This window comes from Muntiacus reevesi, chromosome X, assembly GCF_963930625.1.
Source record: "Muntiacus reevesi chromosome X, mMunRee1.1, whole genome shotgun sequence".
Classification (NCBI taxonomy): domain Eukaryota; kingdom Metazoa; phylum Chordata; class Mammalia; order Artiodactyla; family Cervidae; genus Muntiacus; species Muntiacus reevesi.
The window spans coordinates 143220200-143364378 of record NC_089271.1 but is presented as its reverse complement, the minus strand read 5'-3'; the positions used below and the strand labels follow the sequence as shown (position 1 = coordinate 143364378).

At 37.6% G+C, this 144179-nt stretch overlaps 1 protein-coding gene and 2 pseudogenes across 5 annotated transcripts; 1 reads left to right on the top strand and 2 right to left on the bottom strand.

Moving 5' to 3' along the window:
• Positions 1-64734: 64734 nt before the first annotated feature.
• On the bottom strand, positions 64735-143593 carry RBM41 (RNA binding motif protein 41). Of its 5 annotated transcripts, none has more exons than XM_065914768.1 (8): positions 143437-143593; positions 140430-140546; positions 139683-139875; positions 139016-139220; positions 137072-137143; positions 99366-99769; positions 73492-73639; positions 64735-71294 (listed from the first exon to the last, which is right to left on the bottom strand). In XM_065914768.1, exons 1-8 carry the CDS (start codon positions 143442-143444, stop codon positions 71128-71130), a joined length of 1314 nt encoding a protein of 437 aa, XP_065770840.1. In that variant the 5' UTR covers positions 143445-143593; the 3' UTR covers positions 64735-71127. The 5 variants fall into 5 exon arrangements, with proteins under 5 accessions (XP_065770840.1, XP_065770838.1, XP_065770836.1 ...); XM_065914766.1 differs by lacking the exon at positions 143437-143593 and adding an exon at positions 143130-143389 and having other exon boundaries at positions 73492-73567; XM_065914764.1 differs by lacking the exon at positions 143437-143593 and adding an exon at positions 143130-143386.
• On the top strand, positions 107685-107974 carry LOC136154049 (small nuclear ribonucleoprotein E-like; annotated as a pseudogene).
• LOC136154269 (SH2 domain-containing adapter protein B pseudogene) lies at positions 120108-121623 on the bottom strand (annotated as a pseudogene).
• Positions 143594-144179: the final 586 nt, after the last annotated feature.

Below are 144179 nucleotides of genomic sequence, written 5' to 3'. Positions count from 1 at the left end.
TCAGCCATTAAAAAGAATTCATTTGAATCCGTTCTAATAAGATGGATGAAACTGGAACCCATTATACAGAGTGAAGTAAGTCAGAAAGATAAACACCAATACAGTATACTAACACGTGTATGTGGAATTTATTTTATTTTATTTATTTTTTTTGGTACAATGTGTGTGTGTGTGTGTGTGTGTGTGTGTTTCATTTATTTCCATCAGTTGGAGGCTAACCACTTCACAATACTGCAGTGGATTTTGTCATACATTGACATGAATCAGCCATGGAGTTACATGTATTCCCCATCCCGATCCCTAAAAAGATGGTAACGACAACCCTATATGCAAAACAGAAAAAGAGACACAGATGTACAGAACAGACATTTGGACTCTGTGGGAGAAGGCGAGGGTGGGTTGTTCTGAGAGAATAGCATTGAAACAAATATACTATCAAGGGTGAAACAGATCACCAGCCCAGGTTGGATGCATGAGACAAGTGCTCAGGACTGGTGCACTGGGAAGACCCAGAGGGATGGGATGGGGAGGGAGGTAGGAGGGGGGATTGGGATGGGGAGCACATGTAAATCCATGGCTGATTCATGTCAATGTATGGCAAAACCAACTACAATATTGTAAAATAATTAGCCTCCAACTAATAAAAATAAATGAAAAAAAAAAAAAAACAAATTCAATAAAGACTTTAAAAATGAAAAAAAAAATAAAGGTAGGAAAAAGCTGCTATGTAGGATTTATGGCAAATCTCATGGGAGTGCAAACTCCTGAGGTTTTGGAGAAGGGCCATGCTACCTTCAGAGAATTGTATGCCTTTGAAAAGCAACTCCCAGTGTGCTGCTGGGTCCTAGTAGACACAGAAAAAGCTAATCATGGGACACCAGGTGAGTATGTGGCCACAGCTTCTCATCATGAACTGGGTTCTTTCTGACCCACTAAATTCTAAGGTCAAATGGGCCTAATAGTAAGCTCTTATAAGGAAGTAGTAAATCCAGTACAAGTAGGGCCAAGGGAGTCAAGTAGCTATATGAGTGGGTGGCCCAGACTCTCATGTCATCCACCACTATTTCACGAGCATCACTTCCTATGTTCACACTTACATGCCAGCATCTGGGAGTATTCCTTGAGACTAATTGATGAAAAAGCAAAAAGCCTGAGCTTGGTTCATGGATGGATTGCTATGGTGCATGGGTGTAAACTGAAAATGAATGGACAACCACATTGCAGCCCCATTCATGATGGCCATGAAAGAAAGTGATGAGGGATAACTGCAAAGGGCCATTCTAGTTGAGACTATCTTTGGGCCTACAACACAGCTCTACTCCCTCTACTCATTCCTGTTTCCTTTGACTCCCTTTCATAGGTATTGATCCAAAGGTTACTTAATTAACATGATGCATACTAACACTATCTCAGAGTCCACCTCCTACCACAACAGTACTCCCTTCTTTTTAAACTTCTTTATTTCTCTCGCTCTTTTTTTTTAGCTTCTCAATTTGTAAGCCTTCTTGTCTATTAAGAATATTAATGCTTTGTTATATGTGTTACAGAATTTTTTCTCCTAGTCTGTCTTTTGCCTCTTAACTTTACTTACAGTGTCATTCGCAAACCAAATAATTTAATTTTGTTTTGGAACTGAATTGGTTAATCTGTCCATACTCCTACCAAGAGATAATGACTTTGATGTATAGGCATGAACCTGAAAGGCTCGTAGTATACTGTCAAGAGATAAAAGCAAGTTGCAGCATTTATCAGATCCTTCTGATTATAAAACTCATTAAACTTCTTTGAAAGTTCAGATTCAATAAGTTTAGAGTGGGGCCCAGGAATCTGCACTTTAAAGACAAACTCTCAGAGTGAGTCTATGGGCAGATTCATTTGGATGTAAAATATCAACTTAAGAAAAGAAAATAAGTGGGCAAGTAAGTATTTGTGTGTGTGTGTGTGTGTCCCAGGTGGTTCAGTGATAAAGAATCTGTCTGCCAATGTAGGAAACATGGGTTCAGTCCCTGGTTTGGGAAGATGCCCTGGAGAAGGAAATGGCAACCCACTCCAGTAATCTTGCCTGGAGAATCCCTGGACAAAGGAACCTGGCTGGCTACAGTCCATTGGGTTGCAAAGAGTTGGCATAAAGTTGCAAAGAGTTGCAATGCAGTGACTAAACAACAACAACATACTATTTGAGCATATAGAAAAGTGTATATGAATATACTTCAGAATAATGTTGGTTTTTCCAAGTGGATGCAACCTAAATAAGCAAATTATGTCTCTCTTTATGTACTTTTGTTATTCTTATTACAATGGGCATTAGCTACTTATAACCATTTAAGAAATTCACTAAATGTTAAAGCCATTTTCAAATTGCCTTGTTATCTTTTTCTAAAAAAAATTCTACTCAGTCCTTTTATTTTATTTAACAATTTTTAAATTTATTTTTGACTGCACTGGTCTTCATTGCTGTGTGTGGGCTTTCTCTAGTAGTTGTGCTCAGGCTTCTCATTGCAGTGATTTCTCTTGTTGTGGAGCATGGGCTCTAGAACGTGTGGGCTTCAGCAGTTGCAGCTTGTGGGCTATAGAGCACAGGCTCAGTAGTTGCAGTGCACAGGCTTACTTGCCTTGCAGCATGTGGAATTTTCCCAGCAGGGATTGAACCCATGTCACTGCATTGGCAGGTAGATTCTTAACCACTGGACCACCAGGAAAGTCCACGCCTTGTTATCTTTTTTTTTTCTTGTTATCTTTTAAGAGAATAATATGAAGAAGAAAAAAGAAGTATTCAGAAGAGTTGTCTTAATTTTTAGCTAAGCCTTTCCTGCATGCTCCATCACAGTATCAGGAATTTCCCCTCTATTAGAGCAGCTAAACCTGGCCAATGGTGGATGAGGTTTACACCTAGGTGACCATGAATGAGTTAACAGAGTTTCTATGTTGTTAGAATTTTGGTTCACACCAAAAATAGTTTATACAGGTTGTGTAACAGCTGCTGTTGCAATTATGTCTAATGGAAGGTTTTGATTCACACCAAAAACACTTACATGTGTTTTGAGTGGCAAAAACTTCTGGTTTCCAAGGAACTAACTACACAAGTCTCCCCTGGGGACTCTGAAATCATCCTCCTTACTTTTGCCTGGTTCACTGCCTTGGAAACTTTCAAAACAGATTGCTGATCTGCTTCTAGGCACTGAGCTTTTGAGACTTGCTTGTCCCTTTTATTTAGAAAAATGTTTTTCTGATTATACAAGTAATTACATGCTCACTGTAGAAAATTTGAAAAAGACAGAGAAGTATAAAAAGAAACAAGAATCATTCATAACCCTACCACCCAGAGGCAACCACTGTTAATCTTTTGGCATATTACCTTACAGTTTTGTTTCTATGAATTCTTAATGTTATTTTTTGTTTTGCTTCTGTGAACATTTAATTTCATATAATGCTTTTATCATGTAATGTGATAAAATAAGCATTTCCAACAAACCATACTTCTATAAGATTCCATTTATATAGATGTACTCTGATCTACTTTGCTATTCACCTTTTTGACATTTGACAACATTGCTATTTTAAGTAACATTTAAGCTTATGTCTTCAATATTATTCATGTCTGAATTTGAAGCTGTTGCCCATTTCTAATGCTGATGAAGGTGTTGCCTAATAGCTACTCTCCAGTAAGGTACTTGGAACTTTTCGCCTTGTAATCATCATAGAGACTTTCAGGATATCTTAAGGCCATCAGCTAAAAGGCAGCTGTCCTGAAAATAGGGAACAAGGAAATAAATGAAATCATAGTTCCAATGACAGAAAGGACAAATGTGTTATCTTAACACCCAAATATATTGAAATTCCCTAATACTGACAACAATGGTATCCTTTATATCCAGCCCAAACTCCTATGTATCTATTTTTGTGTTGTGCTTTGTTCTTATTTGAAGTGTTCAGTCAAAAAAAAAAGCTGTTTCATTGTGTTTGCTCTGGCAGAACCCATTCAAAGGGAGGAGGGCCAAAAGACACCTTGTCCACTTGAGCTGTGCATTGCTAGCTGAGCTAAGGCTATAAAAGAGATTTCACTAAAACTGGAAGAGTTTTTTAAAAAATCATGCTGGCAATTTAATTAGGGCTAAAGACCCATGAGGTTTGGAAGGACATATATTTTCTCATTCTAATTTCACACCTCTTCAAACCCTTCTCAAAAATAAGACCTCAGTTGCTTTAAAACACTCCAGAAAAAGAAGTTTGGCTCTTTGAAAAAAATAGATGAAACAGGATCAGTGAAATGTTGATAACTGTTGAAACTAGATGATGGGTATGGGTTATATTATTCTCTCTATTCCTGGGTATGTTTGAAAATTTCCATAATAAAAGACAGAAGACAGATACAAAGAGAGAAATACCAAGATAGAGAATATTAAAAGGCATGTAATAATTAAAAGTAAAAAGCAAAAACCCATAAGATTCCTATGCAAAAGGTTACATTTGATCTTGTTTAATTCAGAATTTTCTCATCTGTAACTCACTTTCTGGGTTTCCTTGGTGGCTCAAACGGTAAAGAATCTGCCTGCAATAGAGGAGACCTTGCTTCAATCCCTGGGTCGAGAAGATCCCCTGGAGAAGTAAAATGGCAACCCACTCCAGTATTTTTGCCTGGAGAATTCCATGGAGAGAGGAGCCTGGTGGGCTACAGTCCATGGGGTCGCAAAGAGTCAGACACGACTGAGCGACTAACCCTTTCACCTTTCAACTCACTTTCTAAAATAGCTAGAAAACTACATAAGCAATTTGAGGGGGCACATTTGATTATGCAGTTTCTCACCTATAATAATTTAGCTATTTGTAATAAACAGGAATCTTATTGGTTCCTATATAATTGATGAATTGATATTGCATTGGTTTAGAAAATGTGCTTTGATTAATTACTGCCTTTCACACCTTGCAGGAGGGAAAGGTAGATGAATGTGACTGACTTTACAATTTTTCAAAGGCCAACTAGCCTATCAGCTGCTGAACACACAAAGCAGATATTCCAGAAGCATGGACAAAGCATGGCCTTTGAGTTGTCTGTGACACATGGCCTCCTTTTGATGCTGGCTCCCAGAGTAGAACCAGTTATTCTACCCAGTTTGTCCAAGTATCTATCCCAGGATCTGGCATCTGATATCATGATATATCCCTCTGCTGGTTTTTCTTCCCCTCTAGAATGCCAGCTATTTTGAAATCAAAACTGTGTTTTATTCAGTTTTTGTTTTCATAGTACCTGGTACAGTCTCTGGAAATGGGTAGGGAGCATAAACGTATGCTAAATAAACAAAGGTATAAATAGAAACAGTGACTGGAGCTGGAGTATATATGGAGGATTAGGATGTAGCTTATATTTATTAGTTGTTCAATCTTCAGAAAGTTCCTTAACCTATATGAGTCTCAGCAGCAAAATGGGAATGACAATGCCAAGCTTTCGTACTTTGCACTGTTGTTGCTAGGCTCAAAATCAGCTTAAAGTAGTGCATAGGAAAGTGTTTTACAAACCAAAAAGCAGGAAGGCCAATTGTGTTGTATAAGGAGTGAAACAGTAGAGCAAGGTGTTTATGGCTCCAATCATTTGGTTACTGTGAGAATAAAATGAGGTGATATATATAAAATAACTTGGCAAGGTACCTGGGACCAAGTAACCTTTCCAGAAGTAGAAGCAGGGAAGATTATTCTCTTGTGTGTGAAAAGGTCCATGCAGCTGAGGGTGGTGGAACTAAACGGGGGCTGGCAAAATGGACCAGATGTCCTTAAAATGACCACTTGACCTTTGATGGTAAGGAGAGCAATTTAGAATCTTCCATGATGTCTAAATAATATCAAACCAACACAATCTCTGTGGCTAGCTGGTGCTCTCACTGAGTCCAAGGGTAGCCCCTCAAGGTGTGTGTGTATGTGTGTGTATCAATCTATAGATAGATAGATAGATAGAAAGATAGATAGATAGATACATGTGTGTGTATCTGTATATATATATATGTGTGTTTTTAGCAATGTGTGTATTTGGGCCTGAGTGAGTGAGTGAAAATCGCTCAGTCATGTCTGACTCGGCGACCCCATGGACTATAGTCTGCCAGGCTCCTCTATCCGTGGAATTCTCTAGGCAAGAATCCTGGAGTAGGTTGCCATTTCCTTCTCCAGTCTGGGCCTGAGGACGGCCTCAAATGAAATGCAAGTCTCTGTGTTTGCCTATGTGTGTATTTGTGTGTGTGTGTGTGTGTGTGTGTGTGTATGTATCTGTACGTGCATGCACGTATGTGTTTATGTGTACATGTGTTGTTCATGTGTCCTAGTATTTGTGTCTATGTGTGTATGGTTGATATTTGTACTGGGTTGCCCAAAAAGTTTGTTCAGGGTTTCCAGAACATTTTCCAGAGAAACCTGAACAAACTTTTTTGACCAACCCAATATATGTCAATGTGTGTATTTGTTTAAGTATCTGTATCTTGATCAGACCTGGTCATTTGCCTGGTCAGAGTGAAAGAGTGAGGAGAGGCTGTAGGCCCTGCCAAGTCCCAGTTCTGTCAGCAGGGCTGAGGAGTGGGTGGTGAGGCACTGGTGTGGAAGCTGGATGAGGATTCTCAGCATGGCAGATGGGCCTAGCTGAGGAAGTGCTGAGTTTGAGACAAAGGACAAGGAACAGAACATTTGGACATAAGGTGCATGCGTGCGTGCGTGCTTAGTGGCTCAATCATGTCTGACTCTACGATTTCATAAACTGTAGCCCACCAGGTTCCTCTGTCCAGAGGATTCTCCAGGCAAGAATACTGGAATGGGTTGCCATTCCCTTCTCTAGGGGATCTTCCCAACCCTGCGTCTCCTGTGTCTCCTGCATTGCAGGTGGATTCTTTACTCGCTGAGCCATGGATGTTAGTTAAGAGCTATGGATTAAAGAAGGGAGAAGTTACAGGCTGGTAAGGCCTTTTGGCAAGTACAGGTCTTGTCCTGGGACCTTCTAAAGATGCACATAGGGGAAGGGAAGGAACAGCAGAGTGCCAAGGGCCCAGAGGGGTCAAGAGTCACATCTGCAGTACTTTCCAATTTCTACAGAGCTTTCTCACAGAATAGCACCCTGCGAATTGGAACCTAATGTCAACGAAACTGGATATGACACTGAAGGTTCAAACCACATTTCACTTCAGTGGGATCCTGAGCACAGTGCAAAGTTGCCCTCTCTGGAAAACAACTTCAACCTTCAGAGTATAATCGTACCTGCAAGAGCTATACATTTGAATAGTCCAATTAACCCTTCCCCTTAATTCATCTGTGGATGATTTCATTGTGTTCACTTTATTTCAGAGACCTGAAAACCTTATTTAAAAGCTGAAAACATTACTGAACTTCCAAGTCAGAGATTTCTGCCTATCTTATTTTAGATTGGGCTTCCCCTGATAGCTCAGTTGGTAAAGAATCTGCCTGCAATGCAGGAGACTCTGGTTTGATTCCTGGGTCAGGAAGATCCACCGGAGAAGGGATAGGCTCCCACTCCAGTATTCTTGGTCTTCTTTTGTGGCTCAGCTGGTGAAGAATCCACCTGCAATGTGGGAGACCTGGGTTCAATCCCTGGATTGGGAAGATCCCCTGGATAAGGCTACCCACTCCAGTATTCTGGCCTAGAATATTCCAAGGACTGTATAGTTCATTTTAGATTATACATGACACCCATGAGGAAAAGTGGCAAGGAACTCAAGGAGCATAAAGCAATCTTATGTTTGCATTTTATTTCTAACTTTAGTTGAAAGGTGAGGAAAGAGGCCTTTTCCTAAAAAGCTTTTTTTTCAATGCCCATAATGTCACCTCCCAGATAATTCGTATTGGAAAAAAAAAAGTAGCTCATATACAAAGTTAGGAAGTTCAAACATAACAAGCTAGGTTATGAAAAGTGGAAGCCTTCCCTCCCCTTTCCACCAGCTCCTCTTCCTGAGGATGACTGCTTTTTATCATTCTTAGAGTTCTTTCCAGAAAAACAATATTCATTTTATTCAAGTCCTTAGCAACATTTGACTCATAATTGATCACGCCCTCCTCCCGAATAAAAAAAATATTCACTTAGCTTCCAGGCCCCTACACCCATTTGTTCTCTTCTTCCCCCCTTGAGGCACCTCTTCAGTTTCTTTTGTTGGTTCCTTCATCTTTGCCTAAAGCAAAGGATTGTATTCTGCTTCCTTTGACCTTGGACTTTAAAGGGAAATATAGCCATATCCAACTCTAAAGAAGATAATTATGTTTTGAATACAAAGACTCACAAACTATCTATGGTAAATTGTTTACAAAGAGGTCTATGACAATCCCCCCAATCCTGCAGGTCCATTTCTGAATTTGCTGTTCCTTTCATCAAGCACAGAGTCCCTGTGGCTCAGTGGTAAAGAATCTGCCTACAATGAGGGAGACTTGGGTTTGATTCCTTGGTCAGGAAAACCTCCTGGAGAAGGGAATGGACACCCACTCAAGTATTTTTGCCTAGAGAATTCCATGGAGAGAGGAGCCTGGTGGGCTATAGTCCATGGGGTCACAGAAGAGTCGGGCACAACTGACACACACACACACACTCAGAAATTGTACAGCATCACTTCTGCCACATTCTACCTGTCAAATCCAGTCACAGAACCAGCCTAGATTCAAGCACAAAGAAAACAGACTCGTGTTTGATGAGAGGTGGTTTAGTTATTCAGTCGTGTCTGACTCTTTGTGACCCATGGACTGTAGCCCACCAGGCTCCTCTGTCCATGGGATTCTCCAGGCAAGAATACTGGAGTGGGTTTCATTCCTTCCTCCAGGGGATCTTCCAGACCCAGGAATTGAACCCATGTCTCCTGCACTGCAGGCGGATTCTTTATCACTGAGCCACCTGGGAAGCCCACAGTGTCTGAGATTAGGCCTAGAAAGGCCTTAATAATTTCCATCATTGCCCTTCGGGAAGCTATCCTACTGGAAAGAGAAGCTACATGAAGGAAAACCAAGACATGCCACCAAAGAACCAGAACCAAGATCCCTGGCATGTGGAAAGGGGCCATCTTGTATCCTCTAGCCTCAGTTGAACTGCCATAGCTGACAGCATGTGGAGTAGGGGCAGCTACCTTCTGAGCCCTGCCTGAGTTTCAGAGCCTCAACGAGGTGAGCAAATAAATGGCCATTCTGACACATTTTGAGGTTGTTTATTATGTACCAATTGACAACTGAAACAATAGTGCAAAGAATCTATATTCAACCAAGTGAACATTACTCTGACTCCTACAAGCTATGGCCCACAGGTACAAGTGCACCCATTTTTATCACAGCTAGCCAGACAAGCCTTGAAAAAGGGGGGAATCATTTCCAATTAGTCCAAAGATCAAACAGAATGACTTTTCAGTCAATCTCTGCTGTTCAAAGTAATCAAAGACAAGTTCTTGAAAGTTAAGATCTCAAAAATACTTTTTGATGAGTTTATTACATTCTGTTTAGTCCAGAAAGTGAAAGAAAGTGAAGTTGCTCAGTCATGTCCGACTCTTTGCAACCCCATAGCCTACCAGGTTCCTCTGTCCAAGGGATTTTCCCGGCAAGAATACTGGAGTGGGATGCCATTTTCTTCTCCAGGAGATCTTCCTGACCCAGGGATTGAACCCGGGTCTCCTGCATTGTAGGCAGACGCCTTACCGTCTGAGCCATCAGGGAAGTCGTTTAGTCCAAGTCAGAGGTAAAAATAGCACATTAATCAAGGGCTGTGCTGGGCACATTAAAGGTTCTAACGCATTTAACCCCACAGCAACTCACTTTAAATGATTAATGTTATTCCCATTTTACAGATGAGAAAACTGAGACCTAAAGGTAACTAAGTTGTGCTCAAAGTCACACACACTTCTGGAATAAGTTGGAAGACAAAATTGTATTCAAGTTTTCTAATTCCAGCCAGTCCACCCTCTTATCCAGTATGCATATTACTTCCCATTCATTGAGAAGGTTCTTAGCATGTCAAGACTGCTGTGGTGAAAAGTAGGTCAGAGTAGAGGGAAAGGAAGAGTCATAGCAGCTTCATCTCGCCCTTCTCCAATGTTCTCACCGCCCACCCATTCCTAACGTCAGATGGAAAACTCACTATCTCACCTTCTGTATACCAACTAAAACCCACAGTTACATTGGCCCCAGGGAACTATTGCTTTACCAGTTCTGTAACCAATCAGCAGAACTCAGGTGCTTAAGTGTACGTATAAGAATATTCATGGTAGCACTGTTTTGTGACAGTCAGGTACTACAAACAGCCATAATGTCCATCAAATCAGAATGGACAAATTGTGACAAAGTCATATGATGATATATACAACAATAAAAGTAAACCAACTGCAGCTGTCTGCAACAATATGGATGAATCTCACAGTGTAGAGTAAAAAAGATAGTTGCAAAATAATACAGACAACTTGCAAGTATATAAAGTTCAAACATCTGCAAAACAAAACTGTGTTGTTTAGGAATGCTTATATGTAAGATAAACATATAAAAAAGCAACGAAATAATGATCACAATAGAATAGGGGTTATCTCTAGGATAGGTGGAGGAATGGCATCAGAGGGGCCTTGGAGTCAGGAGAAGTGAGGGAGTCAGGGTTATCAAGGGTTATCAAGGTGCTTTATTTCGTGTCCAGAGTGGTCATTAATGAGTGTTAGCTTCATAAATGCTTTTTTTTTTATTTTTGGCTGTGCCTGGTCTTTCTTGCTGTATACACGGGCTTTCTCTAGTTGTGGCAAGCAGGGGCTACTCCCTAGTTGTGGTGAATGGACTTCTCACTGCAGGGGCTTCTCTTGTTGCAGAGCACAGGCTCTAGGCGCACAAGCTTAGTTACCTGTAGCATGTGGAATCTTCCTGGACCAGGGATCAAGCCCATGTTCCCTGCATTGTCAGGTGGATTTTTATCCATTGTACTACTAGGGAAGTTCATAAGTGCTCTTTTAACTAGCAGCTCTCTTCTTAATGTTTCTGTTTCATTAATGAAATAAAAAGCAAGTTCACTAGCTGGGAGTGAGAATGCGGGAGGAGGTACTGAAGATTTCATAAGAAGAAAATGGTATGAAAGAAACAAAGACATTAAAGAGTGAACAGAATTGGGAAATATAGTATTATTTTTCTTATTCTTTTAAGAAATCTTTTCAATTTCTCCTGATTTACTATGTTTTTTTCTCTCATATGTAATGTTATTTTATTAACCTCAATACAATATACTATATGTAGTTACTCCAATACTTAAATTATAATGTTATTTAATGTATAAAAATAAAATTTACAAGCATTACTGTCATTAAAATATAGAATTGAGAGAGTGTAAATATATCAGTTATTTATTGTTTCACTTTGAGCTTTATAAAACCTGATGTAGTTTATATTTAGGCAAAATACATGGAATTCACTCAGGACTTGTATGGTAGCTTTTCATTCTTTTTCTTTCAACTTTTTCAACCAACTTCTTTTGAAAACCAAGTTTTCAATCAACTTTTTTTCAACCAAGTATCTTTAGTAACACATCCTGTGCTCAGTTGCTCAGTTGTGTCCAACTCTTTTCGACCCCATGAACTGTAGTCCGCAGGCTCCTCTGTCCACAGGATTTTCCAGGCAAGAATACTGGAGTGGGTTACCATTTCCTACATTTCATAATTATTTAAACAGATATAGGTATAATTACCTCTCTATTTTATTATCTTAAGTCTTGAAAATCTTTTTTTAAACTTAGAAAATATATTCACATTGAGGATCACAGCACAAAATATTAAAGTTGATTTTTTAAAGTATTAGAAAATAATTACATTCTTAAAATTCACTCAGAAAATTTAAATGGAAATAGTAACTCTATATAATTCTACAATACTTTATGAGTTTTTATATGAACCAATTTATAAGAACAATTATTTAAATGATAATACATTTTAGTTGTAAACCAATCTTTATAATTAGATAGTTTCAACTGCCAGCTTACATAATGTAAATATAGTGAGTTTAAACAATTACCAGTTGCTGCAGCTCAACTTGCACTATCTGCCATACCAGCTGTGGGCTTGCTGCTAAGTTGTGATTATAAAAGTAACTGAATGGTGACCTGAGTGGGAATGGCAAGTAAGGATCTCTGAAAATTCTCTCTTCCATAAAACCAATGAGAATGCTATAAAAAATGGTCAAGATAAAATTCTTTTTTTAAGATAAAATTCTTATAACTCTGGAAATTAGTCAAAGGCTTGAAATAATCTAGGGAGCATTTATTTATGAAAAATGGATGAATTTCATTAAGAACAGTGACTCTTGTGTTATTTTATCCTGCCCCACTGCCAGCTCCCTTTCCTCATTACCATGGTAGCCTTGAAAAGGAAGGCCTCACTATCTCAATGAAAAATCAACAGCCTAGTGGCCAACTGGAGGAGGCAAATAAGTTCGAAACTCCTATAAACCTCCATGTCTAGATAACTGTCATTATTTGCCCCATATCGCATGTATTCATATGCAATAAGCAATCGAAAGGTTTCTCTTTACTTGACCAGATTCTGATCTCATCCACTATGAAAAGCCTTTTCCCTGGGAGCATTTGTCAAAAGCAATCAGTAGTGATTGTTTAACATCACAGTTGCCTGAGGCAGTGACAACAGTTGCAACACAACAAACTATTCAAAAATTGAGAAAAGTTGGCAAAAGATGTACCAGGGAGCTTTAAAGACTGTCTATATATTCCTGGAAAACTAAAAAGTCATGCACATGTATAGGGCTGCATACATGTCCAGGGCTGTGAATTTCCCATAAAAGATCTCAGAAGGCTGTAAGTTCTCTCCTCTGACTGACACTGAGGCTCTGCATAAGCAGGAAATGAAGCCCAAGACCTGGTTATTCCCTGCCTGGCTGGGTGCCAAAAGTATGCCCCAACATGCACACAGCTCCATGGCAAAGGCTGAGACTCACTGTTTCCAGGCATTTAAGGAAATCATTCACCAATCACTAACTGACCACTAAACTAACTGAGCAGAGACTTCACTGGCCACACACAACAAAGAATACAGATTTTACAAAATTAGCTCAGAAAAGTCACTAAACAAGTAAGTCCTGTGGAGGGAAGGATCTGATTTTCAGAGTAGCCGTATTATATTATTTCATATGTCTAGTTTTCAACACACAAAAAATGAGGCATACAAAAAATGTATGGCTCATGCGTGAGTGCATGCTCAGTTGCTTCAGTCATGTTTGACTCTTTGGGACCCCATGGACTGTAGCCCGCTAGGCTCCTCTGTCCATGGGATTCTCCAGGCAAGAATACTGGAGTGGGTTGCCATGCCCTCCTCCAGGAATCTTCCTGACCCAGAGACCAAACCCACATCTTCTGCATCTCCTGAATTGCAGGTGGATTCTTTAGTGCTGATCCACCATGGAAGCCTGTATGGCTCATATATAGAGTGAAAAGCAGTTAATAAAAGTTTTCCTAGAGAAAGTCCAGGCATTGGATTTCCAAGACAAAGATTTTAGTTTAAATGTATTTCAGTAACTAAAGGAAACTATGATTAGAGAAATAAAAGAAAGTTAAATTTAAAAAATGTTACATCAAGTATACCATATCATCCAGCAATTCCAATCGTAGGTATGTATATATATACCCAAGAGAAATAAAACATCTTGTCCATACAAAAACTTGTGCTTGAATGTTCATAACAGTATTATTCATAAGAGCCCAAAGTGGAAACAACCCAAATGTCCATCCACTAATAAGTGAATAGACAAAATATATTTTAGTTATACAATGGAATATTTTCCAGCTATTAAAAAGAAATGAAGTTCTGATATATGTGATAACAATGATAAACTTTGAAAATAATACACTAAGTGAAAGAAGCTAAAACAAAAGACCACAAATTTTATGATTCCACTTATATAAAATGTTCATAATAGGAAAATCTACAGAGACAGAAAGCAGGTGAGTGGTTGTTTAGAGCTGGGACATGGAAAAGGGAATGGGGAGGGAAATGCTTATTGGCATGGGGTTTCTTTGGGGGTTAAAGAAAATGTTCTAAAATTGTAGTGATGGTATGTAAATTATATCTCAATCAAGAAAATAATAATAATAATGATTACATGGGCAGAACCCTCAAGAAGAGCAGGATTTCTTGGAATGCCCTAAGTAAAAACACAACTTCAGGTACCAGGACCTTCTTGGGACTGACTTTGCCACCATAATGCCAATTTCCTCCACTACTCCTTCACCATCTCAAGATTGGAAAGAGATTCTGGCTCAGGGCAGAACCAATAACTTCTAAAAAGTATTTCTACTAATCATTACTTAAGATTCCCAGGTGATGCAGTGGGAAAGAATCCACCTGCCAAGCAGGAGACACAAGAGACATCAGTTTGATCCCTGAGTCGGGAAGATCACCTAGAGTAGGAAATGGCAACCCACTCCAGTATTCTTGCCTGGAGAATTCCATGGACAGAGGAGCCTGGTGCGCTAACTGTCCATGGGGTCTCAAAGAGTCAGACGTGACTGAGCACTACCACCACAATCATTACTTGTGATAAAAGGTAAAGGTGTCACTAAGGAAAGGGGAAGTATATCCTGTCAGAACTGTAGATTCTAGCCAGTTTTCTGTGAATCCTAGAGCTGGAGGCTCTTGTGGCTTCACTGGACCAGCCCAGCCATTTGGTAGATAAAGTATAGTCAACTTTACCAGTGGGGTTGAGGCCCAGAACACAGTAAGTTGCCAGAGTTAGCTATGTGTTATGGAGTGAAGAGTGCCAGGGTTTAGCTGAGTCCAGATTGAGCTAGGATTTGGACCTTGGTTCCCTGCCAACTGCTTGGGAGAAATAGATGTTTTCAAACAGTTCGGTTAAAAATGGTCCCTAGGCAATGAGTCCTATGGGAAATGAGAGGAAGCTTTTAGACCCAAATGGATAAGAACAAAGGGAAGAAAAACATTCTTTTGTTGTAGCAGAAAGAACCCCTAAATAGTTGAGAGACATGAGTTATGGTCCAGCCATATGAACTCCAAAATGCCATAATATTTTTCTGGGCCTACTTACTCATAGGTAAAGAAAGCAGGCTGAATGGGTTAGATTAGTTTTTTCCCTCAAACATATTTCAGGGAAATCTAGGGTATCATCATGGACTAAATTGTGTCCCCCTGCCAAGTCTATTTGTTGAAGTCCTAATCCTCCATGTGACTGTATTTGGTGATTGTGCCTATAAAGGTTGAATGAAGTAATAAAGGTGGGGCCTTAATTCAACAGAAGTGGTATCCATATAAGAAGAGATACTAGGTCTCTCTCTCTTTCTCTCCCTCTCCTTCTCTCCTTCCTTCCCTCCAAGAGTGTACACAGATGAAAGGCCATGTGAGTACACAGTGAGAATGGGGTCATCTACAGATGAGGTGGAGAGCTCTCACCAGAAACCAATCCCGATAGCACCTTGATTTTGGACTTCTAGCCTCCAGAACTGTGAGAAAATAAATTTCTGTTTAAGCCACCAGGTCTGTGGTATTTTGTTATGGCAACCTGAGCTAATACAGGTACAGTGGAGGTACATCAGTTCATAACATTTTATTTAACTTAACTTTTACAAAGTTTATTTTAAAAGCTTAATAAAAGTTCCGGATACAGTTATATGTATCAAATGCCAAAAGTGTTAGAGACTCTGATTTTTATTAAATTCTGCTGCCAGGTTAGCTCATTTTTGGAGAGATCTTTGAATAAAGCTTCCTTTCCTATCAGTTTAAATGAAGAGTTTAAGCCTATTTCAGAATAAGCTGTTTTACATTAGTGGGTCACTAAACACAGCTTTAAGGAAAGGGGATATATATAGACCCTGCCTCTCAAATGGTAAAAATGTGAAATAATTTTCACACATATTTTTAAATCACCATAATTTTATAGATATTTTTCTGTATGAATCAGTATTTTCTCAAAACTATGTAAATACAATAATAAATTCAATCCTGCACCTGAAAAAAAAGAAGCTTGGCGATAGAGCATTTTTACCAATGATAATAGATATATGATAAATAAAAGATTAATGAAACGAATCCAGGAATGTATTCAGAACCATTACATCATGACCCAGAAGGACTTACACAAGAAATTTGAGATAATCAAGAAATCTACTCACATTAACTGTGGTAATCTCTAGATGGTGAGAAAATGCAATTTAATTTTTAAATGTTTGTTTTTTTATATTTTCTAATTTTACTGCAATGCATATGTACTGCTTCTATAATAAGAAAAGGTTATAAAACTTAAAAAAAGACAATCTTGGAGAAGATTGATACAAAATGTATATCAGATAACGGGCTAATATTCCAAATATATGAAGAATTTTTAAATATAGAAATAGAAACCAGAAATTCTATAAAAATTGTTACAAAAGACATTTCTAAAAAGAGATGAAAATGTCACTTAAACATATTAAGATGTATTCAACTGAACTCATAAGAGAATTTCTTTTATTTCTTTATTTAAAAAAACTTTTTGAGACAATCATATGGTTTTTATCTTTCAATTTGTTAATGTGGTGTATTACATTGATTGATTTGCGGATATTAAAGAATCCTTGCATTCCTGGGATAAAGCCCACTTGGTCATGACGTATGATCTTTTTAATATGTTGCTGGAATCTGTTTGCTAGAATTTTGTTAAGGATTTTTGCATCTATGTTCATCAGTGATGTTGACCTGTAGTTTTCTTTTTTTGTGGCATCTTTGTATGGTTTTGGAATTAGGGTGATGGTGGCCTCATAGAATGAGTTTGGAAGTTTACCTTCTTCTGCAATTTTCTGGAAGAGTTTGAGTAAGATAGGTGTTAGCTCTTCTCTAAATTTTTAGTAGAATTCAGCTATGAAGCCATCTGGTCCTGGGCTTTTGTTCACTGGAAGATTTCTGATTACAGTTTCGACTTCCGTGCTTCTGATGGGTATGTTAAGATCTTCTGTTTCTTTCTGGTTCAGTTTTGGAAAGTTATACTTTTCTAAGAATTTGTCCATTTCTTCCAAGTTGTCCATTTTATTGGCATAGAGCTGCTGGTAGTAGTCTCTTATGATCCTTTGTATTTCAGTGTTGTCTGTTGTGATCTCTCCATTTTCATTTCTAATTTTGTTGATTTGGTTCTTCTCCCTTTGTTTCTTTTTTTTCTGTTTGTTTGTTTTTTAATTTTAATACAGTTTAACTTTTTTCTTTCATGGGTCATGCCTTTGGTGTTATATCTAAAATTTTACTTCAATACCCAAGGTTATCTAGGTATTCTCCTATGTTATCTTCCAGATGTCTTATTTGTTTTGCATGTAAGTCTATGATGTATTTTGTGTCAATTTTTGTGAAGGATGTAAGATTTTCATTTTCTTTGCATATTGATGTCCAGTTGTTTCAGCACTTTTTGTTGAAAAAACTGTTTTTGCTCCATTGTATTGCTTTTGCTCTTTTCTCAAAGATCAGTTGACTATAGTTATGTAGGTCTACTTCTGGGTTCTCTGTTTCTTTCCAGTTATATATTTTTCTGTTCTCTCACAAATACCACAGTTTCTAGATTGCTGCTGCTGCTGCTAAGTCACTTCAGTTGTGTCCGACTCTGTGCGACCCCATAGATGGCAGCCCACCAGGCTCCCCCGTCGCTGGGATTCTCCAGGCAAGAACACTGGAGTGGGTTGCTATTTCCTTCTCCAGTGCATGAAAGTGATAAGTGAAACGGAAGTCGCTCGGTCGTGTCCAACTCTTAGAGACCCCATGGACTGCAGCCCACCAGGCTCCTCCATCCATGGGATTTTCCAGGCAAGGGTACTTGAGTGGGGTGCCATGCCCTTCTCCATACTGTACCTTTAATACTAAGTCTAGAAGTCAGGTAGTGTTAGTCCTCCTATTTTGTTCTCCTTCAATATACTTTCAGATAGTCTGGGTCTTTTGTCTCTGAATATGAACTTTAGAATCAATTTGTTGATATCCACAATATAACATTGCAGTTTTGATTGATATTGCATTGAATCTACAAATCAAGTTGGAAAGAACTGACATCTTGACAATATTGAATCTTGAAAGACTGATCATGGCATATCTCTTCATTTATTTTGTGCTTCTTTGATTCGTTCATCATAGTTTTGTAGCTTTCTTCATATAGATCTTATACGTATTTTGTTAGACTGGTAAGACTAAGTATTTCTCTTTAAGGGATGCTAATGTAAATGGTGATCTTCCCTGGTGGCTCAGGCAGTAAAGAATCTGCCTGCAATGCAGGAGACTTGGGTTCAATCCCTGGGTCAGAAAGATCCCCTGGGGAAGGGAATGGCCACCCATCCCAGTATTCTTGCCTGGAAAATTCCATGGACAGAGGAGCCTGGTGGACCACAGTCCATGGGATCACAAAGAGCCCCTTGGACTGGAAGTGTTGTACTGTGCTTAGTAGCTCAGTTGTGTCTGACTCTTTGCGACCCCATGGACTGTAGCCTGCCAGGCTTCTTTGTTCATGGAATTCTCCAGGCAAGAATACTAGAGTGGGTTGTCATGCTCTTCTCCAGGGGATCTTTCCAACCCAGGGATGGAACCCAGTCTCCTGCATTGCAGGTGGATTCTTTGCCATCTGAGCCACCAGGGAAGCCCAAGAATACTAGAGTGGGTAGCCTATCCCTTCTCTAGGGGAACTTCCCAACCCAGGAATCGAATCAGGGTCTCCTGCATTGCAGGTGGATTCTTTACCAGCTGAGCTACCAAGGAAGCCTTGGACTGCAAGTAGATCAAACTAATCAATCCTAAAGGAAATCTACCCTGAATATTCACTGAAAGGACTGATGCTAAAACTGAAGCTCCAATACTTTGCCCACCTGATGCAAAGGGTCGACTCACTGGAAAAGACCCTGATGCTGGGAAAGATTGAGGGCAAAAGGAGAAGAGGGTGGCAGAGGATGAGATGGTTAGATAGCATCACCAACTCAATGGACATGAATTTGAACCAACTCAGGGAGATAGTGAAGGAAAGAAAAACATGGTGTGCTGCAGTCCATAGGGTTGCAAAGAATCAGACATGAGTCAGTGACTGAACAACAACAATGTAAATGGTGGGGCTTCCCTGGTGGCTTAGTGGTCGAGAATCTGCTTGCAGTGCAGAAGAGGCAGGAGACATAGGTTCAATCCTTGAATCAGGAAGATCCTCTGGAGAAGGAAATGGCAGTCCATTCCAGCATTCTTGCTTGGGAAATCCCATGGACAGAGGAGCCTTGTGGGCTGTAATCCATGGGGTCGTAAAAGGTCAGACATGACTTAGCCACTAAACAACAACAGAATCAGAATCACCTGCTCAGTTGTGTCTGACTCTCTGTGACCCCATGAACTGTAGCCCACCAGACTCCTCTGTCCATGGGATTCTTCAGGCAAGAATATTGGAGTGGGTTGCCAAACAACGATGTAAATGATATTGTTTTTCACTTTCAAATTCATCTTGTTCATTGCTGTTATATAGGAAAGCATTTGACTTTTGTACATCAATCTCATATTCTGCAACTTTGCTATAATTGCTTATTAGTTTCAGAGGTCTGTGGGGTTTCTTTGTGTGTTTTGTTATTGTGGTGGTGGCCGATTCTTTGGAATTTTCTACATACATGATCATGTCATCTATGAAAAAAAGACAATTTATTTTCTTCCCCAATCTGTTTATCTTTTATTTTCTTTTCTTGTTTTATTGCATTAGCTAGAACCCCCAGTACAATGTTGAAAAGGAGTGGTGAGATGGGACATCTCACCTTTGCCTTTTATTTTGATCTTAGTGGCAAAGGTTCAAGTTTCTCTCCATTAAGTATGATAATAGCTGTGTCCACAAGACATTCTTTATCAAGTTGAGGAAGTTCTCCTTATTCTGAATTTACTAAGAGTTTTTTTTATCAAGAATGGGCATCAGGAGACTTTTCTGGTGGTCCAATGGCTAAGACTTCATGCTCCCAGTGCAGGGGGCCCAGGTTTGGTCCCTGGTCAGGGATCTAGGTCCCACATGCTGCAACTGAGAGTTCACATGCCACAACTAAAGGTCCCACATACTGCAACAAAGATTGAAGATTTTGAGTGCTGCAATTAAGACCTGACACAGTCAAATAAATAAATTTTTAAAAGAGGATGGATAATGGATGTTGTCAGATGCTTTTCCTGCATCTATTGATATGATCATATGATTTTTTAGCCTATTAAAGTGATGGATTTATATTAATTGATTTTGAGCCAGCCTTGCATACCTGGAATAAATGCCACTTGGTTGTGGGTATATAATTCTCTTTATATATTGTTGGATTGATTTACTAATGTTTTGATTAAGATTTTTCATCTATGTATATTAGAGATATTGGTCTATAATATCCTTTTCTTGTAATATCTTTGCCTGGTTTTGATATTAAAGTAATGCTGGCCTCATACAATGAGTTACAAAGTATTCCCTTTTTTTCTATCCTCTGAAAGAGATTGTTCAAAACTGATATAATTTCTTCCCTAAATGTTTGGCAGAATTCACCAGTGAACTATCTGGGCCTGGTGCTGTTTTGGAAACTTATTAATTATTGATTCAATTTCTTTATAAGCTATAGGCTTACTCAGATCACCTATTCCTTCTTATGTGAATTTTGGCAAATTGTGGCTTTCAAGGAATTGGTTCATTTCATCTAGATTATCTAATTTTGAGCATAGGGTTATTCTTAGTATTCCTTTATTATCCTTTTAATGTCCATGAGGGACTGTCATGCTTAGTAACTTGTTCTTCTCCTACAAGGGCGTCCTCTTTCTTTTTTTCTTATTTAGGCTTGTTTGAGGCTTATTGATTTTATTGATCTTTTCAAAGGACCAGTTGTTAATTTCATTGACTTTCTCTTTGGATTTCCTGTTTGCAATTTCACTGATTTCTGCTCTAATTCTTATAATATTGTTGATGTTATGTGGAGCCAGGTTTCTCACTGAGAAAGAAGGGACATTACAAATATGGAATGAGTTAGGCAAGAAAAAAGAACCCTGTGGTGATGTAGTGGAATTGAAGGTGTTAGCATGTATTTATGATTTCTAAAATAGATCTACGGGACTTCCCCAGAGGTTCAGGGGTTAAGACTCTACACTTTCAATGCAGGGGTGAGGAGTCAGTCCCTGGTCAGGGAACTAAGATCCCACATGTCTCTTGGTACAGCCAAGAAAGAAGAAAAAAATGCACATCTATGCATATGTGCATATATATGTATCTGGGTATATGCATATTAATATTTCCTACTACTAACCACTGAAAGAATTTAGAAGCAAAGACACACCAGTTGCAAAGAGCAGACCTAACAGCCTCATCTTTGTCTCCAATAAATTTTCCCATTACAGGTAACCAGGGATCTTAGAGAAAATGGCTGATTTCAGGGTTTGAGCAGGCCATATATAAGATGAGTGTGAAATATTTTTTGCCAGAAAATAAGGCATATATGACTTTCTCCTCTCAATTATATGAAAATTGCATTCATCATGACTCTTTACATTCAAATACTTCAGAGTGTATTTCCCAAAAACAGGAATATTATCTGACATAATCACAGTACAGTTATCAACTTTAAAAAAATTAACATCAATGCAACATCTAATCTACCATCTGAATTTCAATTGTGTAAATTAACACAATGATGTTTTTTATCTTTATAACCATAATTTCCCTCCCATACAATATCTAGTCTAGGATCAGGTGGTGTATTTCTTTGTCATGTCTCTAGACTCTTTCAGCCTGGAACATTCTCATTTTTCTTTTTTTTTGTGTGTGACATTGAATTGTTTTGGAATATGATCTCTCCCTCCTCACTTTTTAGAAATAAAACATTCTTTATTTGGGGTTTATCAGATATTTCCTCCTAATTGAGTTCAAGTTATGCATACTTTGCTGAAATACTACATAAGTGAATACTACATGTGTTCAGAGTATTGCATCTAGAGGAACACAATGTTCATCTGACACTCAGTGGTGATGTTAATTATGATCAACTGGTTTAACTGCTGTCTGATTTCCACACAAGTGGTTCTCCCCTTGCAACTGATAAACATTCTGCAGAGAAATCCTTTAAGATCATGCATATGGGAGAAGGAAATGGCAACCCACTCCAGTATTCTTGCCTGGAAAAGTCCATGGACAGAGGAGCCTGGTGGGCTGCAGTCCATGGGGTTACATGACTGAGCATGTGTGCATGGGGGTGGAGGGAGATGGGTTGGTAGCAATAAAGTGGTAGAACTATAAAAAAAAAAACAACCATGCATATGTCCTGTTTGTCTTGAAAAGTACCCCTAGATTTAGCATCCACTGATGATTCTTACATGACCAGGCTTTATAATGGCACATACAATATCTATAAATACATTTATATGTAACCATCTGTATTTATGTTAAACAGAAATTATTATTGATGTTGCCAGCTCTAATTCCATTATCATATGACATAGGTCATTCTAAAATACTCCACCTGATTATCAGTACATTTTCACTCCAATAGTGAGAAATCTGGTTCCCACCATTTGCCATCTATTCACTTAACTGTTCATTTTCAGATACATGTATATCACTTTCAGAATTGTTAACCCATTCTTGATAGGAAAAAACTTATTTTCTACAGTGCAGAACATATGTGCAGTCCATTTTGCCTTTAATCTTGTTGCAAGTGAAAGGAAAAAAAGAGGAATGAGTTTTTCTTTAAGGAATGAGTTTTTCTTTCTTTTCTTTCCCTTTCCTAACAACAAAGAAGACAAAGAAATCATTTAACAGGCCTGATAGCTCCTAGTTTTACTTTAACTGTTACTAATCTGTAGTGTCTATAACTAGAAGGCAACCTATCACCCTCTAACACTATGTAAATTACATCCTGCATCTATCGCCCTCTAACTGCATGAGTTACATCCTGCACCTGTTACCCTTTAACTCTATACTAATTACATCCTGTACCTTCACTGTGCTCCCTTTGCAGACCACCCTTCATAGACTTTGTATTTCAGAAAGAAGGCCACAGTACAATAAACCAGAGACAAATGGACCCAATTACCGGGCTATGTGATGCCAGCTATGACTGTTTCGAAACAAAGCAAGAAGAAGAAGAATGCAAGACCTTCATTACTTTCAGCCTTATCATTTACCCTAAGACCTCAAGATCCAGGTCATATGAAGTCTCTTGGTTCCCCTATGAAGAGGGGCACAGTTCTTGAGCCACTAGCCTGTTGTGTTCTCGCATCAGCCAGCTGAAGTTTAAAGCCGTCTTTCTATTTCCTCCAAACACTGTCTCCGTACTTTTTTATTTGGCTGCAGTGGGCAGAGAAAGTTAAGATTTTGGCAGTAACAGTCTTACAGACACAATTAAGTTTCAAAGTTATTTTGGTTAGCACCTCTTCTCCCACCCCCTCCCCCACAGAGAAGTTATTTCATACACTTGTAATAGAGTTAGATTCTCTTGTCACAGTCTTCATTCTTTGGGGTATTTACGGAATTTATAAGTGATTTTTATTTTTATTTATTTGGCTGTGACAGGTCTTAGTTGCAGCATGCAGGATCTCATTCTCTGAGCAAGGATTGAATGCACCCTGCATTGGAAGTGCAGGGTCTTAACCATTGGACCACCAGGGAAATCCCTATAAGTGATTTTTAAAATTTGCATCCATTCAGGTTGACTCTTCGCATTGTAAATCTCTGTTGGTTTTGGCAAAAGCCTAACGTCATTATCCACAATTACAGTATCACACAGAATAGATTTACAGTCCGAAAAGTCCTTGTACTCCACTTATTAATTTCTCCTCATTCCCTATGAATTCCAGACAACCATTGTTCTTTTTACTGTCTTTATAGTTTGTCTTTTTTCAAAAAGTCATGTACTTGTAATCATACAGCATGTAAATTTACAGACTGGCCTTTTAAACTCAGAAATATCTGTTTAAGATTCCTCCATATTTTTAACAACTTGATAGCTCATTTATTTTTATCACTGAATAATTTTCCATATATGGAATTTGTTTATCCATTCTTTTATTGAAATGCCTCCTGGTTACTTCATAATTTTGGCAATTATGAATAAAGCTGCTATAAATATCCATGTGTAGGTTCTTGTGTGAACATAAGTTTTCAACTCATTTGGGTAAATACCAAAAACATGATTACTGGATCATTTGGTAAGAGTATGTTTAATTTTGTAAGAAACCACCAAACTGTCTTCCAAATTGGCTGTACCACTTTGCATTCCTAGCAGCAATAAATGAGAGTTATTGTTGTTCCATATACTTGCAAGCATTTGGTATTGTCTTTTTAATTTTTTAAAATAAGCATTTGCTCACTAGATTTTGAAGGTCAAGGAAATTCCTCAGGATAATTGCATTTTTGCTTTGAAGTTATTCTCAGTCTCTCAACACCCAAGGAGGTAAAGATAAGAATTCTCCTAGTGCTACTAACCTTTAATTAATTCCTTGTGTGTGCTCAATCGCTCAGTTGTGTCCGACTCTTCGCGATTCCAGGGACTGCAGCCCGCCAGACTCCTCTGTCTGTGGAATTTTCCAGGCAAGAATACTGGAGTGGGTTGCCATTTTTTCCTCCAAGGGATCTTCTTGACCCAGGGATCGAACTCGACTCTCCTGTGTCTCCTGCATTGGTGGATTCTTTACCACTGAGCCACCTGGGAAGCCAAATTAATTCCTTGTAACCGTCATTTAAACCTGTTATGATTTGTTTCAAATGCTTGTGCATCAATGTTCAAGTAGAATACTGATTTAATAAAAGCCATTTGATGTAAATGATTTAAAAGAGATCATAAAAAGTTAAAAGGCAAGACACACACAGAGATATTAAAGGTTTCTAAAATCACAGAATAAGGTTATTCACAGAATATATAAAGGTTGACAACAGGGGATTTCCCTGGTGGTCCAGGGGCTAAGACTCCAAGCTCCCAAAGCAAGGGGCCCAGATTCAATTCTTTTTCAGGAATTAGATCCCACATGCCACAACTAGAGATTTTGCATGCTGTGACTAAAGATCCTGCATGCAACAACTAAAAAAAAAGTTCCACATGCCACAACAAAGATTGAAGATCCTGTGTGCTGCATCTAAGATCCAGCACAGCCAAATTAATTAATAAATTAATTTTAAAAAAGAGTGGCAACAAATCAACATGACATACAGCCCAATAGAAAAATGATCCAAGGATGTAATTTGGTACTTCATAGAAGAAGAACCCAACTGGAAAAGAAGCATAATAAAACTATTCAACCTTACTAGTAATCAGGTAAATGCATATTAAAACAATTGCTCATTTTACAGTCATCATTGAAAAAAATCAATGTCTGATAACATCAAGTGTGGTGACAATGTTGGGAAGTAGGAACTCACACACTTCTGTGGGAGTGTACATTGGTTCAACTACTTTAGAGAGTCATTCAGAAACTCCTGATAAGCATTCCCTAAGACTCAGCAATTACACCTCTAGAGGTTAGCACTCCTTAAGATTCAGTAATTAGAATTGGAGGAGTGTACATATAATCTCTAGATTATAGACAGGGGATGCCACTGTGGAAAAGTGAGGAATGCAAACAAGTCACTAGGTAATTAAAACACAGTGTGGTCAATTCTAAAATGAAAGCAGTGCAAGATGACATTGGAGTATTCAAGAGGAAAAATCTAATGAGTTTATAAGTGAGAAAATTGAGACTTAGGTTAACCAACTTAATGCTTAAGTTCACATAGCTGGAAAGAGTTGAAGGAAGGAATTCCACTCGAATTTTCCAACTCCAGATATCTCACATGATTAACTAGCATGCTTATTATCACCCATACATTAAAAGCCTTCCCTATTTAAAATGTTTGTCACAACCTTAACTTGTTCTCAGCCTTATATTCTCTAAATTTACCCAAGTGTGATTTCTTCTTGACTGAAATCCGTTAGTAGAAGGTGTTTTCATCCTACCTTACTATGACTAGATTCACCATTCTCTTGATGTGTTCAAAGGGTTTCCATACAGAGGAGCACAGGATCTAATGACGCCATAATGTCTACTTTCTATAGCAGAGATCCATTTCATTTGAGGATTTTAAAATTTATATATGTATATATATGCTATTTTTTAAAATTTTAATTATCATTTAAAAAAATTTTGGCTGTGTGGTATGTGAGGTCTTAGTTCCCTGACCATGGATCGAACTCTCACCCAGTTCATTGAAGCACGGATTCTTAACCACTGGACCGCCAGGGAAGCCCTGAAAATTTTTATATATTAAGGGAGTATTACAAATATGGCAGGTATTATAACAAATATATTTGGATCTCAATTCTGGGGGTCTACATGGGATTCTCCAGGGAAGAATGGCTCTTTTTATTTTGACAAAGTATGCACGAGTATTTAATCGCTCAGTTGTGACCCTGACTCTTTTGTGACCCTGTGGACTGTAGCCTGCCAGGCTGCACTGTCCATGGGATTTTCCAGGCAAGAATACTGGAGTGTGTTGCCATTTCCTTCTCCAGGAGATCTTCCTGACCCAGGGATCAAACTCGAATCTCTTGCATTGGCAAATAGGTTCTTTACTACTGAGCCACCTGGGAAGCCCTTTGACAAAGTACACTTTCCAACAAAACATGTAGCTTTGGAGCACACACATAGTGCTCCTGATAGAAATAAGGACTCGTCGCTGGCCATCTACTGCAAGCCATACTATCTCTGTTGATCAGTAGGGAGATACAGGTCTTCAGCAAATCATCTCCAAATCTAACACTCTAGTAATAGTTGTGTGCTAAGTCGCTTCAGTTATGTTTGACTCTGTGTGATCCTATGAACCGTAGACTGCCAGGCTCCTCTGTCCATGGGATTCTCCAGGCAAGAATACTGGAGTGAATTTCCATTCCCTTCTCCAGGGGACATTTCTGACCCAGGGATCGAACTGGTGTGCCTTACATCTAACCTGGCAGGTGGGTTCTTTACCACTAGAGCCCCCTGGCAGTTTATTCCTAATTGAGTGTTAGCCACTCAGTCCTGTCTGACTCTTTGTGACCCCACGGACTGTAGCCTGCTAGTCTCCTCTGTCCATGGAATTTCCCAGGCAAGAATCCTGGAGTGGGTTGCCATTCTCTTCTCCAGATTATATTCCTAATTGAAGTGAAGTGAAGTGAAGTGAAAGTCGCTCAGTCACATCTGACTCTTTGCGACCCCATGGACTATATGTCCATGGAATTCTCCAGGCCAGAATACTGGATTGAGTAGCTATTCCCTTCTCCAGGGGATCTTCCCAACACTCAAATTGCAGGCAGACGCTTTACCCTCTAAGCCACCAGGGAAGCCCCTAAGGGCTGAGCCACAAGGGAAATCCAATTTGGCATTCCTCCTTAAGTAAGTAAGTAAGTGTTAGTCACACAGTCGTGCCCGACTCTTTGAAACCCCATGGACTGCAGCCCATCAGGCTCCTCTGCAATGAGATTTTACAGGCAAGGATACTAGAGTGGGTTGCCGTTACCTTCTCCAGGGGATCTTCCCAATTCAGGGATCGAACCCAGCTCTCCTACACTGCAGTCAGATTCTTTATCGACTGATCTACAAAATCTTCCTCATTCAGTTCAGTTCAGTCCCTCAGTCGTGTCTGACTCTTTGCAACCCCATGAATTGCAGCACGCCAGGCCTCCCTGTCCATCACCAACTCCCAGAGTCCACCCAAACCCATGTCCATCGAGTCAGTGATGCCATTCAACCATCTCATCCTCTGTCGTCCCCTTCTCCTCCTGCCCTAAATCTTTCCTAGCATCAAGGTCTTTTCAAATGAGTCAGCTCTTCGCATCAGGTGGCCAAAGTATTGGAGTTTCAGCTTCAACATCAGTCCTTCCAATGAACACCCAGGATTATCTCCTTTAGGATGGACTGGTTTGATCTCCTTGCAGTCCAAGGGACTCTCAAGAGTCTTCTCCAACACCACAGTTCAAAAGCATCAATTCTTCGGTGCTCAACTTTCCTTATAGTCTAACTCTCACTCTCATCAGGCACTCTGTCTATCAGATCTAGTCCCTGAAATCTATTCCTCACTTCCACTGTATAGTCATAAGGGATTTGACTTAGGTCATACCTAAATGGCCTAGTGGTTTTCTTCACTTTCTTCAGTTTAAGTCTGAATTTGGCAATAAGGAGTTCATGATCTGAGCCACAGTCAGCTCCCAGTCTTCTTTTTGCTGACTGTATGGAGCTTCTCCATCTTTGGCTGCAAAGAATATAATCAATCTGATTTCGGTGTTAACCATCTGGTGATGTCCATGTGTAGAGTCTTCTCTTGTGTTGCTGGAAGAGGGTGTTTGCTATGACCAGTGCGTTCTCTTTGAAGAACTCTATTAGCCTTTGCCCTGCTTCATTCTGTACTCCAAGGCCAAATTTGTCTATTACTCCAGGTGTTTCTTGACTTCCTACTTTTGCATTCCAGTCCCCTATAATGAAAAGGACATCTTTTTGGGGTGTTAGTTCTAGAAGGTCTTGTAGGTCTTCATAGAACTGTTCAACTTCAGCTTCTTCAGCGTTACTGGTCAGGGCAAATACTTGGATTACCGTGATCTTGAATGGATTGCCTTGGAAATGAACAGAGATCATTCTGTCGTTTTTGAGATTGCATCCAAGTACTGCATTTTGGACTCTTTTGTTGACTATGATGGCCACTCCATTTCTTCTAAGGGATTCCTGCCCACAGTAGTCGATATAATGGTCATCTGAGTTAAATTCACCCATTCAAGTTCATTTTAGTTCGCTGATTCCTAGAATGTCAACATTCACTCTTGCCATCTCCTGTTTGACCACTTCCAATTTGCCTTGATTCATGGACCTAACATTCCAGGTTCCTATGCAATATTCCTCTTTACAGCATCAAACCCTGCTTCCATCACCAGTCCCATTCACAACTGGGTGTCATTTTTGCTTTGGCTCCATCCCTTCATTCTTTCTGGAGTTATTTCTTCACTGATCTCCAGTAGCATATTGGACACCTACCGATCTGGGGAGTTCCTCTTTCAGTGTCCTATCTTTTTGCCTTTTCATACTGTTCAGGGGGTTCTCAAGGCAAGAATACTGAAGTGGTTTGCCATTCCCTTCTCCAGTGGACCACATGCTGTCAGACCTCTCCACCATGACCCGACCGTCTTGGGTGGTCCCACACGGTATGGCTTAGTTTCATTGAGTTAGACAAGGCAAGTCCATGTGATCAGATTGGCTAGTTTTCTGTGATTGTGGTTTCAGTGTGTCTGCCCTCTGATGCCCTCTCGCAACACCTACCGTCTTACTTGGGTTTCTCTTACCTTGGACGTGGGGTCTCTCTTCAGGCTGCTCCAGCAAAGCACAGCGGTCTGCTCCTTACCTCCGGCCGGGGTAGCTCCTCTTAGCTGCGTAGTGCACCTCGCAGCCGCCGCGCTCCTCATTGGCATGACTTAAATGTCACATCCGAGCTTCTTTACCACTAGATGGCGTTAGTGGTAAAGAACCCGCCTGCCAATGAAAGAAACATGGGGGTTTGATCCCTGGGTCAGGAAGATCCCCTGGCAACAGCTTGGCAACGCACTCTTGTATTGTTGCCTGGAGAATCCCATGGACAGAGGAGCCTGGCGGGCTACAGTTCATGGACTCACACAGTGTCAGACATGACTGAAGCAACTTAGCATGCACGCACACACGCATTCAAATGTCGTGTCCAGATACCAGTTATGATGACATATTTCTAGCACTTGTCTCATCCCTATCGTACCCATCTGGATCACTCAATTATTTTGTGAATCTTTCATCCTGATTTATCTTTCAGTTTTCCATTTAAAAATCCATGAATCAATAGACAAGAGGTGTTCATTAATTTTAGTTGTGTTTTCTTTTCTGTATGTCACTGATGTTCAACTCATTGAGCCACTGAGTTATTGAAATTTTTGCTCAAACTTATTTGGTCAAAAAACATAGTCATGCAGGATTCCATCTCATCTGACACAGAAATTACAGAGATGATTCCTGAGTGACTGTGACAAGCCTACATGGGAGGCCAAGGAAGGTGAGTGAGAAATGATGAGTGACTGTGGGTTCAGAGAAAATAGAAATAGGTTTTGAAAATTCCACTCCAGAAACTGGTAATTCAGGGGTGGGTGTCATTTTTAAATCCTGTTTAAGATTTGCTTTTTTTTTTTTTTTTTGCCAGAATATGAGTGCCTTTGGAAAAAGGATTTCTAAGGGATAAATAGATTCCTTAAGGCAGCAGTCTCTGACCTTTTTGGCATCAGGGGCTGGTTTCTTGAAAGGCAAATTTTTCCACAGATCAGAAGGTGGCCGGATGGTTTGGGGATGATTCGAGTGTATTACATTTATTGTCCACTTTATTTCTATTATTATTATAACAGCATCACCTCAAATCATCAGCCATTAGATCCTGGAGATTGGGGACCTCTTAAGGTGTATGATTAGAAGAACACTCAATACTTGCAATGCAGAGCATACTGTCTCTATTTCATTTGATTGTGTGCATGTGTGTCTGTGTGTGCTCAGTTGTGATCAACTCTTTGTGACCCATGGACCCCGCCAGGCTCCTCTGTTCATGGAATTCTCCAGGCAAGAATACTGGAGTGGGTTGCTATTTCCTTCTCTACGGGATCTTCCCGACCCAGGGATTGAACCTGTGTCTCCTATATTGGCAGGTAGATTCTTTACCACTATGCCACCTGGGAAGCCCCTTTTAATTTGATTAGAACCAAGGAAACAAGGCTCAATCAAGCCAGTGGCTGACTATCAGGATACATGGACTTCTCCAGAGGCTCAGCAGTAAAGAACCCGCCTCAGTGCAGGAGACGCAGGTAGATGCAGATTTGATCCCTGGGTCAGGAAGATCCCCTGGAGAAGGAAAAATGGCAACCCACTCCAGTATTCTTGCCTGGAGAATTCCATGGAGAGAGGAGCCTAGTGGGCCACAGTCCATAGGGTCACAAAGAGTTGGATACGACTGAGCAGGCATACATAAGGATGCATGCAGAGTCAGGATTCAAATCCCATTCTTTTGGGTGAGGTCTGGACTACAGAACCTGGATATTCTGCTCTTGAGTTCCCATAGCTTTCTCAGATCCAAATCTGCTCTTCCTTTCCAGCATCCACTGTCTTAACCTATGACTCTTCCTTAAGAGTCTTTCACTTGACCCCATGGTTCCTTTGGGAACCCCTGTCTAGTTTTACCTTCTGTTTCCAAAAGGAATTGACCTTGATGTGGGAACTGGTTTTGCTCCAAAGGCCTGCATAGCTGTGCAACTCCTCTGAAGGGACTGCAACCAGGTTCCCAAAGAAACTGTCTCTATTCAATGTCTGAATGCCAACAAAAACTGGCAGTTCAGTCTAAGATGTTCATGAGAGGCTGATTGAGTTGGTTAGCAGATAGGCACGCATGAGGATGGTTTGGGGAAGAGGTTGGGAATGTGGACTTTGTGTGTCAATCCTGGATCTTCTTAACTTCTTTGAGACTCATTCTAAAAGTATAATAAGAATAATAGTACTACTTTCTGTATTTACTAAACAGATAAAGCACATTTCCCAGGGTCTGGCACATAAAAGGTATCCAGAACTGTAGGGCATCACTTATACTCATGCACAACTATGGCCATGAAACAAGAAGGACATCATTCAGAACAAGACTGCAGACTTTCTCTTCTTTCTTTCCACTTCATATTCATGTTAGGAACCTACTTAGAATTCGGTCACTTACATGCAACTAATTGTAGGTTGTTTTCCATCATTATTGTTTGCTTCAGTCTTGTTTCATGGAATTCAAGATGTTAGCTGTTCCTCAACTATAACTCTTAAAATTGATCTCAAGTCCAATGAGAACAGCCTGTGATGATGGCTTGTATGTGACCCACACCAGCTCTCCTAGGTAATGGGGCACCCACCCTTCCACATGTTAACATCTTAGCCACTTTTACAGACAATGCCTCTACTCACCCCAACTTTAATAGGAATTCTGAAGCTGATCAAATCATAAAGCTATGGTTGGTAGGGGTATAGGGAAGTTGTGGATCACCTCAAGCTTTTGAACAATTGCTTTTTTATTTTTATTTTTTGAGAGAGAGCAATCTTTACATTGATATTCAAATAGCATAAAATCAGTAATTTTAATGTGTACACTTTTTTTTTTATCATTTTCACAATGCTGTGCAATCATTGTGCTGCATGCTCAGCCACTTCAGTTGTGTCCAACTCTGTGCATCCCAATGGACTGTAGCCCGCCAGGCTCCTCTGTCCATGGGATTCTCCAGGGAAGAACAGTGGAGTGGGTTCCTGTGCCCTTCTCCAGGGATCTTCCCGACCCAAGGATCGAACTTGTGTTTCTTATGTCTAACCTTCATTGCCAGATGGGTTCTTTACCACTAGCGCCACTGGGAAGCTTGTGCAATCATCGCTATTATCTAAATTCCTTCTTTCTTTTGGCCGTGCCACACGTCTTGCAGGATCTTAGTTCCCCAACCAGGGATTGAACCTGGGGCCACAGCAGTGAGAGCACCCACCCCTAATCACTGGACTGCCAGGAAATTCCCAGTACTATCTAATTCTAAAACATTACCATCACTCCAGAAAGAAACATCTTACCTCATTCCCAATTCCCTCTCCCCTCATTCTCTAGAAACCTTATGGATTTGCCTAGTCTGGACATTTTATATAAATAGAGTAATATAATATATGACCTTTTGTATCTGGGTTCTTTCATTTAGCATAATATTTTTAAGTTTAATTCATGTTGTAGCATGCATCATTACCTCATTCATTTTTGTGGCTGAGTAATATTCCATTGTACAAATGTGCCACATTTTGTTAATCCATTTATCAGTTGATAGACAATTCGGTTGTTTTTGCTTTTTAGCTGTGAAGAATAAATTATTTGTAAATGTAGTCCATTCCGCTCCTTCTGGTATTGGGAACATGAGCTGATATTTTCAAGGTTATCCTCTGTTGGAGGATGGGGATAAAACTAGAGCAAATTAAAACACCACAAAACATATTATTTTTACTGAGAATCAGCTGTTTTTCTTGAATAAGTACTCCCCATGTTGCTGAAAACCTATAGTCAGTTTCAAGATTTCCTAAAATGTCAGTTCTGATGACTTTTGTCATTTTTACCATTATTTTTATGGAGTGGCAAAATTCTGGGTTTCCTTTTTTTTTTCTGATATCCCACATCAAGTGTTAAATAAGCAATCCACATCTACCTGAAGATTTGATGACTGGACAAGTCAAAGAGATTAAGTTCTTTTGTTCTCAGGATGCAGATACACCAAGGTATCATAGCCCTTTTTACTGTAGGATTGGTAGTAAGTTCAGCTTCATTTCATGCTGGAAATCCAACTGATAAAAGCCTACAGAGAACAGCCTTTTTCAGCTGGATGAAGCACTAGGAAAAGGATGACAAACATGACCAGTCTGAGAAGCCCCAGAGCTCAATTTTGAGCAGGAAGAAAGCAAGCCAGCAACTTTCTCCAGGACACAGGCTGCTGCTGGGACCTGGCTGACTCTGAGCCTCTGAGGAAACTGCTGAGTCATAAAGTTGGCTCCATTAATAAGTGAATTTCAAGCAAAGGACTGAGGATATATCATCAACTCAAACATGCAAAGGCACACAGCAACTCTGTGGGAATGATAAGGCATACATATTGGACCCAGACTCACATCAATAGTCTCTATAGAATGTATCTGGAACAAGCACTTGGCTGAGAATTTATAAAACTAAAAATATAGAGGGGATTTCTGGGGAATATACTGAGCTGAATTTATGGACCAGGGCCCTAAAGTTCTTCTTGGATTTTTTTCAGGTTTTTTGAAAGTGAGTAAAGCAACTAGAAACTATAGGAAAACCCAGAAAGGTGTCCAAGTATACTGCATCATTTTGGGCAATGGGGGAACTGAACATGGGATTGATACTGGACCTGCAGTAATAAGAATATAACCCAGCAAATCACTCAACCTATAAGTGATGAGTATTCAGGTAGTTATCAGAATGTAATGTTGGGTATTGATTTTTAGTTATTATATAGGCTCAAACACATCTTTATTAATCAAGGTAGGAACCATTATAATCAACACATTTTTGCCAATGAGAAATAAGTTTGTTTATTTCTGTAGCATAAAAATCTATGCTTCGGGATTTGACGAACTCTTGGAAAGCATTTTCTGCCTCCTGCTGGTTGTGGAAGCATTTTGCCTGCAAAAAGTTGTTGAGATGCTTGAAGAAGTGGTAGTTGGGTTTTTGTTTTTAAACTTTAGAATCAACACATAGACAAAACATGGCAGACTTAACCTGGTTATAAAACAGAATATAATGTTAATTTTTCCAAGATGGTAAGCTGGTATGTATCAGAATGGTAAAAGTGAGGTAGGAACCTGGGTACCAATATCTTTATTTCACAGAGTGGGAGATAATAGATCCTGTTAAGATAAAATTAGATAGGAAATTTCAAGTATATTATTTAGCTTACAAAGACCAAAAATAATAAAACACTAAAATTAAGAACAGGGTTATTGACTTAAATCATCATCATTCACAGACTCAGAATGATATGATTGTAATATTATAATATGTAGCATTGATAAATTTTTTAAAATGAAGGAATAGATATACAGTTGATCCTCGAACAACATGGATTTGAACTGAACAGGTTCACTTTTATGTGGATTTCTTTTCAGTAGTAAATACTACAGTATTACATGATCTTCAGTTAGTTGACTCCACAGATGTGGAACCACAGATATGGAGGAACCACATCTAGGGAGGGACAACCATAAGTTGTACATGGATTTTCAACTGTGTAGAGGGTCAGTGCCCTGACCCCTGTATTATTCAAGGGTCAGTTGTAAAGTGGTAGCTATTTCCTCAATTATGAATAAATATGTGGAGGTAATGTATGCATATTTTTTAAATTAATAAAATGGAAAGGTTTACAATGAAAAACAGGAACCCACTTTTAGCCATTTCTTTACCTAGTTATATTTTGATAATTAATAAAATAATTTTAAAAATAAAATTAAAATAAGCAGTAGAGGAAAAATACAGATTGCTGTATATTTACACAATATGATAGCTTATAGTAATGAGAATGGAAAACATATAACTGTATCCAAAACATGGATGACTTTTAGAAGCAACATTGAGCTGAAGAAGCCAGATGCAAAAAATCACAACCTATATTATTTCACTTTGATAAAGTACAAAAATGAACAAAACCCATCTGAATTATTAGAAGCCAGGCAGGTGGTTACCCGTGGGGCAGGCAGTGACAGAAGAAAGCACAAGGATTCTGTATGTGGGTTGTTCTGTTTCCTCATCGGTTGTCAGTTAGCATATGTTGTCAATTGAGCATACAATAGTTAAGGCTTATTTTCATATTTATGTTATACTTTAGTAAAAGCTTAATCATCATCATCATCATCACCATAGTAACAGATAATACTGAAATGGCGTTTAATATGTACCAGTCACTGTTCTACATGATTCCACATTTACTAATTCATATGGGTCTTTCTAGACATGTCCAATGGCACCCATTTTTACTCTAGCCATTCTCTTCACCTGGAATGCTTTTACCTTGATTTTCACTTTGCTGGTTCCTTCCCTCTAAGCCCACATTCAACCACACTGCTTTATTTTAATGTATTACTTATCACTTATTACAACTTAAAATATTTTCCCTTTTCATTTATTTGTTGATGGTTTGCTAGAATGTAAGAAGCTCCATGAACACAAGGATCTTCTCTTTGTTCTACACTTTCATATCTTCAGAGTCTAGAACAATGTCTAGCACCTAGTAGGTGCTCAATACACATTTACTGAATGACTATATAAGCAATCAGATTGCCTATCTAGTTCCTCTTAATCCATTCTCCATATTTGATACAGAGTGATCTATTTAAAGCATAGTGTTCTTTAAATAGTATTAAATGAAAAAATATTTTTATATATTTGGCTGCACCAGGTCTTAGTTGTGGCATGCAAATTCTTAGTTGCAGCATGCAAATTCTTAGTTGCAGCATGCAGGATCTAGTTCCCTGACCAGGGATAGAACCCTGGGCCCACTACACTGGGAGCATGGAGTATTAGCCACTGGACCACCAGCGATGATCCTCTAAAGCATAATTTTGATCAAGATCATTTCCTTCTTAAAAACTTACAGTCACACTCTCACCGCTTTTAATGTATACTCCAAAATCTTTGCTATGACTTCATTCATATTTATCTTTTGCTAACCTCTGAGGCCTCATCTTTCTTCATTCTTCTCAAGATAGTTCTGCCATGCTGAACTAGTGTCACCATCCCTAAGACACTAACTTGCTCACCTTCAAGTTTGCCAGCATGGTGTTCCTTCTGCCTGAGGTGTTCTCACCTTGCTTTTCCTCCTCCTTACCTGAGTAACTTCTCATCCTGATGGCTTTATTTTAGACATCACTGCCTCTGAGAAGCATCCATGACCCAGACAGAGTGGGAACTTCTAATTGCTTCCATTGAACTCTCACATGCCATACACACAGCACTCAGGTGGCCACAAGGAGTAGCTACACAGTTCCCTGTTCTACTGAAATCCTGGGGAGAGCTGTTCTAAGGCCAGATGCAGCTAGACAGCTTGGGTCTGTGCTCTAGGAAAACGAATCAGGCCCCTATTGCTATCCCTTTTTATAGAGCTTGTGAGGGAACAGACTTGTCAGAAGAGCAAAAAGAGCTCAAGATCTGACACCAAATGATCTGAGCTTAGGTGTCAGTTTTCCTAGAAGCTGCTGGTAATGCCAGTTTCTCAATACCTGGAGGCCTTGGGGAAAGTTGAGGTCATGTGCAGTCCTTCTTGCTGAGGAGAGAAGGATTCCAAATAACTCATCTTCAAGCAATCCTAAGAGGATTCCTAGTGTCATTCATCTCATCACTATTTTGGTAATTATCATACTGTATTAAAATCAAGGGTTTAGGGACTTTGCTGGTGGTCCAGTGGCTAAGACTCCATTCTCCCAATGCAGGGGGCCTGCATTCATCAGGGAACTAGATCCCACATTCTGCAACTAAGACTTTACATGCCACAAGACCCAGCACAGCCAAATAAATACATAATAAACAAAATAAATATATTTTTTAAATTGAGTGTTTACTTTGTCTTGCCAACTAGTCTGAGTGACTTTTGGGGCCAAGGTCTGTATTATTGATCATTATAGTCTCCAGCATCTCATGGGGTTTTACATAACTCTTTTCCTTTGAATGAACCAATGAATGAATGAAATGCCCTCTAAAATTACACTTGGAAGGAAATTTCCAATGAACTTTTTTAATAGGCCCCATCTATTTACATGTATGTTGCTCTCAGAGCCTTTTTTTTTCTGTCAGAGCTTTTATTTTTTTTATTTTTTTGCCAGCCCCCTGTCAGAGCCTTCAAAAGTATACTCTAGTGGTCGGAAAACTTCTCTTAAGAGTCAAATGAGAAAATCTCAAAGCTGGCAGAACTCCGTGGTATTATCAAAATGGAGACTCATGTTCCTTTGATTCCCTTGTGTGCATGTGTGAGTGTGTGTGTGTGTGTGTGTGTGTGTGTGTGTGTGTGTGCATCCAGCCATCATTTTTCACTGGCTTCAGTCATGGTCACAGAAAAGGGGAAAACAATTTTATTGGAACTTGAATTAAAACCATATCAGAAGGCTTACTAACTCTAAGCAGAGTCTCTGAAGGCATTAGGATAATATAAAACATTGGCATATGTAACGCACCAAAATCTCCCTTATGAATAAATATACAACTTTTAAAAACATCTCTAAGCTTTTTTGGAACACGTTGATATCTTTCTAGATGTTTGTTGGATAAATTATAAAGCCATAGCAACAGAGGAATTATTTATTTTAGTATAGCAGCAGATTTCTGAATGGTCCCTTCCTTATTACTGTGAAAACTCCAACCAGACCTATTTCCTCCTTCCTTCTGGGTGAAACAGAACCGCACATTCCCTTGTATGGAGGGAGTTCTTTCATCTGTATATTGCTTTGACTCCCATACAGTTTTCTCCTGACCCTGCTATAAACCTAAGAGTCCTCCAAGGACCTAACAGATAATTCAAGGGCTAATTATGCTGAAGGAGGAAGCACAGATCAACAATAATACTTGAAGTCTAACGAACTGTAGCAAGGAGTATCATGGAATTACTCAACAGGAGAAATAATATGTGAATATTAAGCCCCACCTGAAAGAAATGCCCCATTTGCAAATTGGCTAGTTGGACCTACTCAACTCAATATAAATCCATAGATTAAAAGGGACAAATTTATTTTGTTCTCTCTTCAGAAAAAATTAGACATATTTTCAGTTGTGTTTAGTGTGGAGAAACACTAAGTTAAAAGTAATGAAAAACTTCAACTGAATATTTTTTAAAACTTATTATTCCATGAACTCAATTGCTTTTAAACTCAAAAGTCAGTCAAATGAACTTCATTGTTTTTAATTTTCTGATGGCACTGTTCTCTTCACTTGGAGAGATTTTGCCTTCATTAGTCAGATTGCCTTCCCATTGGAAAAGGGCTGATTTCTACAACATCTATCTTAATATAAACCCACCAAAATAGCTTATAGTTTGTGAACATTTTCTGTGGGACATATATATGCTGATTATTGCAAATATGTAGATGAGATCAAATTGATAAATAATGAATAGCTTATAAATAATCAGGTGGTGATATCTTAAAGTATTGCTCCTTAGAACATGATTCATTAAATATCTAAATATGTCATCTGCAGACACCTGTAGAAAATATCAAAATACATCAAGACTAGTACATGAGTGGGTATTTGCCTTGACACATGTATGTACACCTGCCATTGAATTGGAGTTACACAATGTGGTAAGAAGTCGAAATCTCTTACTCTCAGATATTTGTAACAGGAGGTTACCAGGAGTAAATTACCCTCATCAAAATGTGAGCGATTAGTCATGCTTGATCTGGGTCTTTGTGAAGAGTATTTCACAGCAAGAAACAGAATACTTAAGCACGACAGGGACTATTCTCTTTCAGCACAAAAGTTAGCTTACATTCATCTCTTTCAAACTAAACCCTGGTTGGAAAGGCAGAATTCTGCAGTGAGAGGCCACCAATTTCTAAGTTTTACCACTGAGAAATGATAATGAACCATTCTTTTTCTTTACCTTGCTGTACACAATGTTTGGGCTTCCCCAGTGGCTCAAGAATCCACCTGCCAATGCAGGAGACACAGGAGATACAGGCTTGATCACTGGGTCAGGAAGATCCCCTGGAGGAGGAAATGGCAACCCGCTCCAGTATTCTTGCCTGGAAAAGTCCATGGACAGAGGAGCCTGATGGGCTACGGTCCGTGGGGTCGCAAAGATTCAGACATGACTTATCACCTGAGCACACAGGCATGCACATAATGTTTAGGGGCTTTCCTTAGAAAGGGAAGGCTTTCCTTCTAGGGGCTTACCTAGAAGTAGTCAGTATAAACTAAGATATCTGACCTGGTAGGTACATGTATGTTTATATTTTTAAACAATTAGAATTTCAGTAAAGTCAATTTTTCTAACCACCAGAGAACATTAAAACATCAAAATGAAATAAATATTCTCTTTTCTGGTTTACAAGACAGGCAACTTATTGCACTGATTCCATGTTTACCCTGTCCATCTGTGTACAATGATTATTTAGAAATAGAAATCACAACCAGACAAATACCTAAGTGACAGAGATCGCATTTGGGGTTTGAAAATGTTTGCCCTAATGAGTCTAGTGTTCCTTGGGAATAATTTGGCACCTGAAACTCTTTTATACCACACTTTATAGGGTGTGTAATTTCAAGTACAACTAGTCACAATTTTTTGTGTATATCTTACAGCAATTTTTCAGAGCTGTTTTTTTGCTTTTTCCTATAGCAGGAGAATGCAGTCCAATAATACATGGTATTTATAAGGTGACTTTCTCTTTCCCCAATGGACACGGTTCTTTTCTGACTTTGTACTCTTCTTTTCTCCACTTATTCTATAACCTTCCTCTAATCTTTCTACAATTGCTCTATGTAATAGTAACACCTTATGTGTGCATGTGTGTGCTAAGTTGCTTCAGACATGTCTGACTTTTTGCATTACCCTATGGACTGTAACTCACCAGGCTCCTCTGTCCATGAGATTGTCCAGGAAAGAACACTGGAGTGGGTTGCCTTGCCTTCCTTCAGATGATCTTCCTGACCTAGGGATCCAACGTCTATCTCCTGTGGCTCCTTCATTGCAGGTGGATTCTTTACTACTAGCCTTACCTGGGAAGTCCAGGAACCACCTTACAACAATTTGGACCTAGAATTGTCCCCCTTAAGCTCCTCTTGGCTACTTTTCAAGCACACAATGAACAGTTCAACTCAGTTCAGTTGCTCAGTTGTGTCCGACTCTTTGTGACCCCATGGACTGTAGCACACCCAGCCTCCCTGTTCATCACCAACTCCTGGAGTTTCTTCAAACTGATGTCCATTGAGTCGGTGATACCATCCAACCATCTCATCCTCTGTCGTCCCCTTCTCCTCCCACTTTCAATATTTCCTAGCATCAGAGTCTTTTCCAATGAGTCAGTTCTTCACATCAGATGACCAAAGTATTGGAGTTTCAATTTCAGCATCAGTCCTTCCAATGATATTCAAGACGGATTTCCTTTAAGATAGACTGGTTGGTTCTCCTTGCAATCCAAAGGACTCTCAAGAGGCTTCTCCAACATTACAGTTCAAAGGCATCAATTCTTTGGCACTCAGCTTTCTTTATAGTCCAACTCTCACATCCATACATGACTACTGGAAAAACCATAGCTTTGACTACATGAACTTTTGTTGGCAAAGTAATGTCTCTGCTTTTTAATATGCTGTCTAGGTTGGTTGTAGCTTTTCTTCCAAGGAGTGATTTTGGAGACCAAAAAAAAAAAAAAAAACCACCCACAAATAAAGTCAACCACTGTTTCCACTGTTTCTCCATCTATTTGCCATGAAATGATGAAACTGGATGCCATGATCTAAGTTTTCTGAATGTTGAGCTTTAAGCCAACTTTTTCACTCTCTTCTTTCACTTTCATCAAGAGGCTCTTTAGTTCTTCTTCACTTTCTGCCATAAGGGTGGTGTCATCTGCATATCTGAGGTTACTGATATTTCTCCCAGCAATCTTGATTCCAGCTTGTGCTTCATCCAGTCCAGCATTTCTCATGATGTACTCTGCATATAAGTTAAATAAGCAGGGTGACAATATACAGCCTTGACGTACTCCGTTGGCGATTTGGAACCAGTCTGTTGTTCCATGTCCAGTTTTAACTGTTGCTTCTTGACCTGCATACAGATTTCTCAGGAGGCAGGTCAGGTGGTCTGGTATTCCCATGTCTTTAAGAATTTTCCACAGTTTGTTGTGATCCACAAAGTCAAAGGCTTTGCCATAGTCAATAAAGCAGAAGTAGATGATTTTCTGGAACTCTCTTGCTTTTTTGATGATCCAACAGATGTTGGCAATTTGATCTCTGGTTCCTCTGCCTTTTCTAAATCCAGCTTGAACATCTGGCAGTTCACGGTTCAAGTACTGTTGAAGCCTGTCTTGGAGAATTTTGAGCATTACTTTGCTAGCATGTGAGATGAGTGCAATCGTGTGGTAGTCTGAGCATTCTTTGGCATTGCCTTTCTTTGGGATTGGAATGAAAACTGACCTTTTCCAGTCCTGTGTCCACTGCTGAGTTTTCCAAATTTGCTGGCATATTGAGTGCAACACTTTCACAGCATCACCTTTTAGGATTTGAAATAGCTTAACTGGAATTCCATCACCTCCACTAGCTTTGTTCGTAGTGATGCTTCCTAAGGCTCTCTTGACTTTGCATTTCAGGATGTCTGAAATGCATCTTAGGTGAGTGATCACACCATCCTGATTATCTGGGTCGTGAAGATCTTTTTTGTATAGTTCTTTTGTGTATTCTTGTCACCTCTTCTTAATATCTTCTGCTTCTGTTAGGTCCATATCATTTCTGTCCTTTATTGTGCCCATCTTTGCATGAAATGTTCCATTGGTATCTCTAATTTTCTTGAAGAGATCTCTAGCCTTTCCCATTTTATTGTTTTCCTCTATTTCTTTGCATTGATCACTGAGGAAGGCTTTCTTATCTCACTTTGCTATTCTTTGGAACTCTGCATTCAAATGGGTACATCTTTCCTTTTCTCTTTTGCCTTTCACTTCTCTTGTTTTCATAGCTATTTGTAAGGCAGACCACCATTTTGCCTTTTTGCATTTCTTTTTCTTGGGGATGGTCTTGATTCCTGCCTCCTGTACAATGTCATGAATCTCCATCCATAGTTCTTCAGGCACTCTGTCTGTCAGATCTAATCCCTTCAGTCTATTTGTCACTTGAATCATACGGGATTACACAGTGAGCTGCTATCATCCAATTGTCTTGGTTTCCTCTACTTCCTCTGCTATGTGTTAAATGCCAGTTGGTTTGTATCATTAATCTTGTAATTAAAACCCTCTTTCATTGAATTTATAGCTTCTGCACCTGCCTGAGAAGTACTTTCTTTCTGATCCTTTTATTCTCCTGATCTTGTATGACTCCTGAATTTCTTTTATCCTCCAAAACTACTTTCATGTCCACCAGTTGAGGGCCAGAAAGACAGATACTATGACATCTTCCAGGACAACTTCATGGTAGAGGCCTTTATGGAGAAAGGGCCTCTTTCAAGTTGTAGGTTCAATTCTTTTGATAACAACATAAAGGTTGTTATTATTGTTCAGTCGCTAAGTCATTTCTGACTCTCTGCGACCCCATGGACTGTAGCCCACCAGGCTCCATGATATTCTCCAGGCAAGAATGCTGGAGTGGGTTGCCATGTCTTCCTCCAGGGAATCCTCCCCACCCAGGGATCAAACCCAGGTCTCCTTCATTGGCAGGAGGTTTCTTTACCTCTTGTGTCACCTGGGAGTCTTCTAAAATGCCCAATCTTTGTTGTGCCAGACCTGTACAGGGTCCCCTGAAGAGGCAAAGGAAAGCGCCTCCTTACTCTGTGTTGCACTGTGTTGTCTGTGTTCTAAAGCTGACTTGTTAGTACCGAGTTTCAGAGCCTTTACTGGGGAGGCGAGGGGTAGCGAGCTCCCTGTCTTGTGGAATCGTAGTTCCCCAATCAGGGATCAAACCGGGGCCTGGCAGTGAAAGCACCAAGTCCTAACCCCTGAACCACCAGGGAATTCCCCAGAATCTCTCTTGAATTTTTCTAGCTTTCTCACCCTCTATAACCACAAGAGGTCACTGTTGGCTGTTCACAGGGCTGGAGATATGTTCTATATCATCACCTCTATTCTCTTTCTTCATCTCTTTTGGTTCCTCTCCCGATAATCAAAACAAAACAAAGCAAAACAAAAACCTCTCCTAGTTTGTGATGGAGGTAAATGGATTCTGAGTTGTGGAGAGTGAACAGGGAGCTCATTACACTAGCTTCAACCAGCACAAATTTTCCATTATCATTTCACAACAGTAAAATTTACAATCATTTGATTTACTTGATCCTTTCTTAGAATGGTGTGTGTGCTGGGGGGGGGGGTGTGGACACAAATACACAGGAAATAAGATAATAAAAGAGTGCTATTTGAAATGCAACAATAAATAGACTAAAGAGACTGGGACTCTGTTCACATAATAACTCATAGAAGTTATGTTCACATGCCAGATGGATCAGAGTGGCTTCCTTCATCCTGTCTTCCTTCTCCATGGATTTAAAGATTTTTCCATTTTCCATGAGAGAACTAGATGGAACAAATGACAAACAACCTGGGTTAAAGACTGAAGCAAACAGAAGGTGGACACAGAAGAGGAAAGCAAAGAGGTTTAAGAGCAGGAGGGACCTGTGGAGTAATGAGGGAAGAAATAATATTCCCCAAAGGAAAAAGATTGCCTAGGAGAAAGGTGACTACATGAGTGGCTCCAAGAATCAAGATGAAGATTCAACACACAGGTGTAGTAGAGCTGGCAGGATGAGCTGCTTAGTGCTGGAAAAGTTACTCTAAGTTCTACTGCAAGGGGAAACCTTTCTTACACATTCTTCTGGATTCTAGGCACGTGGCTGATTGACTAAGAATAAGATTTGTCTCTTTGGGGACATGTTTTATTGTGTTCTGTTTTGGTATTCAGGGCATAGTAAATAAGTAACACTTACCAACTCGAAGAGTACTTGGCTTTGAATGGCTCCCAGGGAAGCTGCTGTGTTGGCAAGATTAAAAACAAAACCACTTTTTTTCCCCCTTACTAGTTTATTAACTCACAATTTCCATGGGTCTTTAGTCAAGTGCATCTTGACCAATCCTCCTTTCAGGGTCCCACAATGCTGCAATCAGCATGGCAGTCAGTGCTGCTGTTTCATCCAAGGCTTACAATCCTCTTCCAAGCTCACTGCTGGCAGAATTTAGTTCCTTGCAGCTATGGGACTGGGATCTTTGTCCTGTCAATGTTTTGACTTTAGTGCAGCAAAACTGATTTCAGACTTCTGATGTCTCAAAAGTTCTGGAGGCTGGAAAGGTGTCAGCATGGTGGCTTAGTAGCAAGGAATCCACCTGTTAATGCAAGAGATGCAGGAGACATGGGTTTGATCCCTGGGTCAGGAAGATGCTCTGGAGGAGGAAATGGCAACCCACTCCAGTATTCTTGCCTGGAGAATCCCATGGACAGGGAAGCCTGAGTCGGACATGACTGAGCGACTGAGCACAGATGGTCGAGTGAGGGAGCCCTCTTCTGGGTTGCAGGCTGCCTGTTGTATACTCCCATGGCAGAAGAGGTGGCAATATTTTACACCGAATGCAGAGAGAAGTTTCACATTTGACTCTGATGCCGTTAGCCCCAAACTAGATCCTATGTCTACAGTTCTTTCCTTTCCCAAACAGCTAATGCTATCGTGAGAAACTCTAACAACCTCAGGAATAAATAGCACTCTTGAGGTATAACCAATTGTTTCCCTTACCCTTGCACAGGATAGTAGTGTTAGTGTTAGTCACTCAGTCGTGACACATGTAGTGTTTCATTAACCAGCACTCATTTATGCTATTCTTCAAACAAAAGTATTTATAAGCAGAGATAGTTTATGTAAGTTTCTCCTGGGAGACTTTTGGTTTTCCCTTTAACTCACCATTTTAGGGCTTCTCAGGTGGCACTAGTGGTAAAGAACCCGCCTGCCAATGCAGGAGACGTAAGAGAGGCAGGTTCAATCCCTGGGTTGGGAAGATCCCCTGGAGGAGGGCATGACAACCTAGTTATTCTTGCCTGGAGAATCCCATGGGCAGAGGAGCCTGGAGGACTCTGGTCCAAAGAGTTAGACATGACAGAGCAACTGAACATGCACATACCATTTTAAGTTGCATTTTGTTCATTGTTCTTTTGTTCAGGACTTATTCTGAGTTGGGACATTGACACAACTGCCATGACTATAGAGTTGCTCACTACCGTAGACACAGTCTCTGGAGGCAGCAGCCCCAAGCTTTTGGTGATTTTTCACTCAAGTGTCCTATACTTTGAGAGCTACAGATTGCCCCGAACCATACATTGGAGATAGTTTAAATAATCTGTTGGTATGTGCTATGAGAGACAGCATCAATATCTTAGTCTTGGGCCCAGATCTATAGAAAATACTCTATTGAATAATGAAATTAAGTTTTATTAGTGCTACTGCCAAGATCACTTAGCTTGGCATTCATCAGCAGTACATCTAGATCAGCAGTACATCTGAAAAGGCACAATGTAAACATATTCTGGGTAAGAGCCCATTTAAAAATCAAGTATTCTATTTTTCAAACAGGAAACTGAGTCTCACTTTCAGGTAGACTTACACTGGCAACAGCTATAATCCTAAGTCCTTCATCCCTCATGATTCACAAGAGGCTAAATTGTTTTCCCCATCAACTATCCCAAGAACAGGTCTAGATTTTCATGTGAAATTACTAGATTTTGGGTTGTAGAAGTGTCTTCATACCTAAGGAATCTGGGCACATCAAATAATACCTGTCCCTCCCTCTGAATCCTCTGCCAAAGATTCAGTCCTGAAAAATACTCACTATGTACTCAGCTCTTCTCTTTTCCTTCTCTGATACCTCTCATGACTTGCAGAATAATACCTTCAGGAAATGCTAAAAGCCATATTCACATACTTTCTCCTCTTGAATAATTTGCTGTTGTTGTTCAGTTGCTAAGTCATGTCTGACTCTTTGTGAACTCATGGACTGCAACATGCCAGGCTCCTCTGTCCTCCACTACCTCCAAGAGTTTGCAGAAATTTGTGTCCATTAAGTCAGTGATGCTATCTAACCATCTCATCCTCTGCCTCCCCCTCTCCTTTTGCCTTCAATCTTTCCCAGCATCAGGGAAATAGTCACTATATATTTGCTAACTAAATGAATGTATGAATTAATGGAAATACAGTTCTTATATATTAAGTGAAAAATCAAGTTATAAGACATGCATACCTTTCTTTGTATAAAAAACCATATTATCTGAATATGCCTCAGTGTATGGAAGAAAAGTTTGGAATTATACACAAAAACTTTTATATAATTGTTTGCCTTTTACATTATTTACTTTTTACATTTGTTATTGTTTTGTTCTTTTCTGCCTTCCTTCCTTCCCTCCCTCCTATCTTCCATTTCATTCTTTTGCTTTTTTTATTCTTTCATTTTTTTCTTTCCTCCACAGTCATGTAGTACAGTTTAAAATACACTGTTTATTTCAGAATAATTTTAGATTCACAGAAAAGTTGCAGTTTCCTGTACACAGCTTCAGTTTCTCTTAATGTGATCATCTTACATTACCATGACATCAATCAAAATTAGGAATGCAACAAGGGTACTGAACCTCAGACTTAAATAATATTTTACCAGTTTTTCTACTAATTTTGTTTTTCATTTCCAGGATCTAAATGCAGCATGCCACACTGCATTTAGTTGCCATGTCTCCTTAGTCAGCTCTGGTTTGTAACACTTTCCTTGTTTTTCATGACCTTGACAGTTTTGAGAAGTACTGGGCAGACATTTTGTAGGATGCCCCTTAATTTGTGTTTATCTGCTATTTTAATCATGATTAGACTAGGGTTATGAGGTTTTTTTTTTAATACTACAGAAGTGATACGTCTCCTTTGCATTAGATAAGAGTACATGATAAAATCAACATGCTTTATCGCTGCTGATGTTAACATTGATCTCTTGGTTAAAGTGGTATTTCTCAAGGTTCTCCACATTAAAGTTTGTTTTTCCCTTTTCAGGTATGTACTAGTTCTATAATAAAATAGCTAATAATACATTTTAAATGTAGAAAAATTATGCCAAGGACCACATGACTCTCTGCAGATTAGTGGCGTCCCAACCTATCCTTTTCAGGAGATTCGGACACTGAAAATGTTATTTTCCAGAGAACAGAGGGATATGACTACTGGAAATTTATTTTTTATTTACTTTTCTGAGAAAATTAAATTTCACTCATATCCTTTCTATGCTTCCCCCTCAGGAATATAGGACTTGCTTTGTTGAAGCAGTTTGAGTAGTAATGGAAAAAGAAAGTTCCCTCTTTATTTTACATCAATCTAAAAAGTGATGATTGAACTTGATTTTTGGAAGTAGCTTGAAGTGTTCTATGAGGATGCTAGACCACACTTGTGCTGAATATACCTTTACACTTAGGATATGGTATCATAGAACATTTTTCTGTTACTTTCACAACTGAAATGAGATCCCAAGGCCTCATTTTGGTTGAAGTTTAAATTTAAGTCATTAATGCCCTTGTGGGCAAATCGCTCTGCTTCTCTAAAGAAATATAGAAAAGTAGCATTGTTCCTTGGGTACTGCAATCCTTTAATTTCAATCAGGAAGAGAAATGATTTGTTTTTTGGTTTTGGTTCATTTTATTTTTGTTTTTGCCAGAGAATACTGTGCAGTATTTAAAAGCAGAAGCTTGTTCTCGGTCCATTATGTACTGTGTAGGTCTCATAATGTTTCTGTGATTTAGATTCTTCACCTATGAAAATTGGAATAATAAAAAATAAAGTTTCTACCTCATAGGACAAGGACTGTTGTCTCCCTTTTGAATTGACACTTTTGTCATTACAAAATGTGCCTTTTTATCTCCAGTAATACCTCTTGCCTTAAAGACTATTTTGTCTGACATTAATATAACCATGACAGCTTTGTTGTTGGTGGTGGTGTTTGCATGGTATATTTTCCATCCTTTTACTTTCAATCTGTCTGTATCCTTTTATGTAAAATGTTTCTGGTAAGTAGCATTTAGTTTGTTTATATGAATGTAATGAATAATGCAGTTGCATTTTTATTTTTTTCTGTTTGTTTTATCTGTCCATTGTTTCTTTGCTCCTCTTATCCTGACTTACCTTGGATTAATCACATTTCTTCTTCTTCTTATGCTATTTTGTTTATATCATTTTCTAATGTTTTCAGTGTTATTATAGACATCCAGGAGTGATTTTGCTCCTATGTCTGGAGATATTTTTGGTTATCACACTTTGTAGGGGGGTGCTAGTGGCATCTACTGGGTAGAGGCCAGGGATACTGATAAGACTCTTGCAGTACACAAGAGAGCTCCCCACAACAAAGAGCTATCAGAGAGTGACAGGGTTTAGAATTCTTGCTACAGAGGGTTAGAGATTACATCACTTGTCCTTGATTTATTATTCAGTTCAGTTCTGTTCAGTTGCTCAGGCGTGTCCGACTCTGCGACCCCATGAAATTTATTATTAGCTTACCTTAAATTAGCATGTTGCCACCTTATGATAAATGAAAAAATTATAGAAAAGTAAAGATCCATTTATCTGCTCCTATTCTTTGGGCTCTTATCATATATTTCACTTCTATATGCATTTGACCACAAGGCACTGATATTACTGTTATCTTAAATAATAAATTTTTACAGATCTTCCTCAACTTATGATGGGGTTCCATACAGATAAGGATATCATAAATTGGATACGCATAAGGAAAAAATACATTTAATACACCTAACCTACTGAACATCATAGCTTGGCCTCACCTACCTTTAATGTTCTCAGAACATTTATATTAACTTATAGTTGAGCAAAATCATCTAACACAAAACCTACTTTGTAACAGTGTTGAATATCTCATGTAATATAATGAATACTGTACTGAAAGTGAAAAACAGAATGGTTGTGGGTTCAACTTTCTGCCACTGCTCAGCTTCAGGGGAGAGTATCATTACTAAGTCATTTTATCATTGGGATTGATCAATTCTTTCTTTTTCCTGCCTCATTTTCTTGCTCTTCTCCTTCTGGGATTCTAATTGCACATATATTAAACTGCCCAACAATCTACCATGAATTTATTATCTTTTTTTCCCTCTTCTTTCCATCATTTTTTCTTTATGTTTCAGTCTGAATCTTTTCTATTGAATTGGTTTTTTAAAATTTATTTTTAATTGGAGGATAATTGCTTTACAATATAGTGTTGGTTTCTGCCATGCAACAACATGAACCAGTCATAAGTATAAATATATGCCCTCCCTCTTGAACCTCCCTCTCACTCCTGCTGCCATCCACCCCTCTAGATTGTCATAGAGCACCGGGTTGAGCTTCCTGTGTTATACAGAAACTTTCTGCTAGCTATTTTACACATGGCAATGTATATGTTTCGAAGCTACTCTCTCAATACACTCCACCCTCTACTTCTCCCATTGTGTCCACTAGTCTGTATCTCTATCCTGCCCTGCAAATAGGCTTATCAGTACCATTTTGCTAGATTCCATATATATATATGTGTGTGTGTGTGTGTGTGTGTGTGTGTGTGTGTGTGTTAATACACAATATTTGCTTTTATTGGACTGATTTTAAGTTCACTATTCATCTCATCAAGATTGCCAGGAGAAATATCAATAACCTCAGATATGCAGATGACACCACCCTTTTGGCAGAAAGCAAAGAACTAAAGAGTCCCTTGATGAAAGTGAAGGAAGAGAGTGAAAAAGTTGGCTTAAAGCTCAACATTCAGAAAACTAAGATCATGGCATCTGGTCCCATCATTTCATGGCAAATAGATAGGGAAACAATGGAAACAGTGGCTGACTTTATTTTGTTGGACTCCAAAATCACTGCAGATGGTGACTGAAGCCATGAAATTAAAAGATGTTTGCTCCTTGGAAGAAAAGTCATGACCAACCTAGACAGCATAGTAAAAAGCAGAGACATTATTTTGTCAACAAAGGTCCATATAGTTCAGGCCAAGATTTTCCCAGTAGCCACATATGGATGTGAGAGTTGAACTATAAAGAAAGCTGAGTACAGAAGAATTGATGCTATTGAACTGTGGTGTTGGAGAAGACTCTTGAGAGTCCCTTGGACTGCAAGGAGATCCAACCAGTCCATCCTAAAGGAAATCAGTCCTTAATATTCATTGGAAGCAGAAGCTCCAATACTTTGGCCACCTGATGTGAAGAACTGACTCATTGGAAAAGACCCTGATGCTGGGAAAGATTGAAGGCAGGAGGAGAAGGTGATGACAAAGGATAAGATGGTTGGATGGCATCACTGACTTGATGGACATGAGTTTGAGCGAGCTCCAGGAGATGGTGATGGACAGAGAATCCTGGCATACTGAAGTCCATGGGGTCACAAGGAGTCAGACATGACTGAGTGACTGAACTGATTCCTCTTATCTGCCTGCTAATAAACCCATTTGAGAAATTATTTGTTTTAATTGACATGATATATACAAACACAATTTTAAGGTGCTAGTTCAGTGGCATTTAGTAAACTCACAATGATGCGATATCACTATCTTTAGTTTCAAAACTTTTTCATCACCCCAAATAAAACTTCATAAATTAGTCACTCCTCATTTTCCTTTCCTCCTAGACCCTTTCTGTCTCTATGTATTTATCTATTCTGGGCATTTCAAATATGTATAATCAAATGCTATGTGATCTTTTGTGTCACGCTTCTTTCACTTAGCATAATGTTTTCAGGTACAGCCATGTTTGTTGTAGTATGTATGAGTGCATGCAACATCCGAATGACAGTGGTTCTACTTCTATTGACTGTTTTTCCTCTTGATATGGGTCACACTGTCCTGTGTCTTTATGTGCCTCATAATTCTCTGTATGCTCAACATGTGCCTAAAGTCACCATAGAGTCTGATGCCAATTTTTTTTTCCTCCGAACGAGGATAATGTCTTTTCTTTGTCAGGGAAGTGAGTAAAGAGCTAATCATCTAAAACCAATTAGGAACTGAGCTAGGTTAGCATTGAGTTGTGGTTATAATTCTGTTTGAGCAAGTGAGTGAAAGTCTCTCAGTCATGTTCGACTCTTTGCGACACCATGGACTGTCCATGGAATTCTCCAAGCCAGAATACTAGAGTGGGTAGCCGTTCCCTTCTTCAAAGAATCTTCCCAACCCAAGGATCAAATCCAGGTCTCCTGCATTCCAGGGGGATTCTTTACCATTTGAGCCACCAGAGAAGGCCAAGAATACTGGAGTGGGTAGCCTATCCCTTCTTCAAGAGATCTTCCCATCCCAGGAATCGAACTGGGGTCTCTTGCATTGCAGGTGGATTCTTGACTAGATGAGCTATCGGGGAGCCCTGCTTAGTTATAATTCTGCTACAGTTTGGTCACTCAGTCATGTCCGATTCTTTGCAACCTCATGAACCCCAGCACGCCAGGCCTCCCTGTCCATCACCAATTCCCAGAGTTTACCCAAACTCATGTCCAATGTGTCAGTGATGCCATCTAACCATCTCATCCTCTGTCGTCCCCTTCTCCTCCTGCCCTCAATCTTTCCCAACATCAGGGTCTTTTCAAATGAGTCAGCTCTTTGCATCAGGTGGCCAAAATATTGGAGTTTCAGCTTCAACATCAGTCCTTCCAATGAACACCCAGGACTGATCTCCTTTAGGATGGACTGGTTGGATCTCCTTGCAGTCCAAGGGATTCTCAAGCATCTTCTCCAACACCACAGTTCAAAAGCATCAATTCTTCGGTGCTCAGCTTTCTTTATAGTCCAACTCTCACATCCAGACATGACTACTGGAAAAACCATAGCCTTGACTAGACGGACCTTTGCTGGCAAAGTAATGTCTCTGCTTTTTAATATGCTGTCTAGGTTGGTCATAACTTTCCTTCCAAGGAGTAAGTGTCTTTTAATTTCATGGCTGCAATCACCATATGTAGTGATTTTGGAGCCCAAAAACATAAAGTCAGCCATTGTTTCCACTGTTTCCCCATCTATTTGCTATGAAGTGATGCCATGATATTAGTTTTCTGAATGTTAAGCTTTAAGCCAACTTTTTCACTCTCTTCTTTCACTTTCATCAAGAGGCTTCTTAGTTCCTCTTCACTTTCTGCCATAAGGGTGGTGTCATCTGCATATCTGAGGTTATTGATATTTCTCCCGGCAATCTTGATTCCAGCTTGTGCTTCTTCCAGCCCAGCGTTTCTCATGATGTACTCTGCATATAAGTTAAACAAGCAGGGTGACAATATACAGCCTTGACATACTCCTTTTCCTATTTGGAAACAGTCTGTTTGTCCATGTCCAGTCCTAACTGTTGCTTCCTGACCTGCATATAGGTTTCTCAAGAGCCAGGTCAGGTGGTCTAGTATTCCCATCTCTTTCAGAATTTTCCACAGTTTATTGTGATCCACACAGTCAAAGGCTTTGGCATAGTCAATAAAGCAGAAGTAGATGATTTTCTGGAACTCTCTTGCTTTTTTGATGATCCAGCAAATGTTGGCAATTTGATCTCTGGTTCCTCTGCCTTTTCTAAAACCAGCTTGAACATCTGGAAGTTCACAGTTCACATATTGCTGAAGCCTGGCTTGGAGAATTTTGAGCATTACTTTACTAGTGTGTGAGATGAGTGCAATTGTGCGGTACTTTGAACATTCTTTGGGATTGCCTTTCTTAGGGATCGGAATGAAAACAGACATTTTCCAGTCCTGTGGCCACTGCTGACTTTTCCAAATTTGCTGGCATATTGAGTGCAGCACCTTTATAGCATCATCTTTTAGGATTTGAAATAGCTTAACTGGAATTCCATCACCTCCACTAGCTTTGTTCGTAGTGATGCTTCCTAAGACCCACTTGACTTCACATTCCAGGATATCTGGCTCTAGGTGAGTGATCACACCATCATGATTATCTGGGTCATTTTTTTTGTATAGTTCTTCTGTGTATTCTTGCCACCTCTTCTTAATATCTTCTGATTCTGTTAGGTCTGTTCTGTTAGTTTAGTTTCCTTAAATATTTCCTTAAATATCTTAAAGATTTCCTTAAATATTTAGAGCAAAAAAGCAAACCAAATAAAGATAATGTCTTGGTCTTTATAAATTTACTCTAGGTTGGTGTCCCCCTTCAATGCTTAGCAACCCTATTTACAACTCTACCTTAGTCTTTATTTCCCATTTACACAGAGTAAAGATCAGCCAAAGGTGACATCTTAGGGTTTCTGTAGTCTTTTCTGAGCACATGTTTATTACTGAACATACACGGTCTTCTAGATCCCTCAATGTATGTAGGAGCTTTCAAAGTACTTATCCCTCCTCCTGAGTTGTACCTTCTATCCAACCTTGCCTCAGGCAGCTACATCTACCATACACTTTAAATCTTTTTTTTTAATTTTAATTTTTTTTTGCTGTGCTGGATCTTTGTTGCTCTGCACGGGCTTTCTCTAGTTGCGATGTGTAGGCTTCTCATTGCAGTGCTTCTCTTGTGGAACACAGGCTCTAGGGCATGCAGGCTTCATTAGTTGTAGCATGCACTCTCAGTAGTTGTGGCATGCAAGCTCAGTAGTAGTGGCACATGGGCTCAGTTGCTCTGTGACATCTGGAATCCTCCTGGACCAGGGATTGAACCCATGTTCCCTGCATTGACAGGCAGATTCTTATGCACTGTGTCACCAGGGAAGTTCTACCATATGCTTTTATATGTTTTATAAAATTGCCACTTAAAATAAAAACCACAATGAGGTGCTATCTTACACCAGTTAGGTTGACAAATATTTTTAAAAAGAAAAAGAATAACAAGTATTGGATTGGTAAGGAAGTGGAGAAACTGGAACACTAGTACACTGTTCATGGGAATGTAAAATGGTACACAGCCATTGTGGAGAACTGTTGGTTCCTCAAAAAGTTAGAAATGAATTATCATATAATTCAGTGATTCATCTTCTGGGAATATATTTAAAGCTGTACCTTGAAGAGATATTTGCATACTCATGTTCATAGCAGCAGCAGCATTATTCACAACAGCTAAAAGATGGAAGTGATGCAAATGTCCATTGATGGAAGAATGCATAAGCATAATATGGCATATACATACAGTGGAATACTATTTAGTTTTAAAGAAGGAAGGAAATTCTGATGTATGTCAGAACATGGATGAAGCTTGAGGACATTATGCTAAATGAAATAAGCCAGTCATAAAAATGCAAATACTATATTATTATTCCACTTATATGAGTTACTTAGAGTTGTCAAATTCATAGAGATATAAACTAGAATGGTGGTTTCCAGGGGTTGTTTGGAGGGAGTAATGGGGAATTACTGTTTATAGAACTTCGGTTTTGCAAAATGAAAAGAGTTCTGGAGATGGATGGTGGTGATGCTCCCCAAAATATGAATGTGCTTAATGGCGCTGAACCATACACTTAAAAATGATTAAGATGGCATGCATATTTTATGTTATGTATATTTTACTACAGTTTTTTTTTTTAATTGTGAAAAAATCACCACACAAGTGGCGACTCTAGTCCTGAGAGTTTGGAGGCAGGGGTTGGCAAAACACAGGCAAGTCCCTTAGCTGATCTCTTGGTGAGTAATCAGGCAGTCAAAACCCAAAACCACAACTCTTTGAGAAAAAGTTTGCATTTCTCATTTTGGCACTCATAAGCTCACCATTCCATAACTGTCAGTGAGCTGTTGATTGGGGGCAGGTAGGAAAAATGTCATAACACTCTCTTACTAGAACTCAGCAGCCTCCTTCTTCATCAGGCAACACCCTGGTTGTTCTAAGCTTTCATTAGATTTTAGAATTCCAAAAAGTTGATTTTAACAGTTTTTGCTAGCTTAATCATTACATTAGTGGAAGGACAGACCTGTAGCCTTCCCTGCTCCTCCATTTTCAGTGGCATCACTCACAAAAATTTGATTTTCTAACTATATGAAATGCTATTAAAGGATTTTAAGCCAATTAGTTATAAGATAAAGTTTATATTTTACAAAGATTCCTGTCTTTGGTCTTTGGAGACTGAATTATAAAAAGGCAACAGTGGAAGAAAGGACACCAGTTAGGAGGCTTATATAATACTCTATCCTATTATGGATTGGACTAGGGTGAATTGTATTAGTAGTACAGTTGGTGAAAAATGATTTTTGGAATTAACTTTTGGAAGTAATTTCCAGGATTGCTTATGTAGAAAGTGAGAGGAAGGGAGGAATGAAGAACATACTTAGAACTTGGATGACAATGCCACTTACTAATGAGGAAAAGACTAGAAAAATGATAGGGTTGGGGGAAGTAAATATTCTTGTATTTTGGACATGTTACATTTAAGATAGCTTTAGACATTCAGGTAGCCTTATCATGGAGTCAGTTGGATATAAGAATCTTTAGCTCAATAGAAAGGTCTAAGCTGGAAGTAAACAGTAGTTATGTGAGTCATAAGCCTATAGATAGTAATATAAGTCATGAAACTAGTTGACAGCCTTCAAGGAGAGAAAAAAAGTCAGAAAAGAACAGGTTAGGGAGGGAGACCTGGGGCAGTATAATATTTAAAGAAGCAGAGAATGGGTCATAAAGGAGACAGAGAATTTATCAATGAAGTAGGAAGTAAACCAGGACTGTGGTGTATAGAAGTTAAGAAACTAGTGTTTCAGAGGAAAGGATTCAAGATCATGTCATAGGAAGATTCTGAGCTCACCTCATCACATGGACACAACAAATCTACAACCTCATATGGATAGTTCCTCCAGAAAGGGACCTGAAAACTAAGTAAACAGAGCTTTCACAACAAAGCATCAAAGGACAGCACTGAGATGAACAGAAAGACAAAGATGTGTTCTTGCCAAGGATAAAAGCACATTATATCCATGGTTGATTCACAGTCAGGATTGATCAAAAAAAATACATATCATTTGCCAGGGGAGCAAGAGATTAGAGCTCCACATCAGGTATCCCAACTCCTAGATTCTGCCCAAGACAGATGAACCCCTCAAACATCTGGCTTTGAAAATCAATGAGAACTAGGTCCAGGAAAAAATAAAACTATAGGGAATGGAGGATCCTCTCTTAAAGGCCCCTGTACAGACTCACTCAACAAAAATAAATAAATAAATAAATAAAAATTGCATGGAGCCTAAGTAAAGGGGACACATTTACTAATCTTTAAGTATCTTCCAGAGAGACATAAATTGGCTGGGATGCTACGTGGGAAATTGTACATTAGAAGAAGCAATTGATGTGATCTCAGGCTATCTTGCTAATGCCAGTGCTGATGGACACCATTATGAAGTTCTTTTCATACTGTGAGCACAAATGGGCACATCCAGTCAAGAGCCCCACCCACCCATGCACCTTAGGCCTCACAGTCAACCAAATCATATTCATGCCAATCAGTGCATGTGGTAGCCATAGCCAGGTCCTGCAGCCAATATGGGGGTACCTGTGCCCACCAGTGTACTCTTGCAGCTTCAATCAGGCTTCACAGTAATTCCAGGGACCAACTTCACCCACCTAGAGACTGCAGCAGTAGCTGCATCCTTGCCAAGAAAGGAAAGTGTATTCAGCCCACATAGGAGACACTATGTCAGTGCCTGGGTCTGATGGCTAGGTGAGATTGTGTCTCTGAGCTCCATACGACATCTCTTAAATAAGGCCACTCCTTCAAGACTGGAAGATACAGCTGATTTACATAATTGTTGTTGCTTAGTTGCTAAGTCATGTCCAACTCTTGTGACCCTATGGGCGGTAACTTACCAGGTTCCTCTGCCCATGGGATTTCCCAGGCAAGAATACTGGAGTGGGTTGCCATTTCCTTCTCCAGGGGATTTTCCCAACCTAGGGAATCAAACTCACATCTCCTGCATTGGCAAGTGGATTCTTTACCACTGAGCCTCATGAGAAGCTGTGATTTATATAATACATAGACACAAATACAGATAATTAGGCCAAATGAGGAGACAGAGGAATATGTTTCAATAGAAAGACCAAGATGAATCTCAAAAAAATTGGTTAAATTAAATGGATAAAAGCAATCTACCTGATATAATTGTTCAAAGTAATGGTCATAAAGATGCTCATCAAATATGAGATAAGAATGGATGAACAGAGTAAGAACTTCAGCAAAGAGATAGAAAATATAAGAAAGTACCAAACAGAAGTTATAACTGAAATGAAAAATACACTGGAGGGGTTCAATAGCAGACTGGATGAGGTAGAAGAACCAATCAGTGAGCTGGAAGCAGGACAATGGAACTCACCCAGATAGAGAAGCAAAAAGAAAAAAGAATTTTAAAAAGTAAAGATACCTTAAGGGACCTTAGGGGCAACATCAGGAATAACATTCAGATTATAGAAATCTCAGAAGGAGAAGAGAGAGATAAAGGGACAAAAAATTATTTGAAGAAACAGTGACTAATATATTCCTAAGTCTGGGGAGGGAAAAAGACAACCAGATCAAGGAAGAGCAGAAAACTCAAAATAAGATGAACATAAAGGAACACACACCAAGGTACATTGGAAAAGTTAAAGACAGAGAAGGAATACTAAAATTAGCAAGAGAAAAACTAACTTGTCATGTACAGGGAAACCCCATAAGGCTATCTGCAGATTTTTAAGCAGAAACTGTACAGGCTAGAAGGGACTGGCATGACATATTTCAAAGTGCTAAGAGGAAAAAAATAACTTCCAACCAAGAATTCTCTACCTGGAAAGATTATAATTCAGAATTGAAGAAGAGATCAAGAGTTCTCCAGATAAGTAAAAGTTAAAGGAGTTCATCACCACTAAACCAGCTCTTCATGACATGTTAAAGGGATTTCTTTAAGCTGAAAAAGAAATGGCACTAATTAATCAGGAATCATATAATTGTAAAAATCTCACTGGAATGGTAAATATGTAATAAAGGTAGTGGATCAATCATTTATAAAGCAAGCATAAAGGTTAAAAGTCAAAAGCAATAACATTAACTAAAATTACAATAATTACTTAAGGTATGAATAAAATAGGGCTTCCCTGGTGATAGCAATGCAGGCCTACCTCGAGAAACAAGAAAAATCCCAAATAAATAATCTAACTTTATAACTAAAGGAACTAGAAGAAAAAGAACAAAAGAAGCCCAAAATTAGAAGGAAGGAAATAATAAAGATCAGAGTGGAAATAAATGAAATAGAGACTAAAAAACAAATGCAGAAAAGATCAATGAAACTAAGAGCTGGTTCTTTGAAAAGATTAACAAAATTGACAAACCTTTAGCTAGACTAACCAAGAAAAAAGAAAGAGGACTCAAATACATCAGGAAAGAAAGAGAAGTTACAGTTGATATCACAGAGATACAAAACATGACAAGAGACTGCTATAAACAATTAGATGCCAACATATTGAATAAACTAAATGGATAAATTCCTAGAAAAATACAGTACTCCAACACTGAGTTATGAAGAAATAGAAAATCTGAATAGATGGATTACTAGTAAGGAGATGGAAACAATTATCAGAAGACTTCCAAACAAAAACCCAGGACCAGATAGCTTCACTGCTGACTTCTACAAAACATTCAAAGAAAATTTAATACCTATGCTACTTAAACTCTTCCAAAAAACTGAAGGGGAGAGAAACACTATAAGCACATTTTGCAAAACCAGCATTATACTGACACCAAAACCAGACAAGAACAACACACAAAAAAGGAAAATGACAGGCCAACATCCCTGATGAACATACATGCAAAAATCCTCAACAAAATATTAGCAAACCAAATCCAGCAGTACTTTAAAAGGATCATATGCCACAATCATGTGGAATTAATTCCATGGATGTAAGGATGGTTAACATCTGCAAATCAATCAACATGATATATCCCATTAACAAAATGAAGGATAAAAATAATATAATCATCTCAATAGATGCAGAAAAAGTATTTAACAAAATTAAACATCCATTTATGATTAAAAAAACTCTCAACACAGTTGTAGGTATAGATGGACTATAACTCAAAGTAATAAGCACCATATATAATAAAGCAACAGCTAATATCATACTCAATGGTGAAAAGCTGGAAGTTTTTCCTCTGAGTTCAGAAACAAGACAAAGAAGCCCACTCTGGCTACTTTCATTCAACGTAGTATTGGAAGCTTTAGCCACAGCAATTAGGCAACAAAAATAAATAAAAGCCATCCAAATTGGGAAAGAAGAAATAAAGCTTTCACTATTTGTATGTGACATGATAACTATATAGCGAGGACCCTAAAGACTCCACCAAAACACTGTTAGAACTAATAAATGAATTCAGTAAAGTCACAGAATAAAAAAAATCAATATAAAAAAATCTGTGGTATTTCTATACAATAATAATGAACTATCAGAAAGAAAAGTGAAGGAAACAATCTTATTTACAATTGCATTAAGAAGAATAAAAAACATAGGAAAAATTTAACCTAGGAGATGAAAGTCCTGTACACTGAAAAGTATAATATACCGATGAAAGAAATTGAAGAGTCACAAATAAATGGAAAAGATATTTGATTATCACAAATTGGTAGACTTAATATTGTTAAAATGCCCATACCACCCAAAGCAATCTATAGATTTAATGATATCCCTTTCAAATTTCTAATGGCATGTTTCACAGAACTAGAACAAAAAAATTCTAAAAATTTATATGAAATCACAAAATATCCCAAATAGCTAAAATGTCTTAAGAGGGAAGAATGAAACTGGAGCTATTCCTCTCCCTGATTTTAAACTATCCAACAAAACTACAGTAATCAACACAGTATGGTATTGGCACAAAAACAGAGACACAGATCAGTGGAACAGAAGTGAGGGGTTGGAAATGAACCCACAGGTATGTGAACAATTAATCTGCAACAAAGGATCAAGAAATAAACATTGGAGAAATGATACTCTCTTCCATAAATGGTGTTAGGAAATCCAGACAGCCACATGCAAAAGAATTAAACAGAACCACTATCTTACATCATACACAAAACCTAACTCAAAATGGATTAAAGACTTGAATGTAATACCTGAAACCATAAAATTCCTAGAAGAAAACATAGATGGTAACCTCACTGACATCAGTCTTAGTAATGTTCTGTGGATCGGACTCCAAAGAAAAAGGAAACAAGCAAAAATAAACAAAGGACTACATTAATCTAACAAGCCTCTGCACAGTGAAGCAAACCATCATCAAAATGAAAATGCAACCTAATGAATGGGATTAGATATTTGCAAATCTACATAGATACGTAGATATAGCCAATAAAGAGCTAATATCCAAAAAGAATTCATATAACTCAACAACAAAAAAACAACCCAATTAAAAATGGGCGAAGGATCCAAATAGGCCACTTTCCAAAGACATATACATGGCCAACACGCACATTAAGAGATATTCACCATCACTAATTATTAGGGATATCCAAATAAAAACCAAAATGAGACATCACTTCAAAACTGTTAGAATGGCTATTATTGAAAAGACAAGAAATAACAAATGTTGGAGAGGATGTGGAGGAAAAGGAACCTTTGTATACTGTTTGTGGGACTATAAATTGGTACAGTCATTATGGAAAACTGTATGGAGTTTCCTCAAATACTTATGAATATATTCCACTTCTGAGTGGAATGGAAACATGAAAACAGTAATTAAAAAAGATAAATGCACCCCTGTGTTCATTGAAGCATTATTTACAAGAGCCAAGATATGGTAACAACCTAAGTGTCCATCAATGGATGAATGGTTAAGGAAGATGTAGTATATACACAGAATGGAATATTAGCCAGCTACAAAAAAGAATGACATCCTGCCATTTGTGACAATGTGGATGGACCTTGAAGATCTTATGCTAAGTGAAGTAAGTCAGATGGAGAAACACAAATACTGTATGATTTCATTCATATGTGTAATCTAAAGAAAGGACACAAATGAATAAACAAAATAAAACAAAAATTCATTGATGAGATTAGTGGGAATCTAATCTCAGAGGGGAAGGGGCCTGGAGGGGTGGGTGAAACAGAAGGAGGTCAACTGTATGGTGATGGATAACTAGATTTGTGGTGATCATTTTGTAGTATATACAGATATCAAATTATAATGCTGTATACCTGAATATATTTTTAAAAAAGAGAAAAGAGTGTTTCAAGAAAGCGGGAGTGGTAAACTGCATTGGATGTAGTTGAGCAGTTGAGATGAGGACAGAGAAATTACCACTGATTTGGCAAGATGGATGGGAGAGGTGTTACCAAAGACCTAGTAAAGAATGATGTCTTACTGAAGCAAATTTAGGGGAAAACGAAAGTGGAGACAATGAATTTATAGAGAACTTCAAGAAATTGTGCTGAGTGGAATAGAGAAATGGAGCAATAGCTTGGTTGTAAGTTTTTTTTTTTTTTTTTTTTTTTTTAATAAATGGGACATACTATACCATATTTATCTGCTGATGGAAATAATAGACTGGTGACACAGGGAGTATAAATACATGTGTTACGCCTTGAGAAGTGAGCTTCCCCAGTGGCTCAGCAGTAAAGAATCTACCTGCAATGCAGGAGACATGGGCTCTATCCCTGGGTAGGGAAGATCCCCTGGAGGACGGCATGGCAACCCACTCCAGTATACTTGGAGAATCCCATGGACAGAGGAGCCTGGTGGGCTATAGTTCACAGTGTCTCAAAGAGTTGGACACGACTGAAGCAACTGAGCACACATGCACATAAGACTTGAGAAATCAGAGAACTGAAATCCAAAGTACAAACAAAGGGGATGTAATGATAATCTTTCATTTATTGAACTCAGTATGTACCAGATACTATTTCAATACCTTATAGGCATTCATTTAGTCCTCAAAACAACCCTATGGGGGTAGATACTATTATTGTCGTTAAGTCGCTAAGTTGTGTCTGACTCTTTTGTGACCCCATGGACTGTAGCCCAACAGGCTCTTCTGTCCATGGGATTTCTCAGGCAAGAATACTGGAGTGGGTTGCTATTTCCTTCTCCAAGATACTATTACCCATATTAATTTTAAAAATAAAAAAAACTAAGGCATAGCAAGATTAACTTGTTCAAAGCCACATGGCCAGTAAATTATAGTCAGTATTTGAACATGGCATTATATCCCACACTCTTAACTACACTGTCGTACAGTGAATGGAGGATGCTAGAATGTAGGCACAAACATAAGTAGACAGTAGATTTGGTGATAAAAAGATGAAGCAATCATCTGATTGCTTTTATTTACACAATGAAATAAGAAACAAAGGTCCACATCAATATGTATAGATCAGTCTCATTCCTTTTAATGCCAACATGATACTTTATCATACAGTTGTGACACAATTTAATTACTTAACTAATAAGTCCCCTATCAAGGAACTTTTGTTTGCAGATTTTTGTTATTACAATGCTGCAACAAATATTCTTGTGTATACTCAGTTCAGTCACTCAGTCGTGTCTGACTTTTTGTGACCCCATGGACAGCAGTACTCCAGGCTTTCCTGTTCATCACCAACTCCCGGAGCTTGCTCAAACTCATGTCCATCGAGTCGGTGATGCCATCCAACCATCTCATCCTCTTTTGGCCCCTTTTCCTCCTGCCTTCAATCTTTCCCAGCATCAGAGTCTTTTTCAATGAGTCGGTTCTTCACATCAGGTGGCCAAAGTATTGGAGCTTCAGCTTCAGCATCAGTCCTTCCAATGAATATTCAGGGTTGATTTCCTTTAGAATTGACTGATTTCCTTTAGGATGGGCTGGTTGGATCTCCTTGCTGTTCAAGGGACTCTCAAGAGTCTTCTCCAATATCACAGTTCAAAAGCATCAATTCTTTGGCCCTCAGCTTTCTTTAGGGTTCAACTCTGATATCCATACATGACTACTGGAAAAACTACAGCTTTGTTAGTAAAGTAATGTCTCTGCTTTATAATATGATGTCTAGGTTTGTCAAAGCTTTTCTTCCAAGGAGGAAACGTCTTTTAATTTCACTGCAGTCACCATCTGCAGTGATTTTGGAGACCAAAAACATAAAGTCTGTCCCTGTTTCCACTGTTTCCCCTTCTATTTGCCATGAAGTGATGAGACCAGATGCCATGACCTTAGTTTTTTGAATGCTGAGTTTTAAGCCAACTTTTTCACTCTCCTCTTTCACTTTATTAAGAGGCTTTTTTATCAAGAGGTTCCTTTTCACTTTATGTCATAAGGGTGGTGTCATCTGCATATCATAAGTTATTGATATTTCTCCCTGCAATCTTGATTCCAGTTTGTGCTTCATCCAGTCTGGCATTTCACATGATGTACTCTGCATTTAAGTTAAATAAGCAAGGTGACAATATACATCCTTAAGGTATTCCTTTCCCAAGTTGGAACCAGTCTGTTGTTCCATGTCTGGTTCTAACTGTTGCTTCTTGACCTGCATACAGATTTCTCAGGAGGCAGGTCAGGTGGTCTAGTATTCTAAAATTCTTTAAGAATTTTCCACAATTTGTTGTGATCCACACAAAGGCTTTAGCATAGTCAATGAAGCAGTAGATGTTCTTCTGGAACTCTCTTGCTTTTTCTATGATCTGAGGGATGTTGGCAATTTGATCTCTGGTTCCTCTAACACAGCTTTAACATCTGGGAGTTCTTGGCTCACGTACTATTGAAGCCTAGCTTGGAGAATTTTGAATATTACTTTGCTAGCATGTGAGATGAGTGCAATTTTTTGGTAGTTTGAACATTCTTGTGTGTATATATATACATAAATATATAATATTTGAACATATTTATAAGTATTTATGTATAATGGACTTCTAGAATTAGATTTTCTAGATCTTCACAATTAAAATTTTAAAAGATATTGCCAATTGTCCTCTGAAAAGATTATACTTATTTATACATCCATCCAATGTATATGAGTGTCTATTTTCCATATCCTTGGAAACATACGATGTTATCAATCTTTACAATACTGACTTTCTGAAGGTTGTAGAAACATAACACATAGTGTGCAGATCTTGGTTTCTAAATACCACTTTTTTTCCAATAAAAGGAACTAGGGAACCATGTAGAAATGGTTGATTCTAGTACTGGGGTAGGGAATATCTTACCTGGAAAGATAAGCCTGGAAAATCTTATAATGAAAGAAAATAAAGTAGGCAAAAAATGGAGACATCAAAATGACATAGAAGCTCCCAATGGCCAAGGCTGGAACAATTTGAACAACAAAACAATGACAGCATTAAGTTATAAGTCATAAAAAAACATCCATTAGTCTACACTGCTATAAGTAAATATGTGAATAAATGGGCAAGGAGGGTAATCTTCCTCATAGAATTTCAATTAATTCAAACAGATGAAGTAGAAGAAATAGAAAATCACCATTAGGTAAATATCACAGTAGTTAATTGTCACCATAAGAACCACTGATGAAAGCTAAACTTAGTGGACAAAAGTATGATGAGAAAGGAATGTTTGAATGGTCTCAATATATCTTTGTCACCAGTATTAAGACACATCAGCATCAGATATCTCCTGGTATGATGTACTAAAAAGGACATAACATCATTTCTGTGGTATCCTTACCAAATATGCATAACATCAATCTAATAATGACAAAATATCAGAGAAACCCCAATTAGGGACATTCTACAGAATAACTGATCAATGAGAACTGTCACAGTTAGGAATAGATTAAGGATACACGATAACAAAGTGCAATGTGAGATCCTAGATCATAAAAGGACATTAGTAGGGCAGATGGAAAAAATCAAATAAGGTCTGCACATTAGTTAATTACAGTACTGCATCAATATTATTTTCTTAGTTAACTTTTCTATGGTTATGTAAGATGTTAACATTGGGGGAACTAAGTGAAGGAAATATGGGAACTCTTACTATTTGACTTTTCTATAAACTGAAAAAGGCTTTTAAAAAAGAGCTAATTGCAAATTTCATGGCAGTCTAGTAGTTAGGATTCCATGCTTTCACAGTGGAGGGCCAGGTTCAATCCCTAGTTGGGGAACTAAGATCCCACAAGCCACATGGCATATGGCCAAAACAACAACAAAAAACAAAAAAGAGAGCTAATTGTTCTAATTTGTATTAATACTCTGAACATTCTAAATTTTCTAAGTTTATCATTTATATTTGTTTCTCTATAAATTTTCTTTTTGTTTGCCCACTTTTTAATTGGATTACTGACTTTAGTATACTAAGAAAACTATATGAATTCTATATTGAAGAAATTAGCTTCTGTGTGTGGCAAATTATTTTCCAGTTTGTCCTTTGATTTTTTTTTGGTGGGTTAGTGTGTATATGGGTATATAGATTTTTTAAATGATTTCTGCAGACCTGTAGGAAGAAAATAAGGAAAATAGTCAAGTGGCTTTAAGTTTTCAAAGTAATCCAAAGATCACAGAATAGGAATAATATTTTATGGAAATGAATTTAAGAAACTTTCTTTCCTCCATTAAAAATTACATTTATTTAAACATTTACATACAGTAAAATTCATCCTTTCTGGTGTACAATTCTAGGAGTTATCACAAATGCATACACTCATGTAATTATAATCAAGATACAGAAAATTTCCATTATTAAACAAATTCCTTGTGCTACCATTTTGTAATCAGTCTCTTATTTTTAAACTGTCATCCACTGACTCATTCTGTTCCAATAGTTTTGTCCTTTTCAGAATGTTATATAAATGGAATCTAACAGTAAGTAGCCTTTTGAGTTTGGCTCTTTTACTTAGCAAAATGCATTTGAACTTTATCCAAGCTGTTGCATGTATCATATAGCTTATCATAGTTTTTATTGCTGAGTAGGATTCCCTTGTATGGGTATACCACAGTTTATCTATGCACCAGTTGAGGGACATCCTCTGTTTTTATTTTCCTTTATTGTTAATGGTCTGTAGGTCTAGTAAAGGGCAGAGGTGAGATTTTATACAACAGGAAGAAGTTTCTTCTGAAAAGTCCACCTTAGAAGTATGCTCCTGGGTAACATGTGCAAAAGATTATACCAGGATAACTTACTTCTTGTCCTTTAAACTATATTTAAAGTTGGAGTTAATCCAAAGTGAGCAGTTTATCAAAGGAATAGATGTTTTTCCTGAGTATAGTTAGATAATATCCTCAGAGCAGGCCTGACAAATATTCTGGAATGCAAGTCACTGGCAGAGTATTAAATTTTTCTTTATTAAAAAACACTGAAAAAAGTAAAAATCAGCCCAAATCACACTTTAAAAATTTTATAAAGCAAAAGTTCCCTTTCAGACTATCCAATCACATCTCTAAAAGGTTTACAATTTGGTACGTATATTTCCCAGGTTTTTCCTAAGTTTATTCAGAAATATCTATATATACATATATCATATGTATACAAGTGCTTTTGTTTATTAAAAAAGTATTCACATATACATATATATTACTTTTTAACTTATTACAAAATCCTAGACACTATACAGACCAGAATTCATTAACAGATATACCTCCATTATTTTAATGGTTGTATAGTATTCCACTAAATGGATGCATCATAATTTATCTTCTCTCACACTGACGGACATTTAGTTTGTACCCACTATTTCAGTGTGTGTGACTTTATTAAAATATAACTTGGATATCATAAAATTCACTCATTTAAAGTATATAATTCATGGTTTGTACTATAATAACCAAGTTGTACAATTATCATCACAATCAATTTTAGAACATTTTCATCAAGTTCTAAAGAAACCTTATACACTTCAGCTATTGCCCCCAGCCCTAAGCAACCACTAATCTACTTTCTGTCACTATATATTTGGAATCATATAAAATCCAGTCTTTTGGAATAGCAGCTGTCATTTAGCATGTTTTCAGTATCCTTTCACATTGTAGCATATTTACCAGATATGTTCCCTCCTCTTCTACTTTTTGGAAGAATTTTTGAAGAATTTGTATTAATTCTTCTTCAATGTTTGTGAGAGTTAATCTGAGAATCCATATACGTTTATGCTTTTCTTTTTGGGTATTTAAAATTTTTTAATTAGTCTCTTACTATAGTTATTTTCAGATTTTCTTTGTTCTCCCTTTCGCAACAATTGGTTTCAGTAATTTGTGTCTTTCTAGGAATGTGTTAATTACAAATAAGTTATCTAATTTATTGACATAAAATTGTTCATGATGTTCCTTCATAATTTTCTTTAAATTTCTATAAGATTTGTAGCAATGTTCCCTCCTTCATTTCTGATCCCAGCAATTTGAGTCTTTTTTCCCTGGCCAACCTAGTGAAAGGTTTTTCAATTTTGTTGGTCTTTACATAGAGCCAACTTCTGGTTTCATTAACTTTTTATTCTCTACGCCATTTACTTATCTAATCTTTCATATTTCCTTCCTTCTGTTTTTTCTAGTTAGTTTTCTTCTCCTTGTCCAGTGTCTTAATGTACAAAGTGAGGTTATTGATATGTGATATTTCTTCTTTTTAATTACAGGCATTTACACTTAGAAATTTTTCTCTAAGCATTGCTTTAGGTACATCCCATAAGTTTTGGGATGTTGTATGTTCATTTTCACTCATCTCAAATTAATCTTGTAATTCCTTCTTTGACATATTGGTCATTTAAAAGTGTATCTAATTCCTATTTGTGTCTGCTGACTTTCTATTATTGATTTCTAACAGGAGTTTCATTCTATATGGTCAGAGAACATACTTTGCATAGTTTGATCCACTTTAATTTACCATGATTTGTTTTATGGTATGTGATATAGCTATGATTTTTCCAGTAGTCATGTATGGATGTGAGAGCTAGACGATAAAGAAGGCTGAGTGCTGAAGAACAGATGATTTCAAACTGTGGTGCTGGAGAAGACTCTTATGAGTCCCTTGGACTACAAGGAGATCAAATCAGTCAATTCTAAAGGAAATCAACACTGAATATTCATTGGAAGAACTGATGCTGAAGCTGAAGCTCCAATACTTTGAAGAGCCAACTCATTTGAAAAGACCCTGATGTTGGGAAAGATTGAGGGCAGGAGGAGAAGTGAACAGAGGATGAGATGGTTAGATGGCATCACTGACTCAATGAACATGTATTTGAGCAAATTCTGGGAGATAGTGAAAGACAGGGATGCCTGGTGTGCTACAGTCCATGGAGTTGTAAAGAGTTGGGCAAGACTGAGTGACTGAACAACAACAACAACAAAATGTGGTATGGTCCATCCTGGAGATGTTTCATGTGTATTTGAGAATAATGTGTGTTCTGCTCTTATTAGGTGAAGGGTTCTATAAGTATCTTTAAGGTCTAGTTGATTTATAGCATTATTCAAGTCTTCTATTCCTTTGTTCATAATTCTGTCTAGTTCTTAATGAAAATGGGATACTCAATCCCCCACTTTTTGTTGTATACTTTTATATTTATCCATTCATTTCAGTTTTAGATTCATGCATTTTGGTACTCTGTTGTTAGATGCATATGTGCTTATAATAGATGTCATTATCTACAGAAAATTTTTTTTTGCTTTAAAGCTCATTTTAAATAGACTTTAGATAATAGTATAGCCACTCCAGCTTTCTTATAATTGCCATTTGCCTGATATTTCTCTCCTTTAACCTTCAATCTGTATCTTTGAATCTAAAGTGTGACTACAATAAATAGCATAGAGGTAAGTCTTGTTTGTTTTTCCCATTTGATGATCTCTGCCTTTTGACTAGATTATTTAATCCATTCATACTTCTATCTCAAGTTTTTATTTCCCCATTCCTCTTTTTACTTTCCTTTGCATTGGACATTTTCTAATAAGACATTTAAGTGTATTTAATATTTTTACTATATATTTTTAGCTATTTTGTTAGTGGTTGCTCTAGGGTTTATCATACACATCTTAACTGGATTCAGCTATATACTAACTAAATTCCAATGAGATATGAAAACCTTATTCTTATGTAAATCTACTCCTTTTCTCATTTTTTGTGATATTATTGTTAGTGTTATCTCTACATGTTATAAACCCAGTAATATGTCATCATAATTATTACTTAGTATAATTTTATGTCTTTTAAAGAAGCTGACAGAAGAAAGAGCAAGTATATTATTTACAGCTTTTTTATATTAACCTTCTTATTTCCTATTTCTTGTTTCCATCATTTGTTCCTAGGGATTTGAGTTACCACCTAGAGTCATTAATTCAGTACAGCTTTGTTTCTACCTTTGTCTTGCTATTGGTAAATATATTAGTTTTATATGTAATAGATCCAATAATGCAATTACATATATATTGCTTGATAAAATAGCTTTTAAAATCAATTAAGAAAGAAAAATATATTTTGACTATCTTTTATAATTACATAATTACCTTTACCAGTGCTAATTTTCTGTATGTGTAGATTCAAATTACTGTCTGAGGTCACCTGCTTTCTACCTGAAGAACTTCCTTTGATATTTCCTGCTAGTCAGGTCTGACAGCAACATATTTGCCCAGTTTTTGACTGTGTGGGAGTGTCTTTATTTCATCTTCATTTTTGAAAAACAGCATTATTGAATATGGAATCTATGTTGACAGTTCTTTTTCATTTCAACACTTTGAGTAAATTTTCCCACTGCCACCTCCTTTGTTTTTGATGAGAAGTCATCTGTTACTGAAGTTTCCTTGTAAATGATGCTTCATCTATCTCATTTTGCTTTCAAAAGTTTCGTCTTTGGGTTTTAGCATTCTTATTGTCGTGTGTTTGTGGGTTTCTTGTTTATCTTTCTTGGGATTCATTGCGATCTCTTGGATGTGTAGATAATATTTCTTATCAAATTTGGGGTGTTTACAGTCATTATTTATTGGAACATTTTTTTCTGCTCCTTTCTTTCTCTGATATTCCCATTACAAGTACATTAGAGTGCTTAATGGTTCTATACTCTGTTATGTTTTCATTCTTTTTTCTTTCTGATCTTCATTCTGGATACAATCACATTTAATCATCACAACCCAATGAAGTAATATCACTATCCTCATTTTTATAGATAAAAAAATGAGGCTCAGATTTAATGACTTGCCAAAGTCACAGACTGGTTAAATATGGCTGTGAAGTTCAAACAGGTCTGATTCCAAAGTTTATACTACTTCCTCTATATCATGTCATTTTTCTATTCTCCAGCAACTATAAACAAACAACTGGGGGACTTGGGGCTGGCTGCCTCTCTTCTAGAAAGCTCTTTCTTTCTACCCTCCTTTGGTATTCTTTGCTAGTATGTTCCTCTTCTAAAATTCATATATTTAATCCCTAACATGTACTGACAATGATTCAATGCTTATTGCTTTGAATTCAATCATTATTAAATGATAGCTAGTGTAAATGATTGTGAGAACACTAATGTTTTGATCTAAATTCTTTCATTAGAAAAAATGAACAGATTTTTGAAGACACTGATAACTTAATAGGGAAGTGTGCATTAAATGTTTACTGACTAACCTATGAAAACTACCTACTGTTACTGCTGAAGGTCTAATTCAACAGCATTTGCTGATGTTTAGGCCCCTGGTCACTTATTTACTAGGTGAATAAAATTAGGGACAAGTGGGATCTAGATATAAATATTTCAACATTTAATTAGTTTTTTAGTTTTATATATATATATAGGAGGCAGTCTTGGAAAGAATGTCATCTCTAGGGACAAATATATAAGACCTAATATAAATTACAATGATTTAAAAAATCCTTGGAAGTAATCTACTGTAATTTATCCTGAGAAAATGATACTTTTTATACACAGCCCTCTACACTCATTATATTGTCTATCCTAGATAATCTTTGATTATAGAAAATGTATTCTGCCAATTCTTTCCAAAAGCTAAAAGGGATTATCTTAATTTTGCTTTCTCTCCCTCAGTTTCTCTTCAATTCCAAACAAACTGTTATCTATACAAAAACCCTAGATCCTAAATTCTGATGTAAAAAAGACCTCCTGGGACTCACAATTTTTGTATCTTTTAACTGCCACTGATTTCAGTAGTATTATTTGTAGTAGATGATATTAGAGAAGCAGCCTGGAGATCTGGCCATTGCTTTTTGTTCTTTCCAAATTCTATCACCAATATTTTCCCACGTAGCTTATATCCATTTACTAGACGCAATGCTTGCCATGCTATTTCTGTATCTAAAAGAGAAAAAAAAACCCATTAGTTTATGTATGGCTTAATAATTCAATTTTATTCCAAGTCTAGTTTATGTTGTTTTGCCTTGGAGTACAATGTAGGCTATAAGGCCATATAGTTATTTGAGTTTATTGTGTTTCCCACAATCCCAAATTTGTATAACTCAGCAAGATTAAACTAATGGCAAAGAATAATGACAATAGATTCTTAAAAAGGATGTTTGAGAGTGTCTCCTAATTCAAGGATATAGGTAAAAAAACAAAACAAGGATACAGATGGTGTGCTAAAGAGGGCTAAGCCATATCTAATAACACACAAACCTGTATCTTAGATAATGCATTATAGGTGCTAAAAGAATGAAATAATTTTCAAAATAGGAAACATAAAAGAAGTTATTATGGTACTAGGGACATTTTCCTATTAATACTTTTCCTTTTAATTAGAATGTGGTTGTCAGAGCTCTCATTTGGATAAGTTTAAGAATCCTTGTAGGCATATGGAAGCTTGAGGTGTAAGAGTATATAGGGTATAGCAGGACGATTTAATTTATGGGTCTCAGAGTCTAGATGTGGGAAATTAGGAAGGAATGGACTTATTGCCCAGAGTCTGTCAAATCCTAAGTAGACAAGCAATGGTTTTAGACTGAACCAATTTACATCTTGTATGTATGCTCTACAAATTTTCAAATGTATTCATAACTAGTAAAACAGTTATTTAAAAGTACTTAGTGTACAAAGCCTTTTTACTATATATTTTTTCAACTAATGAATCATATTAGGTGGGGGTACATGAAATAATATTTTAAGTTTTAAAGGGTTCTTACACTTGAAAGACTGAAAATCACTAGAACTGAGGATCCAAAAACATTCAATGAGATAGGAAAGATGTACAATGCTGTATAAGAAGACTGCAGGGGAATTTGGCATTGCTCATGTGTAAAAGCACTCACCTTTAAATACATTACTATGCAGTATATAAATTATGATAGTTTAGGGATAATAAAAGGCACAGTTCCTACCTAGCCTCCAACAAAAAAGAAAGACAGTCTGGTCTGTCAAAGAAACTGGAATTCCTATAGAGATACAACTTGTTTAATTACACTTTGTTTTATTATGCTTTGCAGATAATGCGTTTTTTCCCCAAAATGAAGGGTTTTAGCAACCCTACACTGTTAGATGATAATATTTTTTACTAAGAATTTTTAAATTAAGGTATGTACATTGTTTTTTGGACAAAATGCTACTGCTCACTTAATATACTACAGTATAGTATAAACACAAGGCTTCCGAGGTGGCTTAGAGGTAAAGAATCTGCCTGCAGGAGACGCAGGAGATGTGGGTTTGATCCCTGCATTGGGAAGATCCCATGGAGGAGGAAATGGCAACCCATTTCAGTATTCTTGCCTGGAAAATTCCATGGAGAGAGCAGGCTGGTGGGCTACAGTCCATGGGGTCGCAAAGAGTCAGACACAACTGAGGAACAGTGAATGCACCCTTTCTCCCAGTCTATGGTGATAATCTGCATCTGATAGTGTAAATGTAACTTTTATATGTACTAGGACAACAAAAAATTCATGCAACTCACTTTATTGAGATAATTCACCTTATTACAGTGGTCTGGAATCTGCAGTATCTCTGAGACATGTCTGTATTATTCTTCCCTGTGGTTTAGGATACTGAAGTCATGTATTAGGATGCAAACAACAGTTAAAAAATATATCACTCACTAGTTAATTATGAATTACTAATGAATTAGCATAATATAGCATAATATCATAATAGCTTGCAATCTTACTTCTAAAGGAATAGGGCAAAAAAAATAAAGGAATAGGGCATAATGCAACTATAAGTGTTCTGATAAGAATACCAATAATTAATGATTAATGTAATTATAACTTGGACTAGAAATATTACTTTCAACAAAGGGAAAGTAAATTTTGATACAGTGAGTAGGAAGCACCAAGACTGGGTAAAAGAGAGGACAATGGTGTAAGGTGGTGCTGCACTGTCAAAGAAGGAGAGGAAACACAGAAGGGAGAATAGAAAAATTAAAAAAACATGTTTTCCTTAGTTCTCTTCCTTTCCTCCTATGTGCTTCTTTTGTGGGCTATATTTAAATTAGAGAGGGTATACATAGTTGCTAATGAACTTATTAGTGACTCAGTCATAACTGAGTAATTATCCAGATGAAGCTACTTACTGGGAAAAGTGATAAAAGCCTGCCCCCTCATTCGTCCAGTCATCATTCGGAATTGAATTGGAGGTCCTTTCTTTTCCTGGAACCGAGCGAATAATGAGACAAGATCTCTTTCAGTCACCCGAGGGCTAAGGTTCTTCAGGTATAACACCTAATACAAACCAAGGATCAACAGAAATATCACATTAGGGAGATAAGGCAACTATTTCATTGTGGAAGGACAGTTTCAGATAAAGGTGGTGGACTGAATACATGCATCTAATTTCAATCCCTCCAAAAAACTTTAGAACTATAGGGACTTAAATAAAAATGTAAGGAAGAACAAGGAAATGAGGCAATAGCAACAATATTCTGGAAGCTGTAAAATAAGTGAACAAGCATACTCGAGAAAGTTGAATCTTAACTCAGCAGTGGGGGAAACCAAGAACTAACCCAATCCACATCTAAGAATCCTGAAACATTTTAGGAACTGATATATTCTAGTGTCTCTGGGCACTAGAGCTGGAGTTAAGATAGGGTGGGTATGTTAAAAGTTCTTTAAAAAAATTAGATTATATCTTTAAAGATTATATCTTTAAACACCTTCCCCTACAATATGCTACTGGGTAAAGACCACTCCCAATCCTGCTATATACTGGAGGTTTATTCTCTGAACATGGGGAATGTTAGACACCACTGAGGATGTGAATACTGTTCCTGAAAACTAGGCTTTAAGAGAAATGATGCATTCTGAATGATGAGGATAGCCCAAACACTTTCCTTCATTTGGCTCCTACAATGCTGGTGGTACCCTCCCCAAGTGAGAGTTATGAAGACTTCTCTGGGAAATCTAATCAGCCCCAAGAGGAAAGGTCTAAAAATGCTGATTTAGAATGGGAACTTTCTCCAACAAATGAATGAGCCAGATGACTTTAAGTGAAGCTTAAACTCAATAAGGATCACTCATTTGATCAGAGCTTCCAATCCGTTTTTGACTCCTACTCATAAATATGAGCAGAAATAATCAGGCATCTGAGAAAAGCCACTAATGTGAAAGAGACAGAACAAAAAATAAATAAAAGCAAGTGGGAGAAAACAAACTATGCAAGGAGAAAAAAAAGAAACTTCAAAGAGCCATCACTAATATACTCAGAGAAAGAAGAGAAAATATTCCACCTGTTAGGAATGAAATGCTTTTTTAAAAAAGAAACATTCAAGAAAATAAACAAAAAGAGCTCTTAAATGTGATTGAGCTTAAGTTCTCACTGGCTTAAAATAGATTATTACAAGGTGTTCTAAGTAAGTACCTTTGTAATCATAAATAAAATGCCTATAGAAGGCACACAAAATGAGAAAGGAAAAAGGCAATTCACTACCAAAAAATTAGCAACAAGGGCTATAAAACAGAAAACAACTAATAAATGGCGATAGTAAATCCTCTCTATCAATAATTACTTTACATATAAATGGATTAAACTCCCTAGTCAAAGACATAGAGTGGTTGAACAAACAAAAAACTAAGTGTAAGACCAGAAACTATAAAACTCCTAGAGGAGAACATAGGCAAAACACTCTCCGACATAAATCACAGCAAGATCCTCTATGACCCACCTCCCAGAATATTGGCAATAAAAGCAAAAATAAATAAATGGGACCTAATTAAACTTAAAAGCTTTTGCACAACAAAGGAAACTATAAACAAGGTGAAAAGACAGCCTTCAGAATGGGAGAAAATAATAGCAAACGAAGCAACAGACAAAGAATTAATCTCAAAAATATACAAGCAACTCCTGCAGCTCAATTCCAGAAAAATAAACGAACCAATCAAAAAAATGGGTCAAAGAACTAAACGGACATTTCTCCAAAGAAGACATAGAGATGGCTAACAAACACATTAAAAGATGCTCAACATCACTCATTATTCAGTTCAGTTCAGTTCAGTTCAGTCGCTCAGTCGTGTACGACTCTTTGCGATCCCATGAATTGCAGCACGCCAGGCCTCCCTGTCCATCACAAACTCCCGGAGTTTACTCAAACACATGTCCATCGAGCCGGTGATGCCATCCAGCCATCTCATCCTCGGTCATTATTAGAGAAATGCAAATCAAAACCACAATGAGGTACCATTACACGCCAGTCAGAATGGCTGCTATCCAAAATTCTACAAGCAATAAATGCTGGAGAGGGTGTGGAGAAAAGGGAACCCTCTTACACTGTTGGTGGGAAAGCAAACTAGCACAGCCACTATGGAAAACAGTGTGGAGATTCCTTAAAAAACTGGAAATAGAACTGCCATATGACCCAGCAATTCCACTCCTGTGCATACACACCAAGGGAACCAGAACTGAAAGAGACACGTGTACCCCAATGTTCACTGCAGCACTGTTTATAATAGCCAGGACATGGAAGCAACCTAGATGCCCATCAGCAGATGAATGGATAAGAAAGCTGTGGTACATATACACAATGGAATATTACTCAGCCTTTAAAAAGAATACATTTGAGTCAGTTCTGGTGAGGTGGATGAAACTGAAGCCCATTATACACAGTGAAGTAAGCCAGAAAGAAAAACACCAATACAGTATACTAACGCATATATATGGAATTTAGAAAGATGGTAATGATAACCCTATATGTAAGACAGAAAAAGAGACACAGATGTATAGAACAGACTTTTGGACTCTGTGGGAGAAGGTGAGGGTGGGATGATCTGAGAGAATAGCATTGAAACATGTATATTATCAAATGTGAAACAGATTGCCAGTCCAGGTTTGATACATGAGACAAGTGCTCAGGGCTGGTGCAGTAAGATGACCCAGAGGGATGGGATGGGGAGGGAGGTGGGAGGGGGCTTCAGTATGGGGAACACGTGTAAATCCATGGCTGATTTATATCAATGTATGGCAAAAACCACTACAATATTGTAAAGTAATTAGCCTCCAACTAATATAAATAAATGAAAAAAAAATGTGACTAAGTGCTCTCTACAAGAAACTCACTTTAGATTTAAGGCCATACACAGGCTGGAAAAGAAAGGATAAAAAGAGAAATTCCACACAAATTGCAACCAAAAAAGAATAAGGTTGGCCATGTTTAATCAAGATAAAACAGACTTTAAGTCAAAAATTTTCAAAAGAGACAAGGACATTATATAATGATAAAAGGGTCAGTTCACCAGGAAGATATAATAACTATAAATATATATGCACACAACATGAGAGCACTTAAATATATGAGCAAACATTGAGAAAACTGAAGAGGGCTATAAATAGCAACCTAATACTACTAGGAGATTTCAATACTTCACTTTCATTAGCAGAAGAAAAACTAGAAAATTCACAAATATGTGGAAACTAAACAACATAGTCTAGAACAACCAATGGGTCAAAGAAGAAGTCAAAAGGTAAATTAGAAAATACCTTGATACAAAGGAATATGAAACCACAACATACCAAATTTATGGAGTGCAACTAGGTCAATACTAAAAAGGAAGTTTATAGCATTAAATGCCTACATTAAACAAGGGGAAAGCTCTCAAGCTAGTTTGCATTTCAAGGAGCTAGGAAAAAAAAACCAAACTAAGCTCAAAGTTATTGGACAGAAATAATAAAGATTACACAGAAATAATTGAAATAGAGATTAGAAGAATAATAGAAAAAAAATTTACCAAACTAAGAGCTGTTTTTTAAAAAGATCAACAAAATTGACTACTTTTAGCCTGGCTAAGAAGAGAAGACTCAAAATAAGAAGTGAAAGAGGAGACTTTACAACTGATGCCACAGAAATAAAAAAGGATTATGAGAGGCTACTCTGACAATTATATGCCAACAAATTGGATAATCTAGAAAAAAGGATAAATTCCTAGAAACATAAGCTTACCAAGATGAAATCATGAAGAAACAGAAAATCTGAATAGACTTATAACTAGCAATAAAATTATTCAGTAATCAAAAATCTCCCAACAAAGAAAAGTCCAGGATCAGATGGCTTCACAGGTGAATTCTACCAAATATTTAAAGAATTAATACCAATTCTCCTAAAATTCGAAGAGGCAGGAACACTCCCAAACTAATTTTATCAGGCCAGCATTAACATGACCAAAAACAGGGAAAGATATTATAAGAAATGAAAACTATAGGCTAATATTCGTGATGAATATAGATGTAAAAATTCTTAACAGGAAAGTGGTAAACTGAATTTAAAAGCACATTAAAAGGATCATGGCCAAATGTGATTTATCCCTGGGTGCAAGGATGGTTCAACATATGAAAATCAATCAATATCATATAGCACATTCACAGAATGAAGGATAAAAATCACAAATCATTTCAATAGACATCAATGTACAGATCTTCCAGACAGAAAATCAGTAAGGCAACAGAGATACTAAATGACACAATAGAACAGCTAGACTTAATTGGTATTTTCAGGACATTACATTACAAATAAACCCAGAATACATATTCTTTTCAAGTGCACATAAAACATTCTCTATGATAGACCACAAACTAGGACACAAAATAAGCCTCAACAAATTTAAGAGGCCAGGGATTATTTCAAGCATCTTTTTGACTATAATAGCATGAAACTAGAAATCAGCCACAGAAAGAGAAATGAGGAAAAAAGATTACATGGAAACATAACAACATGCTACTAAAGAAACTAATAGGTTAACAGTGTAATCAAAGAGGAAATTAAAAAATATCTTGAGACAAATGACAATGAAAACTCAACTGGTTGGAGAAAAGGTAGTTCAAAGAGGGAACTTCATAGTGATAAAGGTCTTCCTCAAACAAAACAAAACAAGAAAAATCTCAAATAAACAACCTAAACTACCACCTAAAAGAATTAGAAAAAGAACAATCTAAAGTCAACAGAAGGAAGTAAATAAGAAAAATCAGGGAGGAAATGAGTAAAAGAGAGATAAAAATAGAAAAAAATTAATGAAAACAAGAACTGAAAAGGTAAACAAAACTGACAAACCTCTGACTATGCTCACTAAGGGAGAAGGCCCCAAGTAAATGAGGAGAAATAACAATTGATATGGCAGAAATGAAAAAAAAAACCAAAAAACAAACCATGAGAATACTATGAACAATTATTTGCCAACAAACTGGACAACCTAGAAGAAATGGACAAGTTTCTAGAAACATACAGCCCACCAAAACTGAATCAAGAATAGATAGTTTGAACATATCAATCACTAGAAGTGAAATAGAATCTGTAATTAAAAACAACAACAAAAACCCTCCCTGCAAACAGAAGTTCAGGACTGGATGTCTTCACTGGGGAATTCTACCAAATATACAAAGAAGAACTTATATTGATTCTTCTCAAACTCATCCAAAAGACTGAAGAGGAAGGAATACTACCAAAGTCATTCTATGAAGCCACTATTACTCTGATATGAAATTCAGACAAAAACACTAACAAAAAAGAAAATTACATTCATCTTTGATGAATACAGATGCAAAAAATCCTCAACCAAATATTAGCAAACCAAATCCAACAACAGATAAAAAAAGATCATACACCATGATCAAGTAGGATTTATCCCTGGGTCATAAGGATGGTTGAACATATGTAAATCATTCAATGTGATACATCACATCAGCAAAAGAAAAGATAAAACCCACATAATCATCTCAATAGATGCAGAAAAGCATTTGATAAAATTCAGCATCGATTCATGATAAAAAACTCTTAATCAAAGCGGGTCTAGAGAGAACATATCTCAACATATAAGTCACCTACATACGAATGAGTTCTGTTCCAAGAGCACAATTATAAGTCCAATTTGCTCATAAGTCCAACAAAGTTAGCCCAGGTACCCAACTTAACACAACTGGCTATATAGTACTGTACTGTAATAGGTTTACAATACTTTCCACACAAATAATACATAAAAAACAAGCAGAAAAAATAAAGAAGATATCTTCAATATTACAATACAGTACCTTGAAAAGTACAGTAGTACAGTACAACAGCTGGCATTGAGTGAACAGGCAAGAAGAGTTACCGACTGGAGGAGGGAGAGGAGCTGGGAGATGGCAGAGCTGAAGGATCATCAGAAATAGGAGATGGAGGGCAGGTTACAATTTCACTCCCACCTGACACTGATGATACACACTTTCACATCTTTGAGAGTTTGCAACTTGAAGGTTCACATGTAGGGGACTTACTGTAAAAGCTATTTATGACACAGCCATTGCTCAATAGTGAAAAGCTGAAAGCCTTCCTATTAAAATATGAAACAAGACAATGATGCCCACTATTACCATTTCTATTCAACATAGTATTCTAGCCATAGCAATAAGACAAGAAAAAGAAATAAAAGGTATCCAAGAATGGAAGAGAAGAGGTAAAATTGCCATTATATACAGATGACATTATACTATATATAGAAAACCCTAAAGACTCCACCCTTGCTCAACATTCAGAAAACTAAGATCATGACATCTGGCCCCATCACTTCATGGCAAATAGATGGGGAAAGAGTGGAAACAGTAGCTGACTTTATTTTTCTGGGCTCCAAAATCACTGCAGATGGTGACTGCAGTCATGAAATTGAAAGACACTACTTGGAAGTAAAGTTATGACCAACACAGACAGCATATTGACAAGCAGAGACATTACTTTGTCAACAAAGGTCCATCTAGTCAAGGCTATGGTTTTTCCAGTGGTCATGTATGGATGTGAGAGTTGGACTATAAGGAAAACTGAGTGCCAAAGAATCAATGCTTTTGAACTGTGGTGTTGGAGAAGACTCTTGAGAGTCCCTTGGACTGCAAGGAGAACCAACCAGTCCATTCCAAAAGAGACCAGTCCTGGGTGTTCATTGGTAGGACTGATATTGAAGCTGAAGCTCCAATACTTTGTCCACCTGATGTGAAGAGCTGACTCATGTGAAAAGACCCTGATGCTGGGAAAGATTGAGGGCAGGAGGAGAAGGGGACGACATAGGATGAGATAGTTGGATGGTATCACCGACTCAACAGACATGGGTTTGGGTGAACTCTGGGAGTTGGTGATGGACAGGGAGGTCTGGCGTACTGTGGTTCATGGGGTTGCAAAGAGATGGACACTACTGAGAGACAGAACTGAACTGAAAGACTCCACATAAAATCTACTAAGCAAATTCAGCAAATTAGCAGGATATAAAAACAGATAAGCAAATTCAGCAAAGTAGCAGGATACAATATTAACTTACAGAAACCTGTTGCATTCCTTTACAATAAAAATGAAATATCAGAAAGGGAAAATAGAAAAAACAATCCTTTTAAGACTGCATAAAAATAAAATACTTTGGAATAAAATTTGACCAAGGAAGTGAAAGATTTACATGCTGAAAACTGTAAAACACTGATAAAAGAACCAGAAGATGATTTTAAGAAATGGGAAGATACACCATATTCTTGGATTGGAACAATTAATATGGTTAAAATGGCCATACTACTGAAAGCAATCTACAGGTTTAATGCATCCCTATCAAATTACCTATGACATTTTTCACAGACTAGAACAAATAAGTCTAATATTTATGATGAACCAAAAAAGACCCAGAATTGGCAAAATAATCCTGAGGATAAAGAACAAATCAGAAGGCATAACTCTCTAAGACTTCAGACAATTACAAAGCTATAGTAATCAAAAGACTGGTACTGGCACAAAAACATATATATAGATCAACAGAACAGAATAGGGAGTCCAGAAATAAACCCACACACCTACAGTCAATTAATCTTCAATAAAGGAGGCAAGATATACAACGGAGAAAAGACAGTCTCTTCAGCAAGTGGTGCTGGGAAAGTTGGACAGCCACATATAAATCAATAAAATTAGAACACCCCCTTACACCATACACACAAAAAACTCAAAATGGCTTGAAGATTTACATATAAGACAGGACACACACACACACACAAAAAGACAGGACACCACAAAACTCCTAGAAGAGAATATAGGCAAACATTCTCTGGCATAAAACATGCCAATGTTTTCATAGGTCAGTCTCTGAAGGCAATAGAAATACAAGCAGAATAAACAAATGGAACCTAATCAAACTTATAAGCTTTTGTACAGCAAAGGAAACCATAAACAAAACTAAAAGACAACCTACATACTGGGAGAAAATATTTGCAAAAGATGTGACTGACAAAGGGTTAATTTAAAAATATACAAACAGCTCATAAAACTCAGTAACAAAAAAACAAACAACCCAATCAAAAAATGGGCAGAAGACCTAAGTACATATTTCACCAAAGAAGACATACAGATAGCCAATGAGCACATGAAAAGATGTTTAACACTGCTAATTAGAGAAATGCAAATCAAAACTACAATATGATATTATGTCACACTGGTCAGGATGGCCTTCACCAAAAAGTCTACAAATAATAAATGCTGGAGTATGTGGAGAAAAGAAAATCCTTTTACACTGTTGGTGGGAATGCAAATTGGTGTATACGAAGAACATTACAGAGGTTCCTTAAAAAACTAAAAGGAGAGTTGCCATATGATCCAGCAATCCCACTCTTGGGCATACATCTGGAGAAAGCTCTAATTCAAAAAGATACATGCACCTCAATGCTCATAGTAGTACTATATATAATAGCCAAGATATGTAATCAACCTAAATGCCCATCAACAGACGAATGGGAAGATGTGGTATATATTAATATATACAATAGAATACTACTCAGCCATAAAAAATAATGAAATAATGCCATTTGTGGCAACATGGATGGGAGCACGAGATTGTCATAGCAGGTGAAGTAGGTCAGATAGAGAAAGACAAATATCATATGATATCACTTACATGTGGAATCTAAAATATGATACAAATCACAACAGAGAAATAGATTCACAGACATAGAAAACAAACTTATGGTTATCAAAGAGGAAAGGCAGGGAGGAAGGATAAACTAGGAGTTTGGGATTAGCAGGTAGAAACTACTATATATAAAACAGATAAACAACAAGATCCTACTGTACAGCACAGGAAACTATATTTGATATCTTGCAACAAACTATAATGGAAAATAATCTAAAAATTATATATATGATATAAATATAAAAGTTGTTTTATATATACATAAAACTGAATCACTTTGCTGTACACCAGAAACTAACACAACATTGTAAATTAACTATATTTCAGTAAAAACAAATATAAAAAAGAAATTAATAAAAAGAAATAAATGGAAAGACATCCCATATTCATGGATTGGAAATATTAATACTGTCAAAATGTAATACTAATCAAAGCAATCTACAGATTCAATGAAATTCTTATCAAAATACCAATGATGATTTTTATGGAAATAAAAAATATCCTAAAATTCATATGAACCACAAGAGATCATGAATAGATAAAGCAATCTTGAGGAAGAAGAACAATGTAGAATGTGTCATATATCCTGATTTAAAACTGCAGTAATCAAAACAGTAAGGTACTGGCATAAAAAAGTACATATTGACCAATGGACTAGAATAGAAGACCTAGAAATTATCCACACATTTATGGTAAGCTGATCTTAGACAAGGAGGGCAAAAATACACAATGGGGAAAAAACAGTCTCTTTAATAAATGGTGTTTGGAAAACTGGATATCCAGTACAAAAAATGAAATTAGATGCTTCTCTTACACCATATACAAAACCCAACTCAAAATATTAAATACTTATAAATAAGATGTAACACTCTAAAACTCCTAGAAGCAAACAGAAAAATCTTCTTGACCACTGGCCTTGGCAATAATTTCTTAGATATGATATCAAAAGCACAGCCAACAAAAGCAAACACAGACAGATGTCATTAACTCAAACCCATATTCGTAGCAAAGAAAACAATCAGTAAAGTTAAAAGGTGACCTACAAAATGGGAGAAAGTATTTTCAAATCATATATCTAATAAAGGGTTAACATCTAATCCGTGTCTCTTTCTCCTGCATTTGCAGGCGGGTTCTTTACCAATAGCACCAAGTGGGAAGTCCAAAATATATGAGACTCCTGAAACTCAAAAGCAAAAAAAAAAAAAAAAAAAAAAAAAAAAAAAGATGTGCTGGTGAGGATGTGGAAAAATTTTATCCCTTACTCACTGTTGGTGGGAATGTTTAAGTTGTTAAAACCACAATGGAAAACAGTTGGAAGATTATTAAAAAAATTTAAACTAGAACTCATATAATCCAGCAATCCCACTTTTGGCTATGTATCTAAAAGAACTGGAATCAAAATCTGGAAGAAAAATATGCATTCCCATATTCACCGCAGCATTGTTCACAAAAGCAAAGACATGGGAACAATCTAAATGTCCATTGAGAGATGAAGGGATAAAGGAAATATGGTGTATAAATACAAAAGAGTATTATCTAGCTTTAAAAATGAAAAATTTTGCCATTTGCTGCAACGTAGGTGAATTTGGAAGACCTGCTAAGTGAAATCAGCCAGAAACAGAAGAAAAAATACTACACGATCCCACTTACATCAGGAATCTAAAGTAGTCAAACTCATAGAAGCAGAGAGTAGAATCATGCTTACCAGGGGCTAGGAAGAGGGGTAACTGAGGAAGTGTTCATCAAAGGGTATATAGTTTTACATATGCAACATGAATAAATCCTATAGATTTATTGTATAGCATAGCATATATAGTTAACAATACTGCATTTGATAATTAAAATTTTGTTAAAAGGATAGATCTTATGTTAAATGTTCTTATCAAAAGAAAAACTGGAGGGAGGAAATTTCTGGAGGTGATGGTTAAGTTTAGGGCATTGTATTGGGGATTGTTTCATGGTGTATATGTACCTTCAGACCCAACAAAATGCATACATTAAATATGCACAGATTTTTTTAGCTTTTTTTTTTTATAATATCAAACATACTTCAATTAAAAAGAAAAAACTTAACCAAGGAAGTGGAGGACTTATACAATGAAAACCATAACACACTGCTCAAAGAGATTAAAGACAACACAAATAAATGAAAAGATGTCTCATGTTCATGGACTGGAAGAACAAATTGTTGAAATGTACATACTATCCAAATTAATTTACAGATTTAATGTAATTCCTATAAAAATCCCAATGGCATTTTTTGTAGAAATACAAAAACAACCCTAAGATTCGTAAGGAACCAGAAGGGAACCCTAAGTAGCCAAGCAATCTTGAGAAGAAAGAACAAAACTGGGGAGGCCTCACACTTCTTAATTTCAAAATATGTTACAAATTTACAGTAATCAAAACAGTATGATACTGGCATAAAGATAGACATGTAGACTAATAGAAGAGAATATAAAACCCAGAAATAAATCCACACATATACAGTCAACTGATTAATGGCGGGGGGGGGGTTGGCGGGCAAGAATACACAATGGGGAAAGGATAGTCCCTTTGACCAACAGTGTTGGGAAAAGTTGATATCCACATGCAAAAGTATAAAACTGGCCTCATTTATGTCATCCACAAAAATCAGCTCAAATTGGATTAAAGATTTCAACATAAGGCCTGAAACTCTAAAACTTCTAGAAGATAGTATAGGGGGAAAACCTCATTTTACTGGCTTTGGCAATGATTTCTTAGATATTACAGCAAAAGCACAGGTAACAAAAGCAAAGGTAAAGTGGGACTGTATTACTAAAACACTTCTCCACAGCAAAGGAAAACAATCTAAAGTGAAAAGACAACCTACAGAATGGGAGAAAATATTTGGAAACCATATAACTGATTAGAGGTTAGTATCTAAAATATATAATTAACTACCAAAACTCCATAGCAAAAAGACAAATAACCTGAAAAAATGGGCAAATGATATAAATAGGCATTTCTTCAAAGAACACATACATAAAATAAGTGTTGATGAGGATGTAGAAAAATTGGAAACTTTGTGCACTTTTGGTAGGAATGGAAAATGGTGCAGCTGCTATAGAGAAAAGTATGGAGGTTCCTCAAAGAATTAAAAATAGAACTACCATATGATTCAAGAATCCCACTTCCAGTTATTTATCCAAAATAATTACAGTCAGAATTTTGAAGAGATATCTGAACTCACGTGTTTATTGCAGCACTGTTCACAATAGCCAAGAGGTGGAAGCAACCTAAATGTCCATCACAGATGAATGAATTAAAACAACAACAACAACAACAACAAATGTGGCATATACATACAATGGAATATGATTTGGCTAGAAAAAAGGAAGGAAACCTTTTTTTTTTTTTTTAAGGAAATCTTGTAATATGCTACGACGTAGATGAACTTTGAGGGCATTATGCTGAGATAAGCCAGTCACAGAAGAAAAAGTACTGCATAATTTCACTTTATATGGTATCTATTGTAGTTAAACTCACTGAAGCAGAAAATAGTAGCTGCCAGAACTTGAGAGGATGAGAAAATGGGGAGTTGCTGTTCAATGGGTATAAAGTTCAGTTATGCAAGATGAAAAAGTTCTAGAGATAGGCTGTAAACATTGTGCCTATAGTTTACAGTACTGTAATATACACTTGAAATACTGTTAAAGGTAGATCTCAGGTTACATGTATTTTACTATACTGGAGGAGAAAGAGATGCATAAGTTACTTACTTTATAACTTAAAAAAAAACTTGAGAAAAAATTCAGATAGGAGCAGCAAAAGCAAAGAGCTAGAAACAGAGCCAGCTTAAATGACTTATCCACTGAAATATACGAGTAAATATGTTGAACATTGCGATAAGCAGTAGACTCTTTATGTCTCAAACCCTTTACAAGCTGGATATTCACATATTTAGCATTTAACTATACTCTTAAAGGCAAGGGCATAGAGTAACTGACTTGTGATTCACTTAAGTAATTTCAGGTGATCTAGTTTTGGTTCTGAAATACTCATTATAAAAGCATCATTAAATTAAATAACCCTAGAAAGGGCAAGGTATGTGAAACATATTGCAAGTTTCTCACCAAGTAGGAAAGATCCATACTAAGATTATTGCCTTTGATATGAACATTTTTAAAAAATCAAGAGGACATCTGGTCAAGATGGCTTGGTCACTTCTTGCATAGATGCATCTTTTCTGCTCCAAAAATATACATATATATGCATACATACATACAATATACATGGTTATGTATGTATGTATATATCCACAACATACATACATATTTATATATACAAAGATATACACAAAGACAAAACTAGGGTCAGAAACAAGATAAATATTTCTGTGAAAGAGAAAAACAGAAACTTCAAGTGATAATAGAGGATGAAACTCTTCCTGGTATCCCTCTGCAATTATTGTTTTATATTTTTTGAACTTTATATAAATGGTATTATAGTGCATGTGTTTTTCTGCATCCACCTATTTAAGTTTTTTAAAAATAGACTTTATTTTTAAAAGTTTTAGATTTATAGAAAAATTGAGGGGATAGTACAAAGATTTCCCATACACTCCACACCCAGTTTCCCTTATAATTAACATCTTACATTATTATAGCACATTTCTTTAAATAAACCAATATTGGTATATTAACTGTCCTGTTTGGAACTCTCTGTGCTTCCTGGATTTGATTGACTATTTCCTTTCTCATATTAGGGAGTTTTTGACTATAATCTCTCCAAATATTTTATCAGACTCTTTCTCTTTCTTCTTCTGGGACCCCTATAATTCAAATGTTGCTGCATTTAATGTTGTCCCAGACATCTCTGAGACTGTCTCCAATTCTTTTCATTCTTTTTTCTTTATTCTGTTCCTTGGCAATTATTTCTACCACTCTATCTTCCAGCTCACTTATTTGATCTTCCTCAAACTGCTACTGATTCCTTCTAGTGTATTTTTAATTTCAGTTATTGTATTGTTCATCATTGTTTGTTCTTTAATTCTTATAGGTCCTTGTTAAATATTTCTTATATTTTCTCCATTCTATTTCCAATATTTTGGATCACCTTTACTATCATTATTCTAAGTTCTTTTTCAGGTAGATTGCCTATTTACTCTTCATTTATTTGGTCTTGCAGATTTTTACCTTGCTCCTTTGTCTGCAACATATTTCTCTGTCTCCTTCATTTTGTTTAACTTACTGTGTTTGGGGTCTCCTTTCCACAGGCTGCAGGGTCATAAGTTCCTCTTGCTTCTGGTGTCTGCTCCAAGTGGGTGAGGTTGACCCAGTGGTTTGGGTAGGCTTCCTGGTGGTGGTGGGGAACTGGTACCTTTGTTCTGGTGGGTGAAGGTTGGATCTTGACCCTCTGATGGGCAGGGCCATGTCAGGTGGTATGCTTCAGGGTGTCTGTGAGCTTAGTATGACTGTAGGCAACCTGTCTGATAATTGGTTCCTATCCTGCTAGTTGTTTGATGCTCAACATCACTCATTATTAGAGACATTCAAATCAAAACTACAGTGATATATCACCTCACACTGATGAGAATGACCATTATCAAAAAAATCTACAAACAATAAATGCTGGAGAGGGTGTGGAGAAAAGGGAACCCTCTTGCACTATTGGTAGGAATGTAAATTGATACAAACACTATGGAGAACAGTATGGAGGTTCCCTAAACAACAGAAAACAGAACTACCATATGATCCAGCAATCCCACTACTGGGCATATACCCTGAGAAAACCATAATGCAAAAAGACACATGTACCCTCAGTGTTCACTGCAGCACTATTTACAACAGCCAGGACATGAAGGCAACCTAAATGCCCATTGAGAGATAAATGGATACAAATGTGGTACTTAGTGATAAAAAAGAATGAAACTGGGTCATTTGTAGTGATTTGGATGGACCTAGAGTCTGTGATACAGAGGAAGTCAGAAAGAGAAAAACAAATATCGTATATTAATGTATATGTATGGAATCTAGAAAGATGGTACAGATGAGCTTATCTGCAGGGCAGGAATAGAGATACAGATGTAGAGAATGGATATGTGGACACAGCAGAGGAAGGGGAAGGTAAGATGAATTGGGAGGGTTGGATTGACATATATACACTACCATGTGTAAAACAGATAGCTAGTGGGAAGCTGCTGTATAACACAGGAAGCTCAGCCCAGTGTTCTGTGATGATGGGGTGGGATGGGGTTTGGGGTGGGAAGGAAGCTCAACAGGAATGGGATATATATGTACTTACAGCTGATTTATGTTGTATAGCACAAACCAACACAACATTGTAAAGCAATTATACTAAAAAAAAAAAAAACCCCACAACCCACAAAAAACACAAAACAATAAAGTCCATAGCTTATTTAGATTTCCTTAGTTTTTCTCTAACATCCTTTTTGTGTTCCAGGACTCCATCCAGGATATCATACTACACTTAGTTTTCATATGTCTTTAGTCTCCTCTTTGCTATGGCAGTTTCTCAAACTTTTCTTGTTTTTAATGATCTTGACATTTTTGAGGAGTACTGGTCAGATATTTTATAGGATGTTCCACTACTAGAATTTTTCTGCTGTTTCTCATGGTTATATTGTGGTTATGGATTACTAGAAGGAAGATTATAGAGAAAAAGAAGCAACTCTGATCACATTATACCAAGCATACAAACTATCAACATGATTTATATCCAAGCTTTGCTTTGATTGCCTGACTGAGGCGGTGTTTGTTAGGTTTCTACACTGTAACATAATTTTTTTTTCCTGTATTTCCATTCTGTACTCTTTGGAAAGATGTCACCAAGAGTAGCTCAAAATTAAGCGGTTGGGAGTTATGCTTCCTTTCCTTGAGGCAGAGCATCTACTAGTACATTAATCATTTTTTAAAATTAATCAATTTATTTTAATTGGAGGCTAATTACAATTTTGTGGTGGTTTTTACCATACATCGACATGACTCAGCCACAGGTGTACATGTGTCCCCCATCCCAAACCCCCCTCCCACCTCCCTCCCAATCCTATCCCTCTGGGTTGTCCCAGTGCACTGGCTTTGAGTGTCCTGTTTCATGCATCAAACTTGGACTGGTCATCTATTTCACATATGGTAATATACATGTTTCAATGATATTCTCTCAAATCATCCCACCCTCACCTTCTCCCATAGAGTCCAAAAGTCTGTTCTTTATATGTGTCTCTTTTGCTCTCTTGCACATAGGGTTGTCATTACCATCTTTCTAAATTCTCTATATATTTGTATACTGTATTGGTGCTTTTCTTTCACTTTGTATAATAGGCTCTAGTTTCATCTAAATTATTAGAAGTGACTCAAATGCATTCTTTTTAATAGCTCAGTAATATTCCATTGCATATATATACCACAACTTTCTTATTCATTCATCTGCCAATGGACATCTAGGTTGCTTCCAATTATTCTTCATGTGATATTTGTCTCCTCTCCCTCATTTATTGATTCACTGAATGATCTTATTATCAGTATTGGCTCACAGATATTCTATACTTTGGGTTATAATCCAAAATTAATTTACCTAGTTTGTTGTACAAATTGTTCCATCTTTAGTTATTGGAAACTCTCAGTTGGCTCCTGTGTGCCTCTGACATATCCCCAATATTTTTACATTATTTTAAGCACCTGATTACTTTCTTGCACTACAACATGCTCAGCATCTTTTCTCCCATTCTTTCATTGAGGTTGTGTTATATATTTGTAATAGTTAAATTCTCGTCACAGTCTGCATTCTTTCCAGGGGTTACTCAATCTCCTAAATGATTTTTTTTAAATATTTATATTAAGTGTCATTCTTTATGCTGTACAGTTTCATGGGTTTTGACAAATGCATTTCTCACATCCACTATCATACTATCACACAGAAAATTTATACTGCCCTAAAAATCCTCTGTATTCACCCATTACTCTCTTCTCCACTCCTCCTGAAGTCCTGGCAACCATTGTTTACTGTTCCTACAGTCTTGTGTTTTTCAGAATGTCATATAATTGAAATCATACAATATGTAGTCTTTTCAAACTGGCTTCCTTCACTTATTAATAAGCATTTGTAGTCCCTCTATGTCTTTTTGTGACTTGGCAGATTATTTCTTTTTATTGCTGAATTATATCCCATTGTATAGATGTAGCACAGATGAATGCATCCACTTATCTATTGAAGGACACCTTGATTGCTTCCAGTTTCTGGTAATTATGAATAAAAACTGCTGTTAACAGTCACATGCTGGTTTCTGTATGAATGCAAGTTTTTAAATCAATTGAGTAAATAACTAGGAACTTCATTACTGGATTGTATGGCAAAGCATGTTTAACTTGGTAAGATACTGCCAAACTATCTTCCAAAGAGGTTGTGCCATTTTGCATAAGAGCAATGAATAAAAGTTCCTGTTGTTTAGCATCCTCAATAGTATTTGGTATTGTCAATTTTAGCCATTCTAATAGGTGTGTAATGGCATCTCATTATTATTCTATTTTGCAATTTGCAGGTGACAAATGATGATGAACTTCTTTTCATATGCCTATTTGACAAGTATATAACTTCTCTGGTGAGGTGTCTGTTCCTTTGCCCATTTTTAAATTGGGTAGTTTGTTTTACTACTGTTGAGTATTAGGAGTTCTTTGTTGTATTTTGGATATAAGTACTTTATGAGACATGTGTTTTGCAAATATTTTCTTCCAGTGTGTGGTTTGTCTTTTGATTCTCTTAAAAGCATCTTTCATATAGCAAAGTTTATAATTTTAATAAAGTAGGATTTATCGATTTTTTGTCTCATAAATCATGCTTTTTGTGTTGTACCTATAAATACATCACCAAACACAATGTCACTTAAATTTTATGTTTTCATCTAGAAGATTCATAATATTATGTTTTACATTTAAATCTATAATCTATTCTGAGTTAATTTTTTGAAGAATGCAAAATCTATGTCTAGATTTTTTTTTTTTTTTGCATGTGGATATACAGTTGTTCTGGAGAAGGCAATGGCACTCCACTCCAGTACTCTTGCTTGGAAACTCCCATGGACAGAGGAGGCTGGTAGGCTGCAGTCCATGAGGTCGCTAAGAGTCAGACATGACTGAGTGACTTCACTTTCACTTTTCACTTTCATGCGCTGGAGAAGGAAATGGCAACCCACTCCAGTGTTCTTGCCTGGAGAATCCCAGGGACGGGGGAGCCTGGTGGGCTGCCATCTATGGGGTCGCACAGAGTCGGACAAGACTGAAGTGACTTAGCAGCAGCATACAGTTGTTCTAACAAAATTTGTTGAAAAGATTATCCTTTCTCCATTGAGTTGCCTTTGCTCCCTTATCAGAGATCAGTTCACTATATTTGTGAAAGTTTACTTCTGGAGTCTTTATTTTACTCAATTTATTTTGTTTTCAACCAGCATCAAACTACTTGATTATAGTTAAAGTTAGGTAACATCAGTCTTTCAACTTTGTTCTTCTTCTTCAGTATTGTGTTGAGCATTCTGGATATTTTCTCTTTCCATATAAACTTAGAATTAGTGTGTCTATATCCAGCATATCTATATGCTGGGATTTTGTTGGGACTGTGTCTTCCAATCTATAAACAGAGAATATCTCTGCATTTATTTATGTCTTTAATTTTTCACCAGGCTTTTATATTTTTCTGCATATAGATCCTACACATATTTTGTTAGATTTGTACCTTAGATTAGATTTGTACCTTAGTATTTCACTGTTCTGTGGTGCTATTATAAAGGGTGTTGTGCTTTTTATTTCAATTTTAATGGTTCATTTCTTGGTATACAGGAGAGCAATTGATTTTCAAATACAAATCATATATCTCCAACTTTCATATACTCCTTAGTTCTAGTAATTGTTTCATGTTCTTGTTGATAGATTGGAATTTTCGACAAAGACATACATGTCACCTATTAACAAAGATAGCTTTATTTTTTCCTTCCCAATCTGTGTGCTTTTTAATTTCTGTTCCTTTACTTTTTGCACTAGCTAGAATTTCCAGTACAGAGATGAAAAGAAATTGAAAAAGGGGACATACTTGTCTTGTTTCTGATCAGAAGAGAAAACACCCAGGCTTTCACCATTAAGTATGATGTTAACTGCGGGGTTTTGTTGGTATACTTTACCAAGTTGAAAATGTTCCCCTCTATTCCTAGTTTGCTGAGAGTTTGTGTCATTAATGGGTGTTTGTATTTTGTCAAATGCCTTTTCTACATCAACTGAAATAATATTTTTTCTTCTTTAGTCTGTTGGTATGGTAGATTACATTAATTGGCTTTCAAAAGTTGAATCAGTCTTGGATATCTGGAAGAAATCCAATTTAATAGTGATATATAATTATTGGATTTGATTTCCTAATGTTTCATTTTTTAATCAAAATATCAAAATATTTTTTAATAAAAATATTTCGATTTTCCTAATACAACAGTCCCCCTTTATCCAGTTTCAATTTCTGTGGTTTCAGTTACAAAGATCAACTGTGGTCTGAAAATATTAAATGGAAAATTTCAGAAATAAACAATATATAAGTTTTAAACTCTACACAGTTCTGAGTAGTATGATGAAATCTTGTACTATTCCACTCTCTCCGGCTCTGTCCTACCCAGGACATGAATCATGCCTTTGCTCAGCATATCCACCCTGTATGCCCCATTAAGTAGCCATCTTGGTTATCAGATCAACCATCACAGTATTGCAGTGCTTATGTTTAAGTAACCTTTCAGTTAATAATGGCCACAAAGCTCAAGAGTAGTGATGCTGGCAATTTGGATATTCCATAAATTAAAATTTTTCATAGGTAGGTACTGTTGCTTAGTCGCTCAGTCAAGTCTGACTTGTCATGACCTCATGGACTGCAGCACACCAGGCTTCCCTGTCCTTTACCATCTCCAGGAGTTTGCTCAAACTCATGTCCATTGAGTCAATGATGCCATCCAACCATCTCATCTTCTGTTGTCCCCTTCTCCTCATGCCCTAAATCTTTCCCAGCTTCTGGGTCTTTTCCAATGTGTCGGCTCTTCACATTAAATGACCAAGGTATTAGAGCTTCAGTATCAGTCCTTCCAATGAATATTTAGGGTTGATTTCCTTTAGGATTGACTGGTTTGATCTCCTTGCAGTCCAAGGGACTCTCAAGGGTATTCTCTAGCACCACATTTCGAAAGCATCAATTCTTCGGTACTCAGCCATCTCTATGGTCCAACTCTCACATCCATATATAAGAAAAAAACAAAAACAAAACTAAGTTTCAGTACAATCTGTGGTTTCAAGCATCCACTGGGGGTCTTGGAATGTATCTCCTGAAGATAATAGGGGACTACTCTATTTAGAACTTTTGCATCTATGCTCAAGAGAGATATAGGTTCATGATCCTTCTTTACTGTAATATCTTTATCTGATTTTGGTATTAACCTAAGGCTGATTTCAAAGTCAGTAAGAAAGTGTTTCTTTTGCTTCTATTTTCTGGAAAAGACTGTAGAGAATGGATATTTTCTGCTCTCTTTTAGTGTATCAATTATATCTTTTTATAATTTTTAGTAAAATACCTTAGAGTTTGCAATATAGCTTTAAAACTAATCTAAGTCCACTATCACATAATATGATACCACTTGACAGATAGTGGAGATACCCTGTAACAGTTATACACACCAAATACAATTCCTTCTTTCTATCCTTCATTCTATCATTCCTGCCATCCATTACACTTATTCATATCCTCTAATTACCTATCATGTTGCTATTACTACTTGGAAGAGTTATCTTTCAGATCATTTAAAGTAGGAAATTAAAAATTCTATTTCACCTTCATGTATCCTTTTTCCTACACTCTTCCTTTCTTTATAGAGATCTTATTTTCTGACATATATAATTTTCCTTCTCTCTGGAGAACTTTTAAACAGAAATATCTCTTGTAAGGCAGGTTTCCTGGTGACAAGTTCCCTCAGTTTTTGTTTGATGGTCTTTATTTTTCCTCCACTTTTGAATGACTGTTTTTCCTGGATACTGAATTATAGGTAGGTATTTTTCCCTTTCATCACTTTAAGTATTTTACTCCACTCTCTTCTTGCTTGCATGATTTCTGAGGAGAAATCCAATGTAATTATTATCTTTATTTCTCTATTGGTAAAGAGTTTTTCTTTGGCCGTTTCCAAGATTTTCTCTTGGTCTTCAGTTTTCTGTGTTTGAACATGATATGCTTAGGTGGGGTTTTTTTTTTTTTTTTTTTTTTTGGTATTTATCCTACTTTGTGTTCTTTGCTTGGATCCTGGATCTGTAATGCATTATCTGTCATTGATTTTGGAAAATTCTCAGTCATTCTTATTTCAAATATTTCTTTTTTTCCCCTTCTGCTCCTTTCTTCTTCCACTATTCCAATAATGTGCATGGTACACCTTTTGAAATTGTCCTTGGATATTCTGTTACATTTTTAAAGTCTTTTTTTAAATCTTCGCATTTCAGTTTGGAAGGTTTCTATTGACATGTCTTCAAGCTACTAACTCAATCTTTCCTCTTCTGTATCCAGTCTGCTGATGAGCCTATCTAAGGCATTGTGTTTTGTTTTTTTTTTTTTTTTTTGGTCATGTCACATGGTTTACAGAGTCTCAGTTCCCTGACCAGGGATTGAACCTGGCAATGAAAGCCCAGAATCCTAACCACTAGGCCACAGGGAACTCCCAAAGGCATCATTTCTGTTACACTGTTTTTGATTTCTTACATCGCTTTCTAGAGTTTTTCTGTCTGCTTATATTATCCATTTGTTCTTGCATGTTGTAAACTATTTCTAGCAGACTCATTAGCATATTAGTTATAGCTATTTTTAAAAAACCTGTGTCATATCTGAGCTTCGTTCTGATGTTGGTTTTGTCTCTTGAGACTGTGGTTTATCTTTTGGTAAGCTGTATCACTTCTTTTTGTTGAATGGAAAAAATCATTTCTTTTTTGTTACATTATATGTAACAACAGTAGAAACTGAGATAAACAGGCCCTTCATGTGAGGTTTTATGTTAATCTGGCTAGAAGTTGGGCTGTGTTTAATGTTTGCTTTAGCTGCAGGTGTCAGAGGTTTTTCAGTTTCCTCTAATATCCTTGTTTTTGTCTCCCTTGTTTTCTTTGAGTTTCCCTAAAAACATTTTAGAGTTTGACCCTTGCAGGTTCTTCAGTTATAATTCAGTTATCATACTGAAGACCTGTTGATGTGGTAGTAAGGTGCAGGGTATGGGAAAACATTCTGCATCTTATAATTAAGTCTCAGGTATTTTTTTTTTCATTTATTAGTTGGAGGCTATTTACTTTACAATATTGTAGTGGTTTTTGCCATACATTGACAAGTCTCAGGCATTTACTATGCCCATGTACCCAGCCTGTAACCTTCACAAGTATTTCACAGCTTTTATTCTCTTTCTCGTAGATGACACAGTAAGACTAGAGGGGCCTGGAGTTCAGTAATTTCCCTTCTCCCATACTAGAGAAGGCTTTGGTTAAGTTGTTTTACTTGCTGGATAGCTCTCTGTTAGGTAGAAGCTCTGGATGTATTTCAAGTTGATTCTTTTTCCTATCAACATGCCAGAAACAGAAGACTTATTCTTGGCTCTTTACATTGAGAACCCAGTGGGGTTCCTGGAGGTAAGAGTCATGAAAATGTGGGGGCCCCTTTGGCTGTGGACCCCAGAAGTTTATTACTCAAACACTAATCTATACTGTTTCCAGCAATTTGTCAAAGTTACCACTTATGTGTTCCTACCAATTTATGGCTCAGTGCTTTCTGCTTCTGATAAGCAGATCTGGGAAGTGATTCTTTGTAATTGCCTGTCTCTCCAGATTTCAAGGTTGCAGTTTGCTCTCTGACTTCAAATCTCTGATGAATCCAAGAAAATTCATTGATTTTTTAGTCTGTTCAGCTGTTCTTTCTGTTGTAAGACAGTAGTGATGACTTCTAAGCAGTTTACATGTTGGCACTGAAACCCAAAGTCTCAAACAAAACATGTTTCATTCAACATTGTTTCATCCATGTTGATACCTGTAGTTCTGTTTCATTCATTTTTTCTTCCATATCATATTCTATTTTATGAATTCACCATGCTTTATCCATTCTCCTGCTTATGAACATGTATGTTGTTCACAATCAATGCTACTATGAGCATCCTTATAACATCTCCTAATGTGTATGTGTAAAAGTTTCCCTAGGATAGATACTAAGAAGTGGGATTACTGACCTACAGTGTTGAGCATCTTTCATTTTACTGAGTATTGCCACAATGTTCTTTTTTTTCCTTTTATTTTTATTAGTTGGAGGCTAATTACTTTACAATATTGTAGTGGTTTTTGCCATACATTGATGCCACAATGTTCTTGAAAGTGGTTATACTCATTTATATTCACCCAGCAGTATATTAAAGAATTCTTACTGTTCCATACATTCACCAGTACTTGGCATTGTCAGGCCTTTAAATGTATGCCAAATGTAAAAGGGTATTAAATGATATTAAATACTATCTCATTGTAGTTTTATTTTGCATTTCTTTGATTACTAATGAGACTTTATGTATATGTTAACTGGTCATTTGTGTTTTCTCCCCTATGAACTGCCTGTTCATATCTTCTGGTCATTTTTATTGGATTGCTTGTCTCTTTCTTACTGATTTATAGAGAAAGATTTCCTTCAAATATCTCAAAAAGCACAAACCATCAAATAAAATACTGATTAATTATGTCAAAACGAAAGCCTTCTGCTTAACAAAAGACATCAGAAACAATGTTAAAAATACAAGCTACTCACCTGGTGCAGCAAGTGTTTGTATCTAGAATTCTAAAATAAAATCTATAGGTAATACTAAAACCTAAATAATCATAATCTATAAATGCTATTAAAAACTAAATAAATAATGGGAAAGAAACAGAACAGGCAATTCACAGACGGTTCCTGAAAGGCTAATGAATGTATGAATACATGCATAACTTCATTGGAAAATAGGAACATTGAAATTAAAACCATGAGATACCTTTCAAATACATTAGACTGGCCAAAATAAAAAGTCAAATATTTTAAAGTCTTAGCAAAGATGTGAAAGAGATTTCTTAAACTCTGCTCATGGAGGTGAAAATATACGTATCCTATATTACAGTAATTCCACTCCTAGATATATAATCTAGAACAGTGATTCTTAAAACGTCACTCAGACCAGCATCATCATCAGTATCTCCAGGGAACTTGGAAATGCAAATTCTCAGGTCCTACTCCAGATGTACATGACAAAAAATTCTAGGGGCAGAACCCAGCAATCTGTGTTTTAACAAGCCTTCCAGAGAATTCTGGTACATGCTAACGTTTGAGAATCACTGCAATAGAGTAATGTTTTTTCTGGCCCTTTTGACTGAGATCTATAGGAAGAAATGCATTTTATATTCTGGCCCACACACATATCACACACAAAAGCACAATAAACAAAAGCTTCAAAAAACAATAATTATCCTTACTACTCTATGGAATGCACTTTGATATTTTCTATTTCTTTAAAATACTGCTGCTTGTGACCTATTAATAGTAATCTAAAGTTTGAAAAACTGTCCTAGAGAAACTCCTGTACATGTGCAACAGGAGATATGTACAATAGTATTTGTTGCAGAACTGTCTATAATGGAAAAAAAGAAAAAAAATCTTCAGGAGAATGGATAAATGAATTATAGTATTTTTCTACAATGGAATACTACACAGTTCCTCATATCTTTAGAAATAAATTTTAAAAACATGTATATTGAGTCAAAAAGCAAGTTGTAGAAGGATATGTAGAGTATGATATCATCTATATAGTTTAAAAAGAAATAAAATTACATGTTGTTTATGAATATACAGATTTATAGTAAAAGTATAAAACATGTGTGGGAATGATAAATGGCAAACACAGGATGGTGGTTACCACTGGAAAAGAAAAAGGGGAATAGGAGCAGTGAGGGATACATGAAAGTTTCCAGGTGTCTCTGTAAGGCCTTATTTTTAAAAATCAACCAAATATGGAAACTGTTAATAATTGACAGGGAATTCCCCGGCAATCCAGTGGTTAGGGTTCCACATTCTCACTGCCAAGGGCCTGGGTTCAATACTGGTCAGAGAACTAAGATCCCACAAGTCATGTGGTGCGGTCAAGGGGAAAAAAAAGGCAAGAATTGGTAAAGAAAGTTGGTTCAGTACAAAGGTTCTTGCTATATTATTCTCTGTAACTTTTCATAATTAATAATTTTAATAAACAATAAAAATTCAGCTACCCTTGAACATCAAGAATATATTAGAAATGTAATCAGTCAAAGGAAACAGCTTAATAATCTTCGACAACACCTTTTGAAAAATTTAGGGACACCCAGGACCTAACATTATTTTTCTGGTTTTGTTTTTTAAATTGAACACAAGTATATGCTCCAGGGTCTTGTGTTGCTTTTTTGAGTGACATGATAATGAAATTTTCAATTCTGGATGTAACACATACCATGAATGTGACATAATGATCTGATCAACAAAACAAGGATTATTTACAACTTTTCTTAGATATTCGCCAATTCCTCAAGGCTTAGAGGCCCTGTGCTTTCATTTTGCTGCTAAGCTACCAGCAATTTAAGTCATATGTCATATGAAAGCCAGGTGGAGCATTCTGAAGAGAAAACTCATGTGGTAACAGCAAACCCTACTCACAACCAGGCACATGGCTACTAGATATAGTGGACCTATGAATTTTTCTTTAGTTGAGGGTTTCTAGTGGGCATGGACTAAAGTCTGATCAAGATTTCTTTAAAATTCTTGTTTTTTAAACAAAATTCTAAGGATAGTTTATGACGTTAGAAAACCACAATGAACATCATAGGAAATATGCTACTTATATAGTCAGAGCTACTTATATAGCAGAGAATTAATAGTAAAGGTCAAAGAAAAACGCAATCATTGTGCCGATGTCATGATTCTTTGGTATAATCAAAGCTAATACAAAAGTATTACTTTAAGTAGAGGTAAATAAAAATGAAAACAACCCATTTTTTTTTCTTGGTTTGGCCTATACCTTGTTTGGCTCCCCTGGATTATATGAAGAAAACATAGGAATTTTTCGGATCTCTTCCTCTGACAAACGATTTCTCTGGATCTCATCTTCTGGGACAAATTCTATTGGCTGCGTCAGCTTCTTAGGCCCAGTCCAACACTGCTCAGGTGAATTATCAATAACTTTTGCCACATGGAGACTGGGACCTTTACCCTGTGCTGCCTGTTTTCCCTTGTCCTGGAGTAATGACGGGTTCTCAGCTGTGCCACTATCTCCCACTGATGTAGCTGAGACCAGTGAGTGGGAAGCAAAGGGTTCACCTCTCATTAGTTGGAACTCTTCAAGACGCTTTTTCATTATCATCTCTTGGTAAAAACTTTCCAGCTTGTTCATGGGATCACCTTTGTTCTTCTTTTGGGGTTCATCTGGATCAAGACAAAGAGATACGGAAGTTCTACAAAGCCTACCAAAACAACCTTTGACAAATTAATAAAAATTAAATCTTGAATCTCAGATAATGAAACTCTACTGGGGTAGATATTTACCTGTGAAAAATGACAATAATATATAGCTATGTTATTACAGTGCATCTTGGGTAAGCCCGGGACTATGGTGAGGCAAGTGAGGCATCTGGGGTCCAAAATTTGAGGTGCTCACTCTCAGGGTCATGCAAGTACATGCATCTAACTGATAAAGGCATTTGAAAAAATGTAACTAGTATGGCATTATCACACTTCACAAAATTAATAATAATTCCTTACCATTATCTGCTACTAAATTCATATTCAAATGGCCCTGATTTTCTCAAAGATGTCTTTTTACACTTGGTTCAAGATCTAAACCAGCCATTAGCTGTTATGTCTTAAAACCTCATTAAACACACACACACACACACACACACACACACACAGAGCTTCCCTTCTTTCTCAGTCCTCAAATCTTTTTCTCCCCCAATCCCACTTATTCATTAGAGAAGCCACATCATTTGATCAGAACAAATGAATTTAATTAGTTGTTCCTCATGATATTATTTAACTTGTTCCTCAATCCCCTCTATTTCTTACAAACTGGTAGTCAAATCTAGAGCTATGCTACCATGTGGCCACTAGCCACATGAGTCTATTTAAATTAATTTTTTAAATGTTAGTTCCTCTGTTAAACTATGAATATCAAATGTTCAACAAGCACATGTGGCTACTAGATGTCATTCTGGGCAGAATAAAGACCATTTACATTATTGTAAAAAGTTGTATTGGATATTGCTGATCTAGATTTGAGCTCAATATTTTTAGGCAAGAATCCTCCATATATTATATAGATGTATATTTCCTATTACATCATATCATTAGGCACATAATGTTCAGTGGTCCCATTTCTAGTGATGTTAAAATTGATCAGTAGATTCAGGTGTTTTTGGTCTGATCCTTCCATTATGAAGTTTTCCCATTTGCTTTTTAACTAAGGGGTTTGCATCCATTGATGACCTTTGCTTAAATCCATTAATTTATTAAGAGTTGTAAAGTGGAGCTCCCCTAATTCTATTATTTATTCTGTACTTATTATTTCTTTTGTATTAATTATTTGGAATCCTATAATGGACTTACCGTCATCAACTATTTGGTTTCCCTATATAAGTTCATACAGGAAAAGTAGGACAAAATCTTGATTTGTTTCCCATTATTTTTCAACTATAAGAGTTTAATGAGTTGGTACTTTAAAAGTGTCCAATGATGACCAATGATTATTTTTAGTATAATTGTGAGACATGTATTTTCATATATTTGATGTGTTTCAATTAAATGTAGTCATTCTTTTTAGTGATCAAGTTATTCCACTTAGGATCAGTGCATGCGTGCAAAGTTGCTTCAGTTGTGTCCAACTCTTTACAACCCTATGGAATGTAGCCTGCCAGGCTCCTCTGTCCACAGGGATTCTCCAGGAGAGACTACTCGAGTGGGTTGCCATACCCTCCTCCAGGGAATCTTCCCCACCCAGGGATTGAACCCATGTCTCCTGAGGTTCCTGCATTGCAGGCAGATTCTTTACCGCTGAGCTACTGGGGAAGCCCTAGGATCAGTGAAAGTCCCTTAAAATTGACTCCTGTACTGCTTTCTAGTTTTCTGGCATAGCAAGATATCTTAAGTTCATCTTGCATATTTCCTAACTCAAACCTGAAATATTTTTCTAAGGACCACTGGCTCCTGTTAGTGTGAAATATTATTTAGAAACAACAATATGTTGCTAAATCTGTTCATAAATGTTGAGCTGTTGTTGCTTCTAGGCCTTTTTCAGTGAATAAAGGTAGGAAAATTTTTATGAAAAATAAATCATAAATTTATACTGGTATTTCCACTTCAAATTAAGATTACAAGATTATTACTTAAGTCCATGATTTTTTTTAAGTCCATGATTTTTGACTCCTATCTCTCTCACATGTGCTTAGGATACTGGTTCGTAATGATATTAACAAATTATTTATTAGCTTTTTCCTACAATAGATAGAATTTTAAAATGTCAATAACAATACTAACATGATTATCAACAATAAAACTACTGAATACAGTTTTAAAATTCTTTGCAGTTACTTTTGTCCTTTAAATTATATCCCATTAGGAATATGCAAATATTATTTTAAATCATTTTAAATAACTTTTCTCTGTATGGTTATGGTACCAACTTTATTCATAGTTAGGCTAATTTGCTTCAGGCTGTTTATAAATTTCAGGGATTTATTTTTTCCCTTTTGATTAATTTTTAAAATTATGCAAAACATTTACATGGGTCTAAAATGAAAACGAGGGCTTCCCTCATAGCTCAGTTGGTAAAGAATCTGCCTGCAACGCAGGAGACCCCAGTTTGATTCCTGGGTCGGGAAGAACTGCTGGAGAAGCGATAGGTTACCCACTCCAGTATTCTTGGGCTTGCCTTGTGGCTTAGGTAGTAAAGAATTCACCTGCAATGTGGGAGACCTGGGTTCGGTTCCTGGGTTGGGAAGATTCCCTGCAGACGGGAAAGGCTACCCATTCCAGTATTCTGGCCTGGAGAATTCCATGGACTGTATAGTCCATGGGGTCACAAAGAGACACGACTGAGCAACTTTCACTTCACTTCACTAAAGTGAAAACTGTATTATACAGTACCTTCAAAGAAGTCTTGCTTTCCATCTCTGTAAACCTCATCCCACTCTTTTCCTTCTCCATAAATAATAATTTTACTAGTTTTGGCTTTATGGTTCCATTGCTTCTTTTTTGAAATATAACTAAATAGGCACAAACACATAACACATGCACACACATATCTGTGTGTGTTTATGTTTTTATTTAGTTGGTCAGTCATGTCCAACTCTTTTGTGACCCCATGAACTGTAGCCCATCAGGCTCCTCTGTCCATGGGATTTCCCAAGTAAGAATACTGGAGTAGGTTGCCATTTCCTTCATATATATATATATATAAAATTCAGTATATCCCCTTCTCCTATATAAAAGGTAACTTACTATAAACACTGTTCTACAACTTACTTAACACTTAAGTTCTTGCACTTAACAATATATCCTGGCAATAATTCCATGTTAATGTAGAGAGCTCTTCCCTTTCCTTCTTATAGTTGCACAGTACTTCACTGTGTGGATGTACAAGAGTTTATTCAACTACTCCCCTACGTGATGCACCCTGGTGTTGTTTCCAGTCTTTACTGCTACTGTGAATAATGCCCTGACAAACAGCCTGTGCATACAGGATTTTGTATTTTCTCAGTATATCTTTAAAATAGATTCTAAGAACTGGCACTGCTGAGATATAGGGCAAATGTATAACAAATTTTTCTCTATGTTTTTCTAAATTTCATTCTGTAAGAATTGCATTATTCTGCATTTCCACCAGCAAGGTATAAGAATATTTATGGAAGGATTTCTTAAGACCTAAAAAGCAGTAACTATTAAGGAATACATTGACAAATTCAGATACATTAAAATTAAAAGCTTCTGTTCATTAAAAAGATCCTAAAGAAAAAACTCACAGAATGGGGAAAGATATTTGTTGTACAAATAATTGATAAAGAAGAGAATCACTAGGAAAAAGGGCAAAAGACAGAAAAAGGTGCCTTGCAAAAGAGGAAATACATTGGCTAATAAATACAAGGAAAATGCTCAATATCATAATTCATGGAAATACTAATTAAGAAGGGAATACCATATTGGCAAAAAATAAAAAATAAAAAATAAATACCAATACCACATGTCAGTGAGGTTGTGAAGCAAATACATTGCTGGTAGGAATGTGCAAATCACTATAACATTATCTACTGACACTGAATATGCTCATAATATGACCCATCAATCCCACTCCTACATATATACCCTAGAAGAATTTGAGCATAGTGCACCAGGGTATAATAATAAGAATATTTAGATCAGTACTATTTATAATAGCCTGAAACTAGCAAAAATATAAATGTCCATCTAAGAAGAATCAATTATAAAACTGTAGCAAGTTTATATAATAAAATCCTATATTACAACAAAATCAGCAAATTTTGGCTACATATGATCAAGTAGATGAATACACTAATGTATACACTCAAAAGTATTTATTCAGTGGCCATTCTGATCCAGGTACTATTCCAGGTTCTTGGGAAACATTGATAAATAATACAAAGATCGCTATCTTCAAAGAACTAAGTGAATTATATGGTATGCTAGAAGGTTATGAGTGCTGTGAAAAAGAAAAAATACAGCAGGAAAAGGGATAACTGGAAGGGTTGAGGGTGGTGGTAGGGTTGGTGGCAATTTTAATGTTGGTCTGAGTAGGTCTCATTGAGAAGGTAACATTTGAGAGAAGACTTATAGAAAGTGAGGTAATCTGTCATCCTGATATTGGAGTGAGGGCTCCATGGTAGGAGTAAGTTTCAAAAAGTTTTTAAAGTCTGAAATTATACAAAGTATTTCTCTGAACACAATGGAATCACATTAGGGATCTACAACTAGAAGAAATCTTGGAAAATATAAATATCTGGATATTAAACAAACACATTTCTAAATAACCCATAGGTCAAAGAACTTCCAAATGAAATTTAAAAATATTCTGAACTAAATAAAAATGAAAACACAACATAACATTTCTGGATAGAGATAAAACAATGCACAGAGCTTTAAACACCTATATCAGAAAGGAGGAATGGTTTCAAAGCTATAACTTGAGCTTCCAATTTAGGAAACTAAAAAAAGAGCACACACAAAGCAAGCAGAAGTAAGAAAATAATAAAGATTACAGAATCAGTGCAACAGAAAACAGGGGAAATATGGAGAAAAATCAATGAAATCAAAAGCTAGTTCTTTGAAAAGATTAACAAAATGGCAAATTCTTAGCTAGACAAACCAAGAAAATAAGAAGGAAGACAAAAATGACTAAAGTCAAGAATTAAAAGGGAGGGATCATTACCGATCCTATACCAATAGAAACAATTAAAAGGGATAATTATATATAACTTTAGGCCAGCAAATGAGAAAGCTTAGATGAGTGGACAAATTCCTAGGAAGATATGAATTACCAAAGCAGTCTTAAGAAGAAAAAGAATAGCTGAAAAGCCTATAATAAGAGAGCTTGAATTAGTGGTCAACAAACTGCTCACAAAGAAAAGTCCAGATTCAAATGGTTTCACTGGTGAATTCTACCAAATATTTAAGAAATAATATCAATCCTGCACACTTTCAGAAAATAAAGGAGGAGGTAATATTTTCCAACTTATCTATTATGTCATTATTATACTGAAACCAAAGTTTAAAAAGATACCACAAACAAAGAAAAATCACAGGACAATAACTCTCATGAAAATAGGCACAAAAATCCTCAACAAAATATTAGTAAGTCTAATTCAGCAACATATAAAAATGATTATGATACACTTGTAAGTGGGTTTATCCCAGGGATGAAAGATTGTTTTAACATATAAAGAGCAGTTAATACAATGTCATATTAACAGACTAAAACTTTAAACCACATATTCACTACAGTAGGTGCAGAAAAAGCAGTAAACGGAATCTAACACCCATTCATGATTTTCAAAAAACTCTCAAATAACTAGGAATAGAAGGGAACCTCTTCAACCTGCATGGGGTAGGCACCAAAGATGTCTGCAACCTGCACCCTGCGATCTTTGAAAATGTCGCATAGTAAAAGGGACTCTGCAGATGTGATTGTCACTGATTATGGAGGTGGGCCCAATGTAATTATAAGGGTCCTTACAAGAAGGAGGAAGAAGGGTCAGAAACAGTGGGAGATGTAGGATGGAAGTAGAGGTAAGAGTAATGTGAGGAAGGGGCCATGAACCAAGAAATGCAGGCGGATTCCAGAAGCTGAAAAAGGCTCCCCTAGAGAATCCCAGAAGGAATACAGCCCTGTGAACATCTTGATTTTAGGACTTTTGACCTCTAGAACTGTAAGAGAAAAATTCTGTGTTGCTTTAAGCTGTTGAATTTATGGTAACTAATTACAGCATCCATAAGAAAGTAATATATTTCTAAAGGCATGCACAAAAAATCTAGAGGTAAGATCATAGTTAATGGTTAAAAACTGAATGTTTTCCCCCTAAGACTGGGAACAAGGCAAGGATGTCTCCTCTCACTACTGGTGAAATAAATTACAGAAAATCAAAATAAAGGAAGATACCTTCCATATTCATGGATTAGAATATTCAATATTATTAAAATGGAAATTTCCCCAAAATTGAATTACAGATTCAGTATAGTCCTTATAAAAATTCCAGCAGGCATTTTTTTTTTGTAGAAAAACTGACAAGCTGCTTCTAAATTTACATGGAAATATAAAGGACCTAGAATAACCAAGGCAATTTTGAGAAAGAGAAACAAAATTGGAGGAATTATACTACCTGATTTTGAAACTTATCATAAAGGTAAGGAGGTTCAGTGTGTAAGGATAGGCATATACATTGGCATACAGATCAAGGGAACCAAACTGAGTGTCCAGAAATAAACACTTATATTTATGATCAACTGATTTTTCTACAAAAAATCTTCCCTGGTGGCTCAGTCAGTAAAGAATCTGCTTGCATTGCAGGAGACCCAGGTTCAATCCCTGGGTCAGGAAGATACCCTTGAGAAGGAAAGAGCAACCCACTCCAGTATTCTTGTCTGGGAAATCCCATGAACAGAGGAGTCTGGTGGCTATAGTCCACGGGGTTGTAAGAGTTGGACATGACTTAGTGACTATACCAACATCACCATTTTTCTCCAAAAGTGCAAGGACAATTCAATGGGGAAATAATAATCTTTACAATAAATAATGCTGGGACAACTGGATATCCAAACACAAAATATGAACTTCAATCCTTCATCTTAACACAGAAAAATGAACTTAAAATAGATAATAAATGTAACTGTAAAGGCTAAAACTAAAATATTCTAGAAGAAAACATAGGAGAATCTCTTTCTGACCTTGAATTCAGCAAAGAATTCTTAGATACGATACCAAAAGCACAAGTCATAAAAGAACAAATTAATAAATTGAACTTCATTAAAATTTTAAAAATTTGTTCTTCAAAATACATTATTAAGAAAATAAAAAGAAATAGACTGGAAGAAAGTATTTGCGAAGCGTATATCTTGTAAAAGACTTGCATTCAGAATACACAAAGAACCTTCACCACTCAATACTAAGAAAGCAAACAACCCAATCAAAAACTGGGTAAAAGATTTACAGAAACTATAAAACTCTTAGAGGAAAACTTAGGCAGAAGACTCGATGACACAAATCAAAGCAAGATCCTCTATGACCCACCTCCTAGAGTAATGGAAATAAAAATGAAAGCAAACAAGTGGGACTTGATTAAACTTAAAAGCTTTTGAATAGGAAAGGAAACTATAAGCAAGGTGAAAAGACAACCCTCAGAATGGGAGAAAATAATAGCAAATGAAACAACTGACAAAGGATTCATTTCCAAAATATACAAGCAGCTCATACAACTCAATGTCAGAAAAACAAACAACCCACTCAAAAAGTAGGAAAAAGACCTAAACAGACATTTCTCCAAAGAAGACATACAGATGGCTAACACATGAAAAGATGCTCAACATTGCTCATTATTAGAGAAATGAAAATTGAAACTACAATGAGATATCACCTTACACCAGTCAGAATGGCCATCATCAAAAAGTCCACAAACAATAAATGCTGGGGAGGGTGTGGAGAAAAAAGGGAACCCTCTTGCACTGTTGGTGGGAATATAAATTGATACAGCCATTATGGAAGACGGTATGGAGATTCCTTAAGAAACTAGGAATAAAACAACCATATGGAGTTGCTTTCTGACAGTGTGGAGCAGTGTGGTGCCTGTGAGTGTCCAGCATGGCGTACCGGGGCCAGGGCCAGAAGGTGCAGAAGGTGATGGTGCAGCCCATCAATCTCATCTTCAGATACTTGCAAAATAGATCACGGATTCAGGTGTGGCTTTATGAGCAAGTAAATATGCGGCTAGAGGGCTGTATCATTGGTTTTGATGAGTATATGAACCTCATATTAGATGATGGAGTCATTCTAAAACAAAGTCAAGAAAACAACTGGGTCGGATCATGCTAAAAGGAGATAACATTACTCTGCTCCAAAGTGTCTCCAACTAGAAGTGATAGATGAAGTGAGAAATTGTTGGGCAAAACCGTTGGGTTTTTTAGGTGTCTTTTGTTAGAGATGTAGTTCTAAAACTTGTATTCATATTATGTTCTGCTCACCCTTATGTTATTACCAGATGACAATAAATGCTGTGGGACTGCTTTTATCAAAAACAACAACAACAACAACAACCATATGACCTAGCAATCCCACTCCTAGGCATATACCCTGAGGAAACCAAAACTGAAAAAGACATATGTATCCCATTGTTCACTGCAGCACTATTTACAATAGTTAGAACATTGGAAGCAACCTAGATGCCTATCAACAGATGAATGGATAAAGAAGCTGTGGTACATATACACGATGGAATATTACTCAGTCACAAAAAGGAACACATTTGAGTCAGTTCTAATGAGGTGGATGAACCTTGAACCTATTATACAGAGTGAAGTAAGTCAGAAAGAGAAAGATAAATATCATATGCTAACGCATATATATGGAATCTAGAAAAATGGTACAGAAGAATTTATTTACAGGGCAGCAGAGAAACAGACATAGAGAATAGATTTATGGACATGGGGAGAGGGGAGGAGAGGGTGAGATGTATGTAAAGAGTAACATGGAAACTTACATTACCATATGTAAAATAGATAGCCAATGGGAATTTTCTGTATGGCTCAGGAAACTCAAACAGGGCTCTGTATCACCCTGGAGGGGTGGGATGGGGAGGGAGATTCCAAAGGGAGGGGATATATGTATACCTATGGCTGATTCATGTTGAAGTTTGACAGAAAACAACAAAATTCTATAAAGCAATTATCCTTCAATTAAAAAACAAATAAATTTATAATAAAAAAAGCAAAAAAAAAAAACCTGGGTAAAAGATTTGAATAGACATTTCATCAAAAAAGACATAAGAATGGCTCATAAACACATGAAATAGCATCAAGATTATTTATTACAGAAATTAAAAATAAAACTAAAATTAGATACCAGTACACAACCACAAGAATAGCTGAATAAAAAGTATGCAATAACAATTGTTGGCAAGGATGTAGAGATGTAAGAATACTCATATATCACTGATGAGAAGGTAAAATGATACTTCTACACTGGAAAACTGTTTGGCAGTTCCTCAAACATTTTTACATAGAGTTTGACCCAGAAATTGTAAGTATTTCTATATGACCCAGAAAATATTAACTCAAGAGAAATGAAAACATATCCACACAAAAACTTGCAAATGAATGTTTATAGCATTGTTCATAATAGCCCCAAAGTTGAAACAACTCAGTATCATGAAGTGGTGAAGGGATAAACAAAAAGTGGTATATCTATACAATAGAAAACTATTTAGCAATAAAAAGAAATGAATTACTGATACATGCTACAACATGAGCAAACTTCAAAAACATCATGCCACCTGAAAGAAGCAAAATTTCAAACATCAAATAAGATTCTATTTATATGAAATATTTAGAAATGACATATTCATAAAGACAAAAATGTAGGGTACACATGGGAATTTATTTACTACAAATCAGTTCAAGGGAATTTTGCAAAGTCAAGGAAAAGTCTTAAAACTGAATGTAGTAATGACCGTACAATTCAATAAACTTAATAGAAAGTACCTAATTGAACACAATAGGTGAATTTCATCATATGTAAATTGAATACACAGAAGAACTATATGAAAAATGTCTTAATGACCTGGATAACTACAATGGTGTGGTCACTCACCTAGAGCCAGACATCCTAGAGTGTGAAGTCAAGTGGGCCTTAGAAAGCATTACTACAAACAAAGCTAGTGGAGGTGATGGAATTCCAGCTGAGCTATTTCAAATCCTAAAAGATGATGCTGTTAAAGTGATGCACTCAATATGTCAGCAAATTTGGAAAATTCAGCAATGGCCACAGGACTGGAAAAGGTCAGTTTTCATTCCAATCCCACAGAAGGGCAGTGCCAAAGAGTGCTCAAACTACCAAACAATTGTGCTCATTTTGCATGCTAGTAAGGTTAGGCTCAAAATCCTTCAAGCTAGGCATCAGTAGTACGTGAACTGAGAACTTCCAGATGCACAAGCTGGTTTTAGAAAAGGCAGAGGAACCAGTGATCAAACTGCCAACACTTGCTGGATCATAGAGAAAACAAGGAAATTCAAGAAAAACATCTACCTCTGTTTTGTTGCTAAAGCCTTTGACTGTGTGCATCATAACAAACTGTGGAAAACTGTTAAAGAGATGGGAATACCATACTACCTTGCCTGCCTTATACCTCTTTATGGGGGGAGTAAGGGCCTCTTGAGGAGAAGGCAATGGCAACCCACTCCAATACTCTTGCCTGGAAAATCCCATGGATGGAGGAGCCTGGTAGGCTGCAGTCCATGGGGTCTCTAGGAGTTGGACACGATTGAGCCACTTCACTTTCACTTTTCACTTTCATGCATTGGAGAAGGAAATGGCAACCCACTCCAGTGTTCTTGCCTGGAGAATCCCAGGGATGGTGGAGCCTGGTGGGCTGCTGTCTATGGGGTCGCACAGAGTCTGACATGATTGAAGCGACTTAGCAGCAGCAGCAGCAAGGGCCTCTTGATGAGAATGAAGGAGAAGTGTGAAAAAGTTAATTTAAAACTCAATATTCAAAAAACTAAGATCATGGCATCTGCTCTCATTACTTCATGGCAAATAGAGAGGGAAAAAGTGGAAAGAGTAACAGATTTTATTTTCCTGGGTTCCAAAATCACTGAGGATGGTGACTGAAGTCATGAATTGAAAAAAGCTTCCTTGGAAGGAAAGTTATGACAAACCTAGACATCATATTAAAAAGCAGAGACATCACTTTGCTGACAAAGGTCTGTCTAGTCAAAGCTATGGTTTTTCCAATAGTCATGTAGAAATGTGAGAGTTGGACCATAAAGAAGACTGAGCACTGAAGAATTGATGCTTTCGAACTGTGGTGCTGGAGAAGACTCTTGAGAGTCCCTTGGACTGCAAAGAGGTCAAACCAGTCAATCCTAAAGGAAACCAACCCTGAATACTCATTGGAAGGACCGATGCTAAAGCTGAACCTCCAATACTTTGGCCACCTGATAAACAGAGGAGACTCTTTGGAAGACTCTGATGCTGGGAAAGATTGAAGGCAAAAGAAGAGGGAGGCAGAGGATGAGATGATTGGATGACATCATAGAATCAATGGACATGAGTTTGAGCAAACTCCAGGAAATAATGAAGGACAGGGAAGTCTGGCGTGCTGCAGCCCATGGGGTCCCAAAAAGTTAAGAACACAATTTAACGACTAAACAACAACAAAAGCTGCTTAAAAAAATCAAGAAAAAATGAATCAGTTTCATAAAATGTTATAAGAAACAGAATAAAGAAAATATACTGAAAAATTAAAGAACAATTAAATGAATGAAAAGATATATTTACATTCCAAGATTTGAAGATACATATTATCAATATGTCAATTGCCCTTAACTGATTTCTTTGATGGAAACTCAATCAAAATCACATCAGAGAGAGTATACGTTTGTGTGTGAATGTGTGCATGTGTGCACGCGCATGTGTGTGTGTGTGTGTGTGTGTGTGTGTAACTTGATGAGCTGATTCTAACATTTCCATGGAAAAGCAAAGTGCCAAAAGTAGATAAAACTCTTTTGAAGAACAAGGTGGAAGAAATTGTCCTTCCGATGTACAAGGTATCAAGACATAAAAAAGCTAAACTTATGATACTGATTCTGTAATAGTCAAAAAGATCAAAGGAACCCAGAAGAACACCCATGCATATATGAATACCTGATATATGACAGAGCTCGAAATACTATAACAGTGCAGGGACAATATTTTGAATATATGGCGTTGGGATAGAGGGTTATCTATATGAAAAAAAATACTGGAATCCTTATTTCATATTATACATATAAATCAATCAATTTAATGACTTAAATGTGAAAGGAAAATATCATAAAGCTTTTAGAATAAAGGACAGTATCTTCCTGAGTTTATGTAGGGAAGGATTTATTAATCAAAACACAAAAGCACTAAGGAGAAATGAAAAATTAATAAATTTATTACATAAAAATGAAGAACTTTTGATTCATCAAAAGATATCATAAAGGCAGTGAAATGAAAAGCCAAAGAATGGGAATAGATAATTTCAACACATATAAATTGACAAAGAGTAAGTATCCAAAATGATAAAGAACTTGTACAAATTTATAAGTGCATATAAGATTAGAGATGAAATTTGGAGATGGACTATTCATGACATATAATCACAACACTTTTCTAGCATCCTCTTCTCTATAGCAGTACTGGAAGTAAGTAGTAATCACTGAGATCTGCTATATGTATCCTAGGGCTTTGGGGTTGAACTATTGTTGTGATACATGCTTAGTGACCTCTGAAACAAGACTGCATCTGAATATTTAGTGAGTTTGGGATCAACATGTACACATCATTTTACTTACTTATTTTTAAACTTTTTATTTTGTATTGGAGTATAGCCAATTAACTATGTTGTGAAAGTTACAGGTGGACAGCAAAGAGACTCAGTCATACCACATGTACCATTCTCCCCTAAACTCCCTTCCTATCCAGTTGGCCATATAACATTGAGCAGAGTTCCCTGTGCTGCACAGTAGATCCTCACTAGTTATACACAAAGCTATATTTAAAATGAATAACTAACAAGGTATAGCACAGGGAACTCTGCTCAATGTTATGTGGCAGTCCGGATGGGATGGGAATTTGGGGGAGAATGGATCCATGTATTTGTATGGCTGAGTATCTTTGCTGTCCACCTGAAACTATCACAACATAGTTAATCAGCTATACTCCAATATAAAATTTTAAAATGTTTTTAAAAAAGAAAAGAGACTGCATCTGGACACAGATACAAACAGATGGAAACATATTCATGCAAGAAAAAGACATTTCTACATTTCCTAAATGGGCAAAAGAACTAAAGAGCCATTTCACAAAGGAGGCCATCTGAATGGTCAATAAATGTTTGAGAAGGTTTCTGACCTCATTAGATATCAAGAAAATAAAATTAAAATCGCATTGAAACAAACAACATAGACCTAGACTCCTGAAAAATATCAATGTCCTGAAAACCAGACACACAGACAGAAAATCACTTACACGCACATACACATACACACACAGTCAGGGAAACTGTCCTTAAGCAAACTAAATGCAATATGTGATCCCTGATTGCATCCTGGATTTAAAATTGAGAAATCTAATTATAAACTTTTAGATAATATTAACAGTGTTATTATCTTAAGAGTGACCATAATACTGTGATAATACAGGAGGATGTTTTCTTAGGAGATACACAATGAAGTATTTAGGAGTAAAACTTAATGTCTCCTATTTTCAAATAGTTAAGCAATAAACAAACCACACATACACGGATACACCATTCTCATGTAGATGAACAGAGACATAAAGCAAATGTGGCAAAATGCCAACAGCTGTTAAATGTAGGTGAGGGGTATAGATGTACTATTCTTTCGATTTTTTTCCACATTTAAAATTTTAAAAATAGAAAGCATGGAAATAACACTTTATTAAAGATTAAGAAAATAAAAGGTAATATAAATGAATGCTAAGTGTTCAGAAAGGGGAAAAAGAATACAATAAAATACAAGCAAATACCTACTAGATTAGAGTCTGACAATACCTAGCATGGACAAAGATATGGAGTAACCTGAACCTTCACACATGATCGGTGGAATTTTAACTTGGGACAATTCCTTCAAAAAAGAGTTAACATCTATTAAAGCTGAAGATGTGTAAACTCTTCATGCCTTAACTCCACTGTTAGACCCCCAGAAACTCCTGCACATGTGTCCCAGGATACATATACAAGAATGATCACAGTAGCAGCATGGATACTTACACCACCACAAATGGAAACATCCACATGTCCAGAACCTCAGAATGTAATCTTATTTGGAAATAGGGTATTTGCATATATAATGAGGTAAGATGAGGTCATAGTGGATTAGAGTGGGCCCTAAATTCAATGACTTATGTCCTTTAAGAAGACCATGTGAAGACACAGACACACAAGGAGAATATCATATGATGATAGGAGCAGAGACTAGTGAAACATCTAGAAGCCAAGGATTGTCAGCAACCACTAGAAGCTAGGAGAGAAGTGTTGAGTAGATTCATTCTCACAGCCTCCAGAAGAAACCAACCTTGCCAACTTTGATTTGAACTAGCCTCCAGAACTGTGAAAGAATAAATTTCTGTTGTTTTAAGCCATCCAGTTTGTGGTATTTTGTTAAAGCAGTCCTGGGAAACTAACACCTAAAACTGTAGAAGTGATTTTGGAATTGGGTAATGGGTAGATGTTGGAAGAATTTTAGAGGTGCTTGATAGTAAAAGATCGGTTACCTTGAAGGGACCATTGGTAGAAACATGAATGCTAATAACAGCTCTGGTGAGTGTTCAGAAGAAAATAAAGAGGACAGTCAAGAAAACTTCTATCAACTTCTATCATCTTAGAGAACACCTATATCATCATGAAAAAATCTTGGTAGAGATATGAACATTAAAAGTACTGCTGGTGAAGCCTTAGAAGGAAATGATGAGCATGCTATTGAACGCTGAAAGAAAGGTGATCTTTGTTATCAAGTGGCAGAAACTGGGCTGAATTGAGTTCTCCTGCTGGGTAGAAAGTTTAACATAAATGTGAAATTGCATGTTTCAGTTCAGTTCAGTTCAGTTGCTCAGTTCGTGTCCGACTCTTTGCAACCCCATGAACTGTAGCACGCCAGGCCTCCCTGTCTATCACACGCTCCTGGAGCCCACCCAAACCATGTCCATTGTGTCCGTGATGCCATCCAACCATCTTATACTCTGTTGTCCCCTTCTCCTCCTGCCCTCAATTTTTCCCAGCATCAGGGTCTTTTCACATGAGTCAGTTCTTCACATCAGCTGGCCAAAGTGTTGGAGTTTCAGCTTCAACATCAGTCCTTCCAATGAATACCCAGGACTGATCTCCTTTAGGATGGACTGGTTGGATCGCCTTGCAGTCCAAGGGACTCTCAAGAGTATTCTCCAACACCACAGATCAAAAGCATCAATTCTTCGGCGCTCAGCTTTCTTTACAGACCAACTCTCACATCCATTCATGACTACTGGAAAAAACCATAGCCTTGACTAGACAGACCTTTGTGGACAAAGAAATGTCTCTGCTTTTTAATATGCTGCCTAGGTTGGTCATAACTTTCCTTCCAAGGAGTAAGCGTCTTTTAATTTCATGGCTGCAATCACCATCTGCAGTGATTTTGGAGCCCCAAAAAATAAAGTCGGCCACTGTTTCCCCATCTATTTGCCATGAAGCGATGGAACCGGATGCCATGATTTTAGTTTTCTGAATATTGAGCTTTAAGTCAACGTTTTCACTCTCCTCTTTCACTTTCATTAAGAGGCTCTTTAGTTCTTCTTCACTTTCTGCCATAAGGGTGGTGTCATCTGCATATCTGAGGTTATTGATATTTCTCCTGGCAATCTTGATTCCACCTTGTGCTTCCTCAAGCCATGCATTTCTCATGATGTACTCTGCATATAAGTTAAATAAGCAGGGTGACAATATACAGCCTTGACATACTCCTTTTCCTATTTGGAACCAGTCTGTTGTTCCATGTCCAGTTCTAACTGTTGTTTCCTGACCTGCATACAGGTTTCTCAGGAGGCAGGTCAGGTGGTCTGGTATTCCCATCTCTTTCAGAATATTCCACAGTTTATTGTGATCCACAGAGTCAAAGGCTTTGGCATAGTCAATAAAGCAGAAATAGATGATTTTCTGGAACTCTCTTGCTTCTTCGATAATCCAGCAGATGTTCGCAATTTGATCTCTGGCTCCTCTGCCTTTTCTAAAACCAGCTTGAATATCTGGAAGTTCATGGTTTACATATTGCCTGGCTTGGAGAATTTTGAGCATTACATTAGTAGCATGTGCGATGAGTGCAGTTGTGTGGTAGTTTGAGCATTCTTTGGCATTGCCTTTCTTTGGGATTGAAATGAAAACTGACCTTTTCCAGTCCTGTGGTCACTGCTGAGTTTTCCAAATTCGCTGGCATATTGAGTGCAGCACGTTCACAGCATCATCTTTCAGGATTTGAAATAGCTCAACTGGAATTCCATCACCTCCACTAGTTTTGTTCGTAGTAATGCTTCCTAAGGCCCACTTGACTTCACATTCCAGGATGTCTGGCTCTAGGTGAGTGATCACACCACCGTGATTATGTGGATCGTGAAGATTTTTTTTGTATAGTTCTTCTGTGTATTCTTGCCACCTCTTCTTAATATATTCTGCTTCTGTTAGGTCCATAATATTTCTGTCCTTTATTGAGCCTATATTTGCACGAAATGTTCCCTTGGTATCTCTTATTTTCTTGAAGAGATCTCTAGTCTTTCACATTCTATTGTTTTCCTCTATTTCCTTGCATTGATCACTGAGGAAGGCTTTCTTATCTCTCCTTGTTATTCTTTGGAACACTGCATTCAAATGGGTATATCTTTCCTTTTCCCCTTGGCTTTTCGCTTCTCTTCTTTTCACAGCTATTTGTAAGGACTCCTCAGACAGGCATTTTCTTTTCTGCATTCCTTTTTCTTGGGGATGGTCTTGATTCCTGTCTCCTGTACAATGTCACGAACCTCCGTCCATAGTCCATCAGGCACTCTGTCTATCAGATCTAGTCCCTTAAATCTATTTCTCACTTCCACTGTATAGTCATAAGGGATTTGACTTAGGTCATACCTGAATGGCCTAGTGGTTTTCCCCACTTTCTTCAATTTAAGTCTGAATTTGGCAATAAGGAGTTCATGATCTGAGCCACAGTCAGCTCCAGGTCTTGTTTTTGCTGACTATATAGAGCTTCTCCATCTTTGGCTGCAAAGAATATAATCAATCTGATTTCGGTATTGACCATCTGGTGATGTCCATGTGTAGAGTCTTCTCTTGTGTTGTTGGAAGAGGGTGTTTGCTATGACCAGTGCATTCTCTTGGCAAAACTCTATTAACCTTTGCCCTGCTTCATTCCGTACTCCAAGGCCAAATTTGCCTGTTACTCCAGGTGTTCTTGACTTCCTACTTTTGCATTCCAGTCCCCTATAATGAAAAGGACATCTTTTTGGGGTGTTAATTCTAGAAGGTCTTGTAGGTCTTCAGAGAACCATTCAACTTCAGCTTTTTCAGCATTGCTGGTCGGGGCACAGACTTGGATTACATGATATTGAATGGTTTGCCTTGGAAATGAACAGAGATCATTCTGTAGTACTGCACTTCCGACTCTTTTGTTGACTATGACTATGATGGCCACTCCATTTCTTCTAAGGGATTCCTGCCCACCGTAGTAGATATAATGGTCATCTGAGTTAAATTCACCCATTTCAGGCCATCTTAGTTTGCTGATTCCTAGAATGTTGACGTTCACTCTTGCCATCTCCTTTTGACCACTTCCAATTTGCCTTGATTCATGGACTTAACATTCCAGGTTCCTATGCAATATTGCTCTTGACAGCATCAAACTTTGCTTCTATCACCAGTCCCATCCACATCTGGGTGTTGTTTTGCTTTGGCTCCATCCCTTCATTCTTTCTGGAGTTATTTCTCCACTGATCTTCAGTAGCATATTGGGCACCTACCAACCTGGGGAGTTCCTCTTTCAGTGTCCTATTTTTCTGTCTTTTCATACTGTTCATGGAGTTCTCAAGGCAAGAATACTGAAGTGGTTTGCCATTCCCTTCTCCAGTGGACCACATTCTGTCAGACCTCCCCACCATGTCCCCTCTGTCTTGGGTGGCCCCACATGACATGGCTTAGTTTCAGTGAGTTAGACAAGGCTGTGGGCCGTGTGATCAGATTGGCTAATTGTCCCTGATTGTGGTTTCAGTCTGTCTGCCCTCTGATGCCCTCTCTCAAAGCCTACCATCTTACTTGGGTTTCTCTCACCTTGGACGTGGGGTATCTCTTCTATATTTAGCTGAAGAGACTTCCAAGCAAAGTGCAAAAGATGTAGCCTGGTTTCTCACTGATACTTATAAAATGAGAGAGGAGTGAGTTAAATTGAGTAAGTATCTGTTTAAAAAGAAATTCAGAACTTGATCTGGAGAATTCTGAGCCAATCTAGATAGCCCTAGAAAAAGGGACAATGGTATGTGGCTAGACAAACTTTAGACAAAGTTTCACTGAAGAGATTATGTATGTGACTCATGGATCTAGTCAACCTTATCATCAGAAGCCAGGAACAGACAAGGGGTTATCCAGAAAGGATCTGTCAAGAATCCTCATATCTAATGGTGTGGCTCTCTTGACATACACAAGAAACCAAGAAGGTTTATAAGGATTTTATACCAGCAGAAACAGTGCCAGCCTGAAGTAAAAGTGACAGAGACAAGCTAAAATGAAGGGAGGTAAAATGAAGCCACAAAAGCCAGAGAGGGTGGGGCTGCAGCTGCCCTGGTAGGCTAAGATGATGGAGCTGTCCCAGAGTACCCAGAGAGCAAGGCTACCCCTGGCGACCACAGGACAGAGCACTGAACCCAAAACATTACTCTTAGGCCTTGAATCTAATGGAATTTGCCCTGCTGGGCTGCTAACTTGCTTTAGAACAGTAACCCCTTCATTCTTTTCTTTCTGCCCTTTCAGAATGGGAATGCCTATCCTATGCCTGTCTTACCATTGCCTAGTTTCATAGGTCTCTGGACAGAAGGGAATTTTGCCATGGAACATACTCAGAGTCCACCAACACCTGATTTAGATGAATTAGATAACGAGATTTCGGACTTTTTGAGTTAATATTTAGATGAGATTTGGGACTTAGATTTGATGCTGAAATGGGTTAAGATTTTAGGGGATGTTGTGATGAGGTGAATGTATTTGCATGTAAGACAAATATGAATTCATGGAGGAGGCCAGAGGGCTGATTATACTGGGTTGAATAGTGAACCCTCAAAATTCATGTCCATTCAACTTCTCAATATGTGACTTTATTCAGAAATAGGGGGTTGATGGATGTATTTAGTTAACATAGGGTCATACTGGATTAGGATGGAACCTAAATCCAAAGACTAGTGTCCTTAATAAGAATGCTGTGTGAAGACATGGCTTCCCAGGTGGTTCACAGAGGTAAAGAATTCATCTGCCAAGCAGGAGACTCGGGTTCGATCCCTGGGTTGGGAAGATCCCCTGGAGGAGTAAATTGCAACCCACTCCAGTATTCTTTGCTTGGGAAATGCCATGGACAGAGGAGTCTGACAGGCTACAGTCCATGGAGTCACAAAGAGTCGATGTGACTAAGCACTAAGCATGTGCAGACACAGAAACACAGACACACAAGGAGACTGTCACATTATAACAGAGGCAGAGACTACAATGATATTTTTGCAACACCAAGGAATGCTGGCAATCACCAGAAGCTAGAAGAGATGAAGAAGGATCCTCTTCTAGAACCTTAGGAAAGAGCCTAGCCTTGTCAACACCTTGATTTCAGACTTCTAGCCACCATGAGAGGATAAATCTCTGTTGTTGTAAGCCACTAGATTTGTTATGGCAGCGTTAGAAAACTAACAGTGATTTTAGAAAACTCTTCCAAGAAATTTTGTTTCATAGTGAGAAAGCAAAATTATTGATACACACAGTATCAATGAATCTCAAAAACATTATACATTATAACATTGTGTTAAGTTAAAAGAATCTTACACAAAGAATATAACTGTATGGTTACAGTTATCTGAAGTTCTATAAGAGGCAAAACTAGCCTATAATGGAAAAAAATCAAAATGCCTCTGGGAGAGTGGGGTAAGAGTTACTGAGAAGAAGTATGATGAAACTTTCTGGGAGTGATGGTAACCTTTTTTTGGGGGGAGGGGGGTTTGCAAATATTTTTTAATTCACAGAAACTCGAGGAGGGGGGTGGCGGTGGGGGCTGGGGCGGCACGCTGGCTGTCCATCAGTCTCTATCCAGGCCTTCTCCAGCCCCCCATGAGGGGCGACAGCATTCTAAGACATGCAGTGGTGTGCTAGTACCATACAAACGACATGAACTGGACACGCTGGCAGCGGCGGCAGGGCCGCCGGCTCCTCCCTGTCCCGGCCCCGGCGGGGCGGGGCGGGGCTCACAGGGTCCGCACTGCCATGGGGTAGAGGGACAGGTGCTCGGCACCTTTGATGGGCAGCTTCCTGGTGGTGTAGTAGTGGATGACCTCTGGGACAGTGTCGAACGGGGGGTTGTTCTGATCCAGGACGTATTTCTCTTTGGTTTTGGCCAGTTTCATGTGCATGAAGCCCTGGTTGCTCTTCAGGGAGAGGGAGTAGTCGTGTCTGCTGGTCTGGCTGTTCCGGACAAGGTAGCTGCACTCCTTACAGAGGCGCAGCAGGTTCTCAGTGTCACCCCTGCTGATGGCTCCGTGATACCATATTTGCTTCTTCAGTGGCACAGCAGGATCCACTCTCTCTCCCAGGATCCCACAGAACTCAGGGCCCCCATGTTTGATGGGCTTGAAGCCACCTCTGAGAGCTCGAAGCTGGCGCTGCCAGTCCCGGGAAGGCGAGGGGGATGACTGCCACCTCTCACTGCCATTAAACTGGGCTGCCAGAGCTGGGATAGTGCCCTGGTTCCACTCCCATGGCTGATCGTACTCGTCGGCGGGCCTGTCGTCATCCTGGGGCAGCTTGCTCTCCCGGAGCCGGGGGCTGACCATGCTCTCTGAGTCCGAGTCCACGCTTTGGCCCTCGGGTTCATAAGGGGTGTCGTACAACTGGATGCCTTTGTGCTTCGACCGGACGCTTTCCTGCTTCTGGAACTCAGTCAGGATCCTCTGGGCCTCATAGGGCTCCGTGTAGCCTGTGCTCTCTCCCTTTCCTGCTTTGCTTTTGAGATCATTCTTGGCATCAAAGGGATCCGAGTAGTCATCAGTGATGGTCACCTTGTCCTTCTTGCCGGCACCGCTCTCCTCCGCGGCCGAGGCGCCACACTTGTTGAGTAGTTTCTTGCCGCCGCAGGCCGTCGGGCTCCAGGTACGGCCGCCGGAGCAGACGGCCCCTGGGGGGTCCCCAGCACAGCCCGTGGCACTTTCCATCTTAATGAGGCGATGCTTCGGGGAGATGTAGCACTTCGGCCGGGATGGCAGGCCGCCGCTCCCTGCTGCTGCAGTAGAGATGCGGGGAGCCAGAGGACGGGGACGAGGACGCGGTAGCGTCCGCGCCGGAGGAGGCACAGCAGCAGCCCGCGGCGCCCGACGCGGATAAGGCGGAAAAGGCGCGCTGGCTCCCACCCGGCTCCCCGCTGCAGTAGTCCAGGCGGCACATGGCCTGCAATTTGCGCAGCGACGAGCCGGGCCTGTTGTAGGGGTCCTCAAAGACGCGCTCCTTCTGTGCGCGGTAGGCGCAGATGAGGTCGCTCGTGCTGCCGCTGTCGTTGGGCAGCGATCCCGACGAGGTCGAGAAGCAGGAGGTGGCGGCGGTACCGCAGGACGCGAAGGCAGCCGCGGGGATCTGCGGCATGGCCTGGGGGGGCTGCGAGGGCCACTCGCCTTGGCGCCGCTGCTCGCCGTAGTCGTGCCGCGGTCGTTGCGGGGGACTCTTGGTCTTGCTGTTGCCCAAGCTGAACTACTTGTTCAGCCACTTGGCCATGGCAAAAGGCCGCCTAGGGCCGCGGCGTGGGAGTCGGGTCCGCCGCCGTGGCCATTCAGGGGGCAGTGATGCCGCCCAGGTCCCTCGGCACCCCGGCCCCGGCCCCGGTGAGGGGCGTTCCGATGGTAACCTTTTATGTGTAAGGTCACACAGATGCAGGTATGTTGAACACGGGCGGTCCAATAATTGTGTGATAACACATCGGTACCTTGAAACTGGCCATTGTAGGAATATGTATATCATGAACTGGCAAATGATACAGATAAGAATCTTTTTTTCTGGAGAGCTGGCTGCTAAATATTTGCCAACACATCACTACAAAGATGTATACACAAGTCAAGTCAGCAAATGAATATTTAAGTTTTGTGCATTTCATAGCACGGAAATTTTACATCAAAAGAAAATATATTTTTAGCTAAACAATATATATATTGACATATTTAGGGGTACATGTGTTTACACTGGTGATCCATTTAAATAAATCAATAAAGTAAGATGGTTTAAAAAAGAAAGTAAGATGGTTTAATAGATGGGTAGAGGGATAGACAGATGTGATAAATCAGTAAAATATTAATGATATAATCTAGCCAGCCATCACTGGGTGTTTGTGATAAAATTCTTTCAACCTTTCTGTGGGTTTAAAATTTTTCATAAAATACTGGAAAATATTTTCCCATTTGGATATTAAAAATATTAACACATGTACTTTAACCCTATCTTTTTTGGGCTTCAATATTTATATTTCATTGATTAAACCAATTGCTACTTGTTATGGTATACAGTGAAGGGAGGGAATCTAAACATATTATTTGCTCAAGTAGCAAAACAACTGAAGGGCATTTTTTAATCACTTTTTAAAAGATAGTTCACAGTAGGAGTATGTACACCATGGACACTGGCAAATGGTACAAATCATGTGAAATTCTTGAAAGGAAAGAAGTAATATTGTGGATAGCTGACTGAGGTCCCTGGGGAGATAAGGGGGAGAGGATCTAGCACAAAGGAATAAATATTAACCTTTGGCAGGAAGGATGTCCCCAGCACTGATTTGAAATGGAAGAAAATGATGGCTAGGATACAGAAATTAGCAGAGTCAGGCAGAAAGCAGATGAAGGTTCTTACTGATGGTATTGTTTCCTTTGAAATAGGAAAGAAGACTACCTGCTAAAAATAATGAAATAGCAGTAGGATAGGAAATAGTTATGAAGATCTAAAATAGCGTTTTTAAGGAATGAAACAGAGAGCTGACCAGAGACTAGGAGACATTGCCAAACAAGAAAGAAGGCTCTAGATGATACCAGAGATGAGGAATTTGTAGAGGCACTAATCAACACAGTTATACTATTTTTCTTTAGTAGTGCTCAAAATCCATCATGCAGCAATAAAGAAAGTAATCAGTTGGATTGATTCAGAGTTGAGGATTTGCTGGGTGGATATGATGCACAAAAAAAAAGAAGCAAGGAAAATGACTCAGTGGCAATAACTTGGGTAAATAATGGATGATGGAGTCTAAGCGAGATGTGGAAGGAAGAGGCAACAGGAAGGGGATGACAGATTGGGAGAAGGAAAAAAGATCAAGGAGCTGGAGATTTTAACCGGGTTGAAAGAATGGTACAATAATTGTTAAGAGAGTTGTGAGAGCCAGAAGGATAAAAGAAAGGTTATGGAGCAGTATGGAGTTTAAGATTTCAGAAGAAGTATATTTCTAGGGAGACTATATGTTGTTTTCCCACTGATTTAAGGTTAGAAAATGGGATATGTATTACTTAAACATAAATACACACAGTGTTATCTCAAGATACAGTAAAATCACACTTAAAAAAAAACCAAAAAATCTTTTAAAATCATGTATACAAATGCCATGATCAAGAGCACAGACTTTCATATTAAGAGCAGACCTAGATTTAAGTTCTAGCCTGGTTATTTAATAACTGACCTTGAGAAATTCATTCTTTCAGAAGTTCTATTTCATTATCTATAATATAGATACTATCTTATAGGACTACTGTAAGGTTTAAATGAGTTAATGTGCAAAATGCTAAGCATAAGGACTAGCACAAATAAGCCCTCAAAATTATTAGCCATTAGGAATTCTCTCTCCAGGTAAGATCAAGTAAGCGTACTTCACCTTGCTTCTCCCACTGAATATAGCTACAAAATTAGAGAGACTACATAGAGTACATGACAACAGTGAAAACTACAAAGCAAAATTTGGAATAGGTAAGAAATTTAGAATTTGAAATAACAAAGAACTCATGCCCAGACACAGCACAATCATAATCAAACTGCTGAAAAGTAAACAGGGTAAAGAAAGTAGAGGAATAAGGACAAAAAGTTTAAAAACCCATAAATTTATGGTTAATTGATTTTCTTTAAAAAGTACCAAGACAGTTTAATTTGGAAAGGATCATCTTTTCAATGAAAAGTGGCAGGACTATTGGACATACATATGCAAAGAGATTAATGTAACCCTAACCTTACACCAGGCTTCCCATGTGACTCAGTGGTAAAGAATCTGCCTGCAATGCAGGAGACGTGGGTTCGATTCCTGGGTTGGGAAGATCCCCTGGAGAAAGAAATGGCAACCCACTCTAGTATTCTTGTCTGAGAAATCCCATGCACAGAGGAGCCTGGCGAGCTACAGTCCATGGGGTCGCAAAGAGTAGGACACAACTGAGCATGTACACACACACACACACACACACACACACACACACACACACAACCTTACACCCTATGTGTAATTCAGAAATTAATTAAAAATGGTTCACAGACCTAAATGTATGAGCTAAAACTATATATCTTCTAGAAGAATACATATGAAGAAAATCTTTATGACCCTGGGTTAGAACAAAATCTTAGTTACAAGATCAAAAGCAGAAGTCATAAAAAAAAATTAGATTTCATCAAAATCACAAACGCTTAAGCTTCAGAAAATGCTGTTAAAAAAGGTGGTTTCAGTGAAAATGGCAGAGTTAAGAATCTCTTAAAAGAGAACACTGACAGAAACTGTCAAAATCAACTTGTTTTCAGAACTCTGAAAATTAATCAAAGGCTTGTAGTAATCTGGGAAACATCTATTGAAGAAAAATAGCTGAATATCAGTAAGAATGATAAGTTTTATGGCATTTTAACTTGTCTTTTCCTCATCCTTTTTCCCCAGGTCTGTCAATCAGTCAGTGAGTTCAGTCGCTCAGTCGTGTCCGACTCTTTGTGACCCCATGAATTGCAGCACACCAGGCCTCCCTGTCCATCACCAACTCCCGGAGTTTACTCAAACTCATGCCCATCAAGTCGGTGATGCCATCCAGCCATCTCATCCTCTGTTGTCCCCTTCTCCTCCTGCCCCCAATCCCTCCCAGCATCACGGTCTTTTCCAGTGAGTCAACTCTTTGCATGAGGTGGCCAAAGTATTGGAGTTTCAGCTTCAGCAACAGTCTGTCCAATGAACACCCAGGACTGATCTCCTTTAGGATGGACTGGTTGGATCTCCTTGCAATCCAAGGGACTCTCAAGAGTCTTCTCCAACACCATAGTTCAAAAGCATCAATTTTTCGGCACTCAGCTTTCTCCACAGTCCAACTCTCACATCCATACATGACCACTGGAAAAACCATAGCCTTGACTAGATGGACCTTTGTTGGCAAAGTAATCTGTCTGCTTTTTAATATGCTATCTAGGTTGGTCATAACTTTCCTTCCAAGGAGTAAGCATCTTTTAATTTCATGGCTGCAGTCACCATCTGCAGTGATTTTGGAGCCCCAAAAAATAAAGTCAGCCACTGTTTCCACTGTCTCCCCATCTATTTCCCATGAGGTGATGGGACCAGATGCCATGATCTTAGTTTTCTGAATGTTAAGCTTTAAGCCAGCTGTTTCACTCTCCTCTTTCACTTTCATCAAGAGGCTTTTTAGTTCCCCTTTACTCTCTGCCACAAGGGTGGTGTCATCTGCATATCTGAGGTTATTGATATTTCTCCCGGCAATCTTGATTCCACCTTGTGCTTCTTCCAGCCCGGCGTTTCTCATGATGTACTGTGCATATAAGTTAAACAAGCAGGGTGACAATATACAGCCTTGACATACTCCTTTTCCTATTTGGAACTAGTCTGTTGTTCCATGTCCAGTTCTAACTGTTGCTTCCTGACCTGCATACAGGTTTCTCAAGAGGTAGGTCAGGTGGTCTGGTATTCCCATCTCCTTCAGAATTTTCCACAGTTTATTGTGATCCACACAGTCGAAGGCTTTGGCGTAGTCAATAAAGCAGAAATAGATGTTTTTCTGGAACTCTCTTGCTTTTTCGATGATCCAGTGGATATTGGCAATTTGATCTCTGCTTCCTCTGCCTTTTCTAAAACCAGCTTGAACATCTGGAAGTTCACGGTTCACGTATTGCTGAAGCCTGGCTTGGAGAATTTTGAGCATTACTTTACTAGCGTGTGAGATGAGTGGAATTGTGCAGTAGTTTGAGCATTCTTTGGGATTGCCTTTCTTAGGGACTGGAATGAAAACTGACCTTTTCCAGTCCTGTGGCCACTGCTGACTTTTCCAAATTTGCTGGCATATTGAGTGCAGCACTTTCACAGCATCATCTTTCAGGATTTGAAATAGCTCAACTGGAATTCCATCACATCCACTAGCTTTGTTCGTAGTGATGCTTTCTTTTTTTTTTTCTTTTTTTATTCATTTATTTGGCTGCACCAGGTCTTGGTTGCAGCATGTGGGATCTAGTTCCCTGACCAGGGATCAAACCTGGGCCCCCTGCATTGGGAGCTCAGAGTTTTAACCACTGGGCCAGCAGGGAAGTCCCCGTAGTGATGCTTTCTAAGGCCCACTGGACTTCACATTCTAGGATGTCTGGCTCTAGGTGAGTGATCACACCATTGTGATTATCTGCGTTGTGAAGATCTTTTTTGTACAGTTCTTCTGTGTATTCTTGCCACCTCTTCTTAATATCTTCTGCTTTTGTTAGGTCCATACCATTTCTGTCCTTTATCGGACCCATCTTTGCCTGAAATGTTCCCAGGTCTGTAGTAACCTTGAAAACCAACAACCCCATGTCACAGAGAAAACCACTAAAGAAGGAAAACAGAGTTGGAGTTCCTTCAAAGCCCCATTCCCAGAGAACTGTCATTACTTGATCTATCTAGTAAATCTCACAAGCAATGTTCTCTTTATCTGACCTGGTTCAAAGTTCATTCAGTGCTAATAGCCTGAGAACTCCTGTCAAAAACAATCGGAGGCACTTGTTGAATTTTGTGGCTATCTGAGGTGGTGGAGTTGAGACAAACAATAGGTTACCAACATGCTTAGAAGGCAATCCTAGGGAATAAAACATCGTTAGGGGCCCTGACACATTTTGAAGAATCTAAAAGGCCATGCACATGCACAGAGCTGTCCACATGGCCAGAGCTTTGTGTGTGCTCAGGAAAGACCTGAAAAATCCCTGATCTCTCACCACTGACAACATTAGTCTAATATTGAGTTTCTGCACAGGCAGGGAGTGAAGGCTACAATGGAGTTAACTGCCTGGTTGACTGTTGATGATGTCCTTGGCTTGTACACAAAGTCCTTCAGAACTGGGAAATCCCTCAGTACTGGGAAAAACACTAGTTCTAGAAATAATTAAAACACTGTGTTAAGTTAAAGAAGGTCATATAGTATATGATATGATTACATCATGTGATTCCATTTATAGGAAATGTCTGGAATAGGCAAATCCATATGGATAGGCAGTAGATTAGTGGCTCCCTGGGCTGGGAGTAAAAACAGTAACTGAGAACAATCTCTGGGGTGATGAAAATGTTCTAAAATTCACTTGTAGTGATGGTTGAACAATTCTTTAAATTTACTATGAACCACTCAATTGTACATTTAAAATGAGTTTTATGGTATGTAAAAGACAACTCAATAAGGAAGTGAAAAAAAAGGATCCAATTACCTTCTATAAGAAACTTGCTTTTTTTCAAAATATGAAACTCACTTTCAAATATAATATAAATAGGATAAAAGTAAAATGGAAAGTAATTCTGGAATGTTGGAGTAAAGACCTCTGAAAATCTGCTGTTCCATAAAAGCAAAAAGAACACCGGGAAAAGTTGTCAAAATAAAACTTTTGGTAAGTCTGGAAATTAAATAAAGGCTTATAACAATACGAGGAACAGTATTCAAGAAAAACAGCTGAGTTGCAATAAGTATAGTAAGATTTGTTGCATTTTAACTTTCCATAATCCCATTTCCCTCTCTCCAGTTTTTCAGCAGCTCCTATGATAGTTGTGAAAAGCATCAGCCTAACTTAAATTGAAGAAAGCAGAGCAGTTCCAGAGCTTCCATCCTCAGAGAAACGTCACTATTTGACTTTCTTCTACTTCTGCTTTATTGACTACATCAAGGCCTTTGACTGTGTGGATCACAACAAACTGTGGAAAATTCTTAAAGAGAGGAATACCAGACCACCTTACCTGCCTCCTGAGAAATCTGTATGCAGGTCAAGAAGCAACAGTTAGAACTGGACATGGAACAATGGACTGGTTCCAAATTGGCAAAGGAGTACATCAAGGATATATATTATCACCCTGCTTATTTAACTTCTTATGCAGAGTACATCATAAGAAATGCCAGGCTAGATGAATCACAAGCTGGAATCAGAATTGCCGGGAGAAATATCAATAACCTCAGATACGCAGATGACACCACCCTTAAGGCAGAAAGTGAAGAGGAACTGAGGAACCTCTTGATGAAAGTGAAAGAGGAGAGTGAAAAAGCTGGCTTGAAACTCAACATTCAAAAAACTAAGATCATGGCACCTGGTCCCATCACTTCATGGCAAATCGATGGGGAAACCATGGCAACAGTGAGATACTTTACTTTTTTGGGTTCCAAAATCACTGCAGATGGTGACTGCAGCCATGAAATTAAGATGCTTACTCCTTGGAAGAAAAACTATGACACACCTAGGCAGCATATTGAAAAGTAGAGACATTACTTTGCCAACAAAGGTTCATCTAGTCAAAGCTATGGTTTTCCCAGTAGTCATGTATGGATGTGAGAGTTAGACTATAAAGAAAGCTGAGCACCAAAGAATTGATGCCTTTGAAGTGTGGTGTTAGAGAAGACTCTTGAGAGTCCCTTGGATTGCAAGGAGATCAAACCAGTCAATCCTAAAGGAAATCAGTCCTTCAGTCCTTCAGTCCTTCATTGGAAGGACTGGTGCTCAAGCTGAAGCTCCAGTACTTTGACCACCTGATGTGAAGAACTGACTCACTGGAAAAGACCCTGATGCTGGGAGAGTTTGAAGGCAGGTGGAGAAGGGGACGACAGAGGATGAGATGGTTGGATAGCATCACCGACTCGATGGACATGAATTTGAGCAAGCTCTGGGAGTTGGTGATGGACAGGGAAGCCTGGTGTGCTGCAGTCCATGGGGTTGTAAAGAGTTGAACATGACTGAGTGACTGAATTGAACTGAAAAGTTACATTCTGAGGGTTAGTCTTTGACTTGGTTCATACCTAGATCATGTCAAGAGCAATCAATGGAGTTTATTTAACCCTGCAGCTACTTGAGTGGCATTACCAGCTAGAGCTAAGAGGAGGCTGACAAACAAACAAACAAACAAACAAACCTTAAAATGAAACACAGGGAATAAGGATCACACTTACTGGTTTCACAATGGATTACAAAGCTACAGCAACTGAAACAATAAGGTAGTGGCTTAAAGATAGATATGTGAACCAGTGGAAAAGAATAGAGAGCCCAGAAATAAACTACACATGTATAGTCAACTGATCTTTGACAAGGGTGCCAGGAATACATAATCAGGAAAGGATAGTCTCTTCAACAAATGGTGCTGGGAAAAGTGTATATCCACATGCAAAAAAGTGAAACTGTACCCTTATCTTATGCCTTTCACAAAGCTCAGTTCAAAACAGATTAAAGAGTTAAACATAAGATCTGAATTCTAAAACTCTTATTGAAAACACAGGGAGAAAGCCTCTTGACATTAGTGTTGGCAATATTATTGGCTATAACCTCCAAAACACAGGTAATGAAAGCAAAAATAGAGAAGTGGGACTACATTAAACTAAAAAGCTTTATCATAGTAAAAGAAAGAATAGAGTAAAAAGGAAACTTATAGAATGGGAGAATATACAGTAGACTCTTGAACAACACCAGTTTGAACTGTACAGGTCTACTTAATGCAGTTTTTTTTTTTTTTTGCAGTAAATATATACACTATAGTACTACAAGATCTGGGGTTGATTTAATCTATAGATGTGAAACCATGGATATAGAATGCTGATTATAAAGTTATACATGGATTTTTGACTGCTTGGAGCATCAGCATCCCCAACCCCTATGTTGTTCAAGAGTCATCTGTATTTGCAAACTACATATCTGTTAAGGGGTTAATATCCAAAACATATAGGAAATACCTACAACTCAATGGCATAAAAATAAAACCTGATTTAAAAATGGACCAAATATTTGAATAGACATTTCTCCACAGCAGATATACAAATGGTCAACATTTGTATAGGTATATGAAAAGGTGCTCACCATCACTAATCATCAGGGAAATGCAAATCAAAGTCACAATGAGATACATGTGCATGTGTAAGTGTATGCCAAGGAAAGTGAGGGCCTCAAAAGTCACTAATCTCTCACTTCTAACTGATCTTGAGGCTTAGCATAAGCAGGAAGTGAAGTCTAAGACAGAGTTGCAAACTGCTTCCTTGAGCACTGAAAGAGTGCACACACACACACATACACACAGCCCCTTGATAAAGGCTTATATACTTTTTGATTCAAGACATTTAAGAAAAACTCTCACCAATCATTAGTGTCTCACTATACTAACTGGACAGAGACTTCAGTGACTTTAAATGACAAAGAATTAAAAATTGACAGAACTGGTCCAGGAACATCACTAAACAAACAAACAGCAACCAACAAACCCTGGGTGGGGAGGGGTTGATTGACTTTTCAGAGTTGTCACATAATATTATTTTAAATGTCTAATTTTCAACAATAAAATTATAAGACTGTAAGGGACTGAATATTTGTGCCCCCCATGAATTCATATGTTGAATCCCCACCCTTCAATATGATAGTAATAGGAAGTAGGGATGCTTGAGTACTAATTAGGATTAGATAAGGTCCTAAGAGTGGAGCCCTCATGTATGTGATTAATGCCCTTATAAGAGTCATCAGAAAAAAAAAAAGAGTCATCAGAGAGCTTGCTTCCTCTCTCTGCTCTCTACCAGGTGAGGATCCAGTAAGAATTCAGCAGTCTGAAATCCATAAGAGGGTTATTATTGAAACTGTACCATGCTGGAACCCTGATCCTAGATTTCCAGCCTCTAGAAATGTGAGAAATACATCTCTGTTGTTTACAAGTCACCCAGTTTGGTACTTTCTTATAGCAGCCTGAGATGACAAAGGCATTGAAAAAAAGCAAAACAAAACACTCCCCACCTTAAAACCAAGAAAGTATGATCCATACACAGGAAAAAAGAAACAGTTGATAGAAACTCTCCTGAGGAAGCACATTGGGCTTCTCAGAAAAAAACTTTAAATCGTTATCATACGTTATTCAAACAAAGGAAATCATGCATAAAAGAACTAAAGAATGTTTCAGAATATCTTACCAAATAGAGAATAAAAATAAAGGTAGAAATTATCATAAAGAATCAAATAGAAATTTTCAAGCAGTATAATAACTGAGATGAAAAATATACTAGAGGGGCTCAACAGGAGATGTAAATTGACAGAAGAATCAGCAAACCTGAAGATATGTCAACTACATCATCTGAGGAAGCTTACTAAATTTGACGAGCAGAAAGAAAAAAGAATGATGAAAAAGACAACAGAGCCTTGGGAACCTATGGGAGACAAGTAAGCCTACCAACACACGCATAATGGACTCTCAGAAGAAGAAGAAACAAAAAGAATATTTGAAGAGTTAATGGTCGAGAGTTTCCCCAAATTGATGAAAAACACTAATCCATACATCATGGAACTTCAACGGACTCCAAGTAGGATGAATTCGAAAGATACCTTTGTGGAGTCTGTCCAAAAAGACACTTAGACAAGTAGTCAAACTGTCAAATGTAGAAAATAAAGAACAGATCTTGAAAGCAGTAAGAAGAGGCTCATGATAGACAAGGGGTTCTGAGATTAATAGCTGACTTCTCAATAGAAATTACAAGGGGCCAAAAGGCAGTTGAGATGATACATTTGATCTGCTAAAAGAAGAAGATTGCCAACCAAAAATTCAACGTCCAGCAAAAAACTATAATGTAAAACTAAAGGAGAAATTAAAACATCCCAAGAGATGCATGAGACGAGTGCTCGGGCCTGGTGCACTGGGAGGACCCAGAGGAGTCGGGTGGAGAGGGAGGTGGGAGGGGGGATCGGGATGGGGAATACGTGTAACTCAATGGCTGATTCGTGTCAATGTATGACAAAACCCACTGAAATGTTGTGAAGCAATTGGCCTCCAACTAATAAAATAAAATTAAAAAAAAAAAAAAAAAAAAAAAAAAAAAAAAATAAAACATCCCAAGATAAACAAAGTTCACTACAAGATGATCTGCCCTATAAGAAAAACTATAGGGAGTCTTTTAGACTGAAATAAATGGACACTAAATAGTAACTCAAATTTACCCAAAGAAAGGACACTAGTAAAGTTGACTACATAGGTAAACATTAAAAACAGTATAAATGTTTTTATCCCTGTACTTTTTTTTTGTTGTTGTTCCATCTGACTTAAAAGATAAAAGATAACCACATAGAGCAATAATTATAAAACTCTGTTGATAGGCTTAAAATCTAGAAATATGTCATTTGTATGACAATAATAGTACAAAGGAGCAAGGACAGAACATAGGCAAATAAGAATGAAGCTTTTGAACATTATTAAAATTAAGTTGGCACTAATACAAACAAAATTGTTCAAGCTAAGGTGTTAATTATAATCCCCAGGGCAAATTACTAAAAGAGTAATGAAAATAGTAAAAGAAGCAACAAGTTAATTAAGATGACACACTGTAAAAGCTTATTTAACATGAAGGAATAAATGGAGTAATAGAGGAACAAAAAGATACCAGACATCAAAAATAAATAGCAAAATGGCAGATGTAGAACCTACCTTATCAACAGACTCCACTTAAATACATTAAATATAAATTAACACTCTACATAATTGGAAGAAGGGATTAAAAAAAAACATGATCTAAATAACTATTTGCTGTCTATAAGAGACACTTTGGTTTTTTAAAAAGTTGAAAGTAAAAGGATAGAAAAAGATACTTGATGCAAAAAAGAAAATAAAGCAGAGTACAAGAAATTTGAGTCTCCTTTTTTTCCTTGGTAAGTCTAGCTAAAGGACTGTGAATTCTATTGCTCTTTCCATTGAGCCAACTTTTGGTTTTCTTGATTTTCTCTATTTTTTTTTTTTTAATTTTTCATTTATTTTTGCTAATCTTTATTTCTTTCCTTAAGCTAGATTTGGGTTTATTTGCCTTCTTTTTGTAGCTTTTTTCATTAAACTTCAATTTTTTTAGAGTAGCTGTAGCTTCACAGCAAAATTGAGGGGAAGTTGCAGAGATTTCCCACCTATTCCCCTGACCCCACACATGTTCAGTCTCCCTCATTACCTCCTACCAGAGTGGGACATTTGTTACGAATGATGAGCCTACACTGACGTATCATAATTACTCCAAGTCTACAGTTTACCATTTACTCTTGGTATCATATATCCAATGGGTTTGGACAAATTTTTGTAGTTTCTTGAGATGGAAGTTTTGGTTATAAATTTGAGGTTTTTCCTATTTATTAATACGGGCATTTACAGCTTTAAATAGCCCCTTGAGTACCTCTTCTACTGCATTCCTGAAGTTTTGGTATATTTTGTTTTCATTCATCTCAAAGTATTTTCTAATGTCCCTTGCAACTTTTTTTTGATCCTTGGTTGTTTGGTAGAGTGTTAAATAATTTCCACATATTTGTAAATTTCCTAAATGTCCATCTATTATTGATTTCTAATTTCATTTCACTGTAAACAGAAGTGGAGAGAGTGGACATCCTTGTCTTATTCTTGGTATTGGAAGAATGATTCCAATCTTTCACCATTAACTATGATGTTAATTATTAAGACAAATATATACCCAATAGATTTCTGACAAAAATGCAAAGGCAAGTAAATGGAGAAATACTCTTTTCAAAAATTAGTACTGGATAATCGGATATTCACAAGCAAAAAAGTGTACCTTAACATAAACCTCACACCTTATATAAACATTAAGTCAAAGTGGATCATAGACTTAAATGTAAGATATACAATTATAAAACTGCTAGAAGAAAATAAAGGAATAAATCCTTTTTCACAAAATCTAGTGTTAGTTTTTAGACATAAAAAAGCACAATCCATAAAAGAAAAAATGGATAAACTGGATTGTATCAAAATTTAAAATATTTGCTCTGAAGCAAAAAATTTGCACACTGAAAACTACCAAATTTTGCTGAAAGACATGAATAAATACAAAGACATTCTGTGTTCATGGATTGAAGATTTAGAATTGTTAGTACCACCCAAAGTGATATACAAATTCAAAGCAATACTATCAAAATCTCAATGATGCTTTTTGCAGAAATAGAAAAACCTGGGAATTCCCTGGCAGTCCAGTGGTTAAAGACTTGGTGCTTTCGCTGTTGTGGGCCTGGATTCGATCCCTGGTAAGGGAACTAAGATCCCACAAACCATGTGGCAAGGCCAGAAAAAAAGGAAATTGAAAAATCTATCCTAAAATTCATATGGAATCTCAAGGGACTCAAACAATGAAAACAATTTTGAAAAAGAAGAGCAAAGTTGGAGGTCTCATATTTCCTGATTTCAAAGTTTACTACAAATCTACAGTAGTTTAAAAAGTGTGGTACTAACATAAAGACAGACATATATACCAATGGAATAGAATGGAGAGTCTGGAAATATACTCTTTCATTTACACTCAAATGATTTTCAGAGAGTGTGCCAGGATCCTTCAATGAGGAAAGGTAGTCATTTCAACAAGTAGTACCGGAAAAGCTGGATATCAAACATGCAAAAAATGAGGTTGGACCCCTTATATATGAAGTTAACTCAAAATGGATCAAAGACCTAAACATAAGAGCCAAATCTATAAAACTTTTTGAAGATAACATAGGAAAAATGGTTTATGACATTAGACTTGGCAAGATTTACTGGATATAACAACAAAAGCACAGGGAACAAAAAATAGACAAACTTGACTTTATAAAAAATAAAAACTTTTGTGCATCAAAGGATATTATTGACAGAATAAGAAGGCAATCCATAGAATAGGAGAAAATATTTGCAAATCATATATCTGAACAGGGAGTAATATCCAGAATACATAAAGAACTCCTGCAACTTAACAACAAACAACCCATTTAAAAACGGACAAAAGACATCTTTGTACATTGCTGGCATGAATTTAAAACAGTATAGTCTCTATGGCAAACAGTATGGTGGTTCCTCAAAAGATTAAACATAGAATTACCATATAATCCAGCAATCCCACTTAACAAATTCAAAAGAATGAAAGCAGGGACTGGAACAGACTGTTGTACATCCATGTTCATAGCAGCATTATTCACAATAGCCAAAAGACAGAAACTACATAAGTGTCTATTGACAGATGAATAGATTAACAAAATGTAGTAGATACATACAATAAAATGTTATTTAGCCTTAAAAAGGGAAGAAATCCTGATACATGCTACAATATGGATGCTAAGTGAAATAAGCCAGACACAAAAAGACAAAAACTGTATGACTCTGTTTACATGAGGTACCTAGAATATTCAAATTAATAGAGAGAGAGCAGAATGATGGTTGGTAGAAGATAAGGCAAGGGGAGAATGGGGAGTTAGTGTTTAATGGGTACAGAGTTTCAGTTTGGGAAGATGAACAAGTTCTGGAGATGGATGGCGATGATGGCTGAACAATGTGAATATACTTAATGCCACAGAACTGTACACTTAAAAAAATAGTTAGAATGGTCAATTTTATGTTAGGTATATTTTACCACAATAAAAGAGAGCTTGCTCTGCAGAAGACACTGTTAAGAGAATGAAAAGACAAGCTGCACACTGGGATAAAATGTTTGTAAATCATATATCCAACAGAGAATTGTGTTTTGACTATATAAAGAACTCTCAAAAGTCAACAGGAAAAAATAAACAACTCAATGAAAAACAGCAAAAGATTTGAACAGACACTTCAGCAAATAGGATATAAGGATGGCACATAAGCATATGAAAAGATGTTTAATATCATTAGCCATTAAGGAAATGCAAATTAAAACTACAATGAGATACCACTTCACAGCTATTAGAATAACTAAAATAAATACCAACAATACCAAATGCTGACAAAGATGTAGAGCAATTGGAACTGTCATACATTGCTGGTGAAAATGCAACATGGTTCAGCCACTCTTGAAAATGGTTTGGCAGTTTCTTATAAAGTTAAACAAACACTTACCATATGACCCAGTAATCCCACTCCTAGATATTTACCTTAGAGAAATAAAAATTTTATGTTCACACAAAAGCCTGTACAAGAATATTCATATCAGTATTATTCATAATCACCATAACCTGGAAACAGCCCAAATGCACCTGAATGGGTGAGTGAATAGACAAACTTTGAAACATTCATACAATAGAATGCTACTCAGCAAAAATGAACTATTGATACATACAACTTGGATGAATCTCAAAGGCACTACACTGCATGAAAGAAGTCACTCTCAAAAGATTACATTTCGTATGATTCTATTTGTATGACATTCTCTAAAAGACAAAATCACAGTGATGGAGAATAGATCAGTGATTGATTGCCAGAGATTACGGGTGGAATTGGGAGTGACTTCAATGGATAGTATGAAGGAGTTTGAGGGTGATGGAGCTGTTCTCTATCCTGATTGTGGTGGTGGTTACATGAATCTATGTGATTAACATGATTTACAATTCACAGAATTGTACACACACCTCCCCCCAAATAAACAGGCAATTTTATTGTAAGTTCATTTCAAAAATAAAGTAAAATATTAGCTACTATATCATCATCATCAACAGTTATACTTTACTGATTAAAAATATTCAGGATTATGAAATAGGATCAAAAAGACATTAAGGTCATTTTATGTCTGGTACAATAACTTAAAAGGTATAGAGAAAAAAATCAACAACACTAAATGTTAAAGCTTTAAACTTCTAACCCCTCTCTTTAATATTCTGTATCAGGATAATATGTTCCCTGTGGATCATGTCCTATAAACATTTTCATATACTGAATATGAAATTAAATAAGAACTCAACTTAGAAGTCTGGGACCCTAGGTTACATTCCTAAATCTAACACTGTAAGAAAACTCTCGACTTGCCTTTTGTGCCTAATTTTATCTTCCTCTTCATTGAGGTCATGTACTTGTCTGCACTTGTCTTTTTGTGGTATGCTGTGAAGGTGTAAAGCAAGGAGTTTCAAAGATAGGAAACAGAACAGATTCATACACTACCCACCCACCCCAAATACCAGGTACTGCTTTAAGTGATTTACATGTATTACCTCTCTTAATCCTAACAACCCTACACCATAGCTACTATTAATATTCTCTTGAAGGAAATCAAGCTCAGTATTGTAACTTGCCCCACATCTTTAGATAGTAAGTGGGGGAGCCAGGATGTTCCCAGCAATCTGTCTCCACAGCCCAGGTTCTTGATCAGCAAGCTATAATGTCTCTCCACAAAAACTGTTTCTTCATTCCTTCCTTCACCACTGCTCTTGCATGTCTATGGTCTCTCTGTCTCTAACAAACCATTCACTCATTCTATTGACTTTATTGTCTAAGCATAGAGGAATCCTGATTCTATGAATCTAGTTCTGCCCTCTCCCTGGAGCTACACTGCTACATTTCCAACAGCCTCCTCAGTATCTGCACTGGATGATCCTGCAGTCTCATAAATATAACCTGTTTAAAATCAAACTCATCATCTTTCCTCAAAAAATTTCCCCATAAAGGTTTTCTTAATGTTGCCAACTGTTAAGTCACACAGCCTCAAAACACCTGGGTTATCTTTGACACAGGCCTCTCTACTGACCTTCATTCTCAGTCAACAAGTTTTACCAATTGTTCTTTTGTAATGTCTCTTATAACCATACCTACTTCTCTTTCCAGTTTCTTTGCCATCATCCTAGTGCAGCTCTTCCTGAAGAAATGACTGTGATTACTCCTCAACTGTTTTCCCTGCTTCCAGTTCTCCTGCTCATGTATTTGATTTACTGGCCGCCAGATTCATCAAGCTCAGATACTGCTTTTATCATGTTACTCCTGGTTCAAAAACCTTAACTATACCCAAAATGACTAACTGAATAACTAACTCCATGTAGGTCTATACTACTTGCCAAATAAAGTTCAAAAATTTTAGCTATCTTTTTAACTTTGTCTCTCACAATATCTCCAAACATGGCTTAATTCATGACATCTGCTACAAGTGAAATGACCCTCCCTTCTCCTTTCTGAAGACTTGGTAGTGTTAAAAGAATATTTAAATCTTATCTCCTCTGAGAGGCCATCTTTAGTCACATCAATGCACAGTGACCTTTCCCTTCTCTGAACTCCTACAGCACTTAACAACTGTATTTAGCCTTGTTACTAAATGCTGTGCACTTCTCTCTCCAACTAGATTCCAACTGGCACAAAGTCAAGAAGTCATTTCTTAAACTTCTGCACACCTTCCACAGTGCCTAGCAAAACTTCTCTGTTAAATCCACTCTTTCTGGCTAAGACACACATTTATCTGTATATTTTGTGCTAATTTATAGTTCCACCTCAGGACCCTTCACAATCTAGCCTCACCTACCTTTTCCAGTGTCATCTTCTGCCAGTCCTCACCATGTTCTACACATCCTGCCACAGTGAACTTTTCACTGTTCCCTAGACACATCAGGTTCTTTCACAATCTTGTTCCTACTCACCTACTATCTATAATGCCCTCTTCCCACTATTTACTGACAAATGCCTGTTGACCCATCAAGACTTGGTACAAGTACAAATATAAACTCCCTGACTCCCCCAACTAGACTTAGACGCTCTATGTCTTAGGTCCCCTCAGCATTTTATTCACACCTCTACAATAGCAATTTCCAGGGTGTACTGCAACTAACTAGGTACATATTTGTCTTTCTCATAGGACTATATATACATTCCTCAAGAGTAGTGATAGTTCATCTTTCCCCCACTCCCTCCACTAACTCTTCATAGTTAAGGTCCTGATGTTAAATCTTTCTGCCAGTGAAAGAGTGTATTAAGTCAGCGGTGATCACATACCTTGGTAATAAAGAGCCTTGAGGAAAGAGTGACGATCAGCTCCCTGAAATAAAGAATTTTCTATTTCCATTTCTCGCCGGGTCAGCTGTTTGCTCTTTGCAAATCTCTGTGGCAGGCAAAGGATGCGCTGACGCTCAGAGATTCTTTCCTCAATATCTTGAAGACGGTTCTGTATTGCTTCAGGGGTTGCCCTAAGTCTCGTCCTCTGAAATTGGAGAAATGAGACGGCATATATCACAGAGAACCCACCCTGAAAGTGACAATCTGATGCCTTAAACAAGAAAGAAAATGATCAGGGCCCCAAAATGGTCATTTATATATACATCAGCTAGGAAGTCAAGGAGCAGGGATTCCCTGGTGGTCCAGTGGTTAGGACTCTGTGCTTTTACTACTGAGGGTACAGGTTCAATCCCTGGTTGGGGAACTAAGATCCCATAAGCCACATGGTACAGCCAAAAATAAATAAAATTAAAAAAATAAAATCCCATTTGTTTAAAAAAAAAAACCAAGTCAAGGAGCAGCTTCTCTTTTACCAACGTCCTTACCTTAAAAACTAAAGATTTAGACACAAAGCTCAGTGTTGTGAGAACTCAAAATGAAAAGGTTCTCAGTATCAAATGAAGAAATTGTCCATTTTATTCTCCAGAAAAAAAATTGCCCCACTTACCTTTTCACCTGAAACATGGCTCTTCCAAATCAAGATTTCTGTTTCATTAAGCCCCAGTTCCCTGAGAGAAGCAGTCTCCTGGTCCTTCTCATGCAGTGTCTGGAACTGGGACAAAGTCATTGTCCCAGCTGCTTCCTTCCCAAAGGGCTTATACATAGTACCAGGAGCAAAGCTCTCTTTCTTAGATACACATCTGCAAAACAAGCAGGAAGAGAGTAAGAACATCTTCAAGTTACCACAATGCACAGAAATGTGGCTTGCCATTAGAAGGCACAATGAAACTCAGGAGCAATTTCTCTCTTACATCCTATTTCTAGGTTAAAGAACTACTACAATGATAATGGAATTCCACCAGTAGTCCAGGACTAACAAATGACTGAATCAAATATTTATTTACTGAGCACTTACTATGCATCAGACACTGTGCCAGGTAATGGGGACTTAACAGTAAAAAAAACAGTTTCTGCTTTGCACAAGGAGCTGTAGAAGAGAGGCAAGTAACCAGGCAATAACACTACTGGATTATAAGTACTACGAATGTTAAAGGAAGACACAGGAATGGTACTCAGCCCAGAGTGGGATATGGAAGCCTTCCTAGAAGAGACACAGTAGTAAAACCCTGACTAATCAGTAGAAATCTGCCAAGGAAAGGGGGGTGAGAGAGGAATCTTCCACCCAGACTTGAAGAGGTATCTGTCACCTGGAGCTGAGGGTCTATGATACTCTTTTTGCAAAATCAATACCTACTCCTCAATGGAGACAGAGGTATCAAGTTGATGCTGAAGGAGGCTTTTCAGCTGCCTCTCCCCTTCTGTTTCCAGCTCCTCCAGGACATGCTCATCACTCTTGACACAGCTATTTACCCTGGAATAGATACAAGGATATATATGGAAAGTAGAAGAGACACTGAATCTCAAAATATATTCTTTAGCTGTATCATCTACCATTAGGGATCCCATTTGTTCAAAGATACTTCTCTATTTGTTGCCATTTATCACTCATTCCACAAACATTAACTAAGTACTTGTTTATACACAATGTATGCACTCTGCAGGGTACTGATGGAGTCAAAGATATGCAAGACACAGTCCCTCTCATTAAGAAGCTTGCAATTTATTTAGGGAAAAGTAATAGATATGGATGTGTTGTATGCAGATGCCTGGGGGTGAGGGCAGAGCAGGAGAGAGGGAGGGAGGGAGAATGAAAAGCACAGGGAGAGAGTGACAGAGAGGAGGAGAGAGAAAGAAAGAAGAGAAGAAAGATATAAAGAAGCATATACCAAATCTGTAGGAGTTCACAGAAGAAATAACTGGGAGGCAAGGTAGTAAATGAAGACTTTGGAAAGGTAATTCTTACACTGGCATTTGAAGGACTCTGTGTGATGAAGGAAAGAAGAGGGAGAGAGAGCATGAAGGGACAGAAGTATGTTCTGGGGGATAAGAAGAAATTTATCTGGCATACATGTATGGCAACCTTGGGAGATCCTGTTGGAGGGATAGTTAGACTGTGAACGGCCTTAAATACACCAACTAAATGGTCTCAACCTTAATGTACAGGTATTAGAAGGCAATTTATTAGGCAGTTAAGTGACATGGTATAAGCAATGGTTTAGGAAAATGAATGGGTTATAATAAGCTTTATTGATTAGTAAGAATAAAACCAGAAGAACTAGTTAGGAAACTATATAATTTATCAAACGTGAGGTGAGGAAAGTTCAAAGTGGAGTGCTAATAGTGACAATGGAAAGGAAGGCTTAAATGAGAAATGCCTTTTGAACATAGGGGTAAGGAAGAAGTGAAAAATAACCCCAAATTTCAAGCTGTGTAACTGAGCGATGGGACCAATGAACTAAAGAGGAAGTTCCAGATGGAGTAAATGGTTTGGGAAAGGGAAGTCATTCTCATTTTAGCCATGTTGAGTCAACTAACTATTACAATTGAAATACCAGCATGAAGTATCAGGAATGCTTCAAAGACATACTGAGTCTGAGGTGACAGAGGGTGATATTGGCTAGAAGGAAAGTGAGAGAGAGAAGTGTTGTATAGATGAGAGTCTGAGGCTGTGCATGGAAATCTTGAGTCATCTGTATTGTCAGGATCTGGAGTTGTGAGAGAGGAGATCACCAAAGGAGAGAGTATAGAAGCAAAGGTGAAGGGGATCATACATTTTATAGCTTAAGCACTACTGTGTGGATATCTAGGTAATGCTAAATAATGAAAAACTCTGAGCATAAAAAAATAGCAGGACCATTTAAGTGTGCAAGAACAGATTTTAAAAGAAAAAAGCAAAGTGAGTTAACTCGATGAGGAAAATAAATACTAAATACCTTTCTTAGCCCTTTACTATTGGGGTTATGATGAGACCTAGATGTATCTCTCATAATTATAAGGAAAATTCCCACACTCTAGAAAGACTTATAACAACTTTGGGAAATTTTAAAGGATACATAGGCCCAGTGTTTTAAAAAAATTCCTTTCAAGTATCTTAATATTTCCTCATTATTTAGAATTCTGAAAGTTTTTGCTAAATTTGAAGTGGCTTTGAAATGAATAAATCATAGCTAAATACATCAGTACACATAAATTTCAAAAAGAAATGTAGATTGAAAATAGCGCCAGAAAAATTCATACAATATGTGTCTATATAGAGTTGAAAATGGAATAACACTAGCGACATTTTGTTTAGATATAAATTCATATGTGGCAAAACTATTTAAAAAGAAAAAAGCAAAGAAATGATTAAGGCAAAATACTGGATAGTGATCCTCTTGGGGAGGGAAGAGAAACACTCAGGAGCACACAAGCAGACTTCTGATACTGGTAATGTTCTATTGTAGTGAGGATGACTCTATTATATTCATAATTTTGCATGTATGAGAGATATTATAAACAATTTTTAAAAGGCATTTTGAAGCAGGGAAAATCAGAAACTACATTTTTTAAAAAGATGCAGAAACTAACGGTGCAGGAGAGCATCATACCTGTAAGAATTTAAATGCAGCGCCCTATTCCAGTGATTATTCTACTTGTAAAATGAATACAAAACTAATTTGATAAGGAGCCTTAAGAAAGGTTTCGTGTACCGTCAGTAATCGATTGCAAGCGCAGGCTTTCAACAAAGATCAGCCACGTTAAAGCTGCCATTTCCTGCAGAACCGATAGGGGGAACTGCTCGCAGCGGTGCCTTTCTTTTCTTACAATAGATGGATACGGGTTTGGTACTTTGCTTCCAAATTTGTAGAAACAAAGTATCACTTGCTTACTTTCAGGTGTGAAAGTACTACGCGGTCTCTCAGTCCGAAAAAGTCCGCTATAAACACAAACACTGCACGTAAACGCGCCCACCCTGAGCCCATTTCTGGGAGAGGAGGTCCGGCGGGACAGGAAGGATCTGGCCCGGGTTTCTACGGCACAGACTGGTTTCATCAATCGGTCAAGACCCTTTTACCTGAGTGGGTCGGTCTGAAACAGGAAGGAGCCACAGCATCTGTCCCGGGGCCAGCGCCGTTGCCTAGGTGCCTCTGCCAGGAGGGCATCCCTACGGGGACCGGCAGCGGCGGCGGCCCTTCCTGAACTTCGCCCTACAGGCCTGTCCAGCCCGTCTCCCCTTTTCCCTCCTCCTCTGTCTTCCCGCTCACACGAAACCCTATCCCCAGAACGTGACATACCCCAAAGCCAAAGTAACAAAAGCCATTTGAAAAGTCAAAAGGTAGAACAGAGCACCCTTCGCCGTCTGTTCTCAGACAATCCCTTACCTCTTCATGTTTCCACAGGCCCCTGATCTAACTTGGGTAAAACAGGCCGCGGACTTCAAGTCCCAGAACGCTAAGCGGCCGACTCGAAGGGGATTGTGGTGGAGCGCGGTGCTCTGGGAATTGTAGTCTTGCGGAACTACAAAACGAAAGCCCGTACTGAGCAAACGGTATATTATAAATTGTCCGAATAGTTCTATTGGATTTCTCGTATAGGTTAAATATAACACCCAAAATATCCAGCTCATAAACCTAGGAGTCGCCTTTGACTTCTTAACTCTCTCATCCAGTATCACCAGATCCTGGCCCTTCTAATTTTCCTTGAATGTGTCCCTATCAACACTGCTTCTGCTTTCAAGGACTTCTTATCCCACATCCTGCCTACTTGCTATTTCCAGTCGAATCTCTGGTCCACCCTCTGCAGTGTAGTCAGAGTGATCAGAGAGTGACCATATCACTAGCACCAATGATTCTCCTCTAACAGAGGCTTACAAGACATCGTACTTCCTGACAATCAGACAACCACATATATTCAAGCCCATGAATGTTTTTATTGATAATTAAGATGACTCAAGAGATTGCTAGAGCATACTAGTTAAGATAATGGGCTCCTAGTTTCTAGAAATGGAAATACATATATCCTTAGTGGTGGTGGTTTAGCTGCTGAGTCGTGTCAAATTCTTGCACTATGGACTGTACCCTGCCAGGCTCCTCTCCGTGGGATATTCCAGGCAAGAATACTGGAG

What these genes read in the sequence shown, in the direction of transcription:
- RBM41 (XM_065914764.1), bottom strand. Translation starts at nt 143,347, where the DNA reads ATGTCACGTTCTGGGGATAGGGTTTCGTGTGAGCGGGAAGACAGAGGA. An exon ending in TTTCAGACCGACCCACTCAG is followed by an intron (nt 140,547 to 143,129) that starts GTAAAAGGGTCT and finishes TATCTATTCCAG; the next exon opens with GGTAAATAGCTGTGTCAAGA. An exon ending in ACCTCTGTCTCCATTGAGGA is followed by an intron (nt 139,876 to 140,429) that starts GTAGGTATTGAT and finishes CTTGTTTTGCAG; the next exon opens with ATGTGTATCTAAGAAAGAGA.